This window comes from Alligator mississippiensis, chromosome 1, assembly GCF_030867095.1.
Source record: "Alligator mississippiensis isolate rAllMis1 chromosome 1, rAllMis1, whole genome shotgun sequence".
NCBI classification, from domain to species: domain Eukaryota; kingdom Metazoa; phylum Chordata; order Crocodylia; family Alligatoridae; genus Alligator; species Alligator mississippiensis.
In genome coordinates, this window is record NC_081824.1 from 290732867 (window position 1) to 290877045 (window position 144179).

General features: G+C 44.0%; 2 protein-coding genes across 5 annotated transcripts; one reads left to right on the forward strand and one right to left on the reverse strand.

Annotated features, from left to right (window-relative positions):
* The first annotated feature begins 19393 nt into the window (after window positions 1-19393).
* SOD1 (superoxide dismutase 1) lies at window positions 19394-28632 on the forward strand. The gene is made up of 5 exons (XM_006268149.4): window positions 19394-19526; window positions 21628-21721; window positions 23922-23991; window positions 26497-26611; window positions 28248-28632. The coding sequence occupies exons 1-5, from the start codon at window positions 19452-19454 to the stop codon at window positions 28356-28358; spliced, it is 465 nt and encodes a 154-aa protein (XP_006268211.1). The 5' UTR covers window positions 19394-19451; the 3' UTR covers window positions 28359-28632.
* A 695-nt stretch (window positions 28633-29327) lies between these two features.
* SCAF4 (SR-related CTD associated factor 4) lies at window positions 29328-101753 on the reverse strand. 4 transcript variants are annotated; one of them, XM_019476169.2, is made up of 20 exons: window positions 101500-101753; window positions 87508-87591; window positions 86868-86912; window positions 86144-86305; window positions 80927-81062; window positions 77127-77266; window positions 75580-75756; window positions 69857-69954; window positions 67856-67964; window positions 67146-67316; window positions 60087-60172; window positions 57318-57508; window positions 53693-53793; window positions 52374-52487; window positions 50657-50813; window positions 49254-49408; window positions 42430-42592; window positions 42197-42289; window positions 41882-42094; window positions 29328-33523 (listed from the first exon to the last, which is right to left on the reverse strand). In XM_019476169.2, the coding sequence occupies exons 1-20, from the start codon at window positions 101527-101529 to the stop codon at window positions 32682-32684; spliced, it is 3267 nt and encodes a 1088-aa protein (XP_019331714.1). In that variant the 5' UTR covers window positions 101530-101753; the 3' UTR covers window positions 29328-32681. The 4 variants fall into 4 exon arrangements, with proteins under 4 accessions (XP_019331714.1, XP_014454521.1, XP_059576665.1 ...); XM_014599035.3 differs by having other exon boundaries at window positions 69857-69957; XM_059720682.1 differs by lacking the exon at window positions 101500-101753 and adding an exon at window positions 101226-101312 and having other exon boundaries at window positions 69857-69957.
* Between the last annotated feature and the right edge of the window lie 42426 nt (window positions 101754-144179).

A 144179-nucleotide genomic window follows, 5' to 3' on the forward strand; every position in this document is an offset into this window, starting at 1 on the left:
CACAGCATGTTCTAACATTAATACTGCATAACATCCCATAGAGTTAGCACTGCAAATTATAACATCTAACAACACCGTTACAAAAATGCTGAGCGGCACAAAGATTACTTTTCCTCTATGTATGCAATGTGTCATACAACAATCATTTTAATCAGAGTTCTACTAATGAAGAAATATTTATCTTAAATATGAGAGCATACTTTTCTACTTCATTAAATTAGGTCTAATTGTCTGAGCCTTTTGCACACATGTAGATCTTTGTTCAGCTTTGTTTGAACCTTATATACGTAGCTCTCATTCCAGTTTATTCCAGTGCTGCTAAGGAGACATGTTACAATATTTTGTACCTGTTCCAGTTTCCCTAATATTGAATACTTCAGAGTGGGCACATCTACACATGTGCCTTAATGATCAATTGGATCTGCCTTGGAATGGGCCTGTGTCCCTATGTTCCTAAATGCAAGCTGAGCTCTGAAAATTTGACCCCGTGAGCCTCATTCTCCTCTACGCGCATGCTGATGTACATAGAAATACATCCACTAAAGTCAGTGGTGCTAGAGGGAGTGGAAGCAGGGGTGAGGGGAAGGAATCAACATAAGAGAGAGATCAGGCCCTACTAGCAGAATACTTCTTGATATCTTCTTGGGGTGACTACACAGAATCTAGAACTTTTACCAAATGTTTATTTCAATGTTAACACTAGATAAACTTATTTCCCTATCTATAAGCTAGTGATTCATATAGTCATGCAGGGTCTCATCTCATCTTGACCAGGGAGCTCGTGTGAGTATTAGAACCATCTGTTTTTTCCCCTTCCTGTTTCCAATTATTCCCACCCAATTTACACTATTCTCAGAAGCCACGTTACCCTTGCAAAAGATTATTTCCCTGACTGCACTTCACAAGTTTACAGTCAAACATTGCAACCATTTCACCAGCAGTCGTACAAGATCAGCTAACAATAACCAGCTTGAAACTAAAACAACCTCTTGTTATTTGCACTTAGCCACAATTCATGTGTCAAGTGTATTTTGTAATTAGCTATAATTTGGCAAGCAGTTCAGCTGCTTATCACACACTTGCTCAAGATGTTTCTTAGGAGAATTACTTACCAAGACAAGCATGTCAGACCCACATTCAATTTTGTTCTCATTACCAACCTTTTTGCTTCACACTAATAGCACTGTAGAGGTGACCTCTGCAGAATTTATTTTCTAAGGACTTTCTTTTAACTCCAGTTTATTTTTCCCCGTTTTGATAATTTTCTATTTCTTGTCTTTTTTCCTATGTTCCACCCCATCTTCTTAATGAATCTCTTTCTAAATTTCCTGTTTTCTTCTTAATCTAGGGTCTACTTTCTGTTTTCTCCCATTCTCTCTTTTCTCTCTTACTACGTCACTCTCTTCCTGCTCTATTTTCTTGCTCCATAACTTCCCTTCTTGCTTAAGAGAGGGATGTACTGAAACCATCTCCTATATGGACAGTTCTAGAAACTGATATGGGCACAGAGGCTGCAGAGATGTCACAGTGAATGGCTTTAAATGTCACTGCGACTAGGCTTTGGCTATGCAGAGGAAGGGATGGACTGAGTTATGCTTTCTTGGCCTGTCATTCTTTACAGTGCACAAGCAAGGAAACTTTATACTAGGAATAATCCACACCAAGAGAGAGAGGGATTAAAATAAATGCAACAGAGCTTAGAAAGGAGACCAAACCTAGAGAGAGAAACCACAGAAATCTGAAGTTTCTGACTCAGTTTTACTGACTCAGAAATGCTTATTGCATTTGCTGATTCGAAAAATTTCATCATAAACCTCCTGGTATTTTTAGGTCTTTAAGCCTCAGATCCTCCAGTGTGAATATATGCAACTCCCATCTTTTATTTTAAATAAATAATTTTTATGCATTTCATGTAGAGGAAAACATGAAAATGCTTTTTTAGTTGTAGCTTACCTTAAAGGCTCAAAAACCAAGAGAAATATGAAAATAACCCAAGCTGTATTATTTTTTTTAACTCATGATCTTGAGGGGTTGAGTTGTTGTTCATGACTGTTTAGATTGTCAATGTACCAGTTCTCTTCACTATAATAATCTCTTAATTACAATCATCTCTTTTGTCTAAGACTTTCTTCATGCTTTTTCCTGGTAGAAAAGATTCATTGATGAATTGAGTCACGAGGAGATTCACTAGTCACAGTTAGTTTGTCATACTAAAGTATAGAAAAACCCACTGTTAGCTTAAGAAAAAAATATGGCAAAAATCACAAATGTATACACCTCCCCCATGCAATAATTTACATCTCTATTAAATTTTAACCAAAATACTCTTTATTTTTTTTAGATTAAAACTATTCAAAATCATATAATGTATGCAGTGTTTTAAGTTAATTTTACACTGCAGTTGTGATGCATGCCAGTTCAGCTATGTAGGTAGGACCTGTATCAAAAATCACTTTGTATCTAGACCAGTAGTTCTCAAGCTTTTGTGGAGTCAATGCACCCCTCCATAACTTTTGTGAAATGATTGGCCCCCAATTTAAAAAATGAATTTATAGATAACAGTGCTTACCTCCTTGCAGAGGGGCTTGGCAGTGGGAAAGGAGGAAAATTCAGGCAAGGACAAGCCTGAGCCTGCTCTTATCTGTTTAGTTGGTTATCTCCTAACTTCTGATACCCTGGTTGAGAATCACTGGTCTAGATTGTGCCTCTCTATAAAGGCCTCTGAATGTATGTTAGGACCACAGTATTCCCCCATACTCCTGGGAAATCACAGAATTCTAACTTCTTGTGAGCATGACAAACCACAAGTCTAATGGTGGGAGCTGATAATTTAAGTCACAATTATTATGGTTGTTTTGTAGTCACTAAATAGACCTTAGCACAAGGTTATATCAGCCTGTAAAAAAGTTGTAGTACGTAGTTTCTACACTATACCTTGTGAAGGGCTGAAATATTTCAAGAAAAAACTGTGGAACATTCAAATAGATTGGGCTTTAGATGGAGCCCAAGACCTGGGCTATTTTACAAGACCTGGGTGCTATTTCTATCTCTTCTACCGGGTCTGCTTTGTGCCTGCAGGCAAGCCACTTCACCTCTCTCTATTCCTTGTTTTGAAAGTCGGCAGAGGTCAGCTCTTACCGTGTGTTTGCATAACACCAGCAAAAAGCTCTGATTTCACTTGTGGCTTTTGAGTACTACTGTACTTAAATACAAATAATGATGAGGAAATATATCACTTTCCTAGTATATTAGCCTCTCTCCATTGGGCTAACATGAAGAACAAGACTTCTGCACACCTCCACTGTAAAATTTTGCTCTCAGAGGGTGCTTGTACATGTGATGGGGGTTTAGTACTCAGGATTTTATTCTATCCCCCCTAAATTGAAACAGTGGGATATAGAATAAAACTCTGAGGACTAAACTGTTTCAATTTTTTCCATCACAATACAATGATGGGCCCAATCCTTTTTTTGTCAGAGCCAGAACTCACCTGCTGCCAGTGGGTTGAGTGACCCCTGAGCTGCAGGTGGCCCCAGTCCTTCTCTCCAAAGTAGCAGCACCCTTCAGGGCTCCCCAGGCAGGCTGCTAGTGGGCCAAGTGCTGCCCCAGCTTGGAGGGAACACCAAGCCTGATCCAACTCTTCCCCAACCCCAAGGTGGGGCAGCAACCAGCCTGCTAACAGCCTGTCTGGGTGGTCCCAGGGGGCGCTGCCACTTCAGAGGGAAGGACCAGGGCCCCCTGGAGTGCAGCGGCTGCTTGGTCCACTGGCAGCTCACCCCCCGGCCAAAAAAGAAAAAAGGATCAGGCCCCTCACTGATTCTGCCTTCAGTAGTCTTCTGCAGCCAGCAGAAGACCTGGGGCCTCCCGGGAACAGGTTGGTTTAACCCTGGGGCTTTGTGGAAAGGGAACAGGAGGGGAGCTGGGTTTGCTGGCAGCCAGAGAAGGCAGTGGGAATGGTGTATAGGGTGCAGCACTACCAGGGTGGGCTAGGAGCTGGCTGGGTGCTGCCTCAGCTCAGAGGTGCCTTATCCAACACTTCCCTGAGCCTACCTGGGGTTCCAGTGCCCCATGCACTGTTCCCACTGCCTCCTCCAGCCGCTGGCACATGCAGCTTGCCTCTGGGGCAGTGTGGGGAGGTGGCAGGAGGGCTGGGCGTACTGGCAGCTGGAGAAAGTGGCAGAGATGATGCATGGAGTGCTGGAAGCCTGGACATGCTTGGGGAAGTGTTGGATTGGGTGTCTTTAAGCTGGGGCAGCACCCGGCCAGTTAGCAGCCCACCCAGGCTTCCAGCGCCCCGTGCACCATCCCTGCTGCCTTCTCCAGCAGCCAGCAAACCCAACCGCCCTCCTGCCACCTTCCTGTGCTGCCCCAGGGGCAAGCTAGCCCATTCCTGGGCAGCCCCAGGTGTCCTGCCAGCCACAGCAACTTGCTGAAGGCAGAAGCTGTGATGGGCCTCATCCTTTTTTTCTGTGGAGCGTGCCTGCCTCTCCCACAGCCAGGGGGTAAGCTGACAGCTGCATCATTGCAATTTGTAATGTTGCAAACTGAACTACATCAGAATGTTGTTTAGTTTGCAATGATGCAAACTCATTTAAAACCCCTAAAACTCTTGCATGTGTACAGTGTGACATCATTAAGCCACACACAGTGACATTTTCATCACGCGTACATGGTAATGGCATGACATATACAAGCATGCAGAGAGGAACACAGAAGTGACCTGTCCTTTAATTCTATAATGTACAGTTCAGCAGGGGTACAACTTGCCCATGCCTCTCAATCTAGCCTCTGCAGGTTGCTCCTGTGGAATCAGTCTTGCACTCTCGACTTTCAGGAAGTCTCAGTATCTTCACTGGAACTACCAAAAGGAATCTGAAGAACAGGGTTTGGTTCTGTATAAAATGTTTAACCTCTAGCTCTTTTGAATATTAATGTGCAATGAGTTCACCAGTTGCATTGTAAATGGCAGCACTGGCAAAGGCAGATCATTTTAGTTTACAGCAGTGAGTCCCATACTGTCCAGGAAGGGCTTCGTTAACATCTACATATGTCTCTATTAAGTCTAATGATTCAAGATGCTGAGTTTGCTCAGCTTGTTATGTACTTTGGGATCACGATCATGAAGCAGACATTAGCTGTTAGCTCAGTTCAGCTATTACAAGGAGAAATGAATATGGAAAACAGTTAATATTATTTTAATCTTGTATTATATTTCATTTAAATTTTTTTCAGGCTGATATTAGTTTAATTACATGGATACTTTGGTTATCAGCACAAACACTTAATTGGAATGATAAGTTGTTCACTAGGGAGTCCCAATCACAGAGTTCCTCCTATAATAGTGTTTAATCATTCCTAGAGCACTTTTCATCTTCAAAAATCTTTACAAACATTAACTGAGTTAATTACCTCTCTCAACATCTCCTTTGAGGGGGATGATGTGTCATTACCCACACTTAACTGATGGGAAAGGCTATCACAAGGAGGTAAAGGGCCTGATTCAGAAAGGTATTGAGATACATAACTTCCATTTAAACACCTATATGCCCATTGATTTTAATGAGAATTCAGTCACTAAAATATCTTTTTGGATTTGGCTTAAAGTAACTTGTTCAACACAACACAAAGACTCAGTGGCATAGCAGGCATTAGCTAAGGATGTTGCAAGGCCTGTGACTAATGGGGTGGGGGGAGTTTAGAAATTATTGCCTAGAGCGTGTTGCTTTATCTGTAGCCTGTCACTTTTCCTGCAGTATAGAGCATGAACAAAGAAGTTAATTCTGCTTTCTCTGCATATATGGGTTGCTCCCAAATGCAACAGACTTCAACAATCCTCTGGGATTCACGACAGGGCAGGGATTAAGGACAATAAAGAGTCCTTCTTTAGGAAGTTGGGAGCAAAAAGAGGGTACAGAGTAGCATAGAACCCCTACAGGACGGGTGGGGGGGCTTAGTGATGGATAGCAGGGACAAGGCAGAGCTCTTCAATGAGTTTTTTGCTCCGTCTTCTTAAATAAGAATCTAGACGAACCCTCAATATGCATCACGGACACCAGCAAGGGGAACATCAGCCAACCAACAGTCAGTGCCAACACAGTAAAAAGACACTTGGAGGGACTGGACGTGTTCAGATTACCGGAACCAGAGGGACTCCACCCACGGCTAATGAAGGAATTAGCGAGTGTCATAGCTGAACCACTGGCAAGGATATATGAGCACTCATGGTGCTTGGGTCAGGTCCCGGAGGATTGGATGTGGGCCAATGCCATCCCAATCTTTAAGAAGGGGAGGAAAGAGGACCTGGGGAACTATAGACCTGTCAGCCTTACCTCTATCCCTGGGAAAATCCTAGAAAAAAATTATGAAGGAACACATCTGTGGGAGCCTGCTGGCAAATGTGATGTGGAAAGGTAACCAACGTGGGTTTTTAGCAGGCACGTCCTGCCTGACTAACCTAGTTTGTTTTTATGACAAGGCCACCAAATGTTTAGATGCAGCAGTCGAGGTGGATGTTATCTATCTGGACTTCAAGAAGGCCTTTGACACAGTATCTCATACCATCCTTATAAACAAACTGAGGAGATTTGCCTTGGATGATTATATGGTAGACTGGGTAGTAAACTGGCTCAAAGGTTGCACTCAGAGAGTGGTGATGGATGGGTTGATGTCAACCTGGAAAGATGTGTACAGTGGAGTCCCTCAGGGCTCAGTTTTGGGGCCAGCGCTGTTCAACATCTTCATCAGTGATCTGGATGAGGGGGTGGGAAACACCCTGTCCAAATTCGTGGATGACACAAAAATATGGGGTGAAGCTAACACCCTGGAGAGGAGGAACCAGATCCAGGCTGACCTAGACAGGCTGGGGAAGTGGGCAGAGAGCAACAGGATGCAATTCAATAAGGACAAGTGCAAGATGCTGCATCTAGGGAGAAAGAACTGCCACCATACCTATAGGCTGGGAGGTGACCTTCTCAACATCACTGAGGCAGAAAAAGATCTTGGAGTCACTGTTGACTCCAGGATGAACATGAGTCGTCAATGTGATGAAGTAGTCAGCAGAGCCAATCGCACCTTGTCATGCGTCTGTAAGTGCTTCATAAACAGGTCCAGGGAGGTGGTTCTCCCTCTCTATGTAGCACTGATCACACTGCAGCTGGAGCACTGTGTCCAGTTCTGGATGGCACAGTTCAAACGGGATGTGGACAACCTGGGGAGGGTCCAAAGAAGAGCCACTCGTCTGATTAGAGGCCTTCAGGGAAGGCCCTACGAGGAAAGGCTAAGGGAACTTAACCTCTTCAGCCTCTCCAAGAGAAGGCTGAGAGGGGACCTTGTGGCGGCGTACAAATTCATAAAGGGAGAGCAACATGAAGTAGGTGATGATCTGTCTACCAGGGCACCCCCTGAAACAACAAAGAATAATGGCCATAAGCTAGTGGAAAGAAGGTTTAGACTGGACATTAGAAAAAAGCTCTTCATGGTCAGGGTTGCCATGATCTGGAATGGGCTTTCAAGGGAGGTGGTGCTCGCCCCATCCTTGGGGGTCTTCAAGAGGAGACTGGACAGGCACCTGGCTGGGATCACATGACCCCAGATTAGGTGACCCTTTTCTTGCCTGCCAGGGGCAGGGGGTTGGAATAGATGGCCCGCTGAGGTCCCTTGCAACCCTAGAATCTATAAATCTATGAATCTATGAATCTGAGCTGGGTAGAGTGAGTTGGTGTGCAGTCCAACGTTATAAAGTGTTTGCATAGATGATCGAGATGTGGCGGCCACAGAATAAGTGGATCTGTCACCAGGTGAAGCCATGTATCACTGTGCCCTACAGATTCCACTCATCTCTAAGGCTGGAGAAGGGAGTTCAGAGAGCCAGAATATACTGCTCTACAGTCCAGTGGAAAACCGGAAGTGCTGGTGAAAGTTTTGCAGCTGGTGCATCAGGATCTCAGGGGGTGCACATGCACCCCCTAGGCATCACCAATGATTAAAGAGGTCATTCATTGTCTTTTCTTCCTTAACCTATAAGATTTGGTAGGAAAAGCTAAGCTAATTCAGTATAAGAAGCCACAATACTGATGTTTATCATCATGTATATACACGTTTTGGAAGTTCAAAATATTTCCCACAACAACCATACATCGGCTGAATTACACTTACATTAAGCCAGAAAAGTTGTCACAAGAAGAAAAATACAATATATTTGGATCAGATACTAGAAGGATGGCTACTTTGGAAACTACAACTTCTGAACTTCTCTCTTAACTTCTTGGCCATATAAAATCTCAACCAGAATGTCATATTAATGTGCTGCAGGGTTTTTATGCTTGGTACATTCTGTATCCTTACAGCACCTAGAGGGTTTCTCATTTCATGTTGTTCTTGTACTTGTTTAATGTTTTCATCTAAAGAATTATTAGCTAGAGCTCTGTTTATCTCCATCATAGTTACATAATAATTTGTAGTGATTAGTCATTCAAATGAACGATTTAAGAAATAATTGGGGCTAACCTGAGCCCCAGCATTTAGAAAGACTTGTACATGAGCTTTCCTTTATGTACAGTGTTGTCCCATTGAGCAATGTTAAAGCTGATCTTGATTTTCAGCCTCGTTGCAACAGGCACTATACAAACTACTGCAGGGCCACAGCAGAGCAAGGCATCCAGTTCCACTTCCCTCTGCTTCAACCCTGCTCACATTCCAGCTCACCTCCTTGGGTGCTTGTCCATGTAATCGGCGTTTAACCACTAAAATTGTTCCTGGTTTAATTTTTCTTTTTTAAGTCAACTAAATAAGTAACGTGGATGTGATTTACCACATAAGGGCGTATTATGCTATGACTAGTAAAAAGCACTAAAGGGCATGTCAGAACAATTTTACCCTCATGCCCTTTCAGTCCTACCTTACTGCCAGGTGGTGCTTTAGGACAAGAAACACCCAGCCACAGCACTTCTGCCGCCTGCTTTTCCTGGGTGCAAGTTGCATGGGCACTTGGGGGACTGGGGTGCAAAATCTTTCTGTGCAAAGCAACCCCCAAGTGTGCTCAAAGCATTGCCTCACCCCCGGCTCTGGGATCCCAAAGGGCATCACCCCCCTCCCCTGGGCCAGTGCCCCTTGCTTTCCTTGGTTGCAAGTTGCACGGGGCACTCAAGCACTTTTGGCACCAGACCTTTCCATGCAAAGCCACGCAGGGCTTCCCAAGTACACAAGCATTTCCCAAGGATGGGTGAAGTGGGGAGGCACCTTTCAGGCAGCACACTGTTTCCATGGGGTACCGGGTATGGGGTACCCTTCAGGCTATCCCCAAATGTGCTCAAAGCATTGCCTCACCCCTGGTCCTGGGGTCCCAAAGGGCATCACCCCCTACCCTAGCCTGGTGCCCCTTGCTTTCCTTGGTTGCAATTTGCATGGGATGCTTGGGCACTTTGGGCACCAAACCTTTCTGTGCAAAGCCCTGCAGGGCTCCCCAAGTGTACACAAGCATCTCCCAAGGCTGGGTAAAGGGAGGGGGGAGGTACCCTTTGGGTGGCATGCTGTTTCCATAGGGTGCTGGGTATGGGGTACCCTTCAGGTGTAATGTGGACAAGCACCCCTTGTTGCCAGAAGGAGGGCATGATCAAGCAACCCTGCATAAGGCCCTCAGCTATAAGACTTAAGTGAGTCTTAATAGAGATTCCTGTATTTCTACTAGCAGTATCCACCTTTCCCACATCTCTCTCTCTCTCTCTCTCTAGTGTACATAATCAAAGTGAGCAGTGCCCCCATGAATTTTTCTTATTTTGGTGTTTACCTCTCTTTGACATTAAGTTCAATAAAAGGCAATAGCATTCTACCAAAGTTAGGAACAGCAATGATGTTGTTACCAAACATTTTGCCTGTTCAGTTTCTTGCCTGGTTTCATAAAGGCTGCTTTGTATGAGCAAGAGTTAATGAAGTGATTAAGTTCATAGTAAGCAAAACGAAAAAAAATCTTATGCTTAGGTTCTTGTATAAGACTCCTATAAAAAAGTACTTATGTAAGATAATACTTTTGTGTTATGTTTGTAAAGGAAGAAAAAGAATAAAACAAAATACTTCACAGGGTGAGGCAATGACCAATATAAAGTTACCACATTCTTTCTCTATGTGTGTTAAACAGCCTCTTTCATATAGCTCCTTATAATGATCCTTTCCATTCACTTCCCATTGCCAGTCTCTTTTCCAGTGCTGTCTCTCAATATTTAACTGTGTTCTAATTTAGACAGCAAGCTTCTCAGGGAAGAGGCCTTCTTTTTAAAAGTGACTGCATTTTTCTTGCACACCCATTGTGCTACATACTTTTAAACTATTAATAATTAATGGTGTCTGTTTTGCATTACATGGCACTCTTCTCTGTAATAAAGAAAATGCACCTATCAACTGTGTGTTTGGAGGATGAACAAGGGCAGATCTTGATAAGTCTACTAGCTCCAGGGAAAAACTAATGAAATCCTCTATATGTTTGTACAGTATTATAGGCAGATTTGGAACAAGCCTGCATACTGTGCAAACATATAGCAAAACACTCAAGATATTCCTTCTCATGAAGGAATAGAAAGAAAATAAATAGTAGCTTGTTGGTGTAGAAGTACAATGAAGCCACAGATCCTCTGTACCAATGGTTTTCAAGCTGTGGTCTGCGGACCCCTGGGGGTCCGCCGGCTATGTCTAAGGGGCTCGCGAAAGATGACTATGATCAATCAAAAGTATGTGAATACCCACTCTTACAATTCAAAGAGGTCCACACTTCCATTAGAAATTTTTTAGGGGCCAACAAATGAAAAAACATTGATAACCACTGCTCTTGCTCCATACCATTGTGAAATGGTGTTAACTTCCTACAGTTACAAACTATTTTAAATCAATCTAGGTTTAGTTATAAGGCAATGAAATATCAACCTATTTCGTTTCTTGTATTTTCAGTCCACACTATCTCTGGTTGCAATACATGTGATAGAATGTTTGGGTAAAGGATGTTTGAGTACCGATATGAAGTTTTTGTTATACCTTTTGATGCAGTGTTCAACACCTGATGGATTTTTTCCATTAGGTGAAGAAACACTTGATAAAATAGATAGACAAAATTCTTTAACATGGGTACAGCCAACACCCTTGATAGAGTAGAGCCATTCTTTGGTACAAACCTGCTTAATTACAAAGAATGTAGAGAGTTTGTTTCCCGGACCCGAGTACTGTAGGCAGGACTGGACACAGGCATGGGCAAACCAGGCGGCCGCCCAGGGCCCAGACAGAAAGGAGGCCCGAAAGAGGTAATTTTTCCCCATTGTCTGATTATTATCATAATCTCTGGTGAAGGGGAGCCCTATACTAAAAGTTTGCCTGGGGCCGCCAGGAATCTAGGTACGATGCTAACTTTAGGGATCAAACAGCAGGAGAAAGTGCATCTAATTATCATGCCAAGTCTCTTTCCATCTCCCCCTGTACCCAAAACCCCCTTCTCTCTCAGGTTTTTCTTGGGGTCCTACTACACACTTTTGTGTCATGTACACATTTTTCTGTTTGTCTCACACATTTCCATGTTGCTTTCCCTGTGTTCTTCAGGGGGAGGGGGGAGTGTTCTGATGTTTTTCTCCCATGCGCAGACACACACCAGCTCAGTCAAATCAACCCAGGCCCAGCAGTTCTTACCATCTCCTCCCCATACTCCATCCAGGAAACCTCTGGGACCATGTAGCCCAGCCACTGCCCAGAAATGAATATGGTTTGGTTCTTAAGTGGTGGTTTTCCATTGTTTCAGCTATTACCAACTGAAGGGGATATTAACTGTTTCCATATTTAGTCTGAATTGAAACCTGCGATTGTGCCCCAATCTTCAATGAAATTGTTTGATCACCCCAACATAACATTATTTTTTAAAGGAGGAAATATTAACTGGTTTTATTCCAAGTGCTTAGAGCAAAAGAAAGAAAAAAATAACAAAATCATTGGCATAAGATAATACATTTCAATAAGCAAAAGCACAAAAGGCAAAAAAAAATCTGTTACAACCTGGCCTAGTACCCCTTCTTACAAATGAGTAGGCAACTGATCTGGGTAGAGTCTAGTTACTATTTCTAGCTCTTATCTATAGGACACACTTCAGAGATCGAACTTCTTCCCTGAAAATCTTCCTTGGAACATGGGGCGTTGAGGCCCAGACATCTTGAATCTAAAACTCAGTTTGGGAGAGCTCCCAAGATTACTTTATGCAACTCTCCCCCATGTTCCAGCTAGGCTGTGGATACTCTGGTTTTCTAGGTAAATCCATTTGACAAAACATGTGAGGAAAGCAAGGAGCACAGGCTCAGCAATAAAAAATTCCTAAGCATGTTCACTTTATTCTTGAAACACTAAGGAACTGCAAGTATTCAAAATAACAAAAGTCCAGACACACACTATCCTCTAGTCTGATGCAGGCTTTCCTTTGAGTCCAGTGTTCATCAAACAGCAAGGACGGGCACAGTTCACAGTTCTCTCTCCTGCACATATCTATGGTGATGATGAGTGATGACTGTCCAAAAAGCAGGCTCCATGGTTCAACACATCCTTTATCCTTATCCTTTTTATGGATGACATACTTGATCTGGGAGATCCAGCCCTTTGTCGTGGTTGCTCTGCACGGAGGCCTGTATATAGAAAATCTGTTGTTCCATGGGGATAGCCTGCACTTCAGAGAAGAAGTCTGTGATCCCAGCTTGTGATCTTGACGGTTTCTCAGTGAGGCAGAAAACATATTTCCTAGGCAGGAGAACAGTGCAAAGCCTGTCCTCAGGCAGTTGGATCACTTCATAATCACTGTGACATAGATGTTTACACAGTCCAGTGGGTGGCAAATTGGCTTAGTGGTCGCACCCAGCGAGTGGTAGCAGATGGGTCGGTATTGACCTGGAAGGATGTGGGCAGTGGGGTCCTGAAGGGTTCAGTCCTTGGACCTGTACCCTTCAATATCTTCATCAGTGACTTGGATGTGGGTGTGAAGTGCACTCTGTCCAAGTTTGTGGATGATACTAAATTGTGGGGTAAAGTGTACGCTCCGGCGGGTACGAAACGATTGCAGGCAGACGTGGATAGGTTAGAAAAGTGGGCAGTACACAATAGGATGCAGCACCTAGGACACAAAAAGGACAAGTGCAGAGTGCTGCACCTAGGACACAAAAATATCCACCAAACCTACTGGCTGGGAAGTAACCCTCTCAGCAGCACAGAAGCGGAAAGAGATCTCGGGATCATAGTGGACTCCAAGATGAACATGGGTCGTCAGTGTGACAAAATCATCAGCAAAGCTAACTGCACTTTATCATGCATTGGCAGATGCATGACAAATAGATCCAAGGATTCATAGATTCATAGATTCATAGATGTTAGGGTCGGAAGGGACCTCAATAGATCATCGAGTCCAACCCCCTGCATAGGCAGGAAAGAGTGCTGGGTCTAGATGACCCCAGCTAGATGGTTATCTAACCTCCTCTTGAAGACCCCCAGGGTAGGGGAGAGCACCACCTCCCTTGGGAACCCGTTCCAGACCTTGGCCACTCTAACCGTGAAGAAGTTCTTCCTAATGTCCAATCTAAATCTGCTCTCTGCTAGCTTGTGGCCATTATTCCTTGTAACCCCCGGGGGCGCCTTGGTGAATAAAACCTCACCAATTCCCTTCTGTGCCCCCGTGATGAACTTATAGGCAGCCACAAGGTCGCCTCTCAACCTTCTCTTGTGGAGGCTGAAAAGGTCCAGTTTGCGGAAGCTGAAAAGGTCCAGGTGATACTTCCCCTCTATGAGGCATTAGTCAGACCGCAGTAGGAGTACTGCATCCAGTTTTGGGCGCCGTACTTCAAGAAGGATGTTGATAGACTCGAGAGGGTCCAGAGGAGGACCACTCGTATGGTTAGGGGCTTACAGGACAAGCCCTATGAGGAGAGACTGAGGGACCTGGACCTCTTCAGCCTTCGCAAGAGAAGGCTGAGAGGTGATCTTGTGGCTGCCTACAAATTCATTAGGGGGACACAGCAAGGAATCGGAGATGCTGTGTTCACCAGGGCACCGCTTGGGGTAACAAGGAACAATGGTCACAAACTAACAGAGAACAGATTTAGGCTAGAAATCAGGAAAAACTTCATGGTAAGGGTGGCCAAAATTTGGAATGGGCTTCCAAGGGAGGTGGTGCTCTCCCCTACCTTGGGGGTCCTTAAGAGAAGGCTGGTTAGGCATCTGGCTGGGGTCATCTAACCCCAGCACTCTTTCCTGCCTAGGCAGGAGGTCGGACTCAATGATCTGTTGAGGCCCCTTCCGCCCCTAGCATCTATGGATCTATAATAAAAATGGAGTCCATAAATTTGGCACAAAAATTCCATTGTCACAATGTCATTTAGAGGTGATCTGCACAGGGGTAAATGGGCTGATGATGTATATAGAAGTGTGTGTAAAAAAGAAGGAACGGGATTTCAACTCATTTCTAACATTAGAAATGAGTGTCTTGTTTACCCAGAAATATTTCAGCATTATTTCAACATTAACAGAAAACAAGACCCAAAAGACTGAAAGCTGAGCATTTAAGGGAGTCATTTTCAGTCAAAATGCTCAAAACTCTTGCTCTTTTTTACACTCACTAACCCTGCCTAGAGATAATAAGGAAAAAGATGTCTTTGTTAAATCAACACCCTCACCCAACACTGCCAGCTGATGCCTACCCCTGCTGTGCTAGTGTGGTGGGCATGTGTTGGTTGCAGCAGTGCTTCAGAGCCCCAGCCTGACCCCTGGGCTTGTGCCAGCTGCTCCCTGGCCCCTGGACACCATGCTTCTGTGGTGCAGGCACATGTAGTCTCCAGCAGTCCCACAGGCTGTTGCGCATGAGCAGGAGACTGACTGGGAGGACTGTCCTTCCAGGACAGGCTCCATGCCCTTGAGGAGTGGGACACTGTCCTCCTCAAGAGGATGATGGAGGTTCAGGAGAGCAGGCCACCATGGTGGCCTGGGCAGTGGAGGTCACAAAGGAGGACCGTCAGGTGCCTGACACCATCTTGGCCCTGGCAGCCACCTTTGCACCACTCGCTGCCCAGCCGCCAGCTCCGGCTTTGCTTGCTTCCTGGTAGCCACCCACTGCCCAGCTGCTGGCCCTGACCCCAGCCCCGACCCTTGCTCCAGTCAGACCTGCTCCCTGGCAGCCAGCTGCAGTCACATGCCAAGCCCCACAGTGGGCCTGGGAGGAGGTCCAGTGGTGCCTGCAGTGGACAGGGCCCCCCACCCTGCTCCTGAGCCAGCTCCCCTCCCAGCCAGGCTGCCCATCTGGGCTGCTGCCCACCACTCACCTGCCTGCCATGTAGGTGTTTTATTGATGGTGGGTGTTGGGTGGGAGCTGTTGTTGGGGAGGGAGGGTGGGAAGGAGTGTGTTGTGGTAGAGAGAAATAAAGATTGTTGATTGAAAACTATACAGGATGCACGTGGTCTTGGGGGTGCGCTGTAGGCCTGAGGGCTGCAGGCAACCTCCCAGGTGCTCTCTTGCAGGGGGTTGGGGAGGAGGTGGTCCATGGGAGCCTTGCGAACATGGGGCCCTGTCTGCCGCTGCCAGGGGGAGGGTGGGGAGCGTCCATGGTGTACTCATCACAGGCTCCCAGAAGAGCATCCCTGGCCAGGCTGAGACTGCCTGCCATGAAGAACTCTGCCAGGCTGAGCCTACCCCCACCGGTCTGAGACCCCTGGCACCTGGGCAGCTAGATCGGGAGCCTGCAGCTCCCCCTGGCTACTGGAGGAGGTTAGAATAGGGCAGGAGCAGGCCTGGATCTGCTTAATCTTATAAGGAGCAAATCTACTCCCAACAGGGTGCATGTGTAGATGCCTTCCCAGGGCTGGTTTATTATGCAGTAAATTACCATGCACTAAGTCTAAATAGCATTAAATGCACGTGTAGACACAAAGCAGGGCAATGGGAAATCAGATGCTATTGTTGCTGTTCTAGTGTCACACACAGCTGCAAGTGCGCTGGTATTCTTGTTTCTATTCTACAGTCTGCTTTCTATTATGCTTTCAAAAAACCCCATTTTTTCTAATTTTTACAAGGTTTGCAAGGGCCAGTCAGAAAACAATTCCATTTCACAAAAAATATAAACGTTTTGAAATGTTGTTTTCATTCTGATGTGTAATGAAACTGAAACATTTTTTAGCAGGTGAGTCCCACATTGCAGCACTTCCTGAAATGAAGGAAACTCAAGTTCAGCTCCTTGCTCTGAATCAGACAGTGTCTCACATGTTAGCTGAGTGTTGTAACTGGGGGTTTTAACTGGGGTGAGCCACTGGTTACAGCACTTGCCTTGGTTGCAGAACTCAGGTTCAAGTGCCTCTGTTAAATCAACAAGACTAGGCAGTTGAACCTGGGCCTCTACTGTTTCACATGACGATTACCCATCCCTTCTGGGATAGTTCTTTGAAAGAAAGTCTATGCTGGCCCTGAGATCCTATACTTTTCTGCAAATCATTCAAGTTTTGATAAAACAATTTTTCTATGGGAAAAAGTTCAGTCTCCTCTAATCATCAACTCTACTGTGAGACCCTGCTTCCTGTGAGATTCTGAGTACACACTGGGTATCCTAAATGCCCGCTGACAGGAGATTGTAGATTCAGACCCTAGTTTTTCTATCCTTTCTAATCTTTAAAATTTTTGACTATAGTAATCCAATACAAAATTCCCTTTTCTTTTTCTCCTTCAAACTCAACCTGTGCTATAGTTTGCCCTTCCACCAGGTGGACTGGCTGGGAGATAGATGTCTCTTCTCTCTATTTTTTGACAAAAATTTTAAGAAGACAAAAGATTTTGGAGGTATTTGGAGTGAGATTTTAAGTTTAATTTTACAATATGAAAAATGTCCAGCATACCTACTGCCTAGGAAATGACCTGCTTGGTGGCATGGAAGCGGAAAGGGATCTTGGAGTCCTAGTGGACTCCAAGATGAACATGAGTTGTCAGTGTGACGAGAAGCCATCAGGAAAGCTAATGGCACTTTATCGTGCATCAGCAGATGCATGATGAACAGAACCAAGGAGATGATACTTCCCCTCTATCAGGCACTGGTCAGACCGCAGTTGGAATACTGCGTGCAATTTTGGGCACCGCACTTCAAGAGGGATGTGGATAACCTGGAGAGGATCCAGAGAAGGGCCATTCATGTGGTTACGGGCTTGCAGGCCAAGCCCTACGAGGAGAGACTAGAGAACCTGGGCCTCTTCAGCCTCCGCAAGAGAAGGTTGAGAGGCGACCTTGTGGCTGCCTATAAATTCATCATGGGGGCACAGAAGGGAATTGGTGAGGTTTTACTCACCAAGGCGCCCCTGGGGGTTACAAGAAAAAATGGCCATAAGCTAGCAGAGAGCAGATTTAGACTGGACATTAGGAGGAACTTCTTCACAGTTAGAGTGGCCAAAATCTGGAATGGGCTCCCAAGGGAGGTGGTGTTCTCCCCTACCCTGGGGGTCTTCAAGAGGAGGTTAAATAGGCATCTAGCTGGGGTCATCTAAACCCAGCACTCTTTCCTGCCTATGCAGGGGGTCGGACTCGATGATCTATTGAGGTCCCTTCTGACCCTAGCATCTATGAATCTATGAATAATGATGAATCTGCCATGGAGAAGGGTTGCTCTAAGAAGTAGCGTCTATAAGAGCTGGACACACCCTCACTTGAAGTGAAGCCAGAAGATGAGCAGAGAAGAATGAGAAGTAATCAGCTAGATCTCTGGCCTGACTTTGTGTAATTAGCGTCTGTATCTGACTACGAGGTTCAAATTGTGCAGGTGCCAATAAACATGATGCTTTATCATCTCACCTCATGTGAACATGGGATAATTTCAACCTAGCCCCATTGCTACAGGCTATGAAAGGAAGAAAGTTACAGCAATTAAGTATATTTTAAAAAAACCCATGACTGTGAGATTAAGCTTTTTGCTTGTGTTATGAAACATGTCATTTCCTTTACAGAAACTTCAGAAAGATCAGCTACAAAGCTCTGACAACTGGTGGAGGAACTGTGAGCACAAGCACAGCCCTTCATCACAAAAAAGAGATTCCTGAGTCCTCCTCTAGCCGAGTGAAGTGATATTATTACAGAAAGCCCCTGCTCAGAACAGCCTCTTTTCAAGGAGACTTGGGCCTGCATAATGGAGACTACTAGCACTACCAAGGAGGTTTGGAGGACAGCTTTTAGTTCTGAATGGTCTAAATCCAGTCTTCTAGGGCGCTTATGCGCGGGAAGCATGCTGCAACAGCACGTTGAAGCAGACTCTATTAACCGAGTCTGCCGGAGCACGTAAATTGATGAGTTCTGGCAGCGTTGTACGTCATGTGTATCAGCGGCGCAGCGTACCTTTGTGCTGAGAAAATGGCAGCAGTGCTCTTTGAACACGTTCAATATGCTTTAGTTCAAAGCACCCTGTCGTTTTTCTCAGCACAGGGATATCCTATGCCTCTGATATATGCAGCACGTGGGCATCTTTAATTAGCACAGCTTGCTCATTAAAAGCACCCAGCACCCCGTTGGGAGCACGTGTGAAAATGCCCAGCCAGTGCTGTTACATTTGGAGTAAAAAGCAGCTGGGGTTTCAGGCATCCTGCTCCTGTTTCTGCCTCCCTGATTTGAAGCTCAAACAGTCGCTGCAGATAGGCACTGTGAATTGGGGCTTAAATAGCATTTGACACCTGTGCCTGGCATGCTGCATTGCTGTGTACATGAGCAGCGGTAACCATGTTGCATAATCCTCAGCCTCCATCCAGCAAATTCTTACTCGCCTTTACTCACTACTGTCTGGTTGCCTGAGAGGTGAGGTGGGCCCAGGTTCGTTAGAGTAGGCACAGCATCTGTGGCATATTTGAACAGAGGTAACAGTCATAGCCACGGAGTGCTGCAGCTTGGGATGGCTGCCCCAGCCCTAACGCCCAAGATGAAGCCTGCAGAGCTGTGCTTAGTCAGACCTGGCAGGGGTGAACTAAAGGTGGCAAGAGCATGTCTAGCTATGAGCAACCATCCCCCTCGGGGCTGAGGAGACAAAGGCAGGTACTTTTGCAGCCCTGGGACGCGCACGCAGCACGCTATGCTCACGCATGCGCACTGCTGCGCCCAGGGCGAAAAAGGCGGAGGGAAGGAGCTAAGGGCGGAAGGACCTCGCCCCCTCCCAAGATCCAGAACGAGGTCTTTCCCCAGCACCTCAGAGCAGGAGCAGCGTTGCGGCCGCCGATTGGTGCGCCAGCAGGGCTCCGCCTTTTGATTGGCGGGTGGGCGCGGCTGCTGTTTCCTGATTGGCTGCGAGGGAGGGGTGGGATAGAGGAGGCGGTGCGAGCGGGGAGGAGCAGCACCGTGATTGGCTGGAGGGTGCCGGGCGGATATAAAAGGAGTGGCGCAGGGGCAGGAACACGCCAGTGCGCGTTTCTTCGCAGTGTAGTTAAGCTGCTTGGCGCGGGGGAACATGGCGGCGCTGAAGGCTGTGTGTGTGCTGCGCGGGGACGGGCCCGTGTCCGGCGTCGTCAATTTCGAGCAGAAGGCAAGGGCTGGACCCCGCGCTCCCACCCCGGGGCTGACGGCGGGTGTTACGTAAGCTGCGCGGGAGGTGATAGGTCAGGCTGGAAAGTGCTGAGTCATGCGAGGGGGTGGGCACGTGTGTCCGCGTTTCTCGCGATTTAACCCGGGCCGGGGTCCTGGGATCCCCGCTCTGCCTGGTGAGGGGTGGTAGGGGAGAAGAGGCAGCAGCTGGAGCCAGGAAAGAGCTGGGTGCTGGGGCTGGCCCCGCAGTCACTTGCTTTGATATTATATTGTTATTGATTAAAAAGTAATATGGTTAGTATTGCTATCAATCTGATGCTGCTGCCACTAATGCTAATAGCTGTGAGCCAGATCCAACCTAGGCAGTGGTGCCAGCCAGCCTACAGTAAGTGGCAGCAGTGCCAACTCTGCTCCCCTGTTGCCACAATTCTAAGCCTGCTGGGCTGGGTGGCAGGGTGGGCACTGCTCCCCTACACCCTTGCTTCAGTTTAGAGACTAGCACAATGCCTGAAGCCAGGGTGTGGAAAATTGTGGTCTCGGAGCTGTAGCAGCAGGTGGTCTGAGCAGCCTGTCAGTGCCTGATGTGCCTAGTCATGGGTGTGGAGCCGTCCTCCTCTGCCCCGGCTTGAAAGCAGTGAGCTGTGCGTAAGGGGTGTGGGGGAATGCTGCAGTAAGGTGCTGCTGCATGTGGTTTTGGATAGATAAGGCCAAAATGGGTTTTTAAGGGCTCTTAACTAAGATCCTTGTTGGGTTAAATCTAGGAGAGTGCGGAAGGGAAGTACAAACATGAGTTTGTCATTAGTGTGTTTAACTTGTGATGTATCTTGAAGAGTATACACATGGTGTACAAAGGTGTGGCCTTTGATAAAGGTCTTAGTGTTGCTGTGAAAGATGAGGGCTGACTAGCTAAGCTGCAGCTTCCTAGAAGAGGACCTAGGAGTTGGAGTGGATAATAAGCTGAATGAGGCAACACTGACCTTGTTGCAGAGAAGGCTAATGGTATACTAGGCTGTATTAGTAGGAGCATTGCCAGCAGATTGAGGGACGTGACTATTCTCCCTTTATTAGACTAACTCAAATAGAATAAAGATATCAGACTTGCCTGAAGAACCCTGTTCCCCTCTGTTTGGCACCGGTGAGGCTACATCTGGAATACTGTGTCCAGTTTTGGAGCCCCCACTACAGAAACGATGTGGATAAATTGGAGACAGTCCAGCGGAGGGCAGTGAAAATGGTGAGGGGGTTAGGGGTGTTCCTTGTATCTAACCTTAAGTTTCTCACCAGGAGGATAGTGAAGCAGTGGAACAGGTTACCCAAAGGTTGTAGACTCTACATTCTTGGAGGTTTTTAAGTCCCGAGTGGACAAAGCTTTGGCTGGGATCTAGTTGGGAATGGTCCTGTTTTGAGCAGGGGGTTGGACTACGTGACCTCCTTAAGTCCTTTCCAACCCAAATTTGCTATGATTCTGTGACACTGCAGTAGTTCTATAGAAGAAAATTTGGGTGGGGGGAACCCTCTGAGGTTATGGAAGTAAATGGGTCAAAAGGCAGCTGTGTGCACACTTGCAGTCTGAATCTTGATGCTAGAGTCATGTGTTCAGACCAGTGATTCTCGACCAGGATGCTGTGGCACCCTAGGGTGACTTGATCCTTTTGGAAGCTAGCACTGCTGGGTATGCAGACATGCTGTGCATGATAAATTCCCATTTGAAATCTCTGGGTTATAATATTAAACATTTGGACCTGTTCTGGTGCAAAGAACATGGGAAGACCACAAGAATTTTTTTTTTTTTTCTGTAGTAACCTCCCCCCCCCCCCCCCCCCCAAAAAAAAAAAAAAACCCAACAAAAAAACAAGAAGTTTTCCAAGGAGTCTAAAAAAAGCTTGAAAACTGGTTTAGATGGAATGAGTCTGCCTTGGGGGTGTGACAGCACACAACCATATACTGCATTAGCTGCAGTCCTATACAAACCACAGGACTGAAGAATGCATTCTCAATCAGGAAGTCTCAATCAAAGCTTTACTCCTTTGTATGCTTATTTACAATTCTGTAATGAGTTAATAACAAGCTAGAAATTTTATTTTCTTCTTTTTGTTTTGAAGGATAGTGGACCAGTAAAGCTGTCAGGAAGCATTCAAGGTTTGAGTGATGGAAAACATGGCTTCCATGTTCATGAATTTGGAGACAACACTAATGGTACAGTTTTCATCCAGGGTCTCAATGTAGCACTATCATAATGCAGTTTGGCTACTAGCTTATTGTATTTGATGCAGCCACTTTTATTTTTTGGACACTGGTTAATAGACAGCTGTGGTAATGCTTCTCACTTCAATCACATTCCTTTCATGCATAAAACCTATGTATGTAAAAACAAAGAAAGGAGTTGAAATGATCTCAGCATTGTCTTGCTGTTTACCAGCAGGAAGTGATGGCATAGATGGCAACATGTCTGAGCTACTGTTATTCCAGCATGCAGTTGTAAACCTGATGCGTGGGCCATAAGAGGCTGTTTAATACTATGGCTGTGGCACCTGCCAGCAAGTTAAGCTAAACACAAATGAGAACCTATTTCTTGGATAAACTCTAAATGGCTCCTTTCAAAACTTAAGTTAAGATTTGACTCTTGGTGGAGCTTGGCTTTTTCAATTGTGATCTAGGGCAGTGTGAAGAAGCTTGTGCAGCACAGCATAGTTTCGTAGTTGGTAGGGTTGGAAGGGACTTGAGCAGATAATCAAGTCCGACCCCCTGCCGTGGCAGGAAAAAGTACTGGGGTCAAATGACCCCAGCAAGGTGTTCATCCAGCCTCCTCTTAAAGACGCCCAGGGTAGGAGCCAGCACCACTTCTCTTGGAAGCTGGTTCCAGATCCTAGCCGCTGTGACAGTGAAGTAGTGCCTCCTGATGTCTAGTCTGAATCTACTCTCAGTCAACTTGTGACTGTTGTTTCTAGTCACTTCTGGTAGTGCTCGGGGGGGAACAGGGACTCCCCCAATGCCTGCTGGGCCCTCTGACTAGTTTGTAAACTGCCACTACATCCCCCCCTCCTCCTTCTCTTGTGGAGGCTGAAGACGTTCAGGTCCCTCAGCCTCTCCTCGTAGGGCCTGCCCTGCTGCCCCTGATCATGCGAGTGGCCTCCTCTGGACCCTCTCCATGTTGTCCAGAACTGGACGCAGTACTCAAATTGCGGCCTGACCAGTGTTAGAGGGGGAGGATCACCTCTCCTTGGACCTGCTTGAGCTGCATCTGTGGATGTATGACAAGGTACGGTGGGCCTTCCGGACTGTGTCCCCACACTGTCAGCCTATGTTCATTTTGGCATCAGTAATGACTTCAAGATCCTTTTCTGCCTCTGTGCTGACAAGAAGGGAATTCCCCAGCCTGTAGGTATGCTGTTGGTTCTCCCCTGCCCCCTAGGTGCAGCATCTTGCACTTTTCAGTGTTGAAACCCATCCTGTGCTCATCTGCCCGCCCCTGTAACCTGTCTAGGTTTGATTGCAGCCTGTTACTCCCTTCTAGCATGCCCACATCCCCCCCCACATCTTATTGTCATCTGCGAATTTGAACAGGGTGCTTTTTACCTCTTCATCCAAGTCGCTGATGAAGATGTTGAACAGTGCAGGACCAAGCCCTGTGGAACTCCACTGCCCACATCCCTCCAGTTTGAATAAGATCTGTCCACCACCACTCTCTGGGTGTGGCCCTTCAGCCAGTTAGTGACCCATTTAACTGTGTAGGTGTCAGTGCCACAGTCCCCTAGTGTGTTTGTTTGTGTGTGTGTTTGTGTTTTTACTGAGAATGGGGTGAGAGACTGTTGAAGGCCTTCCTAAAGTCCAGAAAGACTACGTCCACTGCTACACCTGCATCTAAGGGTTTTGTGACCTGGTCATAGAAGGCCACCAGGTTGGTCTGACAGGACTTGCCTTGAATGAACCCATGTTGGTTGCCCCTAAGCATAACCTCCCCTGCTGGCCCCTTGCGGACATGCGCCAGGATAATTCTCTCAAAAAGCTTACACAGGATCAAGGTAAGACTAACTGGCCTATAGTTTCCTAGGTCCTCCTTCCTCCCTTTTTTGAAAATGGGAACCACATTGGCCCTTTTCCAGTCCTCTGGCACCATGGCAGAGCACCATGAGTTCCCATAAAGCTGTGCCAATATGATCAGACAGAACTTCAGGTCATGAGCAAGGAGTTCTCCAGTGAGCAGGCTCCTGGTACAGATCATGGTAATCACTTTAGAGACTTCCTTGGGTGCTAAAAAGTGCTGTAGCTTCTTAACAACTTGAGTAATAAAAGTTGTTCAGGCAGAACACACTATACAGAGTTAAGTCCCTTATTTCTTTGCAGATAGATGACTTTGCATTAATGCCCATGCTAAAGACCATGTAATCTGTTACAGGATGCATCAGTGCAGGTGCTCACTTCAATCCTTATGGCAAAAAACATGGTGGACCAGATGATGAAGAGAGGTAAGCTCTGGAACTTAAACCAGAGAACACAAAGTCAATGCTAGAGGTGACTTGCTTTTTTTTAACATAAGTGGCAGTGGAGTAACTTGTTACACTAGGCTCTGGGAATTGGGTTCTCTTGAACCCCCAAGTTGCGGTTTTGAATTGATATGCTCTTAGCTTGGAGTCCCAGTGCCTCTGCAGTATCTTCTTGCTGTGGCCTTCTGTTAATCTTTAGCCAGCAACCCAACCAGCTGCAATACCTGGACATGTCTGCAGTAGCTGGTATTGGTGGAGGTGGGGGTGGAAAACCGCATGTCCTGGAAAACTGAGGGTGTCTAGCTGCAGGAGCTGCTGTTCCACTATTGGCACTGACAGTACCAATACATAGCCATTTCACAATGGTGTAACCTTTCTTTAATTGGGGTTTATCCTATACCCTCTAGTTCGCAATAGTACGTGGATTGACATGTCTGTAGTTGAGACCTTGATGGAGCACTTGTCTAAATCAACAGTTCTCTACTGTTTATAAGCTCCTGGGCTGTGCCATGCTATGGTGCAGGCAGTTGGTGTTGGCTGTTCCGGGAGCTGCTCCAATGTGGGCTGGAGTGTGTGGACGAGCAGAGCCCTGGGCGGTGTGGGATGCAGCACTTGCCCCAACCCCAGCTGCAGTGGCCCCAAAAGCAGCTAACACCAGCTGCCTGCTCCAGGGCATGGCGTAGCCCAGAAGCAGAAGTGAGTGGGGACAGGCAGAGCGTGGTGCAGCTGGTGCTGGTAGCTCTTGGGACTACTGCAGCCAGGGTTGGGATAAGTGCCACTCTGCTCTGCTGCCTTGTGCAGCCCTGGGAATGGCACCCCTCCCCCCATTCCTTCCCCAGTCCCAACCTCACTCCGTCCCTTACTGCCATAGGTACCCATCTCTGTTTGTTACACTGTAAAGTGGGTTTGCGTTATGCAAATTTGATTTATGTGCTGTTCTCCGGGAACATGTGTATGGCATAAATCAAGGGGAAACCTATAATGCAATTCCCATTTCACTTCCCTTTTTTTATAGTCATAAATGAAGGGACCATGTTGATATTCTGAAGGGAGCCTGATGATCTTCTTGGGCACCGATGGCAAAACTTAAATGCCAGGCTTTTATCCCTTGGAAATATCATTCTCAGTGATGCATCTGGCTGTACCTAATGGCAAATGACTGGAGTAGCTGGTCTTAAATGACACTGCCTTGTGGCCAGATGAACACTGAAAAGCTGAGAACTGGATGCAAAAGTTTTAGTTATAGTTCACTTGTTTTGTTTTTGTTTTTTCTGTTTCCCCTGCCGCCACCACCCCCCCCCCCCCCCCCAACTAAGGGAGGGGAGTGGGGGGGTAATGTTTTTTATTTTGATCCTTGCAAGTGACTTGATTTCAGCTCTTTGGTAAATACTATTTATTTAAAACAAAAAAAAAAAACAAAACTACATGCAATGTGATTAGTCAAAAAAAAAAAAAATCCAATCTTGAGGTCACCACACACGATGTTGGCTACCCTGGGGCAGGAATCTGAGTAAATAAAAAGTCATGGTGTCTGGCATCTTTGTTTATTTTGCAGTTCGGAAAATACAAATGTCACTCGGTACATGCAGTAGGAAATTGGTACAAGCAAAACAGCTGAACACTAATGACAAACTGAGATTGGGCATTGTGAACTTGCAATATTTTAAATATTAAAAGTATCTTGTTTCAGGAGTAACCCAGTGTTCTAGGAGCTCTAACTTAGGACAGCTCTGGACTCTTAAGCAAAAAACAAATGCGTCCCCAAAACTTCCTTAACTCATAATGAGCCTTTCCTGATGAGCATGTTTGGCCTGAAAAATGCCAAACCTATTCTTGATAGGAATAAAATAATATTTTATTCTTCCAAAGCTGTAGGTCTGCAAACATGTCCTCAAAGGAATAAGTGTATCCTATGAGCTTGCATAAAATAACTTAAAGCACCTGTAAGCTTGAAAGAACCAGCTGCTTGGAATGTCACATACTTGGTGTGTTGTTTTTGTTGGGTTTTGTTTTTTTTTTTTTTTTTAAATTGGCTCAATTATTACTCCAGAGTGTGGCTGAAGACTGCTATGGGTTCACTTTTTGAGTTGGGCAGTGTTGTCTTAAGCTGCACTTGCTTGTTTTTCCTAATGCTTGCACCAGTCAAAAGCATTGCCTGTATTTGGTGGCCCCCCAGCTCTTACTGAGACTGAAGTATTAGGCAAGGAATTTACTTAGTATCTTTTAAAGTTGTGGTAGGTTAGCAAAACTCATCTTTTTTGTGTACTAATGCTGTTATGACTTCTGTTCACTTTGAAGTGGAGGTGGGGGGGGTGAGAGTATGAGAACTCTGTTCCAGTGCAAATAACAGCTAGGTTTTGGTTTGAATGCACTTAGTTTTGTGTGTGTTTGTTGTTTCCATTTGTGTTGTTAAATGGAGAACACTTTCACTTCTTGATACTGGTGAAAGGCTTGGCCTCTAAAGGCTACCTCTTCTCTGCATTCCAGGCATGTTGGAGACCTCGGCAATGTGACTGCTAAGGGTGGAGTGGCGGAGATATCCATTGTAGATCCCCACATTTCACTTACTGGACCCAATTGCATTATTGGACGTACCATGGTGGTGAGTACTTCCAAATATGCTCTTCCATCTACCAAGATTTAAGTGAGAGATTGGAATCTGCTATACTGAACCTGTACTGCAGAAATAGTAAGTCCACTGCAAAAAGAACTGTCAGGTATTTGGCTTTTAAGTATTTTAAAAAAAGCAATTTGTAGATTGTTTTTGAGCTAACTAGATTTTAAGGGGTCGGGAAGCCTTCTTGTGTAGTTCTGCAAGTTGGAATTCCTGAAGATGGTAGTAAAATATGGAGGAGAAAAATGCAATAAAAAGCATTTAAATTACTTAATGCAAGGGTGTGTACTTGTTTGTAAGTGTGCAAGTGTAGCTGTGTGGCTTGTGTGTGTTTTTGTTTCCTTTTTTTTTTAAGGACAAACTTCCAGCCATTAAGTCCACCCAGAACCATTACCTTCAATCCTTATTTAGTGAATGCTGTGCTAGCAAAAGCTAACACAAGTGAATGTTTGCTGCTTTCTAAGCTTTAGCTTCTGGAAGTATAATTTTAAATGGAACACATGGTATGCTTAAACTTAAGGTTTATAGGTCTTTTCTATTGATGTGAACAGAGAAGTTCCCTTCAAGGTTGTGGAAGGGGTTAAAAGCTAAAGGTATACTACAAAAAGAACAGTCTGGATCAAGATAAAATAACCCTGTGTTAGTGCCGCCCCCCCCCCCCCCCCCCCCCCCCCCCAAAACATCATGAACCTTACCGCTACAGCATGCTTCCAGATGTAAATGATAGTTGGCTCACACAGTGCCAAGAATGTGCTTCTAGTCTGGCAGCCTAGATAAAGGTCAGTTTTCATTTCCTTGCTTAATTTCTGCTTCCTTTCAACTGTTCAGCTCCTTGGCTACTGAGACAGTCTCATCTGTAACCAAACACTTTATATACGTGTTTTACTTGAGTGTAAACTCTGCATGTGTCCCTCCTCCAGTACCTCACTTGATTTCTAATATGGTTCAAAAGTGGCTTGGCAAAGGGCACTCTAGCAGCAGTGTTAGCTTTTGAGTTAATAGCTAACCACCTTTTTAACTTGGCTAGTGTCATCCACTTCAGATGGAGGCTGACTCCATGGCCAAACTTACTTTGGATTACTTATGTTACAGGGCTGAATTCCATGCAGAAATGTGTATAAGGGGTTGGGGACTGTTGCATCCATGCTTGAGGAAGCAAGAACTCTACTGTAAACTAGACTAAAGGGAGTAGGCTTTTATATTCTTGTTTTGGTCTGAGATTCAGGGGTAAATCTGTATCTTACAAGTCAATGAAAAGTGACTGCTAAATGATCAGTTCAGCTTGCAAAGAAGTGTTTTACATCTGGGGCACAGTTGAAGGGCAGCTTGGCTAGATCTAAAGAAATTCTACCCTAGTCACTGCATTACGAACTTTGTAGTAATGATCTGAATACATGTTAACTTTTTTGGAGAGGCTGAGGTGGAGAGAGGCAGCTCCACTTCCTTCATCTGGACTGAAATTGCCCTTCTGCATGGAAGTCAGGGACAGGTACATCAAGGCCTCTCTTGGGATTTAAACCACACATGAACTAATACTTCTAACTTGCTTTTGCTACTGCAGGATACATTAAAATTACTTTTATTGTGCACTCATATCATTTGTATATAATCTTTTTCTTTTTAGGTTCATGATAAGGAAGATGACTTGGGTAAAGGAGAAAATGAAGAGAGCACAAAAACTGGCAATGCTGGTGGTCGCTTGGCTTGTGGTGTAATTGGAATAGCCAAGATGTAATTGTTGCACTGTATGTGAATTACTTAAGATGGAAATGAGAAGTTAGGCTTTAAAAGTTGCATTGGAAGCACTATTCTTGGCCTTGTTTTGGCAGAAGCTTTACCATTTAATCTCATTGCTACTTTGAGTCAAGTGTCTGTAAACTGGTCAAACTGACTTGGTTTATTTTGTACAATGTTCATTGCTATTAAACTGATATTGATGGAATAGTTTTGCAGTCTTCTGCATCAACACAATCTGTTCTAGTCATTAAACTATCATTCTACTAATGAAATCACTTGTCTCACTGGTCCTTTATCATACTGTTATAACAACTTAAAATGTGGAACATGGTTGAATAACTGAAGTGTTCCCTATGTAGGGAACAGTGTCCAGTTTCAGAAACAATTTGATGGGTAAAGTTCTGCCTAGAATTGTCAAGACACTAAAAAAATTCCATTAAGGTAAATGAAGGGAACTACTTCTAAGCTGAGAACTTGCCACTCCCACAGGTAATTCTTCAAATATTTTGTGGGGCTTGCATCACAACACTGTCCCAATCAAATAGTTAATAATAACTTGATGAGACAGGTGAGGCTTCTCTCTTTTGCTTTGCAAAGTAATTGCTGTTCAGGCCCATTAACACTTCTGCTTTATCTACTACAGTGGTGGAGGGTGGTGGTGGCAACAGCTATGCCTAAAGAAGGGATGTAGTGACCTTGAACCTTTTAAAAAGAATTAAGATGAATATAAATGAAACTAGTTTGTTTTTCAGAGAATCTTGAGGCTTCCAGGAGTAAGGGGGTGAATAAAAGACTATCCCTCATCTTCTGTTGCTGCTTTAGTTGACTTTATTCCTGTCATCAGAACAAAAGCAGTGGAGTTAAATAAGCTAGTATTAGGCTCTGAGAAAGTAATTGAACTCAAAACTTATTTTGAAGTGGTAATAGCTGGCATATTCTGGTTAGTTGGACAAACCAAGCACACAGATAGGTAGCGGGAGTAATTTTGTAGCATCTCTTATCATTCATGGCTTAAATACATAATAATTTGAACATAATAGCAGCTCTCTTTGGACATACGAATTTGGAGATTTTTCATTCTCATATATAATAGTTCTTCATATCTGGATACAGGGAGAAATTGGAGTCTCTCTCCCATTTAGCAAACAGCTGTCACTTCAGACAAAGCCAGCTAATTCAGTATGTCTCAATGTATGCACAAATGATTACACTACTGTGAGGAATACATACTAAACAGAAAGCCCTTACCAGCTAAACTTAATGAAATATCCACTATGCAGCATGTCAGACTAATAGAAATGTGCAGCTTTAAAGGGTTAAATCATTCCTGCTATACAGAATCAGAGGTTTAAGTCTCCTTGGGAGAAAAAAGTTAGCTTTAGTAGATTTGAATCTTGGCATTCCTTTACATATATAGTCAATAGCCCTTTATACACTTAAATTTCAATGTAATGAAATGATGTTGCTCTAACAAGAAAGTGAAAGATATATTATGCTCACATTCATTGTTGTATGTGGCCAAGAATCACCTATCCAATTTCCATGTACCTGTGCCATTCAGTGGATTAACCTGTCTTTGGAGTGATTGGATTCTGAACATCAGAACTGATGTTAAACATCAGTAAAATGTGCATGAAAATACACCATCTTATCCTCCTACCAATCCTCTCAAAATGCATTTTATAGAGTAAAACTTACTTGAGTTTAAAAATCTGAAGGATAGTTGCCTCTTCTAAAAATAAGTGAAGTTTTGGTTCTCCTCCCCAAACAGGAAGCACAAGCCATAGCCTTAAGTACAGACCAACTACAGCTATACTTGAGTACCAGCATCCACCAGTACCATACCACTGCCCCAATTAGTCTAATTAAAATTTTGCTTTTATGCAAGTGCATAGGTGCCTGCTTTGAAATTAGACAACTTTGTTATTACATTAAATGTCTGATAAATCTAAAAACTTTGATTCAACTGAAATCTCAATCACACTGTGGAGAGAACAGTATTAAACTGTCAGTTCTTAATGTTCCTATAGAAATGCTTCATTCCAAAACAACAGTGATCAACACCAATTAATTGCCTCCAGTTTAAGGGAAACTTCAAAGCCCTATAAAAAGGGCTTTATTCACCTGAGAGAAGTTTGTGTTCAGGGTGTACTAATTATGGTTTTAAGAAGCAAGCCAAAAAAGTAAAAGTTGTCTACTTTCAGGAGACACTATTCTACATAATGTTGCTGGTGTGTAAAAAAGCAAATGGCAATTGCATGTGATATTTAAAAGAGAATACATCTTAGTGCTTAGTCAGAGCTTTGGCAAAGCAACAATAAAAATAGGGATGAAAGCAGAATTAAAGAAAAAATGCTAGTGGTTTTTTGGATATTTGCAATATCCTACCTAAGCAGAGCTGGTAAGAATGTAAGGTGGAATTTATGCAAACCAAAATACATAAGTCCCCTGTCTCCTTCATTCTTGTCTTCAAATTTTTTTAATAAAATGTATTCATTCAAAAAAAAAAAAAAAAATCTACCTCCTCACAGAATTATGGCTGTTCTTGCTAAGACAGTTTTAAGCCTAGACATAAATACATCTGGTTCTCTATTAAAAAGTTAGTTCCGCTGGCCCAGCATGAAACAAACATCAAGGACACAAGTTTTTTAACATGGAAGTTGAGTTCACTACAAGTATGTAAACAGGTTTTTTTTCTCTCTTTATTCCGCTATTGTGAGAACATAAAAATATATGTCCTTTCCCCGCAGCCATAACTCCCCTATTATTCCCCCCTCCCCTCCAAAAAATACCCTTGCTGCAGAGCAGCTATGAAAAAAGTACTGATGTAAGAAAGCAGCTGCCCTTCACGTAATAAGAAAAAGAAAACTTTTAAAATGTAAAGCATAGCTATCTCAAGGAAAAACATGTTTAAATATGCACAAGATTCACAGAATTTTTCCCACTGTATTTTAGAATATAATAAGCATAAACTGAAACTGTTGTCCAACATAAGCCTTATTTTCTTATGCAGGTTAATCGTGAAGAGCACTTCCATATACAGAATTTGTCTGGGTTTTACAGTTTGGTTCAATTTACTGTGGCCATCTCCAAATTGTTTGCACCTGAAGGGCTAACTGAACTAGTACTTGCTCTTGTATAGTTTATTTGACAAAATAGTTTAAGTCAGATGGAGAGTATGGTTAAACTTACATGAATACAAGAAAATGCAGTTTTTTTCCCCAATAGTCTGACAAATACACCACCATGTGGATAAGTTTTAACCTACCTCTTGTTGAAAGTACAGGAGGTAGACAATATAACAGACAACAGTAACTAGCTAGATTTTTGTGAAGGAACAGGCAGCATTTTAAAATCCTTTTAATATTCCCCTCTTCTCATCCCCACTTAAAAAAAATAGGTTAGCATTTTAAAATTGGTGATTTGCTGTCTTTGATTTTTTTTCCCAACCCACTTTCCAAAAAGCATCAATGAATTACAAGTACAAAAGATGCTGAACTGGTGTGCTTCCCCAGCCCATCTCACACAATAATCTTATAACATTACAAGCAGAGCAGACAAAATATGTCTGAGGGTGTCCACTTTCATCCATTTTTTTTTAAAGGTTAATTAGGGCAACATTTACCACAGAACCAATTGGAGGAAAAAGTAAAACCTTGATTGCAATGCAAACACTAAACAATTACCTCTTCAAACAACGTTTTAAAACCACTAACTTTACCTAGTATGGTCAAGTAGATCATTAAAATGCAGCAATCTAAAATCAAAATAACATGTTACAAATAAAAATTTGCTTCTGTGAATAGCTACACAAACAGATGTATTTTTTTTAACAAATATAAACAAAACAGTCTAATTTAGACTCCAGTACAGCATTAACAGTTCAAACTTTAAGATGTTGAACAATCCTTTTCCACTTCAGTGCAGTGTAGGAAGAATAGCACACGTTAAAGTTTGTTACGAAAATAGAGTTTATTAAAAACACATCCCTATTGTTTTGAGGAGCTTTCACCGTTACCTTTTCTTAAATTAAAAAAAAAATAATAGAAAGCACTTCTACTTCTGATTTGTAAACTTTTTAAAGTCAAAACTTTAAAAAAGTTACAGCAAAAATGGGTAATATTTTATTCATATCTTCAGTATCTTGTGTTATGTTGTGGCTATTTTAAATAGAAGGGAAGCAATCAAATTGCTTACAATTCCCCACCAACTACTGAGGGGCTGTGATATAGCAGAAGCAAATATAATACAGCATAATGTACAACTCTAAAGCTCTACACTCCAATAAATGTCACTGTCATGTTTTGACAAATTCCAGTCTCTAACGAGGAGCCTCTACAACTGAGCCAATATCCTTTGCAGCTTGTTCAACAGATGAGGTAGCCTCAGATGTTAACACTTCATTAGGTTTTACACCTGTGGGTTCAGATGCTCCCGTAGTAAGTTCTGAAACAATGTCTGCATTTTCCACTTTGCCACTGTGAGATTCATGGTTGTTGTCACCATCTGCCCTGTCTGTCAGCTCAGGTTTCTCCTTTCCTCGATTTTCTTCCTTGTCTCTACGAGATTCCCTATCTCTAGAATCTCTCTCTCTGTCTCGGTGTCCACTGGACCGTCGATTTCTGTCTTCTAAGTCTCTGTGTCTATCGCGTTCAGGGCTTCTTCTTCCCCATTCTCTCCTTTCACGATTACCAAGTCGCTCATGATCCCTGTCATCATTGCGGTTACCATAGCGCTCACGATCATTTTCTACCCGATTTCCAAAAGACCTCCTTCCATACCTTTCCTGGTCTCTATTAGAACCGAATGTCTGCCTATCATTCCTAAACTGCCTTCCATCTCTATTATCCTCAGGTCCACCTGATCCTCCACTTCCTGACATCCCTCCGCCCGGCCTAACAAAGGGGCCAGGTGGTGGAAATGGGTTTTTCATTCCATGAGGGGGAGGCATGCCAAAGCCCCCTGGCCCAGGGGGTGGACCTCTGTGTAACATATGGGGAGGCATATGCCGTGGTGGCATCAAGGGAAAGCGTTGCAGAGGTGGTGGTGGTATTCCAGGAGGTCGCTGGAGTGGTATTAAACCAGGCCGTGCCCCAAGGAGTCCAGTAGAGGGGGTCTGTAATCCAACCACAGGAGCAGGTGGTGGTGCAACTCCTTGAGTACCTGCCAGCCAAAACAGTAAATGTATTAGAACAAAGCTGAATGAAGGAAATACCTTCATAACGTCAGAGCCCTGCATGGAAGTTATGCATCACCCCCAGGGTGATGGAAAACGCTTGTTAGCTAATGCTGAATAATAAGCCCTGCCTCAGAATGTATTAGTTGCTCTTTTCAGTTTATTCAAAGTGCACACCTGCCACACACTGAGCGTAAAGAGCAAGATCCCTTTTTAAACAAGCCATAGAGATGCATAGTGTTTCACATGGCAAAGCAACCCACTTTTTCCTTTTGTCAACTAGCATTAGCCATTTCCCAGGACAGACCAAAGTGAGTTGTTTCTTATCCCCACCTCACTGCCTGGCTTGGCCATACCTTCACCTCCTTCCAGGTTACATTCCACATTTCAGAACAGCTGCAACCTCCTCTCAGTCAGACTGAAAGCCTTCTGGGGCTGCTTTCGTTACATACTCAAATGAAAACACCCTGGACTTGAAATGCATAGCAATTTGATTTTTGAAGCAAACAGAGGAGAGATGCGACTATGGCCAGAACTAGTGGCAGGGCAAGACTGAACCTGCCAGTTTTAGGTTGTTTTGAGAAAACTAGCGGCAGTGTACAGTCAAGAGAGATTCAACACCGTTATTTTTTTAATAAGCCTCTCTTAGGTTTCTTTTTTAAGGAAAATAAGCTTTTTCAGTTCATGGCACACAATCTAGGTCGCTTTCCATTCCTAGATCTGGGCTGTGTGCAAACACTATCTGCATAGAAGGAAGGAAAGAAAGCATAAAACCTGTGAACCTCAACAGCAGAGAAGACTCGGCTCAGTCTGTCCACTGCTCCCCTGTGAACCCAAAACTAAACAAAACCATTACATGCGACAGCTAAGCATTTAATACATGGAGTGTGTGTGAGCTTCTATCAAGAAGTTCCTGCTGTTTGAAGTAATAGCACAATTGCTCTATATTCTGTGTAGCTTTTATACTGTAACAGCTCCATGGTTATTCCAGCTACTAATGTTTTATGTACAATTAACTAGTATTTTATTGGGGAACACCTCCCTCCCCCAAACCTTCATGTACCACATGGAAACAAGACACCCCCAAAAGTACTAGTACTAAATAAAGTTTTTCTTCATGGGATCCAAGACTGCATTTTAAAGAGACTCTCAGTAGGGTTCTGCTAAACATAAATCTGCTCTCAACCCACCTTGTTCTTTATCACTCATCTTGTTTTCAAACTTTTGACATGATTCTAAGGAATGTTTTTATTCATAAAAAACAAGTTATGAAAAATAAAATAAAGGTAACAGTATAGATTAGAGAAATTTGGAATGTCTCTTCCAGTGGAGCAGAAATACCATAAAACCTCACCATCCCCTAGATTAGTGATTCTCAACCAGGGTGTCCTTTTAAGAATGAGTCACAGTGCCATGCAATGTTAGCACTGTTAGGTGTGCAAACAGGATCCCCAAGATAAATCCAGAGATTTAAAATAGAAACCCAGTGTTAAAAACACTGCTCTCTCGTGGCCTTACTGTTGCAAAGAACTTGGAAAAGTTGCTGTATTATTTTTTTATAGCCAAGAAAATGAGTGAAAGCTAAGTAGCTGGGCATTTTCTGAGGGGTGCCGAGTCTAAAAAGGTTGAGAGCAACTGACCCAGGTAGTCTCATAAGATTTTAGCATAGTACCATTACTAATGGCCTCCTTTTTAAAGCCACATTGTAAGCAGGAATGACCTCCTTTTTTCAAGTCCCTCCTCAATTCAATTCATGCTATAGTTTCTCTCTCCTGTAAATCTATTTGGCTGCTATGCATACTAGAGCCTCTCTGCCATCTAGATTAATGTGAGACATCAAGAAATGATCCAAGAGTCCAATGCTATCCCCCAATCCTCCCTCCTCCCTTATAGTACTCAGTCTAATTCCCAGTTACTACTCATTATTATTCCTAATTAAATTCGTTCCTTAGAACAAGAATACTCATCACAGAATTACCATATTAATGGCAATATAATTAACCTATTTGTTTTTCTGTCGGTTAGTGGAGACTATCAGGAGAGCGATGAAGATTTCAGTGGCTGCTCCAGTCTATGATGTGGCTGTCCATCTTCCTGCCTTTTTTCCAGGCAGACCTTTGATTTACTAAATAAAAGACTTACTAGTTAAAGCCAGGGTGGTGCATTCTTCTTTTTCCTTTTCATTGGTATTTTCCTAGAAATTTTCATCACGCTATACTGGTAAGCATGCTCTTAGTCGCATTATTTTGTGATCAAAATGTTTCCCTAGATTTGTATAATGCTGAGTATATGATCAATATGCATAAATATTTCATTCTGCTTCAGTGAAGACAGTCCCTGTTTATATTTTAATGCAAAAGTATTTTATAGTGAACTGAAATGTGATAAAATGGACATGTTTTGATGTAATTAGTTTAGTGAAGCAGGTAGATGCTTTTGTTTTATATTTGGACAGATACAGATATGATAATATTACTTTTAGAGGTTAATAGACACAAACATGCTTTACCTCATTTTCTAAATGACCACTAATACCCTAATTTCTCAATTTCCCCCACTTCTCAATGTCCAGGAGCAGACAAACTGCAGTGGTTTATATCCCACAAGTGATGTAAGATTTCAAAACCTTGTTTCTTTTTTCAAACTTGGATCGGATCAGAGAGTCCCAGAACAGATTAACAGATTTTAAGTGAACCGCCCAAACTTTCAGCCTGAAATGCATCGCTGTTGGTTCTACTACAGTTCCTTACGTTGGATTACGTTTTACTCCAAAACACAGTCCATAAACTTTGTAACTAAACTTGGAGTGTTAAATAAAAAATATGGCACTAATCTGAATGTACCTTGTACATGAAACTTGGTATAAATTTAACTCTTTAATCTTTTAGGGTAGAAAAATGATCAACCTAAGCATTTGGTAAATTTGAATGCACAAGGCTTCTTGTTTAAATGTACCTACCTTTAAGGCACCATAACGATTTAAGAAAAAAAAATTCAGAACAGTTGGTTCACTGGTCTTGTGCCAAGTTCTTTTTAAAATTTACCTTTCCAGGCATAAAACAGACTTGTTCATCCATGTTTATGGACCTCAGTGAAGTATCTTGATCACACCATTTTACGCTCATTTTCTTTGTTCAAAACACATTTATAATACATTTCCAGTCATGTGTTTCCTAGCTGCTTCATTCTGTACCACTTTAGCTGGAGCATAGTTCCTACTAATAATTCACTGGGCATAAAAGACACTGCCATCATGAAGAACTATGTGAGCTTGGTTCAACATTTATTCAACACTCATAGGGAAGAAAATATAAATGGCTTCCAGAGCTTATAGCCTACTCATACATACTAAGATTAAAAATGTATGAAGAACTCAGCAACATGTACCTGATGTACTGCAACCACTTAAGAGAAACATGTTATCTCAGTGATGAAATAAAAACCATTATTATATCGTGTGTCAACCTGTGTTTGTGACATCATTTCACTTTATTACTACATGACCTATGCCTCAAACTGCATTGTTTTGTACAAGTAGCTTTAATTCGGGTGGTCTTGCTTCACGTTCTAAAGAAGCTGGCAGTTTTTACAGTTGATACTTTTTACACATTCCTTTACAGAATGACTAACATTTAGTACTCTGATGCAGCTGAAGCCAGCTACATTTGTATTCTGAAATTAAACTGTGCACAATGGGTTAGCCTGTTTGGAGTCCACCGGAACTCCTTAAACTGCTATTCATTAAGCCTTTTAAGATGAAACAGGAACATTTGTTTTGTCCAAACATCCGATTTTGCTCCCAGTGCAACTCCTTCTGGGGATATGTTAGAGTGGCGTGCGAGTACAGAAATTCATACTTTCAGAGGTACATCAAAAGTTTAGCACAAAAACTGCTGTCATCACTTTATAGTTTTTAACTTCCAATACACATCAGCTTTGCACTGCAAGTCTTGGATGGAGGTCCACACCTCTCAAAACAATGTCAATAAATTCTACTATGAAATCTTTGAGAATGGGGCTGCACCGTAGGAGTTTACAGCTGATATAATTTGTCACTTTGCCCCAGATAAAATGAAAGTATAGCAATTTTGGGTTAAGTGATCTCCAAATTTTCACTTGGCGCACACGTTTCTCTCTGAAAAGGAGTTCTGTTTCTCAAGGATTTTCTATAGCATGTTTTCACACAGGCCATTATTTTACATAAATGTGGGTTAGGCTTTAAATCCACATTTTGGTACTCAAGTAGCTGGTCTTATTTTCCAAGGTGCTAAGTTCTCAACACTGAAGACAGTAGGAGCCGTTAGATAGCTGATGCATTCAGATGTCACCCTATCTAGTACAATGTGTTATTATAACCTTTAGAATCTAACATTAAGCAGCCATTTTTTTTTTTAAAGTCTTGCTCACAGTATTTAAATTTGCTTAAAAATACAATCTGACTTCTTGAACTGTGGCTTAGAAAACATTTGTTGATGAAACAAATCCAGGCAAGTTCTACCATAATTAATTCATTTTGTCCACATGAATGGCAAATGAAAGAAGCTATATCCCTTCCTCCGCTTCTCATGTAGTCAAGTTGAGTTTACAGATTTTGTATTGCTAATACATAATGGGAAAGAATAAATTGTGCATCACACTTTGATAATAATGGATCTACATAATAAAAAAAATCTAGCAAAAGAGTTATGACAAATATAAAAAGATGGCAGATTTTCTATTTAAAACCGTTTTACTTTTACCTGTTAATACAGATATTACCGTGCAACTATCCAAGTGGTAGGCAGAAAGGGGGAGGAGGTGGAGAAGAGAAATGTTGAATGTACTCAGTACTAAAGAGGGATATTATGAAGGAAGGGAATTATAATATACTCAATGGAATCTACAGGAAATCTACCTTTGGCTACAGTATAAAATTGCCACAGTTGGAAGTCTGATAGTTCACCAGATTATATGTACCTATATAAAGCATAACATGGTGCCTTCCACTCATATAATAAATTCAAGGTAGAGTTTTTTAAACATATTATTCAATATGAAGTTCCATCTAGTGGAATTCAGATTTAAGCCTCCTCACAAAATAATTTAAAAGCAGAGTTATCAGCATTGAACAGAAAAGGCATGAATCAGAGGTTCTAGGAAGTAAGCTGGGTATCAATTTCTCTCCCAAGATCACCAATTTTTTTTGCATTTTTATATGGAATAATTTGTGGTGCTGAAGACAAACATAATATTTAAGCAAATAAAAGGTGAAGTAGATCTAACCATAATGAAACCCACAGCACACACAAATTTCCTTCAGAAACTAATGTACAGAAAGTTTGGGCACAGTATGATTAAATATGGTAGATTCTTTGAAGCCAAAAAGACATGACATTGCTGACAGTGGAAACTACAACTCTTGATATGAATGAAATCAATGACTGGTATGGGGGAACAAAACCACTAAAATATCACTGTAAGAAAGCATAAATCTCACAGTAATAAAGAAATTTAGCATTCTTTATATACAGAAAATATGTTGTATAAACCAAACAGATAAATAAGCTTCATTTTAAAGTTACAAAAATATATGGAGACAAAAAAACCCTTCCATTACACAGATTAGATGCAAATATTCTTAGAAAGATTAGTATGTTTATGAACTTCTGTTTAGGGTAATCCTCATGCCTGGAATTCAGCTGGCTGAAAGATGTTCTTCTATGCTGTCCACCATATTTGCAGATCATTTCTTCATTCTTTTTGTTCAGCTACATCCCTGCCCCCTCACCGCAATCCTTAATTCTCTGAGTGAAGCCTTCACAGCGCTCTTGAAAGTTTTGAGAGTCTTTCCCCACTCTACCCCCATTGTGAAAACTCACTTTAGGGTCACTTAAGCAGAAGTTAAACAGGACTTCGTCATAGCTGTCAATGTCTATCTAATACTTCATACTCCCCTGCTTGCTTTTCCCCATGGCAAGGGATATTCAAACACAAATGACACTGTACATTTTTGCACATGATCCATCTTGCTCTTTTTCAACAGCAAGTTATACAAGATGGCCTCCACCTCCTTGCTATCCTGAAGTGGTAGAGAACATTGTGTTTACCTTCCCTCGCATCTCCTCCTAGTCTAAGGAACAAGAGGCCAGGTTCGATTCTCACTCCTTTGTGCAGTAGCACAAAGCTCAATTGCAAAGGTGTTCCACTCTGGTTTTAAAAGGATATAAGAATTCTAGTATTTACTGACTGAACAATTTTAAAAAGCACAACCAAAATGTATTAGTAATTTTCTGACTTTAATGTTGTAAGATATATGAATCTCTGCATTCCTGCTGGTATCATATCTGTTTTTTTATTAAGTTTTCCTTTACTCTGAGTTGTCTGTATGGAATGTTCTTGCATAATTCCTTGACATGCAGTTTCTATCTTTTAAAGTAGCCCCCAACAACTTGAAACGTGCCCGTTTTAAAAAGCAGCAAAAGTGGAGCACTAGTGTAGTATCGGAACATACCTCCCTGAAAATGCGTGGCTTTACAATCCTAAAGAAAATCACCTCTCCCCATCTGTTGCTAAGTGAAAGCTCCACAGTTGGTGTACCTTATTGAAAGGTCAACTATACAGTTTATTCTCGAGTACAAAGTACTGTTAAAGCACAAAAGTAAACAAGCTGATAAAAAGAGATAAAGTTTTATTTCCTAACCTTCCAAATGCACTTTTTTAACCTTTCATAATAAGTAAGTAAGTATAGCAGGTAAAAACATTCAGACATCTGCATTTTCTATAAATACATCAACGTTACTTTAAGATTTTACTTTTACTTTCTTCCATGAAGTCAATCTTCTCACTTGACAATAATCCTTTATTCTATACGTAGTGAGACAGCAAACTGCCAAATGTTTGAATAAATACCAGGTTTTGAGTGGAATACTTAAGTCAAAAGACTGTCTTAATTTTATTATTTTATTTTACATTATTTTATTTTTTTTAATTGTTAAAAAAAATGCTACTACATTCAGTTGTAAAAGATAAGGAAACAAATCACCAAGATGTGACTATCTTGACAGAACAATAACATTTTTATTACTGTAACCCTATTCTTTTCTCAGCCCAGGACTTATAATTTTTTCCTTTCTGTACCCGTCCCATTAGTTTAGATTTTTTTTTTTAAATAGTGTCCATCTTGAGGCAATTTTATAGCATGATTTTCAGAGGGCAGATACATAGCACTTTCTAAAAACTGAATTTCTTCAAGGTCTTGTGTTGAACTTCTAACTTTAGGCATCCAAAAAAAAAATCTCTAGTCATTTAAAAAATTTTTAGCCACTAAGTCCAATTGTTAATTATAGGGATGGTGTATTTCTATTTGTCCTGCCATACAAACAACAAATTTCCAGGCTCAATATACCAAATAAAATTATTCCATTCTTTTCAAGTTCTTACTTAGAAGCTCCCACAGTCCAAGTGAATAAACAGTCTATAAATTCAATGGTAATGTTTTTATTGAAGCAGGAGACAGCTTTTTAAATGAACATGTGGTATGTATCCTATACTGGCAGAGATAAGCAAGTCATGTGAAAGGTACTCATTCTTCAGGCAGCTCTAGAAGACTAAATAATCTTTAAATTCTGGAAGTGCCCATATAATAAAAAAATTCAAATCTCAGAATGTCTACAGCTAACTTGTTTACAAGTCTTTTCTCTCAAAGTAAGATTGTGTAACAATAATATAAGCTCAGGTACAATAAAGTATCTCAAACTTTGCATTGAGTAGAGTTGGGTGGAGATTTTACTTTATAAAATGACCAATTCCACAGACAAAAAAAAAAAATACACACACATAACACACACACACACACACACACACGTTCATATTTTTTAAATTTATTTTTAAAAAGAGCAACACTCCTTCAGTGGATGTGTATAATTTCCTTTATGCACATACAATTCAAGCCTAGAACGCAGCTCATATCATGACTAAGCATCTGTATGCCATAAAAGATAATTTAATTATGCAAGTCAATTTGCTAATCTCAGACTGTATATAATTTACTGGACCCGGCTAATGTCTTCCCACCCCAAATTTAAAAATCTGGAAGTAGATTAATTCCATTTTCTGTTTCCTCATGATGTAAGCCTTATTGGTAGAAGTTTAAATGCCTGTTCAATGCCAAACCATGGCATGAAAAAGCCAGTATTTGCCTAGGCATAACCAGGACAGAATTTTCAGTGGTTTATTTTGACTGATTTTGTTTCCCATCAGTTGAAGGTAAACAGCAAGACAGATTAAAAAAAAACTGAGTTTAAAAAACTTTTTTTTAAGTGATTAAACTGGGATAAATTTGAAAAAATATATAAAAGGGAACTTACCCAGAAGTGGCACAGGTTGGCTGACAGGAGCAGGCATAGGTTGACTGGCAGGAGCAGGTACATTAGTCGGTGCTACTGGTGGAGGAACAGTTGCATACATTTTGGAACTGTCACTAGTTTCAGAATTTCCTCTAGATCCAGAAACCACTGTTGGAATAGGATTTCCAACAGATGCATCCTTTGTAGTGTCTTCACTTACACCAGTCGCAGTAGCTAAGGAACAAATTACATTAGTGTAAAGAAGTTAATATTATTTTTCCTGTAGGCATACAATTTTCTCTCTCTAGTTACCTTTCTCAGCTTACAAACACTTACAGTTTGGGATGTTTACAGGCGGAGTGTGAGGAACAGATACGGGAACAGAAACTGGAGGGGTTATAGGTGGTGGTGGCCCAGGAGGAAGAAAACCTATACAAAAACCAGGAAGGGATCAAGTTTAACACTACATCATACTTTTACATTATGTGTTAATTCTGTAGTTTCACTCAGACACTTTTAATGATTACTGGATTAAACTAAAGTATATTTTCTGGAAGCCTTCTATATACCTGGTGGCAAATGCATTGGGTTGAATCCAGGTCGTAAAAATGGAGGTGGTGGTGGGGGAGGAACCCCAGGGGCAAATCCAGGAGGCGGGATTCCCATTGGAGCAGTGAAAGCAGGTGGCTGGAGCGCACCAACTACAGGAGGGCCGGATGGGTGTGGCGGAACCTACGAAGAAAGGTAAGAATTAGCCTCAAAATTAAAAATGTCCATATATAAAAATGACCATATCGCATTTAAACAAGGAAAACATCTGTGGTTAATGACCTGAACTGACTGTTTCTGGCCATCATGCTATTCAAGTTATTATTAATCCATCACAACTTTCATATCCAGTTTTCATTTAAACATTATAAATACAAAACAAACAAACAAGCTTTCCTGCATTTTTCTCAGCTTTAAACAAACAGAACTGAACTAAACTGAAGAAAGTGTTCTTTCTGTAACTGCCAAAAAGACTACTTCCAGGTAACTTACTGGTAAGTTCCCCCAGTTCAGAAGTTTAACTTTGTTTATAAAACTTGAGCAACAGTCACTGTTCTGCTTAATGTTTAAATCAACTGAATAGATAAATCAGTTTCAACTTCTAGGGGTGTACAATGGATCTATAATCGGCCCCCAAAATCTCTAATTTCCAATAAGGCCACCTCCAGCTGGTAAGTCTGGTGTGGTGGAAGAAGGGAAGGGGCATGAAGGGGGCAGATCAATGCCCCCCCGCAGTGAGGGAGAGGGCAGGGGTGGGCAGGTGGCACGGCATGTACCCCCCAGATCTGCGCAGGGCTCTTCTCAGCAGGGGCTGGGCTCAGAGCAGGTGCCAGTGGTGCTGGGAGGATGCTGCATCCACCCCAGATTTCGCTGTTGCTCCACTCCCAGCGCTGCCACCACCAACCAGCTGGTGCAGCCCCGGCTCAATGCCCCGCCTCCACCCATGCACTGGGAAGAGCTGGGGCTGCGCTGGGAGTGGAGCAGCAGCAAGATCTGGGGTGGATGCAGCATCCTCCAGGCCTCATCAGCACCTGTTCCAAGTCCAGCCCCTGACAGAAGAGCCCCACACAACCTGCCCCACCCTGATCCTTTGAACAGAAAGTTCTTTTTTTTTTGGTTTGTTTCACACAACTGAAATATAAACAGAAAAATGAAACAGAACACAGATAGGCGTGATTTTACTCAAACACGGGAACAAAAAAGACCAGTTAAATTACATCCGAGTGAACTATGAGAATATATATATATAGGGCACCATCTTAGGAAGGAAAGCTTTTCCTTTTGTATTTTCAGTCACATCAGCCCATTTGAGTAGTACAAGTAGATAACAGGATTACTATTATTCCTAAAAGCAATAGTTACTGTAGCCAAAGAGCTGAACTACAGTACTTAGGCATAAAAACTGTTTTATTAAATTCAAACTATAGGACCATTTAAAGCTGTGATGCGCCATCTAAAACAACTAGGCAGACTATGCTTTACCGACCAGACTGGGCTGGGAACCACTCCCCCAACTAACCCCCCAACACTGTGAATGTGGAACTTGAAAAAGAGAAGACCAGCTCAAGCCCCAAGTCCTAGGCTGAGGTTGCATGGTTTACCAGAAATAAAAGCTGGTATTTTTTGTCATAGATTTTTGCCATCTCCAAGTCTGCCAAAAAAAATTTGCAAAAAAATGTTGCTAATAGATGACATTAGCTGGTATTTTGTTGCCATAAAATGAACACACTTGACACAGAGAGCGCTCCATTATTTGTGTCAATAGAACTGTTTTCTGAATAACTTTTTTTTAAAAGGCAACATAGGTTTCTTTGAGAATATACTTGCACTGAATTACATGAACTACATGACCCAACTTAGTTTTTGTTACAAAACATTATAAAACTTAACCTTTATTTACATTTCCTTGCTGTAATGGTTATATTCCTAAATCCTAAGACAAAAATTTCCCCTTTTTAATAAATCAATCACTCAGTTATGCGAGTTATCCATGTCTTGCTAATGTAGACAGACCTTTACTTGGTGTATTTACTAGGGCTGTGTGAAGCTTCAGTCACTGATTCGATTTGGAGGAGATTCAGCCCGATTTGGCAGCCGAATCTTCAAATCCAAATTGAATCAGGAGACCCATTAATCTCTCCGAATTGAATCAGAAGCCTCTGAATCGATTTGGAGAGATTCAACAATTCGGCCATAGACACAGCTTTATATGTTTTTTCTGCATACCTCAAGGTACCAGGTGCAGCTTGTGAACGCTGAGATGGTGGAGTGGATGGAGCGTCCCACGGGAGCGCCAGCGGGGGGACGACATGCATGTCAGCAGACCCAGAAGTGGACCACAACTATTTCCAATCCAATTCCAGGTCTACCGCTAAGCACGCGGAGGACCCCACCCTGCTCCTGTGAGACGCTCCATCTACACCACCATCTCAGTGTTCACGAGCTGCGCCTGGTACCTTGAGGTATATAGAACCCCCCCCACCCCAAACCTGTGTTTATGGCCGAAATCGCTGATTCTCCAAATCAGAATTGAATCTTCAGCTTCAGATTCAAATCCAGCCAAATTGAAAATCAGGACAGTGATCTGAATCAGTGAACTGAATCCCTGTCCCCTGATTCGGGCTGAATCCAAATCGAATATGACCCACTTTGTACATCCCTAGTATTTACCTTTCAATCAACATGTTATTTATAATAATTGTTGTGGTTTTACATCTGAATAATGTGCCGTACCTAAAAATTCAATACAAGGAACCCATACATCAACATGCAGTTTTTTTCCCCCACCCACTTATTTAATTTTACTTTAATGTATTAATTTTCTATTGCCTCTACACATGGACAAGAAGAGAAACAGATGTGAATCGTATCAACGAGTAACTGGAGAGTATTTCCTTCCCTAATTTTAAAATACAAGCCATACAACTTTCAGCGCACACATCACTGAAAGTTAAACTTCTTTTAAGATTTAAAAGATCCCCAACAGATGCGTCAGAAAACTGCATGCAGTTGTGAACCGTTACTGGACTTCTGAACTACCCTCTCCAAGTAAGAAATGAAACATAGTAGAGAATCCACATAAAAGTACTGATTATAGCTTTTGACCTTTTGGGAACATATTTGGACAAAAAATGCTGGATTTCGATGTCCTAGAACAGGGGAGGCAAACTTACCTGGCCCCATGGGCTGGATGAGGTCGGCTAGGCTGGTCTGAGGGCCAATGTTAATGCCACGTACAGTCCCCATGGTTCTAGGTCCAACCTGCACACTGCCTGGAGCACACGCCAACTCTACTTTGCCACCTGCACTGCACACAACATGCAGTCTGGACCTGGAGCTGCATACGGCACAGGAAGTCCAGGGCAGTCTGCATGCAGCGCCCCACTGAACTGGCCAGTCCAGATCAAGCCGTAGGACATCCATATGCACCAAAGCCAGTGTGCAGTGCCAGTCTGGCAGGGTACCAGATGCTACCCTGGACCCCCTGTGCCATGTGCAACACCAGATCCATCCCATGTGCAAAGCAAGCCCCAGAGTGGAGTCAGTGTGTGCTGCATGCAGTGTATAGGCTAGACTGTGCATGCTGCTGGACTGGCTTTGCACAGTAGCTCTGGCATGGCCCAATCCAGACCAGAGCATGGGGCTGGGGCCAGTGCTTACCCTATCTGGTATGTGGGGTTGGTCCAGAGACCCACAGGCCAGATCATAAGGGTCCACGGCCATAAGTTTGATGCCCTTGCTTAGTTTCTCCAACTACGGTAAGATGTTCACAGGATAACAAGTTTTTAAATACCACTATTATATACAATTGCTAGCTACGGACTACAAAAAACTCTTTCCACTTTAAAGCCTGACATTTGAAAATAGCATGCGTTTCATTATCCTATTAGATTAAGAGAGGCCCTAAAGCAACCTAAACAACTTTGTACAGAAAACCCCACACAGATTTATCCATTTTTTAAATATTTAAACCAATTCCATTTTTTTAAATGGAGGCAGGGTTCCAATATTGCCTGTTCCTGAGTCTGCCTGCCATTTTGTGGTCTACTGATCACATTTCCTAAGTTAAAAAAAAAAAAGCAGCATTCTTTTTGTCCTCTTACTTTAAGAAAAACCCAAAGTAGGGAACACTTAGAAGTTTTACATATGCAACTAGCAATACACAGATGACTGCCAAATAAGCAAGTAAAGGTGAAAGAAAATTACTTTTCCCTCATCACTTTTTTTTTTATTTTTTATTTTTATTTATTTATTTTTTTTTACACTTATCTTAGGCATCACAACTGCCAGTATTGGTATACATTTCAGACTGATGTCATTTAAGTCACTGTCTCCTTAACTAAGGGGAACACTATCAATGTAAACTATACAAGCATTATTGTGTACCAAAACTAGAGTTCGGAAATTTGAATGACTTAAAGACTACTCACTGAGATGTACAAAAGTATTCCAGTTATGTTCAGATTTTAGAAGTACTGTATCTTATTTAAGTTAATAAGTCAGTTTATAAACAGTACATTGAACAAGCCAAGGTAGTCTGTGATAAACTAAGACTGAAAGATCATGACCTCTCTAGTTAAGAAAAACCCTGCGATAATTTTCACTGAAACAAAGCTTATGTAAAACAGGTAATATGCCTCAAGGAAAGATTTCCTAGGCATACTTAAAGCATAATCTTCTTTTATGATCTTAGTATAAGTTTGGGGTGGAGGTGAGCACAGTTTAGGGATGAGATGAGCAGCCAACAGTAGCAAAAGAACAAGATAAGGACTATTTAGAAAAGCTGGATGTGTACAAGTCAATGAGGCTGGATAGGATGCACCCAAAGGTGCTGAGGGAGTTAGCTGACATGACTGAAAAGCCACGGGCCATCATCATGATGATAGAGAGAGGTCCCAGACTATTAGAAAAGGGCAAATATAGTGGCCAGCTTTAAGAAAGGGAAGGAGGTGGATCTGGGGAACTACAGATGGGTCAGCTTCACCTCAGCCCCTGGAAAAATCATGCAGCAGGTCCTCAAGGAACCCATCTCTAAGCACTTGGAGGAAAAGAAGGTGATTAGGAATAGTCAGCAAGGATTCACTAAGGGAAACTCATGCCTGACCAACCTGATTGCTTCTATGAGATGACTGGCTCTGTGGATGCGGGGAGACTAGTGGATGTGGTATACCTTGACTTTAGCAAGGCTTCTGATATGGTCTCCCACAACATCTCGCAAACAAGCTAAGGCAGTATGGGTTGGATAAATGGGCTGTACGGTGAATACAAAGCTGGATGGACCACTGGGCTCAAAGGGTAGTAGTCAATGGCTCAATGTCTAGTTGGCAGCCAGTATCAAGTGGAGTGCCCCAGGGGTCAGTCCTGGGGCTGCTTTTGTTCAATGTCTTCCTCAATGACCTAGAAGATGGCATAGAGTGCACCCTCAGCAAGTTTACATCAAGATGACAACAAGTAATAGATACACTAGGAGGGTAGGGCTAGGATTCAAAGAGACCTCAATAAATTGGAGGTTTGAACCAAAAGAAATTTCATGAGGCTCAGTAAGGACAAGTGCAAATTCCTGCACTTAGGACAGAACAATCCCATGTACTGCTGCAGGGCGTGAACCAACTGGCTAAGCAGCAGCTCTGCAGAAAAGGATGTGGGGGTTATAGTGGACAATAAACTAAATATGAGCCAACACTTTGACCTTGTTGTGAAGACTGAACGGCATACTGGGCTGCATTAGTAAGAGCACTTCCAGATTGAGGGAAGTAATTATTCCCTTCTATTCAGCACTGGTGAGGTCACATCTGGTGTACTGTGTTCAGTTTTGGGCCCCCCACTACAGAAAGGATGTGGACAAATTGGGGACAGTCCAGCAGAGGGTAACCAAAATAGCAAGGGTGCTGAGGGACATGGCTTATGAGGAGAAGCTGAGGGAGCTAGACTTAATGAGTCTGGAGAAGAGAAGACTGAAGGGGGATTTAATAGCAGCTTTCAACTACCTGAAAGGTGGTTCCAAAAGAGGATGGAGCTAGACTGATCTGTGGCAGCAGATGATAGAACAAGGACAATGCTCTCAAGTTGCAGCAACAGAAAGTTTAGATTGGATATTAGGAAGAACTTTCTCACTAGCAGGGTAGTAAAACAATGGAACAGGTTACCCAGAGAAGTTGCAGACTCTCCATCCTTGGAGTTTTTAAGACCAGGGTAAGACAAAGCCTTGTCTGGGATCATCTCGTTGGGGATGCTTTGGGCAGGGGGTTGAACTAGATGACTTCCTGAGGTTCCTTCCAACCCTAATTTTCTATGATTCTTTGATAAAACTTAATACAACATCCAAGTAATTTTGGTACATTCAGTCACTGTCCAATGCCACATTTTGAATTCAGTATCTACAGATGTAAGCACTAATAAAGTCCTTAGTACAGCCACATGATCAATATAGTATTCACACTCACTTCCTGCAGCTTCTATGGTCTTTTACGTTTTTTGTTAATTTGACTTGGCTCAGCTGCTGAAATCAGACCAGCTGCTTTATCTTGACTGGACCCAGAGGTCTAAGACTAGATAAGATGCATTTTTTCCAACATAAGAAAGTTAAAGCTTTATCATCAATTAGTTGTCTGACTTGAATGGTCTTTCCTCTGCCTTCATGTCACACAAACAGCCTACACTCCTAATCAGAAAAGGCACATCAGGATACAAAATAAAGAAAATTATTTATAATGCCATGCAGAACTTCTCCCCTCTGACTCATGAATGAATATGCTGAACTTTGATTTTAAGTAGCCTTCTAGTTACAGATGTCCAGCCACAAAGTAAAGAAAAAAAAAAAAAAAAAAGAAAATGACAATCTCACCTGTGGAGGAGGCACAGTTATTGGTGCAGGCATGGGAACAGGAATTGGAACAGGTAAAGCTTTAGGTATTGGTGACACTGGCTCAGTATGTGTGGTTTCTGCACCTCCATTTTGAGCAACTTCATTCTCAGATTTCTTGGGAATTCCTTTCCACTCTGAAAGAAATGAATAGACACTGTTTCAGCTGAATTAGTACAAACCATACTCACCGTCAAACATCATTAACTAGAGCCACTGTGAATTACTTTTGAAAGTTTAATTTTGCCACAAATTGGTGATTTGTTCAAACTGATGTTATACAGCATTTCATATTTAGATGGAAAGTTATGCTTTTTTGCCTCAAACTAATGAAAATAATGCCAGTTTTAGAGTGGAGTTGTTTGGAACAAGTTCTAGTCAAGAAATGTAGTTATTTCAGGGCAAAGGAAAGTAGTTTCCGCTCTATGATAATCATTATGTTAGGGGTAATGATCTGTATAAGTCCACACTCCTGGGCAAATAAAAAGAAGGAGCCAGTCTGGCAGCATGCAATAGAACAGCAATATTAATTACAGCCCCCCCCAATGCAATTTAAAATGAAAACATATTTTGGAGGCTCTATTGACCATTAATGTTTTCCATGAAAGGAGACAAGGGGAAACCAAAGGAGATGACCAGCAAGACAAACCTGAGGAATGGAGAAAAGCAAGGTATCAATTAAGGAGAAAAGCAGGAAGGAAAAAAAAAAACAAGAGGTCAGGAAAAAAAACTGCACAAGGATAAACCCAGGCATTCATATATTCACTATTTGTTTTTGTGTATCCATAATGGCTAACTGGACCAAACAATGTTTAACAGCAGTGGTTCAACAATGCTAGTTCACCATACACAATGTCAGAATGTTAAAAAAAAATCCTAATGTCCTAATTACTAGCTCACAAACCAAGAAAGTAACCTTCAAATTTAAAATGTCTTGTATTTAAATACAAGAAATGCAAAACTCTAGAACTATTGGTTCAGAGAAGATACCTTTAAGACCAACTAAGAAATTGCCAAAAAAAATTTGTGTGTGTATTTAATACAACATACTTGTGCTAATAATGCTGTAATAATTAGTTTGAAAGCCGTAATAATTAAGCAAGCTTAATTAAGCAACTGTGTGTGCAACTGACCTCGTGTGGCTTACTGCAAATGATCATTTTCTTATTATAGGTAAAACAAATGTGTATTTATAGTGCACATTTATAGAAATATATGGGTACAGCTTAGTTGAAATCAAATACAAAAATATCACCAAAATAATGTTAAAACTAATATGGAAGCCATAATAGAGACATTTATGAAAACATACCATTCGCAGGTCTACTGAGATGTATAAACCCAAGAATTTATCTGAAGAGTTTTAAAATCAGGTTATATTTTACCTGGACTAAGCGTTTCATTATCCAACATTCCTCCTTCACAGAAACTTTCAAGATCTTCAGGCTTAACTTTGTCCCAGGGAATATAGGTAACACCTAATTCTACATCCCAATACTGTTTATAATCTGGTTTAATTCCTTTATTTAAAGCCCATGCGATCTTAAAGAAAAAGAAATGGATAGTTAATGAGTAGTTTGTGTTTTAAGTTTGCTCAGGACTAACTCCTCTCTAAGTTGAGTAGCATTCAGCATCACAATACAAGTTTGATATCATGAATCAAAAGATACCACAGACAACTGAAACCTAATTAAAAGTTTAGACAAATCATAATTACTTAAGAATACAGTTATCTGAAGTGGAATTAAACCAGGACTTCAGATATAATTCTTATATAGATTTGGCAAAAGATGCTCCCACAACCTACTACTTGCCTTAGAGTTTTGAAAGACTTATATACAACAGTGTAAAACCCCCTAAAAGCAAAGAAAGAGCATTAAATATTTGTAAGTATTACCTGAACTAGATACTTACTGACCAGCAGAAGCTGCATAGTAATTTGCTCTAATCGTGAGTAAATTTGCTACCTGTAAATACACATAGCAAATTTACTCACAATTACTTACTATACCATACGGCACAGCAGATAGCCAACCAGGAGTAAACTTGCTCCCAGTCAGCAGTGGCCAGGAGATTGCTCCTTGCCCGCAGGAGCTGCCTGCTGCTAAGGTACTAGAGTCCAGGCAGGGACAATGTCCTTGTGCTCCAGCAGCAGGGAGTTCCCAGGCCCCGCTCCCAGATTGTGATTGCCATCCAGCTGAGAGCTTGCTGTCAGCTGCCCCACCGACACATTGGGGCAGGGGGCTGAGATTGGAGCCTGATTGGGCTCCCCTGCAGGTCTAAGTGCCTTGGGGCCCCAATTAGGGAGCCAGGGCCAGGTGCACCCTGCTGCCGAGGAAGGGGGATATTGTTCCCGCTCAGGCTCCAGTGGCAGAGCCCTCCCCAGCAACAGGCAGCCCCTCCCCGAAGGCAGGGAACACTCTCAGCCCCCACCAGGAGACAGCTGTCCCCCAGCCCATGTTCCCCACCAGCCCCTGGGCTAGCAGGGAGCTCCCCCTAGCTGCTGCAGAGGGCCAGGAGCAGACTATTGCCAAGAGCAGATCTGCTCCCACATCCCTGCACATTTAGACACCTGCCTGGGGTGGGTTTACTCTAGCATAATTTACTTTAGAGTAAACCCACCCTGCAGCATTTGCACATGTAGGCATACCCTGAGAAGTTAGCTTGATAACTAGTTAACAAAAATCAGACCTTCAATTGTCTCTCTCTAGGAAACAGCCATGTTAAGATGATCAAAAGGAAGAATGTAACTTTATTTAGTCCTGTGTTCTCTACAGGTTTCCCATTCAACAAAATTCAATCTTCTTGGGGTTTTTTTCTTGTAAACTTTTGTTTTTTTTTAAGTATACACACAGTCTATTTTAACTATTATAAAGAGTTTCAAAAAGGCATCCTTTTTGTCAATGTGAGAGAAATCCTTAAAAGGGAATGGGTCCAAATTCATTGTTCAGCTGAAGTTTACTCACCAACAACCAAAATAATTATGTCATTCGTCTAAAAGATACCTAATACAGTATTTGACAGTTTAACAGCTAAAATATAAAATAAAGATTGTAAATTTTAGAACTGAATCAATTTAAAAATTATTTTCGAAAGTGATACCTTTATAGATTTCTGATTGACTTTGAAGTTGCCTCGGCTCAATTTTTGTAGGGCGCGATAAGCATCTTGTCTGTGAACCATTACAATATAGGCACATCCTCTAGGTGGTATCATCTGTCACAATCACAAACATAACATTACTTAAGCTTCTGCACTGACAGAACAAAAGCAAGCGATAGCACACATTTCATCTGTTGCATGCTTCAACATCAGCCTTACATTACAAGAAGTACTATGGGTGAATAAGAGGGCATAAGCAAGCTAATGCACAATAGTACCCTTTTACTAATGTAAGTGTGTTTACATTTCACATGAAGAAAGGATGCTGACTGTTAAAGGAAGCTTGCCACTAATACATGAAACTTTTTGCCTCAGTCTTCCCAAAACTTAATTCCCAACTAATCTCCATTTCCACTTTCCTTTGCATAACAATTTCCAATATATTTGAAGAAGAAATGTTCAAATGTACAATCAAGGGTCTCCATATCACTAATATGGAAGCAGGCAAATGGAGGACAGAATCTGTCTGAAGCATATTATGCGCCTCCTTAGCCCATTAGCCAAAGCAAATGAAACAGAGGTAACTAGCCTGGGGTTAAGCCCAAAAGTAATGTTGCTCTTAGAACACAAACACAGCTTTCCCTCGCTTTACGTGGGTTCTGTGCATGTGATTTCACTCTTATGCGGTGACCCTTTTTATACCAAAAATTAATTATATGCAAGGTAAATTCACTCTTATGCAGGAGTGATGCGCACCAAAATATAGTCTCCTGTGTGGAACTGTGCTCCTCGCTTGTGGTCTGTGATGCATGTTTCTATAGGTGCCATCCCCATTATGGCTTCTAGGTGTCCTGCTAGCTTATCTCCTACCCCTCTCCCCAGTCCATAAATGAAGCACAAGAGAACTTCACTAACACTGGAGACAAAACTGGAGATTTTGAACTGTGCAGAAGCTGGTGAGGGGTCAGAAACGTGGTAGAAATGGGTCTGGGGATCAGTACAGTCAAGTCTTAGAATGCATCGCTATTTGTTACATTGTAAAGTGGGTTCCCTTTGTGCAAATTTAAGTTATGCGCCATTTTCCAGGAATGCGCGTACAGCATAAAGTGAGGGAAACCTGTACACGTTGTGGCAAGTGCTCTGTATTTTCCATAGAACTGTTTTACTTAATTAGAAAGTGATGTAAATAAGAGAAAGAGGCAAATACTGACCTTGCTATTGAATACTAAAAATAACATTTTAAATAAATGGGCGGAAAAAGCCTCTCTGCAACTAAAACATAAGACATCTGTTTGGGTTTTTTTGCTATTTATACTCACGTTTATAGATTCAATTGGGCCAAACTCCTCCAAAAGACTTCCAACATCTTGTTGAGTTGTTCTTTTGTCCAGTTGTCCTACCCAAAGTGTAGTACTACAAACTAGAATTAAAAAAAAATTTTTTTTTAAATTAGAATTTTAAAAGTTTGACATGTTACTTACTACTAGTACTTTTAATGCAACCCTTGCAGTAGAAAGCTCATTAAAGATTAACTGAAGATTTTTGCTCCTCCTGAAGAGGATACAAAACAACATCAATCTTTCAGAACTATCTAAAAGAAATATCTAAAAGCTATTTCCTTTTTTCCTTCCTTCAGGAGATGAACTCAGGGTTTCACTTGTGCCCTTTACAGTAGTCAGTATTTTAACCACTGTTAGAATACATATGCAGATTTCAAATTTGCCAACACTTATCTGGGATTTCTGACATTCATGAGCTTTGCAATTTAACATATCAAGGAAAACAATCCCCTTACACTCTTAACAGCACAGACCTATGGATCTGCCTGATGTGATGGATAAACACTAAAGCAACATTGATGCTATTGCTATAGATTTCCATTGCAGTCCAGTGCAGCAGGCTGCAAAGGAAGAGACAGTAAGTATGGAAGAAGCTGGTACCTAACTTAGTTGTGGTACCAGGCACAACATTAGAATGGTCTTGCCTGTAGCCAGGACAATCCAGTAAAAGTGAATGACTTTTTTTTTCTCTGTGATATTCCTGATACTGTTCCCTTCTATGCTTCAAAGATGAAGATGTATGTTGAGTATATTAGGTCAGAGAGAAGCAGGCAAGAAACATACGCAAGGTTTTTATAACTCAAGTCATTTTTTAGATTGAAAATACTTCAATATACCAGCTCCCACAGCCACCTTTCATAGGTCCTTAGCTTCTGTTTTCCCTTCTCCTTTGGCAGGTCCCAAGCAGTTAGCCTCAGATGTCTCAGATCTCAGTGGCAGTTAAAATGACAAATGAATTAATCAGGCAAGGTGATGGCAAAGCAGTATCTAAATATCTGTTGAGGTGCTTGGCAAGATTACTTATCCTTCTGATAGTGGCACTGAGTCACCCAAAAGTCCCCGCTGTTCAAAAAATCCTTTAGCTGTTGCCAGGTATGTGTCAAAGAAAGGGTCTTGTCCTGGACTAGCATTATAATCATGGTCTTATTTTGTCTGACCCTAGGAATTCCTTCACATGCTCAAGGAGGACTTAGAAAAAAACCTTCCTATAATTCATCTAGAAATGTAGACAGAATCAAGGTCACAAGAGTGCAGCATTGTTGGTTCCCACATTCCCTTCACAAATATCTCATTCAGATTCAGACCTACTGAACAGAAAACAGAAGCAGATTGCTCAACCAAAAGAGGCAAAGACTATGAGAGAATATCACATGACTAGAGAGAAGCAGATGAATCCCAAGGCACAGCAATACTCCAATAAGGTGAATTATCCAAGTACAAAAGGATCTGGAAAACAGAATGCAATACACTAACTCCACGTTAGCCTCAGAATAAGCTAAACTATTCTGTTATGGTTTAGGAGACTTTATCCAGATGGGCCTCAAAAATTCCCATGGCAAAAGGCACCAAGGTAAATCCAGGCAATCCTTAGCACAAGAAGGAGTGGACTTAACCTTTCATTTGAATCAAAGAAAGGATTTCTAATGGCCTTCATGGTGGGGGAATCATGCAGCAGTGCAGGAGAGGTAAATCCCTGCTTCTCCCTAGGAAAGCCAGTCTTGATCTGAGGCATTGCAGAAGCCAGGAGAGACAGACACGCCTGTAAACTATAGAAGACATAACTGCAGTCCCTGGTGAGTACTACCCTACATCCCACTCTGATCCTCAAGTCTGATATTTCTGCCTTCAGAATTCTGTTTTTCATTTGAAGACAGATCCCAACCAATCTAAAAGCCTAGGCCTACCTACCTGTGCAGATAAACTGGGTAATGGTCCATCATTAATGCCAAAATGAGACATCAGCAGACTGCCTATGTCCTTAGACCAACACTGCTACAACCAACACCCCTGAAAAACGGGACATCAACTTTTGTCAAGCTAAGCAGGACTGTCCCTCAGCACTAAGGAGTCAGCACGAGCTGAAATTTTCCAGTACTGAGGATCCCTGGCATGAGCATTTCCTGAAACATATCCGACACATTTTGCATTGATATCAAATTTCATATAGGTCTTCCATTATGAATCTTGACTACAGTGCTAACTTAGACACAGATTCCCTTCTCACAGAATTAAGATAATGACATAAATGCTGAAACAGTTTACAGGTTATTTATAATCTTGCACAGATCCAAGACCCTTTATCTTGACCAAATTAAAAAGCTTGAATTTCTTGGGTTTCCTTAACCAGGAAACCTGAAGCAAGTGTTTATTGGCCGTCTTTCTGGGTTCACTGAGTGGAAGATCAACAGAAACACTAGATGGAAAATAACCCTCAAGGTAGGAGACAGACATATCAAGGACATGACTGGAATCAGGCAAGACACGAGCTGTTTAAAAAATGCCATCCTCAACAAACTTAAGTCAACTACCCAACCTATGGAGGCAAAAAAACAAACAGTGGAGAACTGGAAAATACAAACCCTTACACTACTTACAAGTTATATTAGGTGTTTGAGAAAAAAGCTTACATTTCCTCAAAATGAAGAATGAATGCCTAATTCTGAGGATTGTATATCTACACATGACCACAGTCAGAATGAACAGAGCAGATGAGGCAGCACTTCCTAACTAACCTCATCTGTGCACATTAAGTGTGCATTCAGAGGATGCTTGTGCATTAAGGAATACAAAAAACCCACAGGTTACTGATGCATTAAGTATTTTCCCTGTTCACTGAACATCTTTTCTTGGGAGGGCATAGATTAGTGGGCACATTTCCTTATGTTGCTTCAAACTAGTCCAGAAAGGGTAAAATAGTAGCCCCATTCTTTGTCACGCTGAGCAGAAGCTGCATGGAACAGGCTTTATTAAATGCAAAGAACTCGGGTCCACAGATAATGCCCCAAAGCAGTTCTTCAACTATCATACACTTTATCTCATTAGATTTTAGGGGCATTTTTACATGTGCTCCAGGGGTGGGTACTTTAATTACAGTGACTCTGAGATCCAAGATCTGATCCTTAATTAAGGCATCTGGAGCATCTTGTGTATCAGTGTCTCTGCACTTCTAAATGGCGGTAGGGGTGCTTTACCTAAAGCTCGAATGAGCTTTAAAGTGCCCCTACTGTCATTTAGAAGCATGGGAATGCTGATAAACAAGACATGGAGGGTGGCTGGAGCACAGTAATTACCATGCTCTGGCAGACTCTGTTAATGGAGTCTGCTCCGATGTGCTGTAATTATAGTGCATTGGAGAAGCCTCCTGGCTCATGTACAGGCACCCTAGAAGCTTAGTTCCACATCTGAATTTTTAGCTGTTTTATTAGTTGCAATATTTTTCTGAAAGTGCACTCAAAACTAGATCTGTAGAAAGCTTTAAAAAAAAGAAGTCCTGACATTTTGCACAAAATGAACCTGTGAACAGAAAGACTGAGAATCTGAGAAGCAGTATAAGAACAAATTTGCTATCTTTGTTACAGAAATAAATTGGGTTGAGAGAACTCACCACTAACAGTTTCTGGCTTGATCTGAGGAAGGCCTTTTGACCTGCGTTCTCTCTCCCTCTCTCGTTCACGTCTCTCCTGAGATCGAGACTTTGGAGAGTGCCGGCGCCTATCCCGAGATCGGGAGCGAGAACGACGATGACGTGACCGTCGAGACCGAGATCCAGATCTTGATCGTCTTCTCTTGGGCGATCTAGTTTTAAACGAAAATATTTAAGCCACACTATTTGTTATACACCATCATGGGCCTACAGACAAAACACTCTAGAGCAGGGGTAGGCAACATTTTTTGGCCAGAGTGCCGAAAAAATGACAATGTCTACCCTGTAAGGTGCTGGAGTGCCAGCACACCACAAAAACAAAAAACTGGGGTGTAGTGGGTACATGGCAGGATGCACTGCATATTTAATACTATTAATAATCATTAGTGTTGCTTTTTTTTTTTTTTTTTACAGTAAAAATTAGAGAGAGCGCTGGCGTCAGGTGGGAAGCGGGGGCTACTCCAGGGCTCTACTACTTGGGCCACAGCAGGGGGCCCAGCAGCACCGGAGGTGGGGCCCAGCCGGCCTGCACAGCTCCACGGGGATGGGGCGCAGCCACCCTGCCCACAAAGGGACGCTGCCTGGCTGGGGCAGGACACCAGACTCAGGGGGCTCCTGCTTGGTCTCCGTGTGTGCCAGGTACAGTGGGAGCAGGAGCTGCAGCCACAGGCTGTTCCCCAGGCTCTGGGAACAGCTGCTGCAGCCAGTGCTCAGGGCCAATCCAGCCGGAAGCCTGCAGCACAGCGGCTCTGTGCAGTGCCTGCCCCAGCGCTGGCCCCTTGAGGGGAGCTGCAGGTGGGCAAGGCCAGGACCCAGGCAGGCCGAGGCAGCCGCAGCGGCTGTTCCTAGGCTCCAGTGGGCTCCCACGGCCAGGCCCCTGCACTGGGGACTGCTCTGTCCTGCCTGCAATGTGCCCAGCGTGCAGGGAGGCCGATCCTGGAGAGGGAAGCCCCCCCCAAGCCCAGCGTCCTGCCCCAGCCAGACAGCATCCCCACGTGCGCAGGGTGGCTGTGGCCCATCCCTGTGGAGCTGTGTGGGCTGCCCAGGCCCCACCACGGGTGCTGCTGGGCACCCCTGCCTGCCCACCCACCACAGCTCAAGCCCGCAGAGCCCCAGGCAGCCCCCACTTCCCACCCAGCCCCTGCCTTCCTAAGGGCCCAACCGGGCTGGCTTGCCTGTGGTGCCTCCCCCCACACCGCCCAGACCATCCCGACCACCCAGCCCCAGCACCTCAGTGCTACCCCGGATGGGACAGGGCATCTGCCTGCCTGGGCAGCTCCCTCCAGGGGCCAGCTGGGCTGGAGAGTGCAGCCTGGGAGCACGGGGCGGGGGCAGTAGTGTACAGACAGCCGCCCTCCCTGCATTCTTCTAGCTCCGCCCCGGTGCCTGCTGTGGCGCTGACACCTGTGACTGCACAGGAGAGCCTGGAGCAGCAGCTTAAACCCTCCCCCCCCCCTCCAAAACCCTAATTTCTTTGCATGCCAGGAAAAATGTCTCCACGTGCCGCTAATGGCATGTGTGCGGTGGTTGCAGACCCCTGCTCTAGAGGATGCCCTGGCTCCTCTAAAGATGGGGAGAGAGAGGCTGTATGATATGTTCTGTAGCACAGCAATTGTTAGGGGGTGGCTAGAGGTGTGAGGATTGGAGGTCTCCACTGGAGGGAGCTACCTGTGGCAGGAGGCCAACCCCAAGGGGTTTTTCACAGGATTTGATGGCTAGGTGATAGTAAAGATTTGGTCAGTTTTGTTTTACCACACTGTTGTCAAAGCATTTTCATCATTTTTTTTTCTTTTTTTAATATTTAGTCTTCCTCTTAATAAGCCCTTTGATTTTTCTGTTATTTAACAAATTGTCCATGGTGAAATTATTATTTCAGGGCAAGTTAATAACCTGGACATACCCACTCAAAAGAGTAGGGACTAATGAGCTTATACAAGCCAAGGGTGCATCTCTAGGAGCACCCCAACACGTTAGGGTTTTGGCACATCACACTACAAACTTCTATTTGACCCATAAAAAGCAACAATTCAGTTGCTGTATTTATGAAAACTGAAATCCCTTTATAATATGGGGAGCTGCCCCAGAACTGAAGTGTCACACACCTCCATAAACGAACGCGCGCTCACTTGCCCTGTGGAATCTAACTGTTCCGTGCCAAGTGAAACAAGTTCAACAGGGGAGTACAAGTATGTGCCCACAAAAAACCTACAGTGCAGTGGCTGGGGCACTACCCTGGACATGGGAGATGTGGTTGATGAACACTGTCTCACCACCACCACTTTTTCCCCCCAGTGTTTCATGCACAACTTGATCTGCTAAGCCTGCCATGAGAATACTGGTCAATCAAGCCCACTGGACAACACTAGGGCAGGAACAGTTCCTAAATAATAAACAGGCTTTTACTATGACAGATGTGGAGCTCTGTCATTATTGCAGTGCCTCTTGGCCTCTTTAGCTGCTTTCATGACAAAAACTTCAGTGCCTACATACAGTCTTTAGGCATCTCCTCAGCAGCAGCTGAAGGGAGTTTTTGCATGTAGAAATTAGGAGGAACGGAGACACCTAGGGTGGGAGGGGTTCCATAAGAAGACTTAAGTGACTCATTTCAAGCGACAAAGACAAAGCAGAGGTTTGCATTCCCTGAACCTCAAGCTGTCCTCTAGGTCCCAAGGTTCTTAAGCTGACAACCACACACACAATTTTGCAGACAAAAAAAACCCCACAACTTACCTTGAAGCAGATCTAGATCTTGACTTTCTGTTATCAGAAACATGTCGCTTTCCTTCTTGAACAGGGGGCTGTTCCACTTCCATTTCCTAAAGTGACCCACAAGTTAAAAGGGTGTCATTATTGTAAGAATTTTATTTCAGGCTGTGATTATTTCAGTCAATTAAACCCTTCGCTGAGGTTAAGCTAAACTAAACTAATACTTAGCTCGGAACAGAAACTTTCAAACAGGTCCCCTTCACACACTACTTTTTTGTGGGTTCAAAGTGCAGGTCTTGACATTTTTTTGTAACACGCCAAATATTCAGGCAAGCTATCCCGCAATAAAAATGGCAAACCAGTTGCAGAGCACAGCTTTAAACTTGCTGGCGGAGGAGGTGGGTGGGCGGTGGCAGCACGCATCAGTCCCCACGCACAGGGACATTTAAAGCTGTAACTGTAGATGCAAACTCCCTCCACAACCCCCAGATCCACAGTGCCCATGCAGCCAGATGCACATGCCCTGTTTCAAGGTGCACAGCACCAGCAGCTGAGGATCAGACAGCTGCATTGTCCTGGCAGATGTGACTCAGATGTGACAAGTTTTATCACAGATCCCGAAAAATCACTTGGACCTGCCACGCACGCATGGCATGACAGGAGCGATTCTGGGGATCTGCAATAAAATTAATCAAATCCCACTCACAAAACAAAATTATCATATTTCCTCAAACCCAAGATAAGGCAGCAAGGGGGGGGGGGGAAGAAGACTGTAATTGCCCAGGGGAGCAGGCAGTGGGAAAGCAGGTTCAAGCACTGGAGATGGGGAGGAGACAAGATGGAGATAAATTTAAGACACCCCCCTCCCCACCAATTAGGTTCTATACATGGAAAATTATAAGGAATTTCTAATTTTCCACACAGAGAATCTAATTATTGGTGGGTCATCTTAAAACCCAAGTTATTTCAGATTCAGGTAAATACAGTACCATCTGGAAGAGGGTCACAGAAATCTTATTTCTCTTCTAGTCACCAATGGAAAAAAAGAGTTCAACATTAATGAGCACATAATGTTTTAAAAAAAAATCATCTGAAACCCTCAAACAGGTTTTTTTTTTTTTTTCAGTTTACTTAAAATGTCAGTGTCAGACAATACGTATTTCCACTAAAAAAGTATGATCAGAGTAACTTTAAAGACAATAGTTTTAAAACCTTTTTAAGCTTATCACTGTTACAATTTAGATTCAAAACCACCACTCAGCTGATCACTAATTTACATACTAGTAAAAAACAAAAGATTTTACTTAATTTCCAACTCAAATTCTCAATTTTCAATCTTAGCTTGAATTTTTTGTTTGAACAATTAAATCTTCAATCAAGCAAAGATTAACATTACTGGCAAAATGAAGTCTACAAGTAGGAAACTGCTCGTACAGATGTTATGAGACTCCTTTTTAACCCAGCCTAACCTTTCTTCCCCCACTCTCTCAGCTCCATCCCAAAGATTTTTTTAAAAACCAAACAGGCCAAAAACTACTCAAAAGCTAATTAAGAGATGTGCAGTTTGTACTGTGTACACCAAGCCACTTTTGAGGCATAAGCAAGAAAACAGAACGGTTCTTTTAGTTGACAAAAGGCTCTAATCAGCAAAGTTCTTGAAAAGTCCCTTTAAAAACTAAGTATTTTTCAGACTACACAGTCTCTCTCTCTCTCTCTCTCTCTCTAAAAAAAGGACAATTTTGTTCCAACTATAAAGTTTTCTTATAACAGGGAGTCAGTCTGAAGTTGACCACCTGGAGTTAAACATGTTTAAAGATACTCAGGGAGACACCTCAATTGTATACATCCACACTGGGCATGTCTACAAGTTCATTAAACATGCCTTAGATACTGAGCATTTAGTTTAATATTTGCTTAATAAAGTACTAGCACTGCACATGTTTTTTCTGTGATGCTTACTGCATATTAGCTTAATAATACTGCACAGTAGGTTATTAGCATGGTTTTTAACCACCACGCTACTGCGCAGTGTTATTAGGCTAATGTGCAGTAAGCGTCTTGTGGGGAGATGCCCATTATGTATAAATAGCCAGGTTCTTTGCCAGAAGCCCACTAAATAGCCTTCAATGCTTAAGTCCATAATTAAGTAACACCTATTAACAAAGGGAGGGAAAAATTCAGACTAAGATATTCCCTATTGTGAGAAGAAAATTAAAGAGACAATTGAAAAGACATACACATTGTAGTAATTTGGGAAAGAACCGAGATGTGCTCAAATCACCGCTTTTCACATTTCTTTATAGGAGGCTCTATTTGTGACCTTCTCTATAAACATTAGAAATCAATATAATTAAAAAGACAACCACCCTTTGCAGATGTGTGTGGTTTAAGAATATTATACTCATTAATTTATCACGAACTGAATTTGTTTCAGTACCTTCCATCAATTTGAACTATGATGTCATTTGCCTTAACTGCATCCCAATTTAGCTAAACTGGTTTGTAAACCAACTTATGTTGGACAATTTTTTAAAACAAAACTTCATAAGTCACAGGCTTTTTAAAATGATCTTTTATACTAGATCGGGGTGTCAAACTCACCCTGGGCCCTCGGTCATATCAGGACCATAAGGGCTCCTTCAGCACCAGATCCATAAGCCAGCAGCAACTGCTTCAAAGTCTGGGGCTGGGAAGCACATTTGAGAAGCAGGATGGAGTTGCATTCAGAGAGCAGCACATGGGGGGGCAGTATATGGCAGCATGGGTCCATATTTGGGTGGTGATGCACATCTAGAGAGGCCTGCTGCTGATGGCCATGTCTATCAGGGTCTAGGGACCCTAAATTCTGGGGCAAGCCCCCCAACATCCAATAACCTGCCAGATGGAACAGTTCTGCAGGCTGAATCTGCCCCACAGGCCATACATTTGATACTCCTGCACCAGATGGAACAGCCTTTTCAGTCTTTTCACAAGATCTTACAACTTCTGCCCAGACCTCAAGAGAACTTGCTTTTCTTTTTTTAATTCTATAGTCCTATAAAGGTCAAGTTTTTAAACTTTATATTCACATCTCTGCAAGGCCTTGTTATGTTCAGATCAGAATGCCCAACAGACTTACAGATAGTGCCATTTAAACTTTTGTAAAGCAAGAAGAATTCAGACCAAAAAAACAAACAAAAAAAGGGTGCTGTGCTCCATCCTCTCTCATGCAGAAAAGTGAAATAACTTTAAGGGAATGGCTCTGATGTTCATGGTGTCATTCTGTTAGAGACTAGGGAGGTGGGGAGGAGCAGGGTTTATACTTGACAAAACATTCAGTTTACCAATACAGTGCTTCTTTTTGTACAATGTTATAAACTGATTCAAACAAGTTTAGCTTCCAAAAAGACGTTAAAAGTTTCTATTATATAACTAAGCTTTGGTTCATGAACATGGAAACATAATGGTTAGTATTCACATTTTCCCCAGAGGGCAGAGAAGATTCCTGACATCTTTCACCTGGACACAGCCTTTGGAGAAAGCCACCAAAAAGAAAACACAGAAAAGGTTGATTGATACTGCTGTCTTTTGAACTAAGGCTATATTTAGAATATTCAGTTTAAAAGACATATTAAGTATAGTATGCCTTGAATATAAAACTTTTTCCTGAATTGAGTACTCTGAAAAACTAGTTGACACTTTTTCCAAAGTACCCTCCCCCCTCAAGTTCCAGGTCATGGTTTTCAACTACTTTGGTTATGGAAGTAACTAATATATGCATCAGGCCTCTGGCAAGATACACTTACAAGAAGGACAAGACTGTCATTTCAGTAAAATGGAGAACAAGTGTGTTACTAAGTAACCACAGGTCCAAGTCTCTCAAGTCTCCTGGCTAGATGAATTCTGTAAGGGGGGGGGGAGGAAAATACATCTATATAGTTTATAAATTCATATATTGCAAAGACAGAAGATACAATTTTATTTACCCATCTTATTAACTGAATGGGATAGCATCAGTCTTTCCCTCAGCATCAGGAATCTAGTATCTTGCTACTGCTTGAAACAAACTGATCTCTCAAACCCCAACTCCTGGAAGACTAAAGCATTCTTAAATTCTGCTCTTCCTCCCCGAGTCAAGGACTTAAACCAAAACCTAAACTTTGCCTAACAATGTAAAGAGATTTAGATACTTTGCCCAAGACAAAAGTCGGGAGAATTATGTTCTGAATAAAAAGAATGTGGGCCTCATTTTTAATCACAGGAAAAGTGGTAAGAGTCTCATGCATCTTTAGCTTTAACTGTTTCAAATTCTGAACAATAGCTGCTGCTTTTGTATTCTTGTAAGAACTAAATTTTCTGACAGGAATACAAACTAACGTACACCTCTCACCTGATAAGGCAGACAACCATGGTAAATTAAACTATAGGTCCTTTAGTCAGAGATTTTCCTCTATTTGTGTTCTACCATCTTAGAGACTGGAAGACTTAAGTGATCAGTGCAATCTCTTTGAAAAGATAATAATTTTACACTGAAAGGCTTAATGCCGAGACAACTATTATAGACAATGGTCCACTGAGCTGAATATGAGAACACGTTCAGTTCCAGATGAAAAACCTGCCAAACAGCTGCAGCAGAATGTCAATGTATGGTCCGAACCAGCTCCTTGATTTTTGTAATGGTTTAAAGCAGGGGTGGGCAAAATGCGGCCTGCGGAACGGATCCAGCCTGCGGGGCCCCTAAAAAATTCAGAAAATTAATATTCTCTGCCCTTGGCTCCTGTCAAAAGTGACAGGAACCAAGGGCACTAGGACCCAGGGGAAGCCCCGGCAGGCTCCCACAACAGCAGGGCCCGCTCAGCCCCACCCCCCCAGCCAGAAGCCCCAGCAAGGGGCTTCTGGCCTGGGACCATACGGCTGCCCCATGCTGGAACTGCAGAGAAGGGGGAAGTGGGGGACAAGGGCAGGGAAGGACCCCGGGAAGGGAAGGAGCCCACGGAAAAGTGAAGCGCAGGGAGGGGGAAGTGGCCCCTCCCCTACCCTGTGGCCAGCGCCCTGCGCTGCAGCTGCTCGCAGCAGCCTGTGCCTGCTCCAGACAACCTGGTGCAGGCTGCAAGCGGCTGCAGTAGGGAGTGCTGGCCATGGGGCGGTGGGGGCAGGAGGGAATAATGACATTTCCCCCCCACCCCGCTGTTCCCCAGGCTCCTTCCCTGCTCCTTCCTGGGACGGAGGAAAGCAGCCCTTTCCCGCCCTATGGCCAGCACCACCCTGTAACCCAGTAGTGTTTGCCACTGCCGCCTGTGGGCTGCCCAGCACGTGAGCTCTGGACAGGCGGCAGTAGCCAACACTGCCTGGTGCAGCACGCAGGGGGGCTGCAGCTCCTGCTGCCGCATGCAGCCCCCATGGGCAAGCCTGAAGCTGGCGTGGAGCCCCGGCTGGCAGCAGGGCCAGGTTACAAGTTGGTGCTGAGCTCAGGGAAAAGCGGCCCCTCACTTGCCCCATGGCCAGCGCCCCGTGCTGTAGCTGCTCACAGCCCACATGGGGCTGCCTGTGCCTGCTCCAGACAGCCCCGCATGGGCTGCAAGCAACTAAGCAGGGAGTGCCGGCTATAGGGTGGGCGAAGGGCCGCTTTACCCCATGCTCAACACCAGCTTCTTCCCTGCCGGCAAGCAAAGGGTTGGGGCTGTACACTGCCCCCCACCTGTACTGCGAGGCTGGGGGACACTGGGAGTGAGTGGGTGGGGAGCCAGCAGGAACACAGGGCCCACACTGGTGTCCAGGGGCCAGTACAGGAAGAGCCCAGAACAGGGTGGCAGGAGCGCGGGGTCCCGGCCGGCAGGGGCTTTATGAAGCCAGGCCAGCTCCCCCCACTCCTGCTGGTGCAGTGCAGCCCGGCTCCACAGACCCCTGCCAGCCTGTGCCCCACTGGTGCTGGCCCTGGGACACGAGACCAATGTCCCAATGTCTTGGAACCAAAGACATTGGGACATTTGTCCCAAGATAGTGACCAGGGGGTGAGGCACCTGTCAAGGTGCGGGGCTACCCATGCATCCCTCGACAGCCTGCCAAAACTGAGTAAGCGGCCCTCCACCCAAAATAATTGCCAGCCCCTGGTTTAAAAGGAAGCAAGATGTTTCTAAGAGTGCACAGCCCCTGGATTTCATGCATGTTGAATCCACAAAAGGAGCATCTTCCCCAGGGGATCACAAAAGTGTGTCAAAGATTCCAGGTTACTCACTGGGGTCTCTGAAACACCATCTACTACAAGATACAAGGGCTTATCATCCAGAAAGTGAAATGGAAAAGGGACCCACCAGTAAAAAAAAATTCTTGGAAAAATATAGGAATCCCACAAAAAAGGTCAAGGAGAAACACTTAATAGGGATTCTCTCACTTTTGACAGCTTTCTCAAGTATGAGAGATGAACGGAAACATGCAGGACATTATTAATGTTCCCTGCTAGATGTCCTGAACCAACAGAGAAAGAGTGGTCATGCTGCAAAATGGACCTTACTGCCAAATTTTCAAAAGCATGTCCAGGACTGGGGTGAAACCTCATTATTTTTGTGAACCAGGATTAGTCTTGGATAACCAACTGTCTCTGCAGGGTTAGAACTTGTAAAATTACACACCAGGATGATATGGTCTGCCAAGAACCATTTCTCTGTTTGGGTTGAAGGGATATGAATATTCATGTAACACAATACCCAGACTGACAAATAATAATAAAAAAGGTCTAACAAAATTTAAGTAACAAATTTGTTTACTGACCCTTTCATAACAGAAGCCAATCTCACTGAGTCCATAATAACCCCTTGGGCAGTCAAGGAGAAGCAAACAGTCTGTTTCCAAGACCCTAATCCAAGTCTTACTCAAAGAGAAGCAGACAAATTTTCATGCTGCTTCTGCTAGAGAGGCAGAACACTGCACTTGTGGTATAGTTTCTGGAGAAGCACTTTGGCCACCAAGACTTCACAATGAACTGATTTTATGAGCATCTATGGGCATGGTTTCCATTAGTAATGTGTTCTCCTGACAGACTATCTGCACTTAAAACACACTTTAAAGCAGTAGGAGACAAAAATGGCAAGTGGCAAGGGTCCTCACCTGCTGATGTGTTTTCTGCATGTGTGGTGGCTCGCTTTGTACTGGAAAAGGAGTCTGAAAAGTTTGCTGCACAGGTGGTGTTGGGGGTATTACAGGCTGAGCCATAGGAGGAAACTGTGGTGTAGGCAGAAGTCCAAAACTTGGCATTTGTCCATTGGGAGGAAGTGGAACCTTTGGAAAAAAAGCAAAAAAAAAAAAGCGTGCATTTTAAGTTAGTCCTTCCTGAAAAAATTCTAGTAAAACGATACACTTGGCTTGATAAGAAACTGCTCTGAGCAAAACAAGTATAAAAGTCTTAATTTTAATATGTAAAAATGCATATTGACATGCTAAATTTTTGCATACATCTCTGCATATGGGCCCCCCTTGTCATGGCCCCTTTTCACAGGTGTGTTAAATCCTGTAGTAACTGCTTTAAGCATTCTAACATTTTCTACTCTCGGTAACTGACATTACTGTAAAGGTCCTGATGCAAAAAACATTTTGCACATGCTTAAGTTTGTGTTACCATTAAACCTCTGTATTCAAAGTTAAGCACGTATGTCAGCTATAAGTACAAGGCAACTAGTAAAAAATATTTCTTCATACTCAATATTTATGCTTCCATTTCTTTGCACCACAAATGTTTCATGAATTCTGTATTACCAATAGATGCTATGAATATTCAAAATTGCAATAGCTTTATGACAGAAAAAAAGTCTTAAAACTACCTGGTGGCGTATTGGATCCTGTTGCATTCCCATCATTCGCTGTTGAAATGGATCTATATTTGGGAGTTGTGGATATACTGGTGGTGGCATACCTTCTCCTGGAAATCCACTAAACAACAGACAATTACTCTGGAGCAGCAAGTTAATATTACAGACATAAACATTCAGCTTTTACTAGGTTTTTACTGCACATTGAGTTTTTACTGTATTCTTACTGTACTGAATTTTTTTATACATTCATATGTGTTTACTCATTCTTCCCTTAAAATTAAGATTAAAAATTCACCAATTCTGAATCCACAATACTTTCAACACCTTTTCAAGAAAAAAACACAAAACAAAACAACAAGTGTTCTCCTATAACTCTCCACAGTAAGGAGACTCACTAGGAGTTTTTTGCAAGATTCTATGTCAAACACTGAATTACAGGCAGTGCTGCCAAAATTTAAGTCCATGTAAAAATTAATGTCTTATCCTACATAAAATTGTGAATTTGCTGAACTTTAAGCTATTCAGGCTGAAGTTTTCTACACTGGGTGTCTACCCTAGGCTAAACACTATTGCTTCACTCTGGTTTTTAACAAAAAGGATTTACCTGTTTCTGAGAACAAAGGATGGGTAAAATAGTCTTACAAGCTGGTTGATCAGCTTTAGTGCACCTACACTTTGGAATCTGAATACTGGGTATGAGACGGGCTGCGTGTCTCTCTGAGGGATCAGATATGTGCCATTTGCTGCTAATTCAAGCAATAATATCCATAGTGCTCAATGAATTAAATCAAGTTTACTTAGTTAACATGATGGTTGTGTTTGCCTCTGTTGGAAAAGCTGGATGGTTTGTAGTAAACAAGCTAGGACTGCAGAAAGAGAAGAAGAGTCGCATACTATGGCAGCTGAAAGGAAGTGAGAATTTGATATGAACCCTAATTCTGCCACAAAATGTGAGAGATACTAAAAAGTTTGGTGTAAATGACTTATTTAGTGTTTCTTATTTTCTTGGTGCTCAGCTCAAGAGACTCGGGACATGACTATCACTGAAATCAACAGGATTTGCCCTTTAAAGTGGTCTAACTACATTAATTACATTGAAAAGTCAAGTTCCAGGATGTAAAACTAGGCAATCAAATAAGGGCACTTTGATGATGACTCAGATCCCACCAGTAAACCTGGAAAAATATTTCAGTTTACTTCACTGAGGTATTATGAAAATAAATTAAATATTTGTGAAACCATCAAGGTCCAAGGTGATGTGCATGATTAAAAAGCTTTAGGAGACTAATTCCATATTTAGAGCAATATTTTGATACGTATACAGTACACCTAGTGTACCTCTACTAAGTGTACAGTACATATAGCATTGGATGAAAAAAGCTGAATAAACCATTTGAGCCCCATCCAGCTTGAATGATGAGGGTCCGGGGTGGGGGGAAGAATATGTGATCATCATGTAATTAGAGACTATAATACATACAGCACAAAGGGGCTGAAATCAGTTTAAACAGTCATCCTTACTGCAGGTATTTTTTAACTCGAGTGCTAAAAGACTAACTGACTTCGTACTTTTTAAAACTTTTGTTTGCAATTTGACTTCATACTTTTTTCTATATGTACTATATATAACACCAAGCTGTACCAGCTACTAAAAACATACTAATCCAAATGTTCAAAACAGCATCCAACTAACAGCCAGCAAAGTAGACAAGTGGATTTTAATAAAAAAATGCCCCAAAATATCCACCTTTATAAACAAGTGAATGACTGAAATTTTGAATCTAGAACCGAGTTCTTGACTACCTTATAGAACACCTTCCCCACTCAGTGTGACATGCCAAACCCTCATAACTCTACCATTCAAACAAGCAACATGGTTGTTACTATCCATGGCCAAAGTAAGAGCGTAGCAGAGTTCTCAAATAGCTTGGAATTTTAACAAAAGGTTTTGTTATAAGTCTCTGTCTTCCTAATTTGGTTTATTTTACTATGAATTCAAATAAGACTTACAAGGCTGGTTGGGAAATGGAAGGAGAAGGTGCTGTATCTTCTTTTTTTGAGTCATCCACTGCTTCCGGTTCATCGTCATAGTCAAAACGATCTAGCAGCTTCTGAAAAAAAGTTACATTGAACCACCTCTACTTTTCATGAATAATTGATACTTGACAACCAAAATACTTCTGATATAAATACTTTACTAGAAATTTGGAAACTTTGCAAACCAAGGAAATAATTTCTTAATTAATTCAAAAGAGTGAAGAAACATTTACCCAAAAGAATGATCTAAGCCACTCTAAATCATTTCTATTCAACTTTTGAAAGCAACAAAATATATTTTTGCTGAAATAAATCAAAATATAGTTAATCAATTGGAATCAACAAACCAGAGGGCATCTGTGGGTTTTTGGTTCTAATGGTTGGTGGGGGGGGGAAGAGAGGAGGTGGTAGATGGGCCCTTCTCCCTGTGAAAAACATTGCCAAAAACATTCTTAGGTGGAGTCTTTGAATTAGATCCTTCCAGAAGATCGCATTACTGCACCAAAATGGGAATCCAAAACTGGGAAGGATTACGAACACGCTGGAACACGTGAGCACAATTCAAAAGGTTCTTGACAGATTGGAAAGCTGGCTACAACTAACAGGATGATGTTAAATGCACACAAATGCAAGGGTGCTACACCTCAGGAGGAATAATCAAAAACACAAATATAAAGTGGGAGACATCTAGCTGGATGGCAACACTATGGAAAAGGACTTGGGGGTCTTAGTAGACCAGACTCAAGATGAGTCTGCAGCATAATGCAGTTGCACAAAAGGCTAATGCAGTATTAGGATGCATCAATATAAACTTTAGGCGCAAGACACAAAGTGATAGTGCCTCTCGACTCAGCACTAGTTAGGCCTCATCTTGTGTACTATGTGCAGTTCTAGGCTTCACATTTTAAAAAAGGACATGGAGAAATTAGAGAGGGTCCAGAGGCAGGCAACAAAGACAATCAAGGACTTGGAAGGCTAGTGATATGAGGAGAGGCTGAAGGAGTTAGGCATGTTCAGCTTACGGAAGAGGCACTTAAGACCCTGGCCCCCTGTCTGTGGCAGCTGCCTGGCGGGGGCTCTGAGGCCTGGACGAACCAGGAGTCCCCTCAACTGTCCCATATGTGCCCAACTTGAGGCCCTGGAGAGGCAGGTGAGGGAACTCCAGGCAGAGGTCAGCAGGCGGTGGGGAATCAGGGCAGTTGAGGAAGAGATTGATGGGTACTTCCCAGTCTCTGCAGGACCACACACCTGGAGGGAAGGCGTCACAGGAGGCGGTCGATGCAGAAGGATGGAAGACAGTCACCTCCAGATCTAGACGTTGCACTACTGAAGCAACTCCCCCGGCAGCTGGGAAACAGGTATGATGCCCTAGCATCACTGGGAGAGAGTACAGCAATGGAGGCAACCACCACAGCTAACACCAGACAGACTGAGGCAACTGGGCAGCCAGAGAAGATGTCAAGCCACTGTGGTGGGAGACTCTCTCCTGAGAGGAATGGAGGGAGTCATCTGCCACCCGGATCCTACAGTACAGGATGTATGCTGCCTGCCCAGAGCTAGGATTTGGGACGTTAGTGAGGCTTCCAGACCTAATGAGGCCCACAGACTACTACTCCATGGTCGTCAGCAACGTTAGAACGAATGATCCAGCCTGTAGTAGTCTGGGACAGGTCATGGCTGACTACTATGGCTCTGGGGGGTAGGCTTAGAGGCTCGGGGGCACAAGTAGTCTTCTCATCGGTCCTCCCGGTCAGTGGACGTGGTCAGCACCACAGCAACTAAATTGAGGAGGTCAACTAACGTTTTCGGAGCTGGTGCCACCATGCAGGGTTCAGCTTTCTAGACCACGATCCGTACTTCCAGGATAAGACCTTGCTGGGATGGGATGGCCTACATCTCTCTCCAAAAGGTAAGCGTCTATTCTCCTACAGGTTGGCAGACTTCCTACATAGAGCTTTAAACTAGCTTCGTCAGGGGATGGGGATGCCGAGTTCAGGACAAGATCGGGGAGGACAACCCACGAACCGCATACTGGAATTGATCAGGTAAGTACTGAGGGGCCCACTAAGAATCAAGATAAGGGAATACTAAAGGGAACCTATAGGGGGGCTAAGGTGTCTCTACACTAATGCTAGACGTATGGGAAACAAGCAGGAGGAACTTGCATTTCTGCTTGCAGACAAAGATCTCAACCTGGTTGGTATAACAGAAACCTGGCGGGACCCTACCCATGACTGGGCAGTGGACATTGATGGCTACAGGCTATACAGGCAGGATAGATTGGGGAAAAGGCAGGGGCATTGCTCTATGTGTTAGGGAACATTATACATCGTCTATAATAAAGATGGGAACAGAAGAAGGGTGGATCAAAGTCCTATGGGTCAGATTACAAGGGAGTAGGAGTGAAAGGGACTTGGTAGTGGGGGGGGGGGGTCTACTACAGACCCCCACACCAGGAGAAAGAGTTAGACCTAGAATTCTTGAAACAGATCTCAAGGGCAGTACACTCAAAAGACCTAGTTGTCATGGGTGACCTAAATTACCCAGGCATCTGCTGGGAGGAGTAGTCGGCCAGGTTTACCCGTTCAAGTAATTTCTTAGCCTGCATACAGGACTTGCATCTAACACAGGAGGTATGCAGTCCCACTAAGGGAGATGACTTACTTGACTTGGTGCTGGCCACAGGGGAGAACTTGGAGAATCTACAGGTACAAGGTAACCTAAAGGATAGTGACCACCAGTTGATAGGATTCACTATCCAGTGTAAGGTGGGAAAGACAACTGGTAGGGCAGTTGTGCTAGACTTCTGGAAGGCCAACTTCAACGAGCTCAGGAGATTAGTTACGGTGGGTCTGAGGGGTAATCACATCTGTGATTTGGGAGTCCAAGGGTAGGAGTTCCTCAAGGGACTGATCCTACAGGCACAAAGGGGCACTATCCCAGTACATGCAAAGGGAGGCAAAAGAGCCAAAAAACTTTCTTAGCTGAGCAGGGAAATCAAGGAGAGCCTTCAGAGGAAAAAAGAGGCCTACAGGCTGTGGAAGCAAGGGGCAGCCACCAAGGAGGAGTATACCTGCTTGGCTCGCACTTGCAGGGAAACAGTGAGGAAGGCCAAAGCAGTTACAGAACTCAAGTTGCCAACTAAGAGTAAGGATAACAAAGAGACCTTCTTTAAGTACACAGGGAGCAGGAAGAAGGCACAGGATAACATAGGGCCACTACAGAATGGACTAGGGCAACTCGTAACTGATAGGACAGAAAAAGCAGCTGTTAAATAATTACTTCTCTTCTGCTTTCCTGGACATGGATACAAATACACCTCCCAATGAGTCTTTAGTCTGGAGCGTGAGTAATAGCAATCCACCAACGGTTAGCACTGACCTAGTGAAGGGGCACTTCGAAGGGCTGGACATATTTAAGTAGGTGGGCCCCAACAATCTTCACCCAAGGGTACTAAAGGAATTGGCTGATATCACAGCAAAACCACAGGTGCAACTGTTCAAATGCTTGTGGCACTCAGGACAGGTCCCAGAGGACTGGAAAAAGGCCAACACGGTCCCTATTTTCAAGAAGGGGAGGAAGGAGGACCTGGGTAATTATAGGCCAGTTAGCCTCATCTCTAGTCTCAGCAAGACCTTAGAAAAAAAAAATCATAAAGGATCACATTTGCAGGGGGCCAGCGGCGTCACATTATGGAAAGGGGTAACTAGCATGGGTTTATAGCAGACAGACTGTGCCTGACTAACCTGGTCTCTTTTTATGACCAGGTCACAAAGTGCCTAGATGCAGGAGTGGAAGTAGATATTATTTACCTGGATGTTAAAAAGGCTTTTGACAGTGTCGCACCCAATTCTTACGAGCAAACTGAGTAGCTATGCTGTGGATTTTTTCCACAGTAAGGCAGGTAAAAAGCTGGCTCATAGGACGTACCCAGAGAGTGGTGGTGGATGGGTTGGTTTCTCCTTGGAGGGATGTGGGCAGTGGTGTCCCCCAAGGCTCTGTCCTTGGACCAATGCAATTTAACAAGGATAAATGCAAAGTGCTGCACCTGGGGAGAAAATCCCCAATACACGTATAGACTGGGGGGGGGTACATTCTGAGTACCACAACAGTGGAAAGAGATCTCGGAGTCCTGGTTGATGCAAAAATGAACATGAGCCGCCAGTGTGACGAGGTAACAAGCACGACTAACTGCACTCTTTCATGCATCAGCAGGTGCATCATGAGCAGGTCCAGGGAAATGATAACTCCTGTCTATGCGGTACTGGTGAGGCCACAGATGGAGTACTACATCCAGTTTTGGGCACCGCACTTCAAGAGGGATGTGGATAACTTTGAGAGGGTCCAGAGGGCTACTTGTATGGTTGAGGGCCTGCAGGTAAGACCCTATGAAGACAGACTGAGGGACCTGAATCTCTTCAGCTTCCGCAAGAGAAGGCTGAGAGGTGATCTTGTGGCTGTCTACAAACTCATGGGGGGGGGGGGGGGTGCCACAGGGAATAGGGAACACTGTTTACCAGGGCACCCCTCAGGGTTACCAGAAATAATGGCCACAAACTGAAGGAGAATAGATTTAGATCGGACATATGGAAGTTCTTTACAGTGAGGGTTGCCAAAATATGGAATGGGCTTCTCCAAGGGAGGTGGTGCTGTCCCCTACCTTGGAAGTGTTCAAGAAGAGATTGGGATAGGCATCTGGCTGGGGTTACTTAACCCCAGCACTCTTTCTGGCCTGGAGCAGCGGGTCAGACCCGATGATCTGCCAGGTCCCTTCTGACCCTACGAATCTATGAAAGCACCTTCTTTCTCTTGCTGCAGAGAAAAGGATGCAGATCAATGGCTTGAGGTTGCAGCAGAGTAAGTTTAGATTGGATATTTGGAAAAACTTCTTCACTGTTAGGACAGTGAGGCAGTGGAACAGACTCCCTAGGGAAGCTATGGTCTCTCCATTACTGGAGGTGTTCAAGAAGTTGGACAACCCCTGGTCAGGGGTGATTTAAGCACAAGTATGGCATATTCTATTATGGGCATTTCCCATGGTTCTGGGCTTCGCTGGTTCCCTCCTCCTCCCCACACCCAGAGCTTTCTGCTACATGCATTACAGTGTTTTTAAGCCTTCCCAGAGGGACTGGGTGTTGGCTACAGACAAGGTTGGGGCTTTGACTAGAGTTTGCCAATGTTTCTGCTGGGAGCAAAGCTGGAAATTGCTGCTTGTGGAGTCTTGCCCTTCCACCTGATGTCAGACCAGTTGTCCTTTTTGGGATCAGGAAGGAATTTTACCCCATGGTCAGACTGGTACAAACAATGGGGGGTTTTACCTTCATTTGTAGTGGGGGGCCTGACCCTCTACATGGGATCTCTTGCATATAATATTGACAATATTTCATAGAAGCAGGACATTGGCTGCTGTGGTTCCTCTGATTTACCTGCATCAGGTTAGGGTATTAGATCTGTGTTGTCAGGTTTGACAGTAGTCTTATGTAGAGTTTAGATTATGGTTTGTATGGGATGGTTTGGATAGGGCCAATCCTGGATCAGGCAGGGGGCTGGACTAGATGACCTCTTAAGTCCCTTCCAGCTCTTACTTTTCTATGATTGTGTGAACACTGACTATTTTCAAAGGCAAGTCCATCTTCCTGTTGGAGTTGAGATTTTAAAAACATATACTTAATAATGAAAAGGACCAGAGGACCTACCTTATCAAAAGATGTTTTTTGCTCAGGTGGGGGAAAAGCAGCTTTTTGCTCTGGTGGTTGCGTTGCTGTAGTTTTCAACTGAGCAGTAATAGCCTGAACATGTGCCATGACAGTGTTGTCTATGACTGGAGACTGGGGTTTTGGAGGTTGCTGAAAAGTCTGAAGAATCTGCTGAAGCTTAACAAGAGAGAAAAACTAGTTTTTGTTTAATATTTCCAAAAACATTTTCAAACTGTTACTAACAAACTACATTACACCATAGTTATTGGACAGACAGATAAAAATAAAAAAGTATGCTTTGCAGGCAGTTAATTTTAAAAGCAAGTGAGCAGACTTTTATACAGAGGTAGTCCTCATTTGTCCTCTCTTGACAGCTGAATCGGCTGCAACTTAAATTTTTATAGTAATAAATATTTCTCGCAAAAGGAAATTCAGACACTAGATTTGTGTGCCTTTGCAACAGCAATGTAACTAGGGAGAGGGGAATAGGGTAACCACCCCAGGCGCCAACTTGTGGGGGAAGGGTAAAAAAGTAGTTCTAGATGACAACTGCACAATCACAACTGCAATGGCAGCAGCAACAGGAAGTCCTTGCTGCCCCTGTGCCCCAGGCACCCTTTGCAGTATACATTAGGAAAACACCCCTTCCCCCCATTCCAAAAAACAGACTCCCCAGTAACTTTCCAGCAAGTTTCGCTGATTTCTGCAGTCAGGTAAATTAGTAAAGTGGCTGCTGCCACTGAAGAAATCAAACAAATGTTCCACATTGTAATTTATTAGTTCCAGAGACAATCAGAAGTTTCCCTGAAAGCCATATGCAAAGTCATGACAACTGCAAAAGGACAGTTAGGAACAAAGCGAAATGTTTGCTAAATCCAGGCTGGAAGGTTAGCTTGCTCTAATCTGGGATCTGCAAAACGAAAAAGTCAAATGAATCAAAAGTAAATGAAATCTACTGAGTGTAAAAGAGAAAAACTTGAAAGAAATGGTGTTATCAAGAAAAGTTAAATGACTTAACCATGTTAAATGACATTAAGCCAAGTTAAATCTACAAACCTGATAACATGAAGAGGGTGAATTATAGGAATAAATTCTTAAAGAGAAAATTTAATCCAGCAATTTGGACAGAGAAAGTTTAGGTAATACAAGGGTCTCCTTTTAGTACCTAATTATCAAACAGAAGATTGAGTGGCTCTAAGATACCCAAGTAATACTGCTACACTTCAGCAGTAAGTCACTGCCCTACAAATATTTCATGCAGTGTGCCAAGTAAAAATATAGTAAGTGAAAGGTTTCTAGGTAACAAATGCAATACATAACTCATTCTGTGATGTAATGACTAATCTAAATGCAGAGTTTCCAACTGTTTTGTAGGTCATAAATTATAATATTTGGAATATGCAACTAAATGCTTCATATAATATCATTATTAGATGTATAAAAAGCAAGGATAATAAAATAAGCAACCTTAACTCCTAATTGCAATACTTTCTATATCTTTTATATAAAAATGAATGTTAAAACTGTATCAGATACATGCATCTTACCTGCTGTCCTTGAGTTGTCTGAAACAACTGGGCTACAGCAGCAAAGGCATCAGAACTGGGCAACTGTGGCACAGTAGGTACTGAATTAGCAGTAACCTGAGGTGGCTCAGAGGGAACCTTTGCTGGAGGGGGTGGTGAACCTGAAAGAAAATTGCACTGCTGAAAAAGCCGCCCATTCCAGCTTGAGATAGCAACCGTCCACAGGTGTCATACTGAACGCTTTACCTTACAATGAGAAAGACAGTCCCTTCCCTCTGTTTTAGGAGGGGTTCAAGTCAGTTTACAATTACTGACACAAGAAGATTATATTGAATCAAAAGAAGTGGGATGTATTTCTGTTTAACCAAGCCCTGACAGGATAATTCCTTGAGATTCTTCATTTACTACTGACACCTCTATATTCTGTATTTATGGTCAGAAAGCTACAAATACTGTTCCACAACTGAAAAAGTCCACAAACCAAATTCTGATTCAAAATTCTAGTTAGTTTCACAGTTTGAGAGAGGTTGGAAGTTATCTACTCATACGTACCAAACAGGTGTAGGACAATACACTTATAAAATCAGTTACTTGGCAAAGTTTAAAGTTAACCTTGAACCACTGATTCAAATAAAGAACTTAAGCTACTATGCAGTGATTTATTTTAAAAGAGAAAACAGGATTTTCCTTATTCCTTAAATCCATTTTGAGACATCCATGAAGAAAGACTAAAAAAAAGACTTGTCAGAGCTGCTTGCCACTTATCCAAGTGATTAGCAACAATGTTTCCTGGCCCATATTGCTCATACTGCTTAAAATGAGTTTGCGGTAGTACCAGCCAAGTCTCGCATGCAGTGAATAAATTTCTCTTTAGCACAAATCCTTTCAAATCAACTTTTGCTTCTACCTCTGGGAAAAGAAACCTGCTTGCAATGATTTTAATAAAGCTGAGATCTTTTCTGCACTGGAACATAAGAGAAGGCTAACAATACAGACTGTAGTTTTTACTTCTGCTTTGTAACACTTCTTTATATCAGTAAATTATCTGTGCAAGAATCAAGTTAACAGGTGATTTTATCAACAACTCCAACACATTATGGATTTTTCAATATTTTTACTGGGAAACGTACTTGTATGGCTCCAATGAAATAGATTATAAAATGTGAACATTTTACACTTGCAGGAAGAAAGCTAGATGAAGCAGGATTCAAATTACGGAAGAGCTCAAGGGGGATAAGCCAGCCCGTAAGAGACTAGAGCCCCCCCTGTAAGATTTGAAAATCATAACCTGGGCGGGGGAGCTCCAATTTTATTAGGGCATCGTGATGGGCAGCCCAATTTTTTTTTTTTTTTTTGCAGACCCTCACCAAGAGTCAAAGTGTAATCTGAACCCTGAATAAGAGAGAGAGTGCTCTAATAGCTTCACTGTTGCAAACTGGCACAGTACAGCAGTATCTTTCCTGTATTTAGTGGGAACAATTAAGCAAATATGCTTGCTTTACAAGACTTAGTTTCCATAAATCTTACATGTTAAATAATCAAAGGACTGGTATATAGCAAAGAAAAGCAAACATTGAGAAAAAATATTTTCCAGAAGCCAAAGGCTAAATAAAAATATTACAAGATATGTGAAAGGTATAATTCTGCTCAGAAAAATTATACCTGAATTACCGACTTTTTCTTGGTATATTCAAAGGGATATTCTCCTTACTTAAGAGACAAACATAAGTTTACTGCCTTTTACTTTTTTGTTGGCTAGGCTCCTCAGTGTGAATGAGATAAGAGTCTATTTCATATCATGCATTAATAAAATTGTTAACTGAAAGACCAAATTATTTCCTATGTTAAATGTATCTAATTACACTGAAATCGATGACTCCACACCTAAAGGAGCAGGATATTGGTCGGCTGTTACTAGATCCAGGAAAAAAAAAAAATACAGCTCACTTTCCACCCCTCAGTGAGTTTACAAATCACCAGTTAGTGAAGCATGGTGTCATACCAAACTGTTTTTGTACACTTAGATAATGTGTTAATAGGTATCAGACAAGACTTTGAGCACAAATGCCCTTCCTTCTTCAGGACTGGTTTAGACTTGCAAGAATGACACTTTGTGCCCAAAAGCTTGTTTGACATTTCTCCCAATTATACACTTGGTCCAATAAAAGATATCACAAAAGCCTTGGGCTTCTCATTTCCTAGACCATCACAACAAGACAGCTCCAAACTCTTAATAGGCAGCAAGGCTTTCTAAATACAATTGGAAAATCTTTCAGAGATATCTATTTGACACCATCTCTCATCCCAGCTTAAACCACAAAGTGCTCCATAACATTTAAACACCAACTCTTCAAATATATTAACATAATAAATACAGAAGTTCTGAAGTATGTATCAATTAACCAGGATTGACATGCGCTGAAGAGGCAGTTCTGAAAAGCTTAAAAGAGGAAAATGGTGAATGGAGAACAGATGGCATTTTAAGTGAAATATTTCTTTTAGCTTTTTACAGCTTGTACTGGTATGTTCAAAATACCTTACCTCTATTTTTTTTTTCTGGGAACAACTATAGGGCAGGTAGTAACAATGTTACATTCTTTAGGACATCACATTTTTCTATGTTAAAACTAATCTCATGCTTTACTGACCATGATGAACAAAGGAAATACACCAATGGGATAAAAAGAACATATCACTGGTAAGAAAGCTTGTTGGGGGGGAAGAGATCATTATCCCCCAATAGAGCTAAATACCCACCTAGCTGTGTCTATTTTAGAAAGTTCTGTCAGCAAATCTACAAGGTGACTGGCAAACCTCCTGTTATTTAGTGATTTCATGGCAGATAAACTTTCTTTGGTATAACTGAGTCTACATGAGGGAGTTCTCCTAGTACAAGTGTGGCAGCTGAACCTCCACTGTACAGACTGGGCCTTAGTTTTAAAGAAAAAAGAATGCAAATAATATTAGTCCATTTCAGGTCATTTTCCAAAACATGCATATATATATATATATATATATATATATATATATATATATATATAAATATAAAAACACAGTACTAGCATTTATTCAGAATGAGTTCAGCTTTTTCTATGCAGTTTGTACTGTGGTCAGTTTGAACACTAGGGTCCTAGTGAACCTGTTTTTACAAAGTCCTTTAAGCCAGTACTAGTAATAAGCAGGGACCTACTCAAAACATGATGCCTGCAAAATCTGCAGGAAAAAAAGCAGCTTACTGAAAAGTAAAATGCTGGCCTTCCAGATGGAGACAGCAGTCATCATGGCCCCTGAAGCCTGGCTGCACAACCCCGAGAGGAGGGAGGGGGCTGCCAGCTCTAAGAGGAGTCCAAGATGGCTGCCCCCCCCCCCCCACAACTGATTGATTGAGAAGGCTGCCCATCTTGCAACCCTTCTCCTCTCCACCAATCAGCGGCAAAGGGTGGGGCTGTATAACAGACAGCCCTCTCAGCTAATCAGCAATAAGGGCCAGGGCCAACAGAGTCCCTCTGCCAGAATATGTGTGTGTGTGTGTGGGGGGGGGGGGGGGGGAGGAAGAACAGGACACGGACAAGACAAATGACAACATCTGCAATAAGCCTTAGAAAATGGTGGGCAGCCCTGCAAGCTGCCTGAGAAATCAGCTGGCTGCCTCCTCAATTTGAGTAGACCCCTAGTAATAAGCAGGGATCCTGATTTTCTCCTATTTAAAAAATCCCCAATTTTTATTTATTTTTAACTGAAAAGTAACCCCAAATCCATATTTTATATACCTGTTATTTGTCTCATCCCAACTTTTAAACCACAAGTAAAGCCATCCATACCTTCATTATTAGAGGTATTTTCTGCCATTGGGGCTGTACTACTAGTTCCTGCTGCCATATCCAGAAGAGGCTGAATGATCTCTATTTTAAACACTCCATTTTTCTGCCAAAGGTTCAGAACACGAACTATCTTACTCTGTACAAACAAAAGAAAGAATCAATGTAGAACAAAATATTCCAAAACATAAACTCTAAATTTAGCTATTGCACACAGGAGAGGAGATAGCAGTATAGCAGTCTACAGATAAAGTTTAAATGTCTTGTTGTGTAGGTTAGCTGTACACCTCAAGCACAGTGAAAGTATGATACTACTAAGTTGGGGGTTTTTTTGTGTTGTTTTTTTTTTTAAACAAGAACAGCAGGTTCTTGTGTCATTGCATCTCATGACCTTCTGTCTGCCAAAAGAGCAGCACTGATAGACAAAGGCACTGCATCCCTATTTCAAGATGCATGTCAAGGGAAGATTAAAGAAGGGAAAGTTAGTGAGAGTCAAGCAAAGGTAGGAAAGATCAAGAAAACAAAAATGCAGAAAGGTGGCAGCAAATCTTGAAAAAAAGGGGAAGCAAGAAAAATGTCAGAACCATGTTTACAAAAATGAACAAAAAGCTGTTTACTTGCATTTCTTTCAGCTACCAATTCAGTTACTTCTATGCTGGACTGGCAGCCAGAACTACCTCAGAAATCTCATCTGCATGATTTCTTGAAAGATTAGGAAAGTGAGTGAGTATATATCTTTCCTGTACCAATTAGACATTAACCTTGACTACCAGCTGCTATTTTAAGCTTGTTTCTTTATTCAAGATTTAAAAAAAATTAAAGTCTTCAGGAACAAAGATATTATTTCTACCTTTTTAAATGAAGAATTAAAAAACCCCAAACAAATAATATCCTTTTAACTCTGTGTGGTCATAACATCAACCTGACGATATGACTACATCAAACAGCATCTTCTCAGTATATCTGAACACTGAGCATACACACTTCCATCTCACCGACAAGTTCTTAACTTCTTTTTACTTATTGTTGCAACAATTTAGGTTATGTACACACATTCAAATAATCTGGTAAAACTCTCCCATCTTTGTTGTCCTGGTAAAGAAACGTACCCAGAGCTGTGTGTACAGGCATTTGAATCTTGGGGCCCTGAAGAATGAAGAGCTTGCAGTGCTGACATTGTGCAACTGGGAGAAGGGGGGGGGGGCACCCACGTGTGCTCTCCAGGCTCCCTTACAATGCCTGGCAACAGATGGCAGTTGTGTATGGGGCAGCCCTACTTGCCAACCTAAACTGCCTTTGGTCAGTCTGTGCTTCCTTGCAGCACAATGCAGGTATTGCAATGCGGGTATGTTCTGCTCTCTTCCAGAGCAGCAAAGTCCAGTAAGTGACACTGTTTCTCTGGAGACAAAAGGGGGTGCTGGAGGTCTATATTCTCTTCTCAGAAAAGCCATGACATGTACAGACATTTGCTCTCCTAGGAGAAGCTCTCTTGGGAGTGATTTAACCCTCATGTTCCAAGGTTATTTTTTTCTCTTACAGCAGGCATTTTTACTCTGGGGAAAAAAAAGCCTGAATACCTGTACACTGTAGTTTCTCCTGGGAGAAGTGCTGCTCCCCTAGGAGAAACTGAATATCTGTAAAAGGCCTTATAATAAGTCAATTCTCTTTCTCCTTCTTCCACCAATTCATAACCAATTGCCTGCCGAAATCCAGTCACTTATACCTATATAAACACATTCAGAAGGGCACCTGTACAAGTCTGACAGCAACAAAATTGCACGTAAAACTTCCATGAAAAAGTTACTGTAAGGGGAATCCCCAATTGGCTAATTTGGTGTTCTGTCCTCAAAAGCTGAAATAAGCCATGACAGTAGAGGGTTTTGGCTCTCCTTTTTAGAAGTCTTTGAAATGGCCTTTGTTTTCAATATTCAAAAAAAAAAAAAAAAGGACACTTTGTCATCATCACATACTCATTTTGTAGAAAATGTTGAGCAAAAGAAATGCTACTATACTTTCTTCTGACCCTGGCTATACTTAATTTCTAACTGCAAATATGTTTCTTACTTTGCGGAATTCCAGTATTTTCCATTACGGTGACAAATTTGTGGCACAGGCTAACTCTGGGTACAGCACATGGCAGATCAAGGAAGGTACTGGCAGCACAGTGGCAGATAGGGCAGGGAGCAGAAAGCAGAGCAGATTAGGCAAGAATCACACCATAAGCAGCAGAAAGCAGAGCAACACATGAGGCAGGGAGGACAGGGCAAGAAGCAGAGAGGCATACAGTGCAGGGAAAGAAAATGGAGTGGCGCTCAGAGGGCACAAGACAATGTGTGGCATGCCTACCAAAAAGATCGACACCCACTGTTTACATGATAAAACGTTCTATGTAACCTACTGCAGACTACATTACTATATGAAACTAAGTGTAGTGAAATAGGATTACTTCTCTTAATCACTGAAACACACTCCTTTTAACACTACAGCTACCAGGTACTATATGCTTGCATGCTCAGAGCAAGCAGTCAAAGAAGCTTTTCAGTGACTGTCAGTCAAGGATGCAATGAGGCCTCCCTTCTACTAGAATAAGAATAAAAAAAGCCCACCCCTACACCCCTACTTCCAGGAGCATGAAATAAAGATGAGCTATTAAATGAAAGAGGAGCAAAAGGAAGTCACTGTAGCACTATGGAGGAAATATCTTAGAAGAATAGGTTATAAGAATGTGCCTCTTTCAGTCATTTCTAAAGGTCCACAGAGAAACAGTGCAAGTGGTTACACCTAGCACTGAACTCCCAGAGGAGATAGGATAGTGAGCCCTATTAGAAACTGAAAAGACACTCTTCTGAACTAAGAGACTGGTCTGCAAAGGTGATCACATTGCAGATGAATCTTGAGGAACAAATATACACTGAAATGAGCTCTAGATCATTCCTAGGAAGGCAACATCATAAAAAGACTCATCTCCAGTCTAATCCACTTAGACCGGTAGTGCCCAACCTTTTCCCCCCTTGGATAGATAGTGCTCAGTTAGCTTGCAGGTTGGATCTGACTGGTGGACCCCATCCAAGAAGCAAGGCAGTGCAAGGGGCCTGATTCAGGCATGTAGGGGGAGTTGGGAAGCAGCCCAGGCCTGATTGGACTCATGGGGGAGGGGAGCAATCTGTGAAGAGCCCTGCAGGCTGATGCCACAGGTCCATAGGCCAGAGGTTGAGCACCCCTGACTTAGACAATTTCTGAATTGTAACAACTGGTCTGAAGCTGGATTTCCCCCTAGAACTTTCAGTTGTTTTCTGACATCCAGACAGTGCAATGTGATTGGGCAGAACCACTGTATGAATTTGGGAAAGAGTACGATACTGACTAATTATATTAAATTAAAATCTGAGATTAAGTTAAATTAAAAGCTCTGTGAAGCCTTATTACAATGTTGCCCTTGTGGGAAAATTGCTTTGTGTGAATCAGGTACCACAGTCTTTAAATCAAATCCTCATGGTCACCATGAAGAATACCAGGAGACAACAAATGAGGATTTTGCTGTTTGTTCCACAAAGGCTCTTCAATAAATTTAGAGAACATCAAATTCAAACTTCAGGCTTCCAGCAGGGAGGTGAAGCCTTCCAAAGCTTTATCCACTGGGTAAAGCCCATCTACCTAATGGATGGTGAAACCTGATCTTCCAAAAGAAACACAGCTAGGAGGAAAAAAAAAAGTGAATTACATAATTTTTAGTAGTTGCCAAAAATGGTTTCAATTGCATTAGGAGAGAGGATTTCCAAAACATAGGCCCTACCTTAGGTACCTTTTGAAATGGTTATAAAAGGGCAGCACAGAAAGAAAACACCTTGTACAGGTAGGGAACAACTCCAGGTAGAGTTGGACAGGTTAGAAAAGTGGGCAGTACACAGTAGGATGCAGTACAACAAGGACAAGTAAGTATAGAGTGCTGCACCTAGGACTCAAAAATATCCAGCACACCTACTGGCTGGGAAGTGACCCTCCCAGCAGCACAGAAGCGGAATGGGATCTCAGGAGTCATAATGGACTCCGAGATGAACATGAGTCATCAGTGTGACAAAATCATCAGCAAAACTAACCACACTTTATCATGCATCAGCTGATGCATGACAGATAGATACAAGGAGGTGATACTTCCCCTCTATGAAGCGTTGGTCAGGCTGCAGTTGGAGTACTGCGTTCCAGTTTTGGGCGCCGTACTTCAAGAAGCATGTTGATAGACTTGAGAGGGTCCAGAGGAGGACCACTCGTATGGTTAGGGCTTACAGGACAAGCCCTATGAGGAGAGACTGAGGGACCTGGGCCTCTTCAGCCTCTGCAAGAGAAGGCTGAGAGGTGATCTTGTGGCTGCCTACAAATTCGTTAGGGGGACGCAGCAAGGGATAGGAGATGCTGTGTTCACCAGGGCACCGCTTGGGGTAACAAGGAACAATGGTCACAACTGACAGAGCAGATTTAGGCTAGATATCAGGAAAAACTTCTTCATGGTAAGGGTGGCCAAACTTTGGAATGGGCTTCCAAAGGAGGTGGTGCTCTCCCTTACCTTGGGAGTCTTTAAGAGAAGGCTGGTTAGGCATCTGGCTGGGGTCACCTGACCCCAGCACTCTTTCCTGCCTAGGCAGGGGGTCAGACCCAACAATCTGTTGGAGTCCCTTCCAACCCTAACATCTATGAATCTAGTAACAACTGTGGTCCATCATGAATCAAGGATTTCTACAAACATGCACAGAGAACTCAGAGGGTGAGTCTTAAGAACGAAGGGTGGGAATTAGGTTTCTTAAAGACTATGAAATAATGGATTTGTGAGGTTGCAGAGGTTAAATGCAGGGTACAGACCACATTTTTTCCTTAAAAATAAAATAGGATTGAAGATGGGTCCCTCCTTCTAAAAACACTGGCAATAACTCAATGGCTTCTATTTTTAAGAACATAAGGGCCTCCTTTCTCAAAGTCCTTCATCAGAAGGATCACTAAAAAGGAAGCAATAGGTATACACTGGCATGTATACCTAAAGAACAGTGACCAATTTGGACAAGATACTTTCATTACCAGCACCTCCACTGAAATATCAGCGCTCAAACATACATCTATGCAAGGAAGATTAATATGTATTAGAACAAAAATTCAGTAAAGTAGTTTTCATACAAGTACGAACATGTAAGATTTTAGCAATTCACAACATTTGAGAAGTTCTAGTTATACCTTGTCTTCAGATGGACAGAGATATAAATACTGGAATGTGGCGGTTATATTTTTAGAGAATCTTGGCCCAAAAACATCCTTATCTGTTCCAAACTGGTGACGAGACTGACGAACAATAGAGTCAATAACGTACAATCCAGGAACTTTGTATTCTGGTTTGCACTGAAAAAAAAATAGAGGGTTCTCAGTTATGTTAGAACAATATATGTATTACTAACAAAGTAATTCCCTTATCCCTCAGTTCTTCAACAGGTTTCAGATTCTTAACCATCTTAAATTCCGTACTTGAGAATTAACTCTGGGCCCAAAGAGAACTGTTACTTTGTCAATACAATAAAGCCCCACAGAAAATTGTTTCCAATGCTAATACACACAACAGTAATATATTGTTAACAAATACCTTGATGATCAGAAAAACTAAGAGTTTTCTTTTAGAGTGGTAAAACACCACAATTACATTAAAAAACAATTGCATGAAGCAAATAACTAAATGTGCTCAATCATGAACAGCAACCATAACATGCTGTCAATAGTTGAAATGCAACTTATGGCAAATAAATGAAGTGTAATATATCTACACCCAAAGTACAGCAAGACTAAAATCAATACTGTGCTAATTACTATTTTTCTATGGTACACTAGAATGGTAATTAATCAATGAATAAGGATGATAAATATGAAAAAGAAACTTGTCCAATAGATACTGAAATTTTTAAATGCTTACCTTTTTGATAAATTTCTCTACAATCTGAACTACATGCTTGTAGAGCTGAAAAATAAAAATGCAATCCATTTAAATATCATCTGCTTTACAACAATGTATTTCACAAGTATTATAACTCTTTGTACATATTAACAATTAGGAGAATTGAACATTTTCCAGTGACTACTAAAAAAGTAATGATGCACTTAAGCAAGCATTCCTAAAAAAAAAAAATTACATAGAAAATGACTGCACTTGAAGTACCTTACAACACATATGTAAGTAGCCCGAGGCAGAATAACTTCTGAAAACTGCTTTTTATTTGGTGGTTTTTGTTAAATTCCTAATAGGGTAGGATGTTGTTACATTGCATAATATTTTGGTTCTCTCAGAGGAAAACAAAACAGGGTTGTACACTGCAGAATTTCAAGCTACATTTTCTTAAAAGCAAATTCATATTATGATGGCAGTATCTCTACAAAACTACAAGATAAAAGAATGTTCACCTATTCGTTTTCTTTGGGGAAAAAAAAATGAAAAACACCACAGATTAAAGCTTTACAGAGCTATAAAAGGCTCATGTTAAAGATGTACTTTACAAGAAATATACAGTGTAAGAGGTTATGCTACAGTTAGTTTGAATTTATACATTTTGCTTTACCTTAATAGCTTTAATGGCAGCTTTAGTAATGAGAATCATCTTTGCTCGGGAAATAGGTGGTTTCATTTCCATGAGTGAAAAGAGCTTAACAGAGAAAATAAGATAAACATTACACACTGAAATATAAGCAAGCAAATAAAGAGACAAGATTTCTCAAAACTTCCTGGCAATTGAAAAGCAACCAGGCTGGTAAATCTCAGGAGGCCTAAAAGTCAAGAATCTAACTTGAACAAAACAATTATTGGCATTCTAGTCAACATCTGAAGTTGTACAATGAAATTATGATGGAAATTCAACAACTTGTGTCCAATGTGTGAATTTAGTAGCTACTGAAAACAGTGTGGCCAGAAAGTGGTATTTGTATTTCACATCACACAAGGAACTATTTTGTGGAAATGATTTGAAAGCAAGGGAATAAATTTAAGAGTTAATTAACCAGTTTACTGAAGCAAGACTACTCTAATGTAGCTGGGAGCCACACAGTGTGTGGACTGCAGAGGGGGCTCCATGCCATGTGCAGTCTCACCCTGATCCCAGCTATGTGCACAGAGTGGGCAACCCCTGCCCCTACCCCCAGTGCCACGTGCTGCACAATCAACTCAACTCCTTCCCTTGCCACATGCACAGTGAGAATAACCTGCCCCCTCCCCTTCTGCACAGGCAGAACAGGTACACCAGCTTCCCTGCTGTGCAGGCAGCTTCTACCTCTGCTGCCTGTGCAGAAAGGAAGGGGGACAGGTTACCCCATGTGCAGCCCAGCAGTTCAGCTCTCCACCCTCACACATGCATCAAGCAGCCCAGGCCCCTGCCCCACCAAACACACAGCATGAGCACAGACCGGCATTGTGCTGCCCCAGCCCCCATGAATGGGAGTGGGGCCCAGTAGCAGCCTCCAGGGAGGGAAGGGGAGCTCAGAGTCACTAATTGTTGCTGCATTAAAAACACTGAGGGGAGTGGCAGCTGGACAAGAGCCCACCGGCCACATCAGACCCATAAGGCTCAATGTCCACCAACTGGACAGCCCCATTTTAGTGGATCCTACAGTCCAGTTACAACTTTGGCGTCCCAGAAAGGATTATGCATAAGTATTACCACAAGCTTTTAACCATCAGTGGGACTGCTAATCAATATTCCATCTCCAATTCTTCCTCTCATATATAGAGCATAGCAGCCTATATGGTAAATACCTCTGTCAAACACACCTGCAACAGGGATCACACCTTACCCCAGAAATAAACTATATCAATTATTTGGGAAATCCCACCCAAGAAGAGTGAAACCACCACTTTCTTTCCTCTTTAGCTTTTACTTTTTGTCTATTTAATCTACTTCAAGGCCCTCCGGTCCATTAAAGTGAATGTTTGTTGCTCCTTCTTTCTGCAGACTCTTTTTGATACTTAATCTGTTGCTTACTATAGACAAAAGTTTGAAACAGACACGATTATTTTAATTAAAAAGCCTACAGATCCCAAAATACCACAAATACATAGTAAGAGAGTGTACGATGTGAGTATGGTAGAGAATCTGTGGGCTATATAATTAGAAACCTAACGAAATCAAGGAGACAGGCAAGCAATTTTGCAGTCTGATCACAGCGCTTGTCACCATTTTCATGCTTTTTTGCAGCAAGGCCTTCCCCACAATGCTAACTGGTCAAGTGGCCCTGGCGGCAGCCCTGCCCCTCCCTGCTGACTGGCTGAGAGAGCAGTTCATGCAGTTCTACCCCTCACCACTGACTGGTGGAGAAGGGCAAGGCCATGTAATAGGCAGGCCTCTCAGTCAATCAGCGGCAGAGGGAGAAGAGGGCGGCAGCCATCTTGGCTCCCTTTCTGTGTGCCAGCAGCCATGAGTACTGGCTCATGCTAGGAAGCCAGTGTTTTATTGTCAGTAAGTTTTTTCTTCCCCTGGCAATTCTGCCAAAAATCACAAGGAACTCTGCTTTCTGCAGAAAACACCTCAAATCATAGTTTCTGCAAAAAACACGATATCATAATTTGAGTTGGTCCCTATACATCAGGGATTCCCAACCCCCTGGCCGTGAAGGGCTGGCTGCCGGTCCGCAGGAGGGCTGGCTGCCTGACTGGAAGCAGCTGTGGACTTGCAAACCGCAAACTGGAAGTCACTGGCATACTGCGGACCAGCAGCCAACCATTTTTATACTAAATATAAAAAAGGGTTGGTTACCTGCCCGCAGTATGCCCGTCACTTCTGGTCCATGGCTTGCCGGTCCTCAACATAAAAAGGTTGGGAACCCCTGCTATACATAATATAGCAAGCTGGGCTGTGATTAATAAATAACTTAGCAACCAAATGCAACACGAGGACAGGGAGTCCCTCCTTTGGACAGTAGTAACACAAACTAAGAGTTGCAGTCACCAAATTAACCCTTGTTCCTCTTGTATAATATTCCAAGTTTGAGTTCACTTAAGATATTTCAGAAGTCAGGTTAGAAAGATTTCTCCCCTCCTCCCAATTACTATGGGAAAAAAAGCACAACATAAAAGAACAAATGTAAATATGTTCATATACAAAACGAACAAGATTATAGGTCAAATAGCTTACAGGCATAGAAAATGAGAATAAGACTTGCAGAAATAATTATCAAAACAAAAGTCCAGGACTAGCAGTAAGCAAAATAGGAAAAATAAAGAAAACATTAATGTCCCTAACAAGAGATTCTTAGTTCAAAAGGTACTTACTTTCAACCCTTCTCAAACTAGCAGCAGCCAGCCTTGTAATACCAGAACTAACACAGGCCTCTACTGATTTCACTTGCTCTGTGTTATCTTCCATCCTTTCAGTGAGATAATCTTTAACTCATTATATTGGATTGCTTATTTCCACACAAGGCAAATTCCAGTTCTACATTGGTTTTTAAACAAATCAACCTTCAAACGAAGATATACACTCCCAGCTAACATCCGCGGTAGCCACAAATATGTATTATAGCCAAATAAATGTCACTTGCAAATTAGTCTTGCAGCACAAATGTCTTTTCCCTTTACTACTGTTGAAACCCCATCTGAGCCATTAGGCATCTCTTTGAAATAATTATGTAAACAGGGCTGAATTCAATGTCATTCCTGAATTATGATGCCCATGCCAGCCCTTCCTAGTATTACATCAAAAGCAGGATCTACCCTTTCAAGACAGCTTTAGTCAGAAAGCTTGAAGAAGGAAGATCCAATTTTGCAGAAAGGGAACAACCTCAGTTCCCCCCACCCCATGCAGGAGGGAGCAATTGGCCCTCAGCAAAGAAAATGTAAGTACAAATGAAGCCAGTGTCAAAGCACAGATAGAAAAACTAGTGCTTCAGAAATGCAAGAGAGAAAAATCTGGAACTGTAGGAGTATAAGAGGTACCTCTGAACACAAGCAAAGGCAGGAACTAGGCCTGAAGAGAAGGTGGGATACTGATGGGATACAACTAGAGCCCAGACAGAATCCAAGGAGTAAGCAAGCAGCTAGAGGGTCAAAAGCTTGAAGTTCAGTGTGAACTAGCTAAGAAGGATTATGAGGGGGAAAACCCTTAGCTAAGTAGGAGAAGCAAGGCTTGGGGCCTAGCAAAGGAATCTAAGGGAAGAAATTACCAGGACCTCAGGGAAAACAGATAACAAGGAACAGTACCCATGTCGCTGAAAGATAGTGAATCCCAAACAAGACCAGCCAAAACAGAGTGAAAATGGTATTTCCAAAGGGCACGTAAGGCAAGTGGAGATGGGATATCACATAGACCACATTTAAATACAAATTTACATTAAAAAGGACACTCAAGATATTCTAATTAATTAGAAAAGCACCAATAATTTATAAACCCTTGGAATAGCAGAATAAAAATATTTCCCTTCAAGATTTCCCCCTTTAAAATAAAACAATGTGTAATGAAAATTGATTATAATTGCTAATCTGAAGGAAATTAAATTAAAAAAAAATCACAAGATAATTCTGTACTTTAAATGGATCAAATTTGGGGATTTCCAAAGCCATCAGTTTCCCCATATCCTGCAGTAAAAGCTCACCATTCAAGGGCAGACTTGTTATAGAACTGTACTTTGTGGCTACATGGATCAGCAAGTTCCAGTAAACTGGATCCTTTCAAACTATGAACCCAATTCAGAATACATGGAAAAATGCCTTATTTTAAAAGCGCACAGAAAGGAAAAATATTTTCAATGAGATGCATCAAATTTCTCTATTTTATGTTCAAGAAACAGCACAATGCAAAAAAATATTTGTAATAGTAAAACAATGAATATGATACAACTAAGTGGCTGCCTCAAAAATTTGTCCCTGCAACTCTTTGCCTCCGATGCTTGACCTCTAAACAGTGGTATTTACAACTTGTTCTCACAGCATTAGAACCATATTTTAGATGGATGGGTAAGAAAGGAAACAGCTTCCAAAGCTTTTTCCTGTACCCATGTACTGACCTCACTGACTAGAGCAGTGGTTCTTAACCAACCTGCCTATCTGTTCCAACAGCAGCTAGGTTCAACTGCCCTGTGTACTCCTGCATTAGGGCTCTCTGACAAGCCTAAAGCAGGCAGGAGAGCTGCCTCAAGTTGCAGCTCTTCCCAGGCTGGTCCCTGCTCCTCCCAGAAACAGAGGCATGTGGGACAGTTCCAATTGTCCTGTATGCCTCCGCTTCTGGGAGAGACAGAGTAGGCTCAGACAAGGAAGGGTTGGGACGCAACCTTGCTCTCTCCTGTCTGCTTTGGGCTTATCAAAGAGCCCTAGTGTCCATGCATGTGCCACAGACCCTTTCCGTCTAGCTGTGCAGCAGGCATGCAGGGCAGTTTTACCTGGAGGCAGCAGCAGCACCCAGTTGCAAACCAATGAGGTAAGCTGAGCCCAGTGGTTCTCAACCAGAGAGGCTGCCTCATTCAAAAAAAACTTGTGGAGAGGTGTACCGACTCCAAAAAGGTTGAGAACAAGTAGACTAGAGAAATAAAGGTGGAGCCAGAAATCTCATCCCAGCTTTCCCATCCCCTCCTGTCTGCAGCAACAAATGCTCCAACAATCAAAAATACCTAAGGATGGAGCTAAGGCACTGAGGAAGAATGGAGTCTGGCAATGAGTAACAAAAATGTCCCACTCATTTAGAATGACAATGAGCAGAGGAGCTCAAGATGAATGGTGGGTGAGAAAAACAAAGCTTCTTCAAAGCAAGACTTTCAACCTGAAGACGAAGTCAGGATTCAGGGAGTACGAAGTGCTGACATTTGCAAGGGTTTTAAAATAACTTTTAAAAATTTCTTCTTTTGTATGTATAAATGATAGGAAAACTGATTATATTAATGAGATAATGAAGCCGACTAAAACACATTACAAATTATCACATGCAGACAAAACATGTAAAGAAAATCTATTTTTCTCTACTTTACTGTGAAAAATCAATAGAAAATGATCTTTCTTTTACCCAGTATTTGGTGGGCATATAATTGTAACTCCCAATACTTACAGTATACAAGTAAATAAAGGGTGGAGACAACATTCATAAAAATCAGCAAATCAGGAACACACTGAATCTGTAACAACTAGCAGCACAAAAACCTAACTGAATTTGGAATTGAGTATCCCAATGTAGATCTTGACATAGGTGCAGAAGGACAAAATAATGTAGAGAGCAACTCCTCTGGCATGGTCTGGCAGGATGAACTAGATGACCCGACACGTTTTTCCAACGGACATTGTAAAAGCTGCTCAGGCAAGCAAGCCTTGCATAAAAATATCCCCCCAATTTTTTTATTTTTTTTTTTATTATTATAATTTTTTTTTTTTTTTACCAGCAAAGCGTTTCATTCTGGAACTCCTTTCTGAGGACCTATTAAGTGTGGAAACATGAGCAGGAGGCATGGGGTTTTGAGGCAGAGCACGAGGAAGAGAAAGAAATGTTTAACCATGACCTTACCTTAGAGTTCCCAGAAGACAGCGTTTCTGGACAGAGCAGGTCCTCAGGAATAGCAGAAGAATGAAACATGAGAAACCTGTCAGTTTCACTCTGCTGCTGAGGACAGTAAAGGCAGGCTAGGATCATGTGGGACAACGAAAAGGGAAGGCAACGGGACAGGGAATAGCAAACCAATAGCTCATTCTCTACCCAGGAAATGGTAGGAGACAAGAGCAGTCCTTCCTAAACCCTACCCCCAACAGTCAGGAAAGTTGTAAGTGCTTTAAATTAGTAAGCAAAAGACCTTGGGCGTGTCTACGTGTTCATTAATGCACATTAAAATTTAGTACCTCCATTGTGAGGTACTAGAACACGGCATGCGTGGCTGGGTAAGGGGCCAAAGCTCTGCCACAACAAGGATCAGGCCCCTCGTAGTTTTCCTGCCATCTGCCCCTGGCACACCAACATTTTAGGAGTCAAGGCTGCTGGTATTTTTGGCACTCTGCCCAAAAACATTGCCAACCTCTGTACTAGAAAAAGATGCATTAGCCTATTTTAATGTGCATTAGTGAAAGTGCATGGTTTGTGACACTTTAAGGTACATTAAGATAAGCTAATTCGCACCAAAGTGCATGTGTAGACATAGCCCTGCATTCTAATCTTAGTTGTATGATCTTAGTCTGGTCAATTTATTTCCACTTCTTTTCCCCGCTCTGTCTTTATATTTAGGCTATACTTTAAAACAGATTTTTCCCCAGACTTTGGGTGCAGATACACAGCATGATTAGTACAAAGTAATTTACCTGGTTCTTATTCCACATTAAGGAGCAGGCACATAACTAATTGACCAGGGCTGGCTTCCTGCAATATGCACATATCTTTCTTCCATAGTTAAAGTGGATAATTTACCCTGTAGTAAGTGTGTCCTATTTCCACAGCGTTCTACCCGTCAAGGTATCTAGGCAGTAACTTTCTATCAGAACAGGCTTCCTGTACGAGTAGCCAGGAGCTTTTATTTTTTTGAAAGCACTAGGCAACATCTATGAAGATTAGGCATTGCAGTGGTGCTATGTTGCCTCCCTGTCAGCCCAGAACAGAAGCAAGAAACCTGCCCCACCACTTTCTTCCACTTCACCTAGGGTCAAGCCCAGCAAGTAGTAGAAATAAACAGCTTGGAAGGGTTCTAAGCACATGACAGAATTTGAGCAGTGCTGAGCCTGCTCACACCCAAACCCCTCCAAGCCATCTCTTCCCCTCAATTGACAGGCTCTGATGGAACAAGGGCAAGCTGGTAGAGCTTGCTTCTCAGCAGTGGTTCTGGACTTAATGTGGAGCTAGTACAGTCATAAGAAACATGAATCTGGCAGGGAAAGGAAAGGGAGGGGGAAGACTGCATATGGAGCGGCTAACAAATGCCAATAGGGCACTGAGTTCAGTATCAGGATAGTGCCTTTGAAACTTCCTCTCCCAATTCTAACAAAGGCTCTTGCAATTTTTTCCAAGTCAAATTCAGCTCCAAGGGTAAACAGTCCTACACATCTCAGACATCTTCAGGAAACTATCGCAGTATTCCAAAGAAGGTCTAAACTTAAGACAGGTTAGACAAGTTCTTCCAAAAGTAGGTTTTCCATTCTACGTATATACCTTCACTGATTTGGACACTCACCCACCAGATCCAAACTGCCTTCTCCAGAACAAGGATGTTTACTTTATGACGAGCCATCAAGGACAGAGAATAAAAGCAAACTATGAAAGCTTTAACGTTCATCCTACACAGATGAGCAAGTCAACCACCACCCATTGTTAAAAGGCCAGAAAGTGGGAAATAATTATTCAAAGAATGGTAAATTCTAACCCCTCCTCCCCAGTTTGAGAGGGAACAACAGATACACTCTCCTTGGCTCTGTGTGCTTGTAAGTCCCATAAGCTTTTCAAAAGAACAACTTTTAGAGGCAAAAAAGTGGTATTTTAGATAAGTTGGGTAATGCTAAACATCTGTATCTTTTGGGAAATAACAAATGTATGTGATGCATTCCAAAAAGCAGAACTCTGTTCAGTATCAATAATTTTGAAACAATATTAAACAATTGTTTCTGAAATCAGCATGTTAAGATTTACTTTTAATGATATTTTATTATATTTTTTTCCGGTGTCTTCTGAGATGCTGAAGTATGCATGTTTCCATATCAGAGTAGCATGTGCACTATTATTTATATAGCTCATTTCTAAATGTATAAACAAACTGTTCATAGGAATTATCACACATAAAGATTTGTACATAAATTGTTTAGAATATATTTGCATTATACAGTTAGGAATTACTCTAGGCTAACAAAACTATAGGTCACTTGTTCACAGAGACAAATCATTTTTAGATGCTTGCTTATATCCCCATTATAAAATTAACGGACTACTGCAGCAAAGGAGTAGAAGAGAGCAAAAGGAAAGAGAAATACAGCAGATCATCCAAGATAAAGTGCCAGCATTACTAGTGGATGATTAGATATCAAAAGGGTCTAGCTAAATAAAGCCAGACAAAAGATGAGTGGAATCCAGAGACAACCTACTGGTTATGTCTGGTCCTTCCTCTCCTAAAACCCCTCTGAATTGCTGAAAAAGGAAATATTTTTCAACTACTGCTGCTGGACCCTGCCTCAGAGGAAACCACTACAGCAGCACAGAGCAGAGTCATCCAGCGCATGGGGCTCCCCACGGGTTTGGTGGCAGGGAAGTGGTGGCAGTGTTAATTGCCGCAGGGCTCTGAGAGCCCCATGGCAATTAACACTACCACCACTTCCCTGCCACTAAGTTTCTGGACCCTTCCGAAGCCCCACAAGCTGGAAGACTGCACTCCCCATACATTCCAGACCCAGCACAGAGCAGCTGCATCCCACTCATCCAGCCCACATACCAGAAAGGCTGAATACCACTACTCAACAGTATCAGACTCAAGTATACAAACAGTGACACCCACCAACTACTAGCTGGGTAACAGACCACCAAACAGCATGCTCAGGAGCTTATATTTTTGGAAGGATGAAGCTCAAGTCAAATGTGACCCAATATAAACTATGTATATAGTCTAGCATACCTAATGCTTAGTTCAGTAAGCTATTCCCCTTTGACTAACAGAGCCACTCACAAAGTTAAGAGAGTTTATTTGAAAGAAGCTTTTCTATATTCTCAAATGAGAATGAAAGAAAAAAAAGCTTTTCAAAAAGGAGCTGTGTTCAGTATCTACTATTGCGAGAGAGACCAAACCCAGAAATGTCATCTGCCTCTTAAAACCAACATATTATCTTTCTAGTTTCACAACTCTCCCACTCCTTGAAAACTCATTTCTGAGAGTCTCTACTAGGACCCTCTTAACTGAACATATTTCTGGAGACCCTTTCAGGATTACATTGATACTGCTTCTTAAATTGCTTTGAAATGGTCACGAAAGTGATGCAAAGCATATTCTTTCTTATAGGAGACATAGTAATTCTAACATCTCAATGAGGCAGAGGAAATAAAAGGTCCACCTTTAGGTCAAAAATTATATGCTAGCACAATACTTGCTTTCTATCTGAGCTTACTTCTCTCCCTTCCTCGCAACTCCAAAACTGCATCCATGCTACTGCTTGTGCACTCAGTACTTTTAAGTGCATCTAAAAAGGACACTCATTTGATCCTACTCTGGTACTTTCTGCAAGAGTAAAACAGCTATGACTTTCCATCTTTTTTTTTTTTTTTTTTTTTCAGGAAAGGTTGCCTGGACAAATGGACAGCAATATTGATCCTTCATTCCAGCATTAGACTAGTAGATATGCTTCTGAGGTTCTCCTTTGCTGCAGAGGGAAACTCACTAGTAAATTACAGCTCCTGCTGGTTAAATACTGTAGAATTTTCCTATAGAATTTCCTCACTATAGATGAGGGGAGCCTAGGATACCCATGTTGTTAAATTAAAAACCCTGAACAAAGAAATAAACATTGCCTTACATGAAGGGAACAATAATGCTGGCTAGTAACAGATGAGTGCCTGATAAAGGGTTTGAGAAAAGATGTAGTGGCACATGAACACAGAAAAACAAAACCTACCATTACTATAAGATTGCTGTATTAGATCAAAAATTCAATTGCCTGGTTCACTGAATATGGATAAATAACAAAGACAGAAGCTGAAGAGTAGACATTCCCAAAAGAACATTCATTCTCTTGATTTTTGGGGGTGTTACTGTTCTGGTGAGATGGCACATTTATCATCAATCTTGATTATAAGTAAAATGCATTGTTTTTATTTACATAATAGTCATGAACTTACAACACATTAGCTTTGTATATTATTTCCACTGGAAAAGCTGCATAAGGAAACATACTGCCGAGACCCATGAACTTCTTTGCTGCTCTCTCTCTTTTTTTTTTTTTTTTTTTTTTTTTAAACGATTGCCAAGTTTTGCCTCGATTTTTTAAGACTGGGAAGCTAAACATAATACTCTCTATACTGAAGCACAGCCGAAGTAAACATTGGTGTGGAAATATTAAACACCATCACAGACATCTAGATACTTCTTTCAGCTTACTGGATTTCTCGTTAAAATGTTGTAAGTTACCCATTAATTATACTCACACAATATATTTAACAATACAAGTCATAGAATTTGTATATTTTGTTAAAGAATAACACCTCATTCCAGCAGGACTTGGTTCAAACTAATTTAAACAACCCAGCACATTACATTATACAAATACCAGACCCCACCATTCAGTGGGTAATATTCTGCTTGAAGTTTGAGAAAAATAATTGAGGAAAGTAAGTATTTGATTAATGCCAACATGCTTTTCAGTGTAGAAAATTCAAAGGTAAAAATGGTCTTTTCCCAACCAAGTTTGCAATAGGAAGTACAGAGATCGAGAAGAGAACAGAACTGGAGCTCAGCAAATAATGTAGTTTTGAGGCAAGCAAAACAAGTTATAAATCTGGGCTGAATTCATCTAACACAGAGGTGCTCAAACCCTGATCCATGGGCCAGATCCAGCCCCTGGCACCACATCATCCAACCTGAGGGACTTCCCACACATTTGTAGGGAGGCCCATAGGCTGTGGCCCCAAATACTATTTGGCATGCAATGGTGTGGAGCTTGATACTGGCACATGGGGCCAAGTGGAAGTAGCACAGGGTCCAAGGGCTGTGATCCCAGCACACAGGACTGGACAGAGGCAGTGCAGGGCCCTGGGGCCCATCAGTGCCTATGGGGCTGGACAGAGGCAACCCAGGCCCCTGGAACCTTGATCTCAGCTCATGGGGCCAGAAGATAGATGGTGTGGGGCTCAGGTGCCCCAATACCCACATGCAGGGCCAGACAGAGGCCACACAGGGTCCAATACTGCCACGTAGGGTCTTACCTGTGGGCCCACCCTGCACCACTCACTTAGCTTGCCCAGCCAAAAGGTTGAGCACCACTGAACTAACAGCTCCAATGAAAGGAAAATGAAGAGTTCTAAACAGTTTGTCTTCACAGCCTCAAAGAATCAAACTTTTTAATTTTAGGAAAGGCGGTCAGTACAGTGCCACCAACCCCACAACTTTATGCTCTTGTAACCCACCTAGGATCCAAGAGACTCAGGCTAAAATCACTGGTTTTGAAAGTGGGACCTGAACTTGTCTCTCAACTCTAAGACAGTGCCCTAACTACTAATCTATTAGGTATTTTGGGAGCATCTCAGTTGTCCTGTTGAAGCTGTTCCACTCTATGTAAAAGAATTATTGATTGAAGTAGGAACTGAAACTGCTACCTTTATAACAACAGGTACTTGTGGAATACGGACACCAAGGACCTTGAAACCCTCCAACATTGCTCAGGGCCATAGGAATTTTTTTCAAGAGATATGTGACTCTCATGGACAGAAAGTTATAACGCTACCTACAACACATCACTTGCTTGGTACTGCTATTCAGTAGCTAGCAAAGGTTGGGGACCATGGCTCTCCACATTGAGACAAGTGATTTCTCCCTTTGGTATGTCTCTCTCTCCTATTGCACAAACGGCATTCAATCACATTGTGAATCTAGTCCCTCACTTTAATTTTAGAAATTATGGAAAATAAGACATTTTGTTTCAATTCATTGAAAGTTCTAAAAAAACGTGGTTTGTTTTTGGTTATATTTGCACAGTTCTAGGGATACAAAACTTCCTAGTGTCAGTATCTAAACTCACTTTTGCTTCTCGTGCAACCTTGGGGGGGAAAATATCAAGGAAACTATATGCATGGGTCCTGATCCTGCAAACATTTATAATACAACTTTAAGTAGGTGAGTAGTCCACTACGATTCTCAAGTGAGTAAGTGACTAGAGGAATTAGGACCAGTATTATGGAGGAAACCTCTTTAAAAACTGAATTGGATACACAGTGTTTTAAAGCCATCTAGTTTTCATATACTCCACACAGATGCAAAGATTTCAGGCACTCTGATATTAGAGACTTTCACTTTTCCTATTTCTTGGCCAGATAGACAGTTTTTAATATATGACAATTTCCAATATTAATATCAGAATGATTGCTTCATGAAATGCCAAGACATACTCCCACATGCACAGTAACCATTTGGGGTCTACAAATAAAATCTAATTGTAAAGATGAGTCCAGAAAGTAATACAAGGAAGCACCTTATTAAAGCGATGAAGCAGTAACAACTGTAAGTGCAGGTAGTTGACACCTCCACTTTTAATATTTAGCCTGGCAAAGACTCTCTCCCCCCTCTAGTCTATTCTTTTGCACATGCAGCATGTGTGCTACTAAATCTTTCTAAGCTAGTAGTTCTCAACCAAGGAACCACAGCACCCTGGGGTGCCTTGAGATCCTTTTAAGGGTGCCACAGAACATTACCTCTGTCAGGTTTACAGACATGGTTCATGAGATAAACCCAAACATTTCACACAGAAATCCACAGCTGTGGGCCGAGTTCTTTGCAACAGAAAAAATGCTTCTGTTGGTGAGACAAAAACTCTTAAATAAGAGTTAAATATGAAAAACAGCTGAGAGTTAAGAGGAAGAAAAACCCTCTTGTTTCTGTAGTCAAAAAGAAAAAACAATATAAACTAAGAGGCAACAAGAGTTCTTTGGGTAACTGTGATCTCTTTTATTAATAGATAATAGATCTATTACCAATAGATAATAGATTAAAAAATTATGACATTTACCCAAAGAACCTTGTCTGCCTATGTCCTTAGACCAGCACAGCTACAACCTACACCACCAAAAACTAAGAGCTGGCATTTTCCAAAAGCTGTCTTGAATTGAAGCAGGTGCAGAACCACTGCCCTCAGCACTTTTACAGCTGCAAAGCATTGCTCAGAAATAGGACAATACTCACCTGAAACCAAGCAAAGGGACACCCCTCAAACAACTGCCAAGCGCATGGAAATAGGTGTGTGGGGGGGGGGGTGCTCCACCCAAAGGCCGAGCAAGGGGTGAAGGCTCCTTATCTTTGGAGCCGTCTACCTCACTCCAAAGGGCAAAGCTGAAGAGTCATCTCCCCCCTCCCCCGCCCAAGAATTTATTCTCTACAACCCAGCCCAGACAAGGAGCAAGCGGCCCGGCAGGCTGCTCCTGCTGAGCAGCGGCGGGGAACCAACTTTCCGCGCGGCATGACTCTGTCACATGAGAGCAGCCTGCCATTTTTCCTGCCTCTCTCCAGCCAAGGCACAGGCCACCCCGGCCTTCCCGGCCCCTCATTGTTCAGCGCGGGGTGGGCACCTCCCAGCCCCTCACTGGACTTCCTAAGGGGAATACAAAACCCCTCATACTTCCCCTCCCCCAACTCTTTAAACGCTGGGTAGACGAACCCAAGGCGGAAGAGACGAGGCCCGGAGCTGAAAATAACACGGGGTAAAAAAGAGGAGGAGGAGAAGAAGGGCGGCAGCCCCCCCACTCCGTCCCTGGTCCGGGCCCAGGCCGCGGCACAAGCGCCCTTCCCCCTCCCTCCGAGGCGGAGGCAGACCCCAGGCCCAGGCCCAGGCCCAGCCCCAGCCCCTCCCCCCGTCCCGGAAGCGGCGGCCGCACGGGCGGGGGGGGGCAGGGCAACGGCTGCCGCCCCCTCCCCCCCGCCCCAGCGCCCACCTCCTGGTTGAAGGCGTTCACAGCCTCCATGTTGGCGCGGGCGGCGCGGGCCGCGGCGGCGAGCCTGAGCGGGCGGGCAAGCGGGCGGCTGGGGCGGCGGCGCGGGCGGGCTCAGGGGCCGGGCGCAGACATGTCCGCCGGGCGGCGGCGGCAACGCTCCGTGCGGCCTCTCACTGGCCGGGCCGGGCCCAGACCGTCTCTCCCAGCGGGATGGCGGAGCCCACGCCGCGCGCTGCACCCTGGGATCGCACAGGCCTCCCGGCCTCGCGCCACCCACAGGAGAGCGAGCGCGCGATAGAATGCGCGCGGGGGCGTCACGTGACTCCTCCCTCCTATGCCTTTGCTTAGCCAGGTCAGCAGCTGTGGCCACGCCCCCTCCCCTCGCTGTGGCCCCGCCCTCCCCTCTCTCCGCGCGCGGTTGAGGGGGAGAGGAAGAGGGGCAACGGCTTTCTGGGGAATGTCGGCGCGCGAGTCGTCCCGGCACAGAGCGCATGCGCACCCGCGCTGCACGGATTGGGCAACTAGGGGTGTGGCCCTCGGGGGCGTGGCCCTGCGCCTCTGACCACGCCCCCCGTAATGGGTCGCTCCAGGACTCCTCGGGGCAGGATGCGGCGCTTCGTAGGCGTTTGCTCCTTAGTGGATGAGCCCCACCTTGGCCTCCGGGTGCGGGGTCTCGCAGTACCCTGGCGCCTCGGGGCGGGCAGGGCGGCCTCTGTGGGCGCTGCGCCACCGCACCGCAGAGGCTCGTCGGGGGGCGGTACCTTGGAGGGCAAGGTCCTTTGCTCTGAGGGGAGCCGCGGAAACATTTGTGTTGTGGCTTCTTCTTTGACAAAACAAAAGCGACTTGCAACCTTTCCCAATGTCGCTTCCATTCCGGAATTTTCACCCAAAAGGAATCTAAGCTCGTGGAAGAGGCGGTGGCTTTTATTAGATCAGCTAGATATTTGCAAGCCAATGATTGATTTGCAAATATCTAGTTGCTCTAATAAAAGAGATCGCCTCTCCCACAAGTTTTGATTTCTTTTGCGTCGAGATCGTTATGTTTACAACCTGGATACCAGTCAAAAATAAACTTGCCAAATCATTCCTATTTTTAATTTTCAGCACACAAAGGGGAAAGTAACAGTTTCCAGCCCCTTCCCCTCTGCCCCCAACAAGGTGTGCAAAATAACAGCCCCCCCCCATCTCCAATACTGCTGGTTTTTCCTCTAAATCAGCAGTTCCCAAATTCTGACAGATTGCGCACCACCTATTTAAAATGATACAACCTTAAGTACCACCAGCACATTTTTGTCCTATAAAGTAATAATAAATACCACTGACGGGTTGTCTGCGTGCCACTGGTGGTATGCATACCACAGATTGGGACCCACTGTTGTAGAGGTTTGGATGACTGGCAGCAGGGGCAAAAAGTTTAATGAACAATAGCCTGGTGCCTGTAAAAAAGATCCGACACCTACAGGCAGAGTAAGAAAAGTTTGAAAACACAGTATTGGAGGGTCCAGCGATCCTCCAACATACAGCAAAGGGAAAGAGCCCTGAAAACCTGAAGTGGTCACCAAGAGCATCAGGGTGCATAGCAAACAGTGACAGGGTGGATCTGCTACTCTGTAATAGCAACAATAAATAATGCTTCGACATGCTTGTTGGAAGCAATAATCCCCCCTCACCCCCCATAGCAAAGCCAGAAAAATCTACCGTGGTACTCCAACTTTAAAAAGCAGAACTGCATCAAAATGGGGAGCCTAGTTAAAAAACAAAAACACAAAAAGATTCAACAAAATCCAGTGCTTACTGTCAGCATGAGATGTTTAAAAACACCACGTTGGAGGATCTGATGAAACATACAGCCAATTCAAAAAGCAACAAATAGCCTCCTTTCCGCCCTCAAAATTAACATGGTTATGTAGAGTCAAGGAGGTTATTAGAAGGGGGAAAATATACCATTTAAAAAAGAAAAGTCCTTTCTAGACGAAGAAAGCAGGTGAACAAATTCTGGGAAGTTAACAGTAAAACTGTAATAAGGGAGGCCGAACAGCAATTTAAGGAGAATCGTGCTAAAGACATAATAGCTATTTTTTTAAGTATAGCAGAAACCTGCCAGAGAGTTGGTTAGAGGACAGAAATTTGAAAGGCGTACTTAGGGTTAACAAGGCCTTAGCAGAAAAGCTAAAGGAATCCTTTACATTGGTCGTTACTGCAGAGGGTGCTGGGGAGATTCCTATGCTAGATTCTCTCTTCTTCATAAAGGTGAAGAATTTGCTCAAGTTGCACTCATAGTGGATAATAAAGTGGAATGGCAAGGGTTGCGGATGATAGAAAATTATTTTACGTAGTCAAATTCACAGCTGCTGGTAAAAACTGTCCCAATGTGAAGCAGTAGTCAAAAAACCCAAAATGTTAACAATCATTAGGAATGGGATCAAAACCAGAACATCACTGGACTGTTATATGAGCATATGATGCACCCACATTTTGAGTACTATATGCCATTTTGGTCACCACAGCTCACAAAGGAACTAATAGAACTACAAAGGGTACAGAGAAGGGCAACAACGATGGTCAGGAGTAGAGAAAGGCTTCCATATAAGAAGAGACTTGATAGACTAGGTTTCTTCAGCTTGGAAAAGAGACTACTGAAGGGGCATATGGAAAGAACTAGTGGCATCCTTTAAAATTAATTTTTGTAATTCTTAATTAAAATTAAAATTAATTTGAATTTAAATTATAGTTTAAAACAAAATGAAGTATTTTTACACCATGCGTAATTAACGTGGAATTTATTGGCAATAGTATAAATGGGATTAGACAAAGTTATGAAGGGTACGTCCATCAGAGACAGTTAAATGAAATGGTTAGGGTTATAACCTACTGTTAGTGTAGAAAGAATGTCAGGCCAGATCATTGTATATATGTCCAGTTCATAGTTTCATAGTTATTAGGGTCGAAAGGGACCTAGATTAGATTAGATCATCGAGTCCGACACCCTGCCCTGGGCAGGAAGGAACGCTGGGGTCAGATGACCCCAGCCAGGTGTCTGTCCAATCTCCTTTTGAATATTTCCAAGGAAGGGGACAACACCACCTCCCTTGGAAGCCAGTCCATATTTTGGTGACCCTCACTGTAAAGAACTTTTTCCTGATGTCCAGCCTGAATTTGCTCTCTTTTAACTTGTGTCCCTTGTTTTTAGTTACCCCAACTGTCGCCCTGGTAAATATCGTATTCCCCACTTCCTGCTGACCGCCCCCCCGATGAGTTTGTAGGCGGCCACAAGATCATCTCTCAGCATCCTCTTGTGGAAGCTAAAGAGGTTCAGGTCTCCCAATCGGTCCACATAGGGCTTTTTCGGTAGGCCTTTAACCAGACGAGTGGCCCTCCTCTGAACCCTGTCCAGGTTATCCACATCCCTCCTGAAGTGCAGCGACCAAAACTGGATGCAGTACTCCAGCTGCGGCCTGACTAATTCATAGATTCATAGATTCGTAGATGCTAGGGTCAGAAGGGACCTCAATAGATCATCGAGTCCGACCCCCTGCACAGGCAGGAAAGAGCGCTGGGTTCAGATGACCCCAGCTAGATGTTTATCTAACCTCCACTTGAAGACCCCCAGGGTAGGGGAGAGCACCACCTTCCTTGCACCCATTCCAGACCTTGGCCACTCGAACTGTGAATGCTGCATAAAGGGGAAGTATCACCTCCCTAGACCTGTTTGTGATGCACCTACTTATGCAAGAAAGAGCGCGGTTAGCTTTACTTATTACCTCATCACACTGGTGACTCATGTTCATTTTGGAGTCGATTATGACTCAGTGTGTTTACCTACCCCCATAGTTTTGTGTCGTCAGTAAACTTGGACAGGGTGCTTACTACTCCCTTATCCAAGTCACTAATACAAATATTGAATAGTACCGGTCCCAGGACAGAGCCTTGGGGGACTCCGCTGCCTACATTTCTCCAGGTAGAAACCGACCTGTCTACCACCACTCTCTGGGTACGTCCCATAAGCCAATTTTCCACTCATCAAACTGTGTAATAATCTACATTGCAGTTTTTTAGTTTATTTATAAGAATTGGGTGTGACACTGTGTCAAAGGCCTTTTTAAAATCCAAGTAAACAACATCTACCTCTGTTCCCTCATTCAAGCATTTTGTGACCTGCTCATAAAATGAAACTAGGTTGGTCAGGCAGGATCTGCCTGCTATGAACCCATGCTGATTGCCCCTTAGCATTACTTTACCCGCTGGTCCCCTGCAAATGTGATCTTTAACTATTTTCTCAAAGGTCTTGCCAAGAATAGAGGTGAGGCTAATCAGCCTATAGTTACCTGGTTCATCCTTCTTCCCCTTCTTGAAAATAGGGACCACATTGGTCCTTTTTCAATCCTCTGGGACTTGTCCTGAGCACCACGAGTGCTTGAACAGCTGTGCTAGCAGGTCTGCTATGACTCCAGCTAATTCCCTAAGTACCCAAGGGGGAAGATCATCAGGGCCTGTTGACTTATGCTCCTTATGCTCTTTCTCTAAAGTATCTACTACTAGCTACTCTCAGACACAATACTGGTCTAATTAAACCTTTTGTTTGCTGCTACATTTCTTATGTAGATCTCATAAGAGACCACTTTTTGATGTTGTTAATTCAGGGTTCAATGAATAAATGTGAAGAGCTGGGTTTCATTTACATGTTGCTGATACTTCAGGTTTCTCCTCTCACCACCTGTGCTACTGGCTTCCTGGGGATTTTGAATAGAAAGAGAGATTGAGCCTTGTGGAAGTTTGCATGTGAGGATCCTGAAAGCACCATAGCTCTCTGACCTTGGCCTGAAAGGAAGGATTTGTGGCAAATTACTGGTTTTGTTTAATCCTGTAGTCTGAGGCAGGACAACACACTCTAGTGATCAATTTTATCAAATGCCTTGGAAAGCTCTACCCAGATGAGTATGGAGATACCTTCCTGTCTGGGCAGGTGTTGGTCACATCCCATGTAACCCGTGCTGGCAGCTGAATATTGGCAGCTATCAATACCATTGGAGAAACTGTCATCCAGCACCGAAGGGTACTCATGAAACTCATGAAGTCCACACCGGGGGGGGGGGGGCGCAACATGGTCTTCTCCTGGGAGTTCGCTTCCAGGGGTATTTACCAATACCCTTTGGCCATGTCTATGATGAAGATAAACCACGCTCCTCCTATCCGCTCAATAAGGTCCTCCACCTGGGGCACAGGGTAAGCATCAAAGTATGCCCTACTGTTGACCTTCCTAAAACCAGTGCAAGACCACATGGTTCCACCTTTTTTATGAAGCATGATGATGGGGTTTTGCCAAGCACTTCTGGACTCTCTTACTACCCCATCTGACAGCATCTGGGTGATTTACCTGTATACGGCCTCTTGGAGCTTTTGGGGGATTTGTTGCCAACCCTCCCATACAGTCTTTCTTGGCAGGGTCCCTATCCAGTGTTCCAGCCACTAAGTTTTCCCCAGGTGGTCTGAAAACACTGTTCCAAATTGTTTCACCAGCTGGGCTGCTTGCTGCTGCTGCATTGGTGTCAGACCTGTCCCCATCTGGACAGGCCCCCCTGAGTCTTGTTGCAGCACTTCCAAACCAAATTAATCTGACTCCAGGCTGGCAGTGACAAACAGGGCTTCCCTGTCTACCCACCTTTTAAAGAGGTTAATGTGGCATATCTGCTGGGTTTTACATCTTCCCAATTGCCATACCTCATAGTCCAATGGAGCTGTTTGTTGCATCACCTCATAAAGCCCTTTCCACCTGGCCAAAAACTTGGAGGTGTCATCAGGGAGCAACACAAGTACTGGATCACCCTCATTGAATTTCATGTGCTCATTGGTTGTATCTGGAAGCTTGCCTAACTTGGGCCATGTGTACATTTTCTCGTGCTAATGCTCTCATGGTCCATAGCCTTTCCCTCATTTCTAGCACATGCACCACCAGGCTTTGTGCCAATCCTTCCTATTGTTCCTACCCTTTTCTGATCAAATCTAGAATCCCTTGGGGGTGGTGACCATACAAGAGTTCAAATGGTGAGAACCCAGTGACACTCTGGCAGGCTTCTTGGTAGACAAACATTAACAGTCCCAGCAGCTTGTCTCACCTCTGCACATCTTGCTCAGCAACCTTCTTGAGCATACTTTTGAGGGTCTGGTTGAACTGCTCAATCAGACTGTTCATTTGGGTGGTACATGGACATCTGAAGGTGCCAGATCCTCAACATAGCACAGACTTCTTTGAACACCTGGGCCATAACATTGCTGCCCTATTTATTAATATCTCTTTTGGCAGTCCCATGTGGGTAAAAATCTTGAGCAATTCCTCCGCCACCTTTCCTGTGTTCACCGTTCTCATGGGCACCACCTGTGGATATTGGGTGGTGTAGCCCACCGGGACCAAAATGTATTGGAACCCCATGTTACAGCAGGGCAAATGCCCTACAATGTCCACAGCCACCTGCTCAAAAGCTTTTCTATAAGCAGCATGGCAACCAGCAGGGCTTTTGGCAGACATCCCGGGTGTGTCAGTTGGTATTCGAGGCAGGATCAGCAAAACTGCCCTACCTCTTGGTGGATCCCCGGCCAATAAAACCTATCTAAGAGGCTATCCCTGATTTTATCCTCCCCCAGGTGGCCTCCTGTAGGGAGCTCATAGGCAACTCTTAGCAGGGCCCTCTGGTACTTTTTCAGCACATCCCCAGCCCATGGTCTATTCAGTATAATCCACCCCCCAACCCACTTTACCTTGAATCGGGGCACCATCCATGCCAGGTCAGTCCACACCACCTCTTCCTCCACCTGGGCAATGCCTTTTTCATATACTCACCTAAAGCCATCCTCCCAGGACTGCTCTACCACAAACTATCCTGTCTCTAACTCCTGCTGCCTGTTCAAGTTAGTCTTCCCCATGCAGGTTGGTCTTCCAGAACTCATGCTTGGCTGGGATTCACCTAAAAGCCCCTCCACCTTAGGCCTAGGTCAGGATGTCTTCTGCTGAGTGAGTGTGCCCAACAGTTTCTGCAAGTGGGGTCAATCCCAGCCTAACAACACTGGGTAAGCCAAGTGCCTGGCTAGGCACACTAGCACTTAGCGGGTATTCCCCTCAATTTATACCCAGGCCCTTTCGTAGGTCTGGGGCTTGCCATGGAGGCAGACCACCTCTAGGTGACCTACCTTTCGGGGATCTGCTTCCTGCACCAGTTCCTATTGAACCACTATACATATAAAGCCAGTGTCTACAAAGCAATCACTCACTGGCCTTTGACCAGGCCTTGACTGTAATATGGGGAGCCTTCTGCTAAGTGCTCTGTCTTCCCTGTGTGCAGCGTGTTACCAAACCCACACTCCATCTCCTCTGCAGGGGCAGGTTCCTATCATGGGTTGGTTCTTTTTCTCAGAGGGCCTGCCAGAATCCCCCTGTGGCTCCTTGGGGACAACTACAGTTATAATGCCTGGGCCATCAGCACTGGAAGCAGTGACCACCTGATCTGGTCTGGGGTGGCTATAGTACAGTCTTGCTCCATGGGGAGGAACCCCTACCTTCCTGGATCCTGCGTTCGTTTCCCCTTTCCCTACAGCATGTTCACACCCTGCCACCAGAAAATCCAGCTTCAGGACCTCCCACGCTGACTTAGATCTGAGCCACTACACCCACAACTTGCTGACCCCTTCCAAATCCAAATAAACAGTTCTAAGATTATGACCTCTGTTACTTCCTCCGAATTGCTGTCTTGCAGATGCAACCGCTAGCATGCCTCATCCTGGAGTAAGTGAGCTAACTGCCGGGCCTCAGTGTTCTCAGGGCTTTGTTGTTGCAAAATATTTGGTGGTGAAGTTCATAGATTCATAGATGTTAGGGTCGGAAGGGACCTCAACAGATCATCGAGTCCGACCCCCTGCATAGGCAGGAGAATGCTGGGTTTAAATGACCCCAGCTAGATGCCTATCTAACCTCCTCTTGAAGACCCCCATGGTAGGGGAGAGCACCACCTCCCTTGGGAGCCCATTCCAGACCTTGGCCACTCTAACTGTGAAGAAGTTCTTCCTAATGTCTAGTCTAAATCTGCTTCCTGCTAGCTTGTGGCCATTATTTCTTGTAACCCCCGGGGGTGCCTTGGTGAGTAAAACCTCACCTATTCCCTTCTGTGCCCCCGTGATGAACTTATAGGCAGCCACAAGGTTGCCTCTCAACCTTCTCTTGTGGAGGCTGAAGAGGTCCAGGTGCCCTAGTCTCTCCTCATGCGGCGTGGCCTGCAAGCCGTTAACCATACGAGTGTCCCTTCTCTGGACCCTCTCCAGGTTATCCACATCCTGCTTGAAGTGCGGTGCCCAAAATTGCATGCACTATTCCAACTGCGGTCTGACCAGCACCCGATAGAGGGGAAGTATCAACTCCTTGGTTCTGTTTGTCATGCATCTGCTGATGCACAATAAAGTGCCATTAGCTTTTCTGATGGCTTCGTCACACTGACAACTCATGTTCATCTTGGAGTCCACTAGGACTCCAAGATCCCTTTCTGCTTCTGTGCCACCAAGCAGGTCATTTCCTAGGCAGTAGGTATGCTGGACATTTTTCCTCCTTAGGTGCAGCACTTTGCATTTCTCCTTGTTGAACTGCATTCTGTTGTTTTGTGCCCACTTGTCTAGCCTGTCCAGGTCTGCTTGTAGTTGTTCCCTGCCCTCCAGTGTGTCCACTTCTCCCCACAGTTTTGTGTCATCTGCAAACTTGGACAGAGTACACTTCACTCCCTTGTCCAAGTCGCTGATGAAGACATTGAAGAGTATCGGTCCAAGGACCGAGCCCTGCGGGACCCCACTGCCTACAGCCTTCCAGGTCGATACCGACCCATCCACTATGACTCTCTGGGTACCACCCTCTAGCCAATTCGCCACCCACCAGACCATGCAGTCATCCAAGTCACAGCCTCTTAACTTGTTCACCAGTATGGTGTGGGATACCGTATCGAAGGCCTTCCTGAAGTCTAAGTAAACGACGTCAACCCCTACTCCTGAGTCTAGGTGTTTTATAACCTGGTCATAAAAAGAGACTAGATTAGTCAGGCATGATCTACCTGCTACGAACCCATGCTGGTTTCCCCTCAGCATAATTTTTCCTGCTGGGCTCTCGCAAATGTGAGCCTTGATAATTTTTTCAAAGACTTTGCCAAGGATGGAGGTGAGACTGACTGGCCTATAGTTGCCTGGGTCCTCCTTCCTCCCCTTCTTGAAAATGGGGACCACATTGGCCCTTTTCCAGTCCTCCGGGACCTGGCCCGTGTGCCATGAGTGTTCAAATATTCCTGCCAGTGGCTGTGCAATGATGTCAGCCAGTGCCTTCAGTACCCTCAGACGGAGCTCATCCGGGCCTGCCGACTTAAACGCATCCAGTTCCTCCAAGTGCCTCTGCACCATCTCAGGGTCTACACTTGGTAGTCTGGTGCCCTGCTGCCACCTCTCTACAATCCCAGTGAGAGACTTGTCTTGCCCCTCGTTTAGGAAGCCAGAGGCAAAGAACTCATTGAAGAGTTCAGCCTTGTCCCCCCTGTCCGTCACCAATTGCTTATGCTCATTTAGTAGAGGTCCTATTCTACCCTGGGCCTTCCTTTTACTCCCTATATATCTAAAAAATGATTTTTTGTTATCCTTAACTTGGGATGCCATCCTCAGCTCCATGGTAGCTTTGGCCCATCTAACTGCCTCCCTACAAGTGCGAGCAGAGGAGGTATACTCCTCTTTAGTAATCTCTCCCCGTTTCCACTTTTTATATGCCCCCCCTTTAGCCCGTAGGCTGCTCTGGATTTCTCTGGTCAGCCAAGGAAGTCTCTTGGCCCCTTTCCCCCTTTTTCCCCGCATCGGGATCGTCTCCCTCTGTGCCCAAAGGATCATTTCCTTAAGGCACAGCCACCCTTCCTGAGCTCCCATCTCTTCAAAACTCTTACTCTGCAGCGCGTCCTTGACTAAATGCCTGAGTTAATTGAAATCAGCTTTCCTAAAGTCTAGCACTTTCACCCTACTAGTTACCTTACCCACTCGACGTTTTATGATGAATTCTATTATTTGGTGATCACTGTCCCCCAGGTGACCACCGATCTGTAGGTCTCCTACCATGTCATCCCCCGTTGCCAATACCAGGTCTAGTAATGCATTCCCCCTAGTGGGACCATGTACCTCCTGCGTCAGATGGAGGTCCTGTGCACAGGATAGGAACCTGCGTGAACGGTGGGACTTTGCTGTCTGCATCTGCCAGCAGATGTCGGGTAGTTTAGGTCCCCCATGACTACCGCCTCCCTAGTTTTTATGGTCTCCGAGAGCTGCCTCAGGAGCCCCAAATCTAGTTCTTCCCCTTGGTGTGGGGGTCTGTAGCAGACCCCTACCACCAAATCCCTTTCTCCTTGACCTCCATGTAACCTAACCCACAATCCTTCTACTTTCTCCTCCTCTAATTCCGTTTTGATAAGGGTCGATGTATATCGCTCATTGACATAGAGCGCAACCCCTGCCCCTCTCTTCCCCACTCTATTCTTTCTGTACAGCTTATAACCCTCAATGTGTACCGCCCAGTCGTGGGAAGAATCCCACCAGGTTTCTGTTAGCCCGACTAAGTCGTAGGTGTTTTCTGCAAGCAGGAGTGCTAGTTCATCCTGCTTGCTCCCCATGCTCCTAGCATTAGTGTATAGGCACTTGAGCCCTGTGACTGGCGCCTTTGTTGCCCCCCGGGTCTGATGCCCAAAGGGCCCCTTATTGCTTACCTGCTTATTGCTTACCTGTGGTGTACTGCTGGCCGCCCCATGGATTGCAGGTTCCCGATGTTCTCCTTCTTCAGGCTGGGCTGTCCTTGTGGGTGCCACATGGTTTGGTGGTCCACGGCTTCCCCTGCCCTCATCTTCCCCTCCCCCTGACAAGCCTAGTTTAAAGCCTGCCGGAGGAGATCCAAGTTCTTCAGCTACCTCCAACCAGTGGGGGATGGCCATCTTTACGTAATCGTAATCAGTGGCATCAGCTAGTGGTATCCCTGCATAGACCCTCTGGGCCTCCCCTTTAAGCAGTGATCCCAGCTGAGGTGCCCAAGTTGTTCAGGGCACAGGATGAAGCCATGAACGGCTCGTTTTGGGGGGCACAGGGATGGGTGAAGGGCAGCTCCCACCACTGCGTGCACTCCTGGGCAAACATGGGGGGCAAGGGGGCATGGGGGGAAGGGCGGGCTGCTGCTGCGGGCTTTACCCCAGGCACCAAACTTCATTGCTACAGCACTGCCCCTTAACCCCTTTTACTCTAGCTGAAGATCCACTGATCAGGACCCTGGCCTCCCCAGGTAGCTGACCTGAGGCTTGTCCCTGGCTTTCAGGCTTTTCCCCAGGCCCTGGGCTCCCTGCCCAGAGTCTATAACTGTTAACATAAATCAATAGTAATAATTAGGGATCTAGATTTTCCATTTTCCATGGAAAAATGGAAAAAAAGTGGAGTTTTTGATGTGTGGAAGTCTGCAGATTGTCACGTTTTAGCGTAATTACCCAAATCCAAAATGATTGCCCCAAAATTAGATTCTAGACATGGAAAATGTATAAGTTTGTTATAATTTTCCATGTACAGAATCTAATTATTGGAGATTCAACTTAAATTTGTATCTCCTTCCCCCACACCATGGTGTGACAAGGAAAGAAGGACAGGTGGCAGGGAGAACGCAGCGGGGGTAGGGCAGGTAGCAGGTGAGTCAACCCCTTGCCCCCTACCTCTTGCTCTCACCAGCATACCCCCGTCTGCTACCTGACCCCTCCCACAGTGCCTGTGCCCCTTGGTGCCTGCCCCATCTCATGCCTGCCTCTCCTTGCCTGTGCCCCACAACATCTACCCCATCCCCCATGGTGCCTACACCCCCCTGCACCTGTGTTCCCCAGGTGCCAGCCCCCCTCTTGCCCCTTGCCCTCTCCCTGACTTGGCCTTCCCTGCCTCCCCTTCTCCCCATCCCCTTACCCTGAGTTGTGACCAGGTCAGAGCCAGAGCTGGGGCTGGAGCTGTTGATGCTACTACTGCTGCTGCTTTCTGGCTGGGCAGGGGGAAGAGCCAGCATGTTCTCTGTGTCCTGAACTGGAGAGGAGCCAGAGCCACAATTCAGGGTAAGCAGCAGCAGCAGTTTGGAGTGAGAAGGAGGCAGGCAATGGGGTAGAGTAGAAGCAGCAGTGGGGTGCAATGCAGATCCAAAGCTGCAGAGTGGGGGGAGGGAGGGCAGGGCAGCAGGGGTATAGCCTGCAGGAAGGCAGGGCAATGGATGCAGCTCCTACTCCGAGCCCTGGTTGAGGTCAAAGCCACGGCACTTGCCTGCCCCCCTGCTGCTTGTACTCCAATCCAAGACAAAGGACCTTTTATCCCCCATGTCGAATGGGGGGGACTCGTCTTGGATTCGACTATATATGGTAGTCTTGTCAGCATTACAAGTAATAAGATTAGTGTTAAGGTCTTTTCTAAAGGTGATAACATAAATATACATCAGGTAACATAAGTTTTAGACTAGCCCATGGTAGCCCATCTCAGCAAGAACGATTCATTCTTCTCTGATAACCAAAACAAAGAAGCCATCCAGTTTCCATGTCTTGACTGAATATTGCAACTCCCAGAGCAGCATTCTGTCAAGCACATGATCAAGCACTATAAGACATAAAAATTCATATTGACAAGGTATTGAAAACCTATCAGTTTGAGGATTGTACCCTGTTCTGCAATACTCTATTAATGTGTTTAAAATATTGGTATCTACAATTCCATTCATTTGGCGCTAGCTCCCAGTATCACCAAACAGAAAAAGTATCCAGGCTGTTAAATAACTTCTGAAAAAAGCATCAGCCTGAGAAGCTTAGTTCATTTTATTGACTTATTTTCCAGTTAAATTGTGACTTGTCTCTAATAAAACTGCTAATCAAATGCAAATTACCTACAAGTTCCCTCTATCGCAATATGGCAGTCCAACAATGAAGCCTGCTTAAAAATAGACAGGTAAAACTCAACAAAAGCCATACTTCAACGGTGCAACAATACGTTCTGTACCCTTCAAGATTCAAGTTATGTAAAAAAGGTTAGTCATAGAATTACCTGGCTAACTACTCTGTAGTTCAGAGAGGGCTTTAAATATCTATTCCTGTGGCAAATAGTAAGCTTTCCCAGGTAAGCCCTATCAACTTCTGCAGAATCTAACCTTTTATTTTAAAAAAAGTTTATAGCCCTTATGGTTATAAGGAAATCTTCCAGGCATAAACAGACTGCAAGCTGATGCAGTGGTCATCTTTTAAAATCAGAAGTCAGCTCTAGTGCTTTAACTGCTGCTTATGCAATTATTAATCCTCTCCCACCCAAGCCTATTAAAGTTTATGTTTTGAATGAGTTAGCCTACATGGTGCCACCCTGCCCTGCCTTCTGCTGTGGCTACAATGTAGCATAGTTATACCCAAGCTGACAGGAGACTAGCTCAGACAGTGCAAAGTTTGGTGTAAACTAACTGCCCCGAGTACTCAGCTGAGATTCAGATTTATTTGTGCTGCAGACAGCCAGTTGGGTGTACTGAATCCAATTGCTTCAAAACACTACCAAAAGACCCTGGTAGTGCCCAGGGTGTTTCTTGCCTTGAAGGTAGTTTAGGAATTAGAAGATGGTTCCTAACCACCGGAACAATAAACTTCTGGAACAGCCTTCCAATATAAGTAGACACTTGATCCACATGGTTCTTTGTGATAGCAGAAAGCTGGACTTGATGATGACTAAGGAGATTCCTTCCATTGCTGCATTTCTGTAAGTCTGATGCTTCTCAGCCAAGTTTTGGAGCTTACTCTGAGATCTTTGCTATCACAGCTGGACTATGTCTACTCTGCACTGCAGTCATTATAGTGGCATTTGTATGGACATACCTTTGGTGTAGGGCCATCCCTGTCAATTTCTGTACCTTGAGGATCAAATTCTGATCCAACTGAAGGCAATAGTTTCTCATGTAGCTATGAGACATTATCAGAGGTAGATGAAGGCAATTTAATGGCTCAGAACTTTGAGCTGAGGATGTTCTTAAAGGGCTTATGTTTGTAAAGCGTACAGCTTATAAAGCATACAGCTTTGATCCACCTGCCCCCAAAGTGGACAGACTGTTACAAATATAAGACTGTGCTCTGTGATTATGCAATTAAAACCTGTAATTGTTTTTCTACATACCAACCATCTCCTCATTAAAATGATGCAATTAATAAACCCATGCTTTATTGGCAGTTTTATTTTTTCAATTACACAATTATCAGTATAATTTAATAGTAAAAATTAACAATGACAAGGGATGGTAGTGTTGAAATGATGTTGTAGCCATGATGATCCAGGAAGCAGCAAGGATTTTTCTGGGTGATTTTTTATATTGGACCAACTGCATGGTTGGGATAGACCTACACAAGCTTTCAAATGCAAAGCATTCTTCAGTCCTTGCCAATGATAATGAAGAAAACTTCCCTGGATCCTTCTTGCTTTAAAGCTCATTTTGACTTTTATACTTGGAAGTTGTTCCAGTGAAGTCTTGAGACTGCTTATATTTTTGCAGGTTTGGGACTAAAATGTGTAAGACAGGTTCATAATGTTTGAAGAGGTATTGTAGCTATGACGGTCCAGGAATTATGCAAGAGGAAAGGATTTTTGTGGGTGTAAGAGGGTACCACCTCCAGGGCTGGCAATGTAGTCCCTGGAGTCCATTCAGCCTTTGCTCTCATGTGGTCAATCACCTCTTCAGTCTTTCCTGCCATGCCTTGATGTTCTATTTTACATATGAGTTAGACTGTTCCCAAGCTGTACTTTCTAATGACCACCAGGTGTTCATGGTTCTCACCTTTAGGGATAATTGCATGGCTCCTATCCATCCCTACACCATGCCCCATGCCTCACTCCCTGTTGTTCATCTGTTCTCACTCAGCCCTTCCTGGGGTTCCTGGGGTTCCCTCTCTGGTCCCATACACTAGTCCTCCCTGGGCATAAGGCCCTCCTGGTGCCCCCTGGGCACCGGACCCTCTAGTCCCCTCCCAGGTACTGGGCCTTCTCTCATGCTGGCTATCAGACCACTGAGGTCTCTCTGTTAAAGGCCAAGGCTTACCCCAGTTCTCAGGTTTTGGCAGAAGCCTTGCTGCCAGCCTGGTGTCCAGAGCCCCCGGGCTTTTGCCTGCCCAAGCCCCTGGGCTTTGACTGCCTGCCCAAGCCCTATCCCATCCCTCTCCTGGTCAGGTGATGCCCTCATCAGCTACCATCTCCACCTGCCTGCTGCTTTTCAGGTTGCCCCTCTTCTTGAAGGCACATTCTTCACCCTGTCACAGTGGGTAATACCTTTTATTGGACCTTGTAGCAGGATGGCACCTGAGGACTGGGATGATGTCCCCTAGTACTGCCTTGATCCTGCCCAGCTCTTGCTCTTGCCTTCCAGGGTTTCACCCTTCTTCCTCACCTGCCACACCATGATGTTGAAAGGTAATGGGGGTGCTCCCTTTGTCTCTCTGTGCTTATTTCCTAAAACCCTACTTGCCTTAAAAGCTAAATTTGTAGTCTCCTTCCACTCATATAGCCACACCCATACCTTACAGATGTTCCTCTCTCCACAAGTCAATCCTTGTGTATATAGTAATAGGCCAGCAGGAGGAAAGAGAGCCTACACAGGGCCCGAGCTGGTAATAATATCCAGCCTGAGTGGAGAGGGCCTGCATAGGACCTGGGTGTATAACAACAAGCCATACCAGATGAAACCAAGTGACAATGGAATAGGACGACTTAGAGGTCCAGGAAGTCATGAGCTGTGGTGGAGCTCAGATAGTGAACAACCAGTATTGGACAGGACTATAATAATGTTGTCTAAGAGGCATGCGACATACTGTAGGGAAGGTTGGAGCCATGGCTGGTAGCCCATAAGGCTGAGGGCACTGAGACATCACGCACCACAAAGATCATGGTAGCCTCCTGCAACCCAAATAGATATTACAACAAAGGTATGGTGGACAAGTGTAGGCAGATGGCCCAAACAAGTGGGGGTACCAAAATTTTTTTGGTGGGTGCCCCAACTCCCCTGTCAGTGAGGATAAAGTTAGACAAGTTTTCAAAAGCAAAGCATTCTTCATCAGGTCTGAGGGAAGAAGCAAACACAGCAATAATTAAAGACAGTGTGTAGATCTCTGAAATTAGAGGAGGGTCCTAGGGGTAGCAGACAAACAATTAACAGAAGAAAAGACGCTTAATCAGTGGGAGGTCAAGAGCTTTCAAAAGGAAAGAGGGCTGTTATCACCTGTAGTTTGAAAGATTTTAAGGTAGATTAGAGTATGACAAAGTTAATACCAGTGTTCAGTCCTTGGTTCCTAACATTCAACCAGCTTGAATTTTTGTTCCCAAGCTCACCTTTAAAGGCATTTTATAAATTTCCTAAAAATGTATTTGTGTGTCCAGTTTTGTAATGTACTATCATCTTACCATTACAACTGAGAGACAAAAAAGAGAGGTGGAGGAAGACCCACCTGCTATTTATTATTATTATCATATTATATATATGTATTAAGAGTTTTTCTGGAACTTGATCAGGATGGAATAGAATTGCACATACTGTGGTCACCTAAGTCATTTTTATGTGCCTAGAAGTGCCTATCCCAAAGACCTTGTGATTATAATATGATTTATGGAACATTTTATATGGCTGTAATGCCACATGTCTTATAGGTTTAGGATTTTTTCTAGATTTTGGTGCAGTTTTCACTTGTTCTTTAGGAGCTGTGGCTCCTTCCCCACCTTTACACATCTTGTGATTGGGAAAGAGAGAACCCACCCCAAATTGCCCCATTACTCACCATAGGGGAAATGATGGATGGCAGCTGCGATGAGACACGGTGTGCCGTTTTCAGAGCTGCCTGAGCCTGCAAATCAACAGAGACAGGGGGTTCGGCCAGAGAGAAGAGTGGGCCATTGAAAAAGCAGCCAGGAATCCAGCTGGAGGCAATACAGTGGAGAGAGAACACGGCAGCAGGGAAATGCCAGGGAACACCGCAGGAGGGGGTGCAGGAAGTGCCATGGAGCACAGCGCTGGAGGAGTAGTGGCACACTTAAGAGATACTCTAGGTGGAGGGCCCAGCAATGCCGCTGAGTGTGGCAAAGAAACAGGAGTGGCACACCACAGAGGACCCTCAGGAGGAAGCAGCAACTCCACTGTGGACCATGATAAGAGAGAGGCATGCGGCGCTGGGTCCAATGGAAGCAGGCCCGGTGCTGTGACAAGAACAAGCTGGCTGGGAACCCGTGAAGAGGGGTGGAAGCCAGGGGGCCACACTGGACGACAGTACAGGTGATGGCACGGGGCCACGGGGCTACGACAGCCCAATGCATACCCTGGAGGGAGAGCTGTGCAGAGCAGCCAAGGCTGGAGGCGAGAGCAATGCTGAGAGTGAACCAAACAACCCAGCCTCAGGTCAGACAGGGCCAAGGTGGGAAGAGGCAGGGACCCAAAGGAGGGCCCTACTTGAGAATTCCCAGAGTGCAGCAGGAAGCCGCTGAGCCTGACAGGCAACCCTTAAAAGGGGAAAGGGAAAGGCCCCAGCCTGGGATCTGTGGGCCTAGGAGACAAGACCCAGAGGCCCGTTAGCGGACGCTGATTCTTTTCTGTTGCCATTGTTGTTATCTTTAAGTTCCTTTCTGTTAACATTGTCGTTATCCTTAAGTTCCTTGTTGCCTCAAGACCGAGGCGAGTTTTAGTTGCGAAGGCCCCAGTCCATAGTTAAAGGATGGTCTATTAAGGGACTTACGGCCAGGAGGTTATCAACCTTCAAGAAGTGGGATGCTACAGGTAAGAAGATATTATATTTAGGCAAGGCCTCCAGAGATTGATGGTCGTCTCAGCCGTGGATGTGGTAAGGGTGGGGTAAAGGGGAGGTTGGAGTCCCACAAAGAAACCCAGGTGTGAGATCCCACAGGCCACCTGCTGGGAACTGTCTCCTTAGAGGAACATCAAAGTCATGGCAGGTGAGTAGGAACAGCAATCAGATCACGTAGGTGGTGCAAACATGGGATCCCAACCCAATGTCACTGCGGAGCAAGGCACCGGTCAAGCGAAGTCCTAAACCCTACAACACCTACCAGTGACAGGTATCTAGCACATTTTTTTTAGTTTACATGCTTATGTTACTAGCATAGGGATGGCTATACTAACAAGCAGCTAGGTAGATACGTGGCAGTAACACAAATGTGTAATTTGTGATACTTCTCATGTTTCATACTTGTATTTTATCATCTATGGTTGTAGGGCCTCAGTTCTTTCTTTAGGCTTTCTTGAAGGTCTTTATTCAATCTGATTTTTTTCTTGCTTTTAGCCTCATTGCTATCTTTGACCATAATGCAGCTTTGTCTAAATTCACATCAGAAACTTTAATCTTTAGTTCACATTAGCAGTAACACATATTACTATATACAGCTTTTTATTATTTTTCTCTAAATAACACTATTAACTTCTGTTCCTACAGTACTAAGGATCTAAACTTTGTGATGTCCTCTAAATCATTAATAACACTGTAAATAATTAGTGACAAAGAGAATGATTGATGGTAATCATTCATAAAAATGTCATTGTCAGTGGTATCACCTTGATTCTCTGCATCTGTCTCTGATTGCTGCTGTGGCTCATCAAATTATCAGTAAAGGCAGTCATTTTTCATTTGTGGACCCTTAAAACATTTTGAATGGAGGTGAGGACCCCTTTGGAAATTTTGAATACAGGTATGGACCCCTTTGAATTAAAAGTGTGGGTATTCACATACTTTTGATTGATCATGGCCATCTTTGACAGACTCCCTAGACATAGTCTGCAGACCCCCAGCAGTCCATGAACCACAGGCTGAAAACCACTGAGTTATCATTCTGTACAAGACAGCATGATTTGTAGTCCTGCAGTGCTAGGAGTCATCTAGATATATCTTTTATTTTAAAGTGTTGCGGCCAAGATTAAGCCTCTGAGCTCATATCACACAGCGTCATACCATCAACCTTACCAATATACAGAGTTGTCATTGTTCATAGTGAGCTGTACCACTTCACTTGGTATCCCCAGGGGCAACCCTGCTAGGCTACAGGCCCATGCCTATACTTTTCTTGGCCTGGAATCCTGACTTCACTCTCACTAAGGTGCTACCTTGCCCTTCCTTCGACCACATTCAGTCAGGGCCAAGAATGGCAACTTGTTAAGAATGACAACTTGTAAAACCCCTGGGTACCAAACCTGTCCTCAACAAGCCTACATTTTGGCCCTGCAGTGACATACTTGCCCTATATGTGAAAGTGCAGTAAAACAGAGGTTTTTATTTGTCTATAGGATCCATCCAAACAGAGAGGAAAAGGGTTAAAACAACAAAAGGACCTACATATGCTATCTTACCTAAATCCCAGCCTTTCTTTGCTAGTTTATCCAACTCCCCTTGTCCCAGGCATTGCCTCAGCACTATGGTTGAGAGTGGTACAGACTGTGACCCTTAGTCAGTGCCTCGCCCCTGACTGCACAGGCTGTCTTTTATCCATTTCAAAGTCCCTTTGTTTTTGCTCATCAATCCAGTTTATGCACCTTTTGAAAGAGGTCAGAGGTAGATTTTTAATAGAGGATTCATGGTATTGTCTGTTTCAGTACTGGCAATTTTCATTGCTCGGTTCCGGGGTAAATGTGGAGAAATCCAGCAGAATTAGCCCCCAGTGTTCCACAGAATCAGCCACATCACAGTAATAATAATAGAGATGCACACAATATTTTTTAATAGAATACAGAATGTTCATGTTTTATACGTGAAGCAATTGTGATATTTGTATTTTATACCATATTTGAGGGAATGGTGTAATGACATGGTGCATGGTTTGTTCTGAAATAGTAAAACAGAATCATGAAATAAAATAGAAAATCTAAATTTGATGCAAATACTATTTACTAATACAACTTTCTGGGGGTTCTTTTTTAACATAGTTTCAATCCATGTGTTTATATGGATTAGTATAGGGGGACTATATTAATAGAAAGATTACTTAGATAGGATGGGAGTAACTGGTTTTGGGAAATTCTGAGACTGCCTAAAACCTGAAAAGACTCAGATTTATGTATTTTTTCCAAATTTGTTCTGCACAACTTCATGTGAAATCAGTAGCCATGAAGGGTGCTTCCAATCCATGAAAAGGAGAGCCCCAAATACTTCTCTTCAAACAACCTATTTCTTGAATACTTATTACTAAACATAGACAGACAAGGTTCCTTGGGTGAATTTAATATCTTTTATTAGACCAACCCAAATGGTTGGAGAATAGTTATTAAGCAAGCTTTCGGGTTCAAAAACCCTTCGTCAGGCTAAGGAAGCTTCAGCAGTTGGTGTGGAAGAGCACACACCAACTGCTGAAGCTTCCTTAGCCTGACGAAGGGTTTTTGAACCTGAAAGCTTGCTTAATAACTATTCTCCAACCATTTGGGTTGGTCTAATAAAAGATATCAAATTCACCCAAGGAACCTTGCCTGCCTATGTCCTTAGACCAACACAGCTACAACCTAAACCCCTATTACTAAACATGACATATATCATGTCTTCCAGGTACCTGTTCCTCTAAATCTGGGGGAGACAATTACCTCAGCTGCCCAGTGAAAACTGTAGTGTTTTTGGTCTTAATGTATATAGGAAGGGGACAAAGCCTGCTTCCAGGAAAGGATAATGAATCAAAAAACAACTATTTTTTTTAATCAACAGTTAATTTGCTGTAGACTAGAAGATATTACAAATATGAATTTAAAATAAAGGATAAAGGGAACAAATGCAGCAAATGTTATTAGTTGGAGTGATTTACATTAACCCATAATGTGCCAGGCTAAAAACTACTTAAATTATAGATTGTTTGTATTAAGTATTCATATTTTTATACCTATAAAAATAAAGTGTTAGAAGCATTAGGGAAGTAGCACAAAGTCAGTAAATCATATGTGCAATAATAGACAGAGGCAATATTTTTCAACAACTCATTCCCTGGAAAATACCATTTGGGGGTGGCCAAAACTATTTTTTTTTAATTCAAGTTGAATTTAGCAAATAATTTTGGCTAGAACAAAAATGACAAAAAGTTTCAGAAATCTCAGTGCATTCAGTACTACCTCCTTCTGGTCCTCTTAGTCTATAGAGCCTTTTGTTTGCTTGGCTTTTATTGCAAGTGACTGAAAGCACAATATTTCACTTGACCTGACACATTTCTCAGTTTTCATTATGGTGAAAAAAACTGAGATTTGGAGGCTGAACCAAAAAAAATCAATTGTTCACATAGTCCCAGTCAATAGAATCAAAAGGTCTCTCATTTTATGGTCTAGCTCTCAAATTGTTGTATGCATTACCTTAAACATGTGAATCTGTTGGGGAAGAAGTCACCTCCTCCAAGCCCCTAAATATGGCAAGATCAGAGGTAAGTGATTCTAGCAGGACCAAAGCATGAGATTCTTACCTGCAAATTATACCACTCAATTGTTGACTTCAGTGGGGCCCCAAAAAGTTGGGGGTCTCCTTGCTGAAGCAAAACCTTAATTTCTTTACTCTGTAGTTAATCGGACAAAACTTCCACTGACATCAAAAGATCAAAAGGACCTGAAACTTTGCCCTGTAGTGACCGTCATGCATAATCACTACAGAGCAATGTTTTGTGTCTTAGCTATTACCTGTACAAAGGATTTCACTCAACCTCCCTCTGCTCCTACCACTTGTAGGGGGCACAAGAAACTGAAATTTTAAATGACTGTGTTCATGACTTGTCTACAGTTGCCAGTTTTGCTGACATTTTACTAGACTTCTCTGTTCAGCATTGCCATTCCCATACATTAGGCATGACTCCCACAAAATTACGCGTGGCTTAAAACTAGTAAGTTGGGAGACATGGAATAAAATCATGAGAGTTAACATCTGTGCTAGATTTGTTATGGGACATCAAATAACAAAGATGAAGGTATGCAATTAAATTACATCTTGAGTTATTAAAGTTCTTAGGATGCAATAAAAAATACTCTTTCTGAATCTATGGCTCTGGACAGTACCAGCCATGCTGTACATTCAGCTCAAATTGCATATGGTACAGTGAATTTAAAATCCACTCAAAACGGGGTGTGGTGGGGAGGAGAAGTATAATGGTATTGCTTGCTTTGGATCTATCAAATCTATATGGTGTCATAGGGACCAGTTCTGCAGTGGAGTGTGTGTGTGCAGACTGCCATGCCTGTCTGCATCTCCCCCTGACTCTGAGGCTGGAGAGGCAGCAGTTGCCCACAAGCTAACCATTGTGATACCTGAGCAACAGCATAGTGCAGTGGTTCTCAATTTCTTTAGACACAAGGCACCCCTCAGAAAATGCTAAATGTTAGTTTTCACTCAGCTTTTGACTATAGAAACACAATAAAGCAATTCTTCTGTTGCAAAGAACTCATAAAGACCACAACAGGACAGAGTGTTTCTGACACTATGGATTCCTCATTGAAATCTCCAGGTTTATATTGTGAATCATGTGTAGGTGTTTGCACACCTAACAGTGTGCACGTGATAACATCATATGACACTCTGTGGCACCCTTAAAGAGTCTCATGGTACCTTGTGGTGGTGAGGCATGCTGGTTGAGAGTCACTGGCATAGTGAATGAAATAGCAGAGTTTCTGAAATGTTACCAATCAGACCTAGTACTGCAAAAATGGATTTTAACAGTTCCTTTGGTTTCTGCCAGGAAACAACATTGATATGGTTATTCTTGTAATTACATTTGTTTTGCTTTTCAGAATTTGGTTTCATAATCTTAACGAAGTTATGTGGTTTGCTCAAGTTTGGCTCAACAACCTTGAGGCAATACTTGTGATAACCTGTAGATGGCACTTAAACACCTGCTAAAGAGGACGACTGAAGGCACAAATAACTTTTGGCTTGAAATGTTCTACTTGTTAAAAGCTAACTTTTTGAACAGGATAAGCTTTAATATACAATTGTATATAAGATGCCAAAGCTGTAAACTAGTCTACACAAGCCTATCATTTCCCACAGATGAAGTACTACTGAAGTTTTTGGTTCTGTTCGAGTCCACAGATCCATTCACCTGAATCCAGTTGCAGGATAGGGGCCTAAGACATGACCCAGTGTGTAGTCATACTCATGTGTACTGACTGTTCTTTGATGAGAATAAACGTTATAATGCATTTCATAGACAGTCACATCTCAGGCATATAATGACGAATAAGGGGGGAAAAAAATCTCTTGTGCCTTCTCAGTGCCATACCTAGACTTCTGGCAGCCCCCAGTGAACTTTTAGTATCCGCCCCCCTGACTTTGCCAGAGATAATGATAATTATAATTTTAAAATTACCATTTTCAGGCCCCCTTTCTGTCCAGGCCCTGGGTAGCCGCCCAGTTCGCCCATGCCTGTATCCAGGCCTGTGCCTTCCACAAGAGAAGCATGGATTTATGCAGATGACAATAATCCAGGCCTTGCTATTGAACAAAAATTTTACATATTTCCATACTCAAGATTTTTCTAAAAAAATAATTTCCTTGCTTTAGTATATCAGATCCAGCATGATGCTGAAGTTGGTGACTGATTATGATAATTTCCTTCTTTTAAGAACAGCAAAACATCAGCAGCCTAGGGATAAAACAGAGCTAAATTTAGGTGGCTGCCACTTACCTTTGCAGTCTCCACTGGTGTAATATTGACAGACATGAGGACCTATCTAAGTTATGGTAGCTTACCTGGGCTGCTGTATGAACCCCAGGGCTGGCTAAATTCTTTGTAAAGATGCATGTAATGGATCCACTTTGACCTGCCTTCACCCAGGCCTTCCTTTAGCATACCATCTAAGTCAGCGGTTTTCAACCGGGGCTCCATGGTTCAGGGGATCTGCCCTGCCCAGCCCAGCCCAGCCCAGCCCAGCCCAGCACGGGGAGGAGTCACCTTGGCCTCCTAGGGCTGAGGCAAGTCCAAAGGAAGGGGTGAGGACAGGCCCTCCCTGCCCAACCCCACAGCCTCTGTTTTGTGGGCAGTACTACAGATGGCCAGGAAAGTCTCTGCACTGCTGCTGCAGTGGTCAATGGGGTGCTGGGGCTCCCTGCCACTGGGCCCTGCCTGCTGCACCTGGGCTAGGGTTGTCAACTGTGACTGAAGCTACTCTAGGAGTTTTTTTTTCTTAAAATATCTTATTAAAATCTCCTGGATTGCTTTCAGTAGTCACCAGGAGATCAATGCCAGTTCTGGTAGATTCCCAGCCAGTCCAGGAGGGTTGGCAACCCTAACCCGGGGCCATGCCAGTGGGGCTGGGGAGCTGGGCCAGCCTTCTCCTTCAGCAGGGGGAGTTCAGGAAGAAAAAGGTTGAGAACCCCTAGTCTAAGTCAGTGCTTCACTGGTGGCCAGACTTGCAGCTGTCTCTGAGTGTGCTTGTCCCAAAGCAATTCTTTTCTAGTGAGAAGCAAGGCTTTTATGGTCCCTTTAATTGCTCTCTTTTGTATGGTGGATGGGAGCTGAGATGTGGTGAGTCACTCCCCCCACCCCCCAATCATCTTGCATTTCCTTTTCATGCTGATTTATTTTCAGAGTGTGTATTCTGTCCAACTGCATCTTTGTGCTGAAGTTAAAATTCAATGTGCTGTCAAACCATCAAGGCTCCTCGTGTCTCCTTGGATTTTACATTCATGTCCTGCCCATTTATGAAAACAGAATACAGGATAAAAAAAGTAACAAATCAAGGGGAAAAAAAAGTAATAGCATTTGTAAACCATTATCCTTTTCAATCTATGCTGTTTTCAACCATCTCTTCAGAATACCAATATGAGAAGCGTGACATAGTTAAACAGCTCAGACAGGCAATGAAGTTTTGACAGTTCATTTGCATGTTTCACCACTAGTATAAAAATCAGATAATTTTCTACCTATTTTACAAATCGAATTGTGTACAGTTCAGCACTTGGTCTGCTCACTAAGACTGGCTTGGTCTAAAGCAGTGCTTCTCATCCTCTGTGGACTCGAGGCCCCCCTCACTCCCAACCTGCAACCCCCAGCCCTGCTGGTGCCCCTCACTCCCGACTCGCTCCCCCCCATCCCAGGCCCCAGCCTGCACTGTGTAGGGTGGGGGTGGGTAAGCACATGCTCCCTCAATTTTTGCACCCACAGTGGGCATGGGGCTGCAGTCTGACCAGACTGGCATAGGCAGGAACAGCCTCTGCTCCCCTCAGGCCACCCATGCTGCCCCTCAACTTGCCTCTCTTCTGGGGAAGTCGTGGTCTAAGGAAAGCAGTGGCAGCAACTAAGCCCGAGGTGGGCAAAATACAGTCTGCGGGCTGGAGGCCATTCTATCTGGCCCACAGGGCCCCTAAAAAAATGTAGAAAAGCAGCTGCAGCAGGGAGCACTGGCCATGGGGCAGGCAAGGGGCCACTTCCCCCTGCCCGGTGCTCAGCTTTTCCCCAGGCTCCTTCCTGGCGCAGAGGAAAGTGGCCCCTCAGCCGCCCTGTAGCCAGTGCTCCCTGTTGCAGCTGCTTCCCCCCCACCCCGCACTCAGCTTCTCTCCGGGCTCCTTCCCAGTATGGAGGAAAACAGCCCCTCGGCCACCCTGTGGCCGGCACCCCGTGCTGCAGCCTCTCGCAGCCCACCTGGGGCTGCCTGTGCCTGCTTCAGACAGCCCCCGCGCGCAGGCTGCGAGTGACTGCAGCATGAGGCGCTGGCCACGAGGCCACTTTTCCCTCCTCTGCACTCAGCACCACCTTGTAACCTGGCCCCACTGCCAGCCTGGGCCCCGCACCGGCTCCAGGCTCACCCATCAGGGCTGTGCACAGCAACAGCAGCTGCAGTCCTCCCTGCTTGCCATGCTGGGCAGTGTTTGCCACTGCCACCTCTGAGCTGCCCAGCGCATGAACTCTGGGTGGGAAGCAGCAGCCAACACTGCTCGGCACAGCAAGTGTGAGGGCCGCAGCTGCTGCCACCGAAGGGCAAGCCCAGAGTCAGCATGGGGCCCAGGCTGGCAGTGGGGCTGGGTTACCAGCTGGTGCTGAGACAGGGAAAAGCAGCCCCTCGCTCACCCTGTGGCTGGCACCCTGCACTGTAGCCACTTGCAGCCCATGTGAGGCTGCCTGTGCCTGCTTCAAACAGCCCCACGTGGGCTCCGAGCATCTGCCATGGGGCAGGTGAGGGGCTGCTTTTCCCCGCACTCAACACCAGCTTCTTCCCTGCCGGTGAACAGGGGGTCAGGACTGTGCAGCCTGTACCGCGGGGCTGGAGGGCACTGGGAGTGAGCAGGTGCGGGAGCCAGCCGGAGCACAGGGTCCACAATGTTGTCCCAGGCCAGTGCTGGTGAGGCCCAGAGCAGGGTGGCAGGAGCATGGGGTCCCAGTTGGCAGGGGCTCTATGGAGCTGAGCCAGCTCCCCCCTCTCCCTGCTGGTGAAGCCCAGCCTGACTCCACAGACCCCTGCCAGCCTGTGCCCCACTTTGAGCCCCACTGGTGCTGGCCCTGGGACATTGGTTCAAGACAGACCAGGGGGTGGGGCACCTGTCAAGGGGCAGGACTACCCATGTGGCCCTCGACAGCCTGCCAAAACTGGGTAAGCGGCCCTCCGCCCAAAATAATTACCCGCTCCTGAGCTAAGCCATGGCAGTGGAATAAAGCCATGACCCAGCAGGTGAGCCACTAGGAGCGGGACAAAGTAGGGCAACACAGCTCCCTCGCTCCCTCCACCTGCTAGAGAGTTCCCTTTTCTACATCGGGACCTATACCTCCCCTACTGTTCTCTGGCCTTCTGTGGCAGGTCCCACCAGCTGGGCCATGGAGGCGGCTCCTGCTGTGTTGGCCTGGCCAGGCTGCAGCCCCGTGCCCACTGTGGTCACAAAAAAATTGGGGAGGGGGCCCCTCCCCCCGTTGTGTCACCTATGCCCTTCCTCCCCACTTACTTGCACGGAGTTGTGGGAGCTGCTGTCTACCTCTGCCTGGCTGCCATGTGCATGTGCACACATGCACCTGGCACCCCCTGCTGGTCTCCTGCTCCCCACAGCCCCAAGCTTTTCTGAAGTTTGTTCGCAACCCTGGGTTGCGACCCACAGGTTGAGAAACGCTGGTCTAAAGCATGTGTGGGCAATTATTTCATCTGGCAGGCCACTGGTTGAGTTTTGGTGAGCTGTCAAGGGCTGAACACACAAAATATTTCAGAAGATAGCATTTTAACAAATTATAGATAAAAAGAATTCATATACTAAAAATCAAATATCGACTATAACATATTTTAATTTTATTAAAAAAATGTTTTTGTTCTGATTTATGTTTTTAATGGTATATATTGCAGTGATTGCATAATAGCTCAAAATAAAGTCTTATTCTTATATATTGAGTGTGGGAGGGTAGGGTGGGTGGGTGTGCACTGTGTATGTGGTGGGTGGAGGTGTGTGGTGTGTCTGGGGAGATGTGGATGTGTGTGGGGGGCATGGAGGGGTGGGTTTGTAAAGGGTGTGGGGTAGCTGTGTGGGGTGGTTGGAGGGGCGGGGTGTGTGGGTGTGTGATGGGTCAGTGTGTGGGTATGGGGGGTGCATGGGGTATATGTGTCGGGGGGTGGGTATGGGATATGTGTGTGTGGGTGGGGGGGGGTAGCTGATTGTGCACTAGGTTGTGGGAGCTGTTCAGGGTTGGGTTGGGAGCGGGAGGGGAGGCAGCGGGCACACGCAGCAGAGCTCCCCAGGTGATGTGGTGCAGGTGCAGGTGAAGTCCACCCCCGTTCGGGCCTAGGGCTGCCCTCATGGTGCTTCACATGGGCCAAGCCCCACCTGCTGCTGCTTGGGGCAACTCATGGTGTGCTGTGCTCCCACCTGCCCCATGCCCGCTGACAGCACCACCCAAACCCTGGCCCTGGCCAGCTCACACAGCTTCCCAGTGGGACTGCTCAGGCTACTGCTGCACCCACCCAGGTATTGTTTGGCTCCCTCCACCCCATCCTTCTCCTGCCCTGCTGTACTGCTTTGGGCAGCAGGTAGCATGGGGAAGTGGCAGTGGCTGTAGGTACCAGGTGGTAGAGAAGCTGCAGCATGTGGGGCTCCAGCTCCAGCTCCTGGCCAACTTCCACCTACTCAGCTACCTACAGGTGGCTGCTCATTGCGCCAGGTGGGCAGAGTGGGTGGAAGATGGCCAGGAGCTGGAGCCCCATGCTCTAGGGCAGGAGCCACCCTGCAGCTTTCCCCTTGCCTGGATGGGTGTGTGGTACTTGGCATTGTGCCCCCATGCTACCTGCTGCTTAAAGCCACTGGAGGTAGGGGAGCTGAGTAGTATCCAGGTAGCTAGAGCAGCGCCACTGGGAAGCTGCCCACATGGGCTGGGGCTTGGGTTGGGGCTGGGACAGTTCTGTTGGTGGGTGTAGGGTGTTGCAGGTGGGAGTGCAGCACAGGCTGCCCCGAGCAGGAGCAGGTAGGGCTTGGCCCCATGCGGGGTGCCACAGGGGCAGACACAGGCCAGATACAATCAATTGGTGGGCCAGATCCAGGCCACGAGCTGTATTTTGCCCACCCCTGGTCTAAAGCTTCAGTGCTAGATTTTGTGATTCAGCTCCAAAGTAAAATAGTGTAAACCCCAGTCTTTAAAAATTCACATCTCACTACTAACCTCCAGTTGCCAAGTAAATCAAGAGGCTTCTGGGACTTGTGAAATCCTAGAAATGCACGTAGCAAAACAGGAAGGAGATTTAGAACAGTCGGTGCCATTTTTATCACTGTTGCCCAGACCAAGAACAAGAGAGAAAGGAATAGAAGTTGAGATGAGAGGAAGGGCTGCAGGATACTCTGAAATAAGAGTTTCCATCTTAATAAATAATTGTGTTTACTAAATTTTAAATGAAGCACCTCTTGCAGCCAAAGTGCTTCTAAATGTACTAGCACCTGCTTTTCCTTTGGATTAAACCAGCAAGGCTAAGAGAGGGATACAGATGTGTGGGCAGCTCAGTGTCTCCATGTATACTGCCCAGGTTTTTGCAGCCTGGGGAGGTCACTCCAGTTTTGCTTTATCTTTCAAGTGACAAGTACATTCAGCTAGCTGATGTGTCAGTCAACATAATTCTATTGTCTCATGACACAGAAAGATCCCTACTACTAGGCAAACTGGTACTGTTTTTTTAGTTGAATGGGTCAGCTGTTTGTTTACATCACTATGCATTGTGTGCCTGCAAGATTTGTGGTGCATCAACCAGTCACACAGCATAAGGCCATAGACCAAAACCTTTGCTCATCCACAAACACCACTACTGAACAAGTGACATGCTGTGGGCAGCATCAGACTTGCTCTTCCCTGTCATCCTAAGGAAATATGAATCTGTGGAAAGCAAAATTTACTGTCACTGTGATCAACACAGGAGGCTTCACAGAAAACATGTTTCCTGTGACACATTGGTTGGGGTCTACCAAAGCAAACACTGACAGTGCACACACGCCAGCAACTGAAAATATATCTAGTAGCCTAAGAGGAAGCGACTAGCCATGGGTGATAATGCTGGGACGGGCACAAAAAGAGGAGCAGCTGTGCTGCTAGTAGTGTTGCCACCCCTGCACAGCTGCTGTCCAGGACATTCAAGCATCCAGTTACACTTCTGAGTGTGGCAAGTTTGAGCCCCAGGGGTGGCTGTGTGACCCCTGCTCAGCTTAGTCTCTATTATGGCCCTCCCTTAATTGCTCACCCACCACGCCTTTTTCTTATTATAGGTTAAATAAGGGAGCCTGCCCACAGGCCTTAGAGTGAGCCTTAGTCTACTTGCAGTATCCCTGAGTCCCTCCTGGACCCTCAGCCACCTTGATTCAGCCCTTAAGCTCAATAGCCCCTCTCCGCTGGCCTGTCTCCTTGTAGGGCCCCTGTAGTTTCAAGAGCTACATACATATCTATGCCCTTCTAGGGCACCCATTGCCTTAAGGGCTCACTGCGTGGCTCCATTTCCTCTCCTACACCACACCCCAAGCCTTGTGGGTGTTTTCCCTCTTCAATTTTAACTATTTGCACACTCGGCCCCCTTGGGCCCTCAGACCCTCTGGTCCCCTTCGTAGTCTCCCTCTGAGTTCTCGGACCCTTGGTTCCGCACGCGGCCCCTCCTCCGAACTCTTGGACCCCTGGTCCAGCACGTAGCCCCTCCTCCAGGCTCTTGGACCCTCTAGTCTGGCTTAGCCCACTCAGGGCTCATGGACCCTCTGGTCCAGGTCTCAGCCTTTCCTAAACTGCTGGACCCCATATTGGGCCCCACTCTCAACTTGAGGGCTCCTGGACTTGAGGGCTCCTATTTACTCTCTAAATAGGCCTTGAGCCTGCTACCACAGGGCTCAAGGCTAAACTGTCATGGTAACTTAAACATGAAGCATCTCAGTCCTCTGGTAGACACCTCAAACCCTCAATGGACTTAACATAAATGGAGGCCAAAAGCCCAGTCTTCCTCAACCCAGGGAACTGACCGTCCAGTCAGACTAACTGACCGGTGTAGAATCTGGTCTTATATAGGCCTCTGGGTCAGGTGAGTCCCTCATTAGCTGCCCCCTGGTACCCGCAAGTGACCTTACAGGCTGCTTGCACCCTGAAAGGAGCAGGCACACCCAGTACCCTGCTACACTGAGAATACCCATGGTACTGAACTGGTTGAGCATGGGCTGTCCAACTGAGCTATGTTATAAAATGAATTGTGGAGGTCATTTCTGTTTGGGAGAGAGAAGACAGAGCCTCTTTTATGAAAAGCACAGGCTAAGATACCTAAAAATAGCAATACTCAACAAGAGCAACAAAAGACAGCTACCAAAACAAAACAGTACCTTGCACATGCAAACCACTGCCTGGGGAAAAGAGTAAGAATGAATCACATTAAACAGTGTTAGTCACACTGTTTAATGTACTACTCCAAGAGGCTCAGATACTGTGGTGATGCAGGTGGCATAAGAACAACAGGGGAAGAGAAGGGAATGCTGGGTGTAGCATGGATTGGGAGCCAACTCTGTGTGACTGTTTATCCACTCTGCCTCAGGGCTCCCATCTGCAAAATGTGGACAGCAACTTACCTCCAAGACAGGCTGCAGTGTTAAATCAATGTTTATATGGCACTTGGAAGGCTCCATGTGGAAAGCACTAAATAATTGCAACATAGTCTAATCTTTCATTTGACCTATTCACTCAAATAGCAGCATATAAGCCCTTCCTTGCAGAACAGCAGATAAAGCGTCAGGCATTAATAAACACTAATATGTATTTGAGGACAAGCAGTATAAGGTTTCAGTGCATGGAGTGTACAAATTGTAACTTTCAGTTTCACTAACTGAAAATCAAAATGGCAATATGCTATAGCAGGGTCGCTCAAACTCTGGCCCATGGGCCAAATGAGACCCATGGAGCCATAACATCCATCCTGCAGGGTGCTCCACACTGTCAGGAAATTTGGTGGCAGGGGAGCAGTGGTAAGTAATACTGCTGCCTTCCTCTGACACCAAATTTCCAAGCCCAGTGCAGCCAGGTGAGGGCCAAACTCCTTCCCTCACCCCACCCCCACGGCCAGATCAGGCCTGAGCCATGCCCCCTTACCCTAGTGTAGCCAAATTAGGACCAGGCCACACCACCTTCCCCCTCATCATACAGCCAGATTGGAGCTAGGCCATGCCCCCATTATATCCCAAACAGCCAGATTAGGCCCTGCCTCACCACCCCACCTGCTGGAGTTGGCTCACCAGAACGATCCAGCCTGTGGACAGGCTGAGCACCATCCATCCAGCCCAAGGCAGGAAAAGGTTGGACACCACTGTGCTATGGAATTGATTTTTTGAGCTGGTTACATGTTGTTCAAACATGCCAGGAGACCATTGGGATAGCTTGGTTAAGCCAACCATTGCTCCCAGCCAAGGGCATCCAACAGCACAATGGGGCTTTGGGCACAAGTCCAGAGGCCGGCTCAAACTCACACATCTTGGGCTCAAGCAAGGCACCTCACTCTTCCAGCTGAAGCTGTGCCATGGCATAGGAAGAAGTGGAAGATTCATGAAGCTGGAAAGACAGAGCAAGAAAGAGCATGGCTTTGTAATCTGGTGATGTGACACTCCCTAGGAAGGAGGATGCCTTGACGTTGCAGCTTCCACCTTCAGAATCTGCCTGTGCATTTTATGTAATCTTGTCTCTATCTTGGTGGTTGGGGCGCTCTTCTTGGAAGTGAAAGCTATAGATTTGAACTCCCTCAACCTGAGAAGGGTATTAGACCCAGGCCTCTTGCTTCCTGGGTAGGTATTCTAAGCTCTATGGTGTTATGTTTGGTGGGAGCAAACATCTTTCTCCTCCCACATGTCAAAAAACACTCCTCTAGAAGAGAGTGATTCAGGCATATAAGTGGTGGGGGAAAATATTATTTGGGGGGGGGGGGGGGGGGCTGAGCCCTGCCTGCCCCTGCCGCTGCCCCTCCCTCTTGCAGGGCCATTGTGGGGCTGGCATGTGCTGGTGCTGTATGTGGTGGCAGAGGAGCAGCTGAACACTGAGCAGCGCCAGGTAGTGTGGGACAGCAGCACTGTGGTCCTGCTGCTGTTGCCGGTTGCTGCAAAAAGTTTTGGGGGGATAAGTCCCGTTAGCCCTGGCCTTCTGCCACCTATGTCCAGGCACCCATACCCAAAGAGGTGACTTAGTCACAGGAGAGAGTTTGAGTCTATGAATACCAGCTTCACATGGGCACATAACAGGAGAGAGACAGGATTTCGGACACATGATTTTCTCTTCTTCAGTAATGTAACAATGGATGGGATGACTAGGGCACCTGCTCTGGGTGGTTGCAAGAACAGCATTTCCAGCTTCTGATGCTGTCCCTGCCACTGCTACTGTCCAGGGCACAGGCCCTAGTAGTGAGGCCTCTGCTCTCTTCTTCCCCTGTTCAGCATTTTGGGTATTCAGAATCCCATTCTTGGGCCTCTACCTCTCTTCTAGCAGCATACCACTGTGAAAATGAGGCCTGAAAAGTTAGGCATGATGGACGCCTATACACAAGCACAGAGGCTGCTCTAATGCAGTGGAATTCCAGCCCATTGGAGCAGGCTCAATTAATCGAGTCTGCAGGAGTATGGCAATTACCATGCTCCAGGAGACTCCTGCATTTCATGTATCAGTGTCCCTGTGCTTAAAAATGGCAGTGGGGTTGTTTGAACCAAAGTTTGCTGAATGAGCTCTAGCTCAAGCAGTCCTGCCACCATTTTTAAGCGTGGGGACACTGATACCCGAGACACGGCAGCACTTTAATTAGAGTGGTTCTCAGAGTCACTCTAATTAAAGCGCCACCCTCACACACACACCCAGAGCCCATGTAAAAGCGCCTGATGATTCTTAGTGCCAACACATCTAAGGCCAAATACAAACTGACATCGTTGCAAGGCAGAGGGAGCGTGATTCTGCAGTTCAGTGCTGAGGACAATCAAGGTCCCTGATGTCAAGACTGTTTATGCAGTATGCAGCCATTGATTGATAAACAGAAATAACCCTTGTAGCAGGGGTCAGAAACCAAGATCCCCCCTCCTGGGGGAGGGGGGGGTGCCTATACCACTAGGCTACAGAATTTTACTCCTTCTTGTTTTCCCTCTGGCCAAATAAATCTTGTAGTCCTGATTGCTCAGTGAGACACCTTTATCAGGAGGGACCCCCACAAGGCCAGTGGTTAGGGCGCTTACTTGTGAAGTGGAAGATGTGAATTTGAATCCCCTCAGGGTGAAGATGGCCTTGGATTTAAGTCTTGAACTTCCCGGTTAAGTTCTCTGACCACTAGGCTATTGGGCAAACAGTAGACAGGGTATCACTACTTCCCCTGGCTGTATTTGGTATTGAGTTATATGCATACACTCAGCATCACATAGTCATAGGTATGCTTTGTCCCTAACTAAGGGGATTTGGGTAGGCTTTAAGCACCTTCTAACATTGATTTGTATCACAAAGAACTTATGTGGAAGTGAGGTGCTTTAAGTGACTGGGTCACATCTTAGCATACACAGCAATACAAGTCTGCAGGCTGCAGGTTTTTTTCAAGGCAAAATGAAAGTGCCTAATGAATGCAGATGTTAGGAGACATAACAGGCTCCTCTGCCTGGGCTGATTGACTTGCTGGGGTGCATCAGACTTTACCAAAGTGCACTTGGGGGGGGGGGGAGGCGGGGGCAATAGTTTACAGGTTGGTCAATGGACCTCCTTCTTTCTGCCCAGTTGAGCATTCTGGCTGTATGACTCTGTTTCCCCCTGGGTCTGACTACCCACATCCTGGTAGCACAGCACTAGGTAATTATGTAGGTTGCAGCATGGGGTGTGTATGTGGGGGTGTTTATGGGGGGCTGCCTGTGCACTGGGTCCCAGCAGCCAGCTGGGGGAGGGCAGGGGGCATGTGCAGCAGAGCTCCCCCAGGTGGTATGGTGCAGGTGAAGGTGAAGTCCCATTTGGCTGTCCCTGCAGTGTTTTGCATTTGGATTACTCTTTGTGATATAGCACCTAATTAAGCTTAAGTCCTGTCTGGGTATATATATGGGTGATTTGGACCTGGACCCGAGTCTCATTTTCAATAAGCAGATAGGTACCTAGTGGGTTGGGCATGTACTGCACACTGAAGGTCAGTTTTGAAAAATCCCACAAGGCATCTTTCTACCGGTACTTTCATACCTTTGAAAATCTGGCCTTGAGGCACTTTGGAATGTGATTTCAAGAGTCCCACAGTGGGACTTAGGTTTCTACGTGCCACTTTTGAAAATAGGACTTAGGCTTTTAAGGCATTCACAGAATTTTAAAAATGTTTTAGGGTGCTGACAGACATGGAAAAAAAATAAAATGGCACTTTACTGGAAGAGGAATCATGTCAGTCTGACCCGGCTCCCCAGCGTCTGTATAGATCTCACTCTTCCGTGGGGCTTTTTGGTGCTTTATCTAACAGCTGATTGAGATCAGCTATCATATAAAAGCACCAAAAAGCCCCACTGAAGCGTAATATTTATACTAATGCTGGGCAAGCTGGGTCAAACTGGTTCTTCTTCTGAGTTGTACATGCAGGGCATGTACTGAGTTTGGCACAGGGGCATGCCAAGGTGAAACTAAAGCACCGTTTGTTTGGGTTTTTTCCACATCTGGCAGAGTCCTTAAACATTTGTTTTGAGAATGTTGCCTGAGGACGTGTAGTCTGAGACTGCTAATTAATTACAATCCTAGGATAATAACAATTTATTGAACTGGGGCCTGGTCCTGTATTGCTTCGGCTCTGTGGCTTCATAGACTGGGTGGGAATTTTGAATGCTCCAAACATGCATAACATGGCTTCTGTATTAGATAAGAATAGTGGTCTAGAAGTGAAAGGCTCCATAGACCATTTTTTCTTCCCTAAAGCATCCAGTTCCCACTAATCTCTGCTGTTTATCTCAAGAGGTGGGCCTACACTGCAAGCAAAGGTGTGATTGTATAGCTAGTAGGCATAGTATGTTAGCTTGTATCTAACAACAGCAGGGAAGAAATGGCAGGATGAACTTCAGTACAAACTCCTGCAAGCTCACCTGTGACTTTGGGTAGATACCCAGGTTGCTAATCTGGACTGAAGTCTGCGCTGCCACACATTCACTGCTGCTGTCATTTGTGCAGCTAGATTCCAGCCAACATGGGTATGCACCCCCAGGCTGCAATCCAAAGACATTAGACAAAGCAAAGACATTCTGCAATTGAAGAAAATACAAATGTAATGTTGGTTTTCCAGCATATCAGTTCAAGTTGTTAAAAGACCAGTATACCTATATTTTGTCTTTTTTCTATAGTGCTGTTTTATTTTTGTCATGCTCTGTCTTTTGAGGGCTCTCTATATTAGTATAGTGAGCCAGTATTTTGTTTTCTGTACCCACTCTGCTGTTGCTAGGCAACTGAATACTAATAGCAATCTGCATGACCCTTTGTTTGTATTATATTAATATGCAGGCATTAGTGCCATCTGAAGTTGGTAAATGTGACCAGTCACAAACAAGCTTTTCCTTTATTTCTGGCTGTCATTCCCTAATGTTTCTTGAGACTGAAATTGAGTGAGCTACTGTATGCTGCTTGGCACCGTGACATGTAAGAAATGTTAGCACCAACAAAAAACATGATTTCAAATACCATGAGATTCCTCTTGGTTTACTGAAAACATAGAAACATTCCAGGAGAGAGAGTATGGGGCTGTTAGATGCTTTGTGTGACAGATACCTAATTACCATCCATAATTTTATATGTGGAATGTTCTGTTAAAAATGATCCTTGTGATAATCTGTATCTTCGTCATTTCAAAAGGCTCTGACAGATATAAAAGTCTTTGGACACCCAAAAGGAAATACTTGTTGGGAAAGATTTAATACCTATAATGGCCTCCTTCTATAGATATTGTCTGACAATTATTGGGCTGTATTTTAAAAGGCGAAAATTATACTTAGGTACCTCATTCCCATTGACATTTGGGGGCAATTAAATGCATAACTACCACTTCTGGCTTTGAAAACCTCCTTCTTAAATGATAATTTAGTCATGGAGATTTCTTCCATGTCAGATTGTTCTTGAAACAGGCTGGGTTATACTGCATTGACAAGGACTAAAGTTTGGGTCTAGCACTAGAAATTCCTAAATTCTGCTCCCAACATTTTTTCTTTCTTGCTTTTGTTTCTGATTTATAAGTCCAAGCAAATCACTTGGGTTTAAATTTGCAAGTGAACAATTTAAGGCATTTCTGTAGGTAGCCATCTTGAGATGCTATGGGTTTTTAGAAGTGTAATTTGTGTTTTAAGGTATAATTAAGACGTTTCTATTTCAGGAGGGTTGTTAAGATACTGTTGTAAGAAGGGTTGTTTATGCAAGATCAATAATTATTGATCAAATCAGCAGAGCCAGACTCAGACAATACCAACTCCATGGCAAGGACAACAGAATCCCTCTTGTTGTCACCTACAGCCTCCAGCTTGAACAGCTTGGACATATCATTAATGGTCTCCAACCATCAGCTGGATAATGCCAACAATCTCAAGGTAGCCTTAGGGGACAAGTCTGCCCCGGCTTACAGACAGCCCCTTAACCTCAAAGGACCTTTCTGCAACAACAGACTACATAACTCCTATTCTCACCGAGCTACCATATCTTGCTCCCTCAGTGATGCAGACCACATCATCACTAGACCAGACAACATGGATTATACCACCCAGGGTTCATTCACCTACTCCTCTACCAATGTCATATATGCCATTACCTGCTTATAGTGCCCCTCTGCTATTCACATTGGACAGATGAGGTGATCCCTATGTAGAAGAACGAATGGACACTGTAACAGGACTGAGTCTCAGGGGCGACCATTGATACCCCTTGGTGGCCTCACATTTGCTGCCCTGCTCTGGTTCTCTGGATACCCTCCCTTTTTGTCCTCTTTCCTGCCAAGCCTTTGCTGTTATTTTATTAGGAACAGGGAGGCTGCCCCAGAGTCCCAGAACAAGCCCTTATGTCCTACTGGTCTGTGGAATCCTCCTGAATCCTGCAAATCCTTCACCTGCCCTGAGGCATCTGGTGGGACCCTCACAATCCATCAGCACTCTATTGCACAACTTGCCTTAGGGGATGATATCACGGCATCCAACCTCCCTACAGCCATGTCCATGCCTTACAAGTGTTACCATTCAGTCACTTCCCCTTGTTGAGGCCTGGGCATTTTCAACCTCCACCCCTCTGTTCTTGCTGGCCCCTTTGCTTAGGTTCACTGTGCCAGACCATAGCGTATTGGGTGCCAGCCCTCATCTCGTCCTTCTCAGCTTTGGACTTCAACCCTGCTCTTGCCCCGCTAGGACACAGGGTCCTTGGCTGTATCTTCACCCTTCTTCAGCACTGGCCTGCTCAGTTTAGGCTTCACTCCATAACAGTTGCCACCTATTAGTGCCTTAAGCCCAGCCCCTGGCAGGGCTCAAAGCAATCACATGCCCCTCAGACACCACTGAGATCTCTTATACTCCTAATAGCCCCAACCCAGATGGCTGGTTAAAACCCAAATGAAAAGCATAAGCACCCTGGCCATAACTAAGACTCTCAGCACACTGACTGTATAACAAACCCCCTATTCATCCTGGGTCCCAATTCCCTACAAGCCCTCAGCTCCTTACTTGCTGTTCCTAGGCATAGCAGGATCCCAGGTATTAGCTAGCCACAGCCAGCTTGCTACACAGCAATTCCTTCTGTGGCATGCAGGGCCAGACTGACTGCCCTGGCTCAGGCCCTGAGCTTATATGCCTACCAAGCCCCATCTCTCTCTGGTCATGTGACTCCTGCAGGTGTTTCTAATTGGGCTGGCTGGCTGGGCTTCAAGGCAGCCTACAACTCTTCATTTAGCAGTTGTAGCAGTGCCCCTGTTGCTCAAGCAGGGCTCTCCCTATTATACAAGCACATCCACTAGCTCTGCAATAGGCACTATATTACCCAAGAAGAGTTTGGGGTAGACCTTGTTTCCCCTAGCGCCCCCTGGGATAACAAGGAATAACAGCCACAAGTTGTTGGAGAGTAGGCTTAGATTGGACATCCGTAAGAACTACTTCACAGTTAGGGCGGCTAGGATCTGGAACCAACTTCCAAGGGAATTGGTGTTGGCTCCTACCCTGGGGGTCTTTAAGAAGTGGCTCAATGGTGTGGGTTGTGGTGTAGGGGAGGAACAGAGCCACAGATAGCGCCCCCTGGCATCGGGAAGGAAAAATGGGCAGCCTCCCGCCTAATTAAGATCATTAATTAATTAACAACAAGACATGGCAGGCGAGAAGGTGGGTGGCTGGCCCAGAAACAGGTGGGCGGGCTAAGGGAAAATCAGCCCTCCCAGTAGCGCCTGTTATACCTAACCAGGCACTGCCACCCAGCAGTGTGCAGCTCCAGCCAGTTCTGGGAGCTGTACGTGGCATCAAGGAGTTGAGTGAAGCTGGCCCACCTCTACACGTGGGATTTCCCACAGTGCACGTGAAACTCCTCACACTTGCGCGCCACTGAGGGAAGCCACTCTTTGTAAGTTCATAGCATCTGATATAATAGACTGTCACCTAGGAAGGCTTATCTCTCTCTGAACAAGTTAGCCTCTAAGGGTGCCTATACACATGCAGTGAGGCTGCTCCAATGTACTATAATTATAGAATGTCAGATCAGACTTGATTAACTGAATCTGCTGGAGCGTGGTAATTACCATACTTCAATATACTCCAGTGTCACATGTATCAGCATCCCCATGCTGAAAAATGGTGATGGGGGTGCTTTAACTAAATCTTGTTCAACACGTGATACTCCAAGTGCTTTAATTAGAGCAGGTCTCAGTGGCTTTCATTAGAGCCATAAATGCCATGTGACCCCAGAGGCTGGGGGGGCACAGCAACTGCACACAGGCAGCAGTGGTGGCGTCGGCAGTGGGGGTGTGCTGGCAGCAAGCAGGGAGCTCCTGCAGGCAGCTGCAGCACTGTTGGCGGTGGGGGTGGGCCCAACGGGGAGCTCCTGCAGGCGGCCGTGGCCGTGGTGGGGGGGGCGGGGGGTGGCAAGTGCTGACTGCCCGCAGGCACTGCCAGCAGCATTAGCAGTAGTTTTCACATGGGGTGGCCAATCTCAGGGGGTGCACGTGCACCTGTATGCACCCGCTATGCGTCAGCAGTGATTAGAACCATCCTGCCCTGCCTTCTGCCTGACAATAGACTAACATGGCTAATGACCTCTCTCTAATGATCTTGTTTAGAAATACCAGATAAGTAAGTCTAAAGAAGGAAACTTAATGTCTGAAATATGCAAGATATCTTAAAATTCATGGAACAAGTATAAACAAAATACTTTGCTTTTTATATATTTATGGAAATATTCTGAAATCTTTATTGCAGCTTTGGTAATTAACAGGCTTAATCCTGCACACTTAAATAGACACTAAGCTTTGTTACCACAGGTAGTGTCTTCAAGAGTGGAATAATATTTTTTATTCATACATAGAGTGAATTCCTGGTCCCACTGAAATCAATGTTTTACTCACATTGAATTCACTAGGAATTTGCCCTGAGAGCCATATTTTGAACACTGGTAGTCTTAGTATGTCAACAAGGTTACTAGCATAAGTAAATGTTTGTAAGAATGAACCTATTTTGAACATTTCATTTGAAATATAATTAGGTTTCCTTTTGATCCATTTCAGAATATGCATCCTATTTATTTTCAGACAAAAATATGCTTTTTTTAAATATGTATGATTTCTTAGGTTATTGTAATTCAGGGGACTCACTTTCTTCAAAATTAGCACACATATCATATAATGTAGCTGTCAGTGATTCAAATGTTGTAGAGCATTTAATAACTAGGTATTTCAAGATAATCTTTCCACATCATTTCACTGGCTGTCTATCAGAGAGTTGATTGGTTTTCCATATTCATTTTGACTGTCTTCCTATTTATGTGAAAGGCTTGTAAGCAAAAAGGCTCATACCGTATGTAACCCTTCTGTCAGGCACTGGTCAGCAGCAATGGCTGGGTTCAAATTTTGGGGTACCCAATATGTTTTTACTATGGCTTAATTGTATTGGGGTGCCCTGCATAAACAAAATCTCCCCTCTCAAGCAATATAAAGACAAAGGACAGATTACAGAAAACAAAGGCAAAGGAGACACCAAATGCAATTCGAATACCCTTAACTACAAAGTATAGTCTATAATTTGCACCTTTTGCGGGAGACTCCACCCATGCTCAGGCAGTCTGGGACTTGGGGGGCTCACCCAAAGGGTTAGTTCCAGTGGCCTGCACCCCTACATCTGCCACTCAGCAGCAGGCTGGACAGGAGGGACCCACACTGATGAGCCCTATGAGCTGTTCCTTTGGGCTTTGCTGCGCCTTGGGGAGCAGCTTATGTGATGCAAGGAGACCTTCATTACTCCCTGGGAAGCTGTAAGGCACCAATTTCCACTTCCACATGGAGGCTTTGAGGGGGTGACTATAGCTCCAGTCAGCATACTGCATCCCCAAGAACCAATCACACAGATCTGCTGGGACACAGAAACTGCAAAAGAACTCAGAGAGGTGCCAGGCCTATCTGCACTGGGGCCTGGACTACAACTAGAGCCCAACCACACCTCTAGCTGGGACAAACAAACCTGCAAAGGTGACAGAGAGCCAGGCTTTCAGCCCAGGCCTACAACTCGCCAGGCTCCAGTCCTGGGCAAAATCTGCCAGGCTAGAATCCTGGCCAAACTTCCAGGCTTCAGTCCCAGCCAAAACAACTGCCAGGCTTCAGTCCTGGCCAGTTTGCTTCAGAGATTAATACCCTCATGGTATTATCCCACTCAAAACCCAGCAAGAACAGAAGGGGGAAGAGGAGGGAAAGAAGGGGAGTCCTCCACATTGGCTGCTCTGGTTGGGACATCTCTTTTGGGCATAAATGCCACATGCCCCTGGAAGCTGGGGGGGCATGGCGACTGCCTGCAGGCAGTGGCGGCAGGGGCGTGGCAATGGCAAGCAGGGAGCTCCAGCAGGCGGCCACAGTGGTGTTGGCAGTGAGGGTTGGGGGGGATGGCAAGCATCAACCAGCTGTTGGCAAGCGCCTGCAGGTGCCGCCGGCAGTGTTGGTGGTGCGAGGGGGTGGCAAATGGCAACTGCCCGCAGGCGCCGCTGGCAGTGTCGCCAGTGGCCAAACACAGGGGGTGCACCGGCAATCTCAGGGGGTGCCCGTGCACCTGTGTGCACCCCCTACACATCACCAATGCTTTGGGGTCCTCTCTCCAGCCCCCCTTTCTAGCCAGCTGCCCCTTCCTATGCATCCAGCATAACATCACCCTATCTTTCCAATCAGGGTTTGCAATGCTTTTTCATGCCTCTCTTTTAATCAACACATTTTAAAAAAGCACACTGCCCAGTCTAGCTAATCAGGCTAGTGATCTGATTTACATGCTGTACATGACTGAAACCAGGCTTCCTGGGTTCAGCACACAGCAGGGGATCCTAAAACAATAGCCACAGGTATCAGGACATCACAGGGGGCTTTTCTGCTTACCTGCCCAGACAGAAACCAAAACACACCTTGCAGTACAAACAAGACACATAACACACTCCAAAGTACAAAATTGCTCATACATTTTGTGTGTGTTACATGTAGAATATGTACACATTCCACCATATCTCCTTTTTCTATAAAGTCAGCATGTAGCCAAGATCCTCCCACTGGAAGCAGGCCAGTGGGAAGCTAATTATGGGGCTCTTGTAGGGAGTCCTGTCTGCAAGCAGACAAGGGTGTGACCTTCCACTACACTATGCCATTTTAATTGCATCACTTTGACCAGGGTATTTCTCTTGCCACCATCGTGGTCATGGTATTTCCCCTGCCACAGGAGATTCCTCCCTAGCTTGCTCCTGTGGCCATACAGCTGAGGGCAAGTGAAATTCGGGGGCATCTGAACCCCAAGTCTCCAGGCTTGGGCCTCCACATAGGATGCCAGAAAAAGGATTTGGAAGTATCTGAAGCCCTGGGCTGGAGCGGAGGATACTTGCTGGTAGCAAGGCCAGATATGGTTCTGGAATGTTTCAAATGGATTTGGACCTGATCTGGCTAATCTGACCTTCAACATGAAAAATTTTCCTTAAAAAATTTTTTTTTAATTTCACCATATCTTCTGCTGCATTCCAGCTCCAGCCTGAGGGATTGAAATAGCCAAAAATCT

Bases quoted from the DNA above. Each gene is read 5' to 3' on its own strand.
- SOD1 (XM_006268149.4), top strand. From the start codon at position 19,452: ATGGCGGCGCTGAAGGCTGTGTGTGTGCTGCGCGGGGACGGGCCCGTG. The intron at 21,722-23,921 runs GTACAGTTTTCA...AATCTGTTACAG, and splicing joins ATTTGGAGACAACACTAATG to GATGCATCAGTGCAGGTGCT. The intron at 26,612-28,247 runs GTGAGTACTTCC...TTTTCTTTTTAG, and splicing joins TTATTGGACGTACCATGGTG to GTTCATGATAAGGAAGATGA.
- SCAF4 (XM_014599035.3), bottom strand. From the start codon at position 101,529: ATGGAGGCTGTGAACGCCTTCAACCAGGAG. The intron at 50,814-52,373 runs GTATCACTTTCG...TTTTTCTTTAAG, and splicing joins TCAATCAGAAATCTATAAAG to ATCGCATGGGCTTTAAATAA. The intron at 42,095-42,196 runs GTAAGTGTTTGT...TTTGTTCCTTAG, and splicing joins GCCTGTAAACATCCCAAACT to CTACTGCGACTGGTGTAAGT.